Source organism: Ochotona princeps, chromosome 12 (assembly GCF_030435755.1).
Source record: "Ochotona princeps isolate mOchPri1 chromosome 12, mOchPri1.hap1, whole genome shotgun sequence".
Classification (NCBI taxonomy): domain Eukaryota; kingdom Metazoa; phylum Chordata; class Mammalia; order Lagomorpha; family Ochotonidae; genus Ochotona; species Ochotona princeps.
This window is the reverse complement of record NC_080843.1, coordinates 63,619,108-63,762,875: the sequence shown is the minus strand read 5'-3', so window position 1 is coordinate 63,762,875 and position 143,768 is coordinate 63,619,108. Positions and strand designations below refer to the sequence as shown.

At 44.7% G+C, this 143,768-nt stretch overlaps 1 protein-coding gene across 3 annotated transcripts; it reads left to right on the top strand.

The window, feature by feature from the left end:
- The first annotated feature begins 26,736 nt into the window (after positions 1-26,736).
- On the top strand, positions 26,737-131,666 carry WASF3 (WASP family member 3). 3 transcript variants are annotated; one of them, XM_058670942.1, is made up of 10 exons: positions 26,737-26,872; positions 75,454-75,545; positions 93,121-93,263; positions 109,891-110,025; positions 112,245-112,398; positions 115,039-115,156; positions 123,227-123,393; positions 124,227-124,493; positions 128,840-129,210; positions 130,542-131,666. In XM_058670942.1, the coding sequence occupies exons 3-10, from the start codon at positions 93,131-93,133 to the stop codon at positions 130,697-130,699; spliced, it is 1,503 nt and encodes a 500-aa protein (XP_058526925.1). In that variant the 5' UTR covers positions 26,737-26,872; positions 75,454-75,545; positions 93,121-93,130; the 3' UTR covers positions 130,700-131,666. The 3 variants fall into 3 exon arrangements, with proteins under 3 accessions (XP_058526925.1, XP_058526924.1, XP_058526926.1); XM_058670941.1 differs by lacking the exon at positions 123,227-123,393 and adding an exon at positions 119,695-119,870; XM_058670943.1 differs by lacking the exons at positions 26,737-26,872; positions 75,454-75,545; positions 93,121-93,263; positions 123,227-123,393 and adding exons at positions 98,834-98,948; positions 119,695-119,870 and having other exon boundaries at positions 130,542-130,728.
- Positions 131,667-143,768: the final 12,102 nt, after the last annotated feature.

The following is a 143,768-nucleotide window of genomic DNA, read 5'->3' as shown; positions in this document are numbered from 1 at the left end:
TCCTATGTGTGAAGCCCATCCTATCCCATACATAAGTTTCTATGGGAAGGCAAAGAAAGAGAGAGGTCTGTGATAAGTAAGCAGCCCCTGTGGTTTACAATAGTCGGGAGGTGCTAAGGTGGTTAACTTGCAAACCAGAGACCCAAGAGGGCTGAGGATTGTAGTAGGCAGACATCAGTTAGCCAGACAGAAGTTCTCCCTTGCTCAGCATTTTGTTGTACTCGGCCCTTCAACAGGTTGAATAAGACTTGCTCAACTTGGGGAGAATCAACTGCTTTATTCAGTGTACAGATTCAAGATGGTCCCTTTTGCTAGAAACACCCTTTGTTACACACCTGTCCAAATACCTGGGCACCCAGTGGTTCAGGCACATTGGTGTGAAATGAACCATCAAAGAGGATGCTAGAGTTTCCTCCAAACATAGTCCCCAGATCTTCGGCTTTCCCTAAGAGGTGTGGTATGGACCTTTGCTTTACTTTACTTTACTTTACTTTACTTCATGTTGAAGTTCCTGGGTGATACTGCCCTTGTGCAGGGGGCTGCCTCCAGAATATAAACCATCCATGGGTTTGCCCCCTCCACTCATATTTACGTGGATTATCTTTTGGCACAAGAATTCTGGGAAAATTCCCTTTCTTCTTCAGGTGTCTTAGTCCTTGAATTCAGATAAGCATTATATCATGCTACATTTCCTTACCTTGTTCCAAGAATCCTTCAAAATGTCTTGTTAGAACAGTTTATTCCCCATGCAGATCACTCTTGAGCATAATTTAGAGGGAGGAAAATAGGATCATCTCTGGTCCCATATGCAAATAGCTTAGATTTCACTCTTAGTGCTTACTTACATATGCATTTATGGAAATAGTAACATGTTGTAATCAATTTGGAGATTGTGTTCAAGTTCTTTGGAGAAACAGTTATACACACACACACGTATTTTTGTCCTACTAATTGTCAATACCTATGTAACGCTGATTTTTAACTGCATTTAGAAAACATGCAGAAATTGGAGGAAACCTATAATTCCATTGGCAATGGCCTTCAAACCTTTTCCCAGCAGGAATCAAGATTTCTTTCTACCCATTAGGGAAGATTTTTCTGGAAGAAAAAATACTGACTGGAAGTTTATGAGCATATAAGCTTCAAAGTTGCCTTTTAATTTTTTTTCAGGAGCCTTCTGAAACATCAAGAATTTAGTGATGCAAAGGGTGTGGGGCAGTGGTTAATCTCTTGGTCACAATGCCTGCATCTTCTGATCTTCTGCTTTTCCAAAAATAAATACATCTTAAAAAAAAAGAAAGATGCTGCATCCCACTCGGGAGTAACAGACTCAATACCTACCTCTGGCTCCTAATTCTAGCTTCCTGCCATGCAGATCCCAGCAGGCAATGTGGTGATGGCTCAAGTAGTTGGGTCCCTGCCACCTATGTGGGAGAACTGGATTGAATGAGATAACCTTTGCCAAAAGGGAGCCAGGTGTGGTTGTAGACACTTGGGGAGTTGAAGTAGCAGATGATTTCTCTATGTCTGGTCTCAGCCTGGGGAAGAGGAAAGCAGAAGAGAACAGAGAGAGAGAGAGAGAGAGAGAGAACAAGAAAGGAAGGCAGGAAAAGAGGGAGAGGAAGAATAGATGGATGAAAGAGGGAAAGAAATGAACAATTTAAAGAAAAATGGAAAGAATTTTGGATGAAATCTTGAACATATTTACCTCTGTGAACCCAGAGTAATAAATATATCAGTCATCATTATAAGGAAAGCAGACTGATGGGTTAGTCCTTGAATGACTAATTGATGCATTGTCCAAATTAAAGAAAGCCAGAGAAAGAAACAAGGCAGAAGGGAGAAAAGAACTGTATTCCTAAGATTTGAGACATGAGACCACAGAAGACAAACCTGCACAATGACTAATCGCTTTGTCCCCAAACGCAGATGTCATCTCTTTCACATTGATCAATGAAAATCTTTAAGGAATGAGATATGAGCAGCCCATCATGGTAACCTATTAACAGCGTATCAGGAAATGAGTAATCAAAATATTCCATAAAGTCAGGTAAGCTTCCTAGCTTGAAAAATGTCCCAGAGCCCACAAAGTTCTGCTGGGCTGAAGGAAGACTCCGGGCCTCCCTGTGTTAGCTGCTTCCTCTGTCTGAGTCACAGGGCTGCTAAGGGCTATATGTTGATATTTATAACATCATTCACAGGTCACACAAAAGTTACTGACTTAAAAATCAGCCTGCGATAAATTGGTTGAATTTTGAGTCCCTCCTGAGGTCACCTTGCCAGGATCTGACCAAATGATCTAGCAGGCCTTAAATAGCCACAGACTGAACATTACCCCACCCTTTGCCAGCTTGCAGAGGAGCTTAGCTAGACCCAGAGGCAGCTCTGACCAGGGAGAAGCTCTTGGGCCATTGTCCAGGGGCAGAACTTTGGCACCAGGGATTTCTATACCTTTTACCAAGTCCATACCACACGTATGACTCGGCATTTCTCTGAAGCATCTGACAGAATAGACAGGAATCTTTGCACCTGGGTGGGAAGAAAGTCAAACCCTCCCCTGTTTTCCCAGAGAGTAGCTTACAGAGCTACCTGAAGGTCGATTTTGGTTATTCAGATTATCATTGCTCCATGCATCTCTTCCTGCAACAGACGCTGTGGGCTCTGGGCAAGAGATCATCCAGCGATACCTTGGTTGCCCATGCTCAGGCAAACAGCACACCTCAAGCCTGAGCACAGCACTGGTTGGAGCTGCTTGGAAGACGAATTACTTTGGATTGAAAAATCCTTTAATTTTTCAAAGGATTTGTTCAAAGAAATGATTTGTTGGGATTACGATGACTACACACCTTATGCTTTCGTGGGCTTGGCCTTAGCCTTAATTCTGGATGTCCTTGCTGTGTATGGAAATCCAAAGGGGCATGGAGAGAAGCATTCTTCTCTGAGTGAACCTGCATGACTTGGGAGTGGATCCCTTAGTGGGTGAGCTATGTATCAACCATCAGCTTTGTCTGAGTATTCAACCATATTAACAGAAAACAGCCCAAACCCTGTCCTTGAGGGAGCAACAGCCTTGCACATGAATAGACATGAAGTTCCTCTTATTGTTTTGAGTGTAGATGCAGGGTCTGGCACATAACAGTTGCACCAGCCAGAAGCATTAAAAGAAGTTGAGAGCACAAAAACACAGACTATGTGGGAGTGAGAACAGGTGAGTCAGAGGGGCTGAAGGGAAGGATTTGTGGAGATAAAATCGTAGTAGTGATTTGAGAAGTCCACCCTGGCCCCTTGGACAAATCAGAGCACTGACTCTGCAGTCAGGTAGGCCTGGAGCCAGGAGCCTCTTCTGGGTCTCTCACACAGTGCAAAGCTTTGGGTCGTGCTCCACGGCTTTCCCAGGCCACAAGCAGGGAGCTGGATGGGAAACAAAGCCACTGGAATTAAAACTGGTGCTCATATGGGATTTCAGCTCTGAATCCTGACTCCAACCTGCATATGCAGATCCTGGGAGGTAGTGGTGATGCCTCAAATAGTTGAGTCCCTGCAACCCATAGGGGAGACCTGGATTGAGTTCCCAGCTTCCAGCCTCAGCCCAGTCCAGCCTCAGTCATCCCTGGCATTTTGGGAACGAGCCAGCAGGCAGGAACTTTGTGTCTCTGCCTATCAAAGTAAAGCCTAACTTCACTCAGAACCTACTCTGCAAATCTTCAAAAGCTGAAAGGCATAGACTTTTAGTTTGGGTTTTTACTACTTGACTTGCTAAACAAGTTGTGTTAAAATATACATGGCATAAATTTTATCATTTCAGACATATTTATGTGTATAGTTCAGGTATATTCACGATTTTGAGACAATATTCTCCAAAATTTTTCCACTTGAAAACTGAAATCCTTTATCATTGAAAAAAAGTACTGACTTTCCATTCTGCTCCCTCCCGGCTCCTGGCAGCCCCCATTGCATTTTCTGTCTCTGTGAATTAGAGTACTCTAGGGCTGCCCATGAGTGGGTCATGTGGTGTTTTTTTTTCCTTTGTGGCTAGCTTATTTCACTTAGCACCTGAAAGATCATCCGTGTTGCACATGTGTTAGAATATCCTTTCTTTTCTTGTGCTTTTTTCTTCTTATTTTCCATTTCACAATTTTGCAGTTATAGGGCTTCCCTCCTTTCCCTCCCTTTAGACTCTCCTTTCTTCTTATAGGGGAATCATATTCCATCATGAGTCAGATTAAATCTGTGCTAAAGAAGGTGGTGTTGAATTAGGTTACATCTGATACAACATCCTGGGAAAGTCAATTTTTTAAGAAAATAATCTCCCATACTATTTTAAAATGTATCCCCCTGGATCTTGCACTGAGGTGTAGTGAATAAAGCTGCTATCTGCAGCGCCAGCATCCCACATGGGTGCTTGTTCAAGTCCTGGCAGCTCCACCTCCAATCCAACTCTGCTAAAGTGCTGGGAAAGCAGTGAGGATGGCTTGGGTCCTTGGACCCACATGAGATACCCGAAAGAAATTCCTGGCTCCTAGCTTTGGCCTGGCCCAGCCCCAGCCATTGTGGTTATTTGGAGAGTAAATCAGTAGATAGAAGATCTCTCTCTCTCTCTTTCTCTGTCTCTCTCCCTGTAATTTTCTTCCAAATAAATAAACCTTAAAAAATGTAACCTCCTATCAAAGTTTTAAGATCATTTGTGTATGCTGGCTAATTTTACAAATAATTTTTTGGGTTTTTTTTTAAAGATTTATTTTATTTTTATTACAAAGTCAGATATACAGAGAGGAGGAGAGACAGAGAGGAAGCTCTTCCGTCCGATGATTCACTCCCCAAGTGACCGCAACTGCTGGTGCTGCGCCGATCCGAAGCCAGGAACCAGGAACCTTCTCCAGGTCTCCCATGCAGGTGCATGGTCCCAAAGCTTTGGGCCATCCTCCACTGCTTTCCCAGGCCACAAGCAGGGAGTTGGATGGGAAGTGGAGCTGCCGGGATTAGAACCGGCGCCCATATGGGATCCTGGCACGTTCAAGGTGAGGACTTTAGCCGCTAGGCCACGCCACCGGGCCCTAGGTTATTTTTTAAGAGTTTTTGGTATGGGGTATTTAACCCAGTGGTAAGACTCTGATTAAAATGTTGCATCTCACATCATAGTGCCTAGCTTTGATGCCTGGGTCTGGCCGCTGACCCCAGCTTCCTGCTAAGTCAGTTGGGAGGTAGCATGGAAAGCTCAAGTAACTGGATTCCTGCCACTCACATGGAGACCTGGATTAAGTTCCCAGTTCCTGATTTTGACTCAGTCCAGCCCAGCTATTGCAAATACTTTAGACTTGGAGTTTTCTCTCTCTCACTCTCTCTATATCAGTGTCTGTAGGTGTCTCACACAGATAAATAGGAAAACATCTTAAAGTGCATGTACGTTCATGCGGCACTTTCTCTACCATTCACCACCGTTAGCTGGGCTATTTTAGCCCATAGGCTATTATGGGTAATACTGCAGTGAACTTGACTGTACAAATAATTACTTTTAACATTCAGTCTTCTCTCTCTCTCTCTTTCTGTCTCTCTGGTGCTCCCCCTTGTGCTGCTTTGACCCTTCTCCAACATCTGTCATCATGAAAGCCTAAGTGAGAATCATTAGCACCTTGGTGCAAATGTGCTTAATGTGTTAGCCCTAAGTGAGAGCAACTGCATTTTAAAAACAGGACCAAGAAAATGAATACCAAACAGGGCATGGTGCTGGGGTAGGAAGCCATGCAAGCCTGGGAACCTTCTAGAACACCTCAGGGTAGTCTTTGCCAATGAGAGCACAACTCTGGTCTCATTAGACCAGAATGCCTTTGTCTTCTATGTTGATCCCTTACTGAGCCCATTTTTCATCGTTAACTACACACTGGAAATATTTTAAAAATTAAGCATTTGTTGTATTTCAAAATTGCTATCATTTAGTTTCCCATAATAAGAGAAGATCCTTATAATATACAAGAGAAGGGTCTTTCCGTTCAAACCCCATCATACTTCTTCCCAGGGAGCCCTTTCCTGTCCTGTTCCCATCTTCCCCACTGTGGGTTTGTTAATCTCTTTCTAAAATCTTGTTTTGTGACAACTTGCTGCTGGTTTGCCATGCTTCCAGTTCCATATCCTCCTAGGGTTAATAGCTGGGGTTACGTTGTTACCTGAACACAGATCCTCCTGCATCCCAAGATGTGCACACTGGAATACAAGCACTTCTCGCTTGCTTACAAGTTGATTAAGAACCTGTTTGTTGGATGGAATCTCTCCCCTTTCTCCAGTTGTAAGGTCCCAGTCTTGGCCCATCACATCTGATCATTCACCTGAAACCACCTGTTTTCTTTCTGCAGGGTCCCTTGCATTTTCTCCTTCCCCTCTGCCCACTCCCTCTCTGCCTCCACCACCTAGGGCTGGGGCTTTGCTGCCTTGATCCCAGAAAAACAAGTAAACATCAACCTAAATCTGGAAAGCAAATGACCCATCTGGAACCACTGCCCTGGTTAGTTACTGACCGCCAGGGACTGGTTGGTGGGTGTGGAGGAACTGATATTCAGGAGCTGGTGTGCAAAATGAGAAAGTAGGAACCAAAGGCTGAAGAGCCAACGGCTGGCTGCTTTGAAAAGACCAGGTCTGCCCATTCCTTCGTCACACTTCAGGGGCATCTATTTCCTTTCTTTATGGGTTTCCATTCCCAGTTAAGATTCTCATGATATTTAAAAATTGCCTAGATCAGAGAAATCAAAATCTCTGAAGGTGGGATCTAGGCATTTTAACTTCAGCAGCAATGACAGCAACAAAATCTTCCCAGCTGACTTTAAGGTTGCCAGAATTAACCACGATTTCAGCCTCTTCCCTTCAGACAAATCCCCTCACTCCCCTACACATGTGTTTCTCCCCCTCAAAGGTAAGTCTTCTGAAGACTGGTGCTTTAGATCCCTACAGTGGCTCTCCATGTTCTTCTGAATTTGACTGATTTCTTCTGCCTGTTGAAGACATTTCATGGCAGGGTCTAGTCGAGTATCTCATTGGCTTACCTTCATTTTTTTTTCCTTCTTCTTTTTTTAAAAATGTATTTATTTGAGAAGACAAATGAGAGAGAGAAAGCTCCCATTCATTCCTCTAAATACCTACAACAGGCAGATTGAGGCAGGATCTGGGAATTCAATCCAAGTTTCCCATGTGCTGACCAGAACCCAACTAGCTAAGCCATCACTGCTGTTGCCTAGAGTCTTCACTAGCAGGAAGCTGGAGTTAGAAACTGGAATTGTGCATCTCTAGGCACTCCAGTGTATGAGACATGGGTGTTTTAATCACTAAACTAAGTGATCACTCCAATTGCCTGCCTTTCTCTTTTTGCTTCACTTACTGGTTTTTCTGCTGTGTTTTTATTTTATTATTTATTTATTTATTGGAACAAATTGGATGTAACCTGGTTAACTTCCTAACTACAAAGGCCCTGAAAGGGGCTGACACTGGCACAAGTGTTAGAAGAAAATCTGTTATTGTGATATGAAAAGTAGATGCTCGTGAAGCCCAGTGTAGGGACTGGAGATATGGCGTGAGGAAGGGATAGAACTGGTCCAAGATCCAAGCAGGCAGGAAGACCATAGACTGGAGCAGGATTTTAGACAGGGGGCTTGCCATCCCAAGAACAGAGCCCTGAGCAATAGGACTAAGATACAAGGTCAGTCCTTGTACCCACCCTGATCCATCCCAGAGAGTGGGTCCCCTCTGCCCCTTCAGCCAAGGCCACAGTGTTTTTCCAGAGAGCATGGAAACATTCCTGGCCCATGATTAGTGGTGTTGGAGCAGTACTTGGCCTCAATGGCTGGCATCCTAAGGGTCTAGTAGAAAGGTCAGGATGTCCATTCAATCACCCCTGCCCCAACCCTTCTCTGTCCTGGACACCTGGATCTTTGATTGGGTTCATGTTTTCCTGCAGCTCATGCTACACTCCCTGATGCTCTTGGAAGGCCCAGCCCTGGGTCTATCCCTTCATCCAGTCTGCTCTCTTTCCTAATGTCATATGCTAGTATCAGGATCTGGTGGAGTCCCTCTTGGCTCTTGACACCTACTTGGAATTGGGTTGAAAGAGCCTTATTCACTCCTGCCCTGTCTGGACTAGCACAATACTTGAGAATATTTTTCCATAGCTACCACTTCTGGGCCTATTTCATTCTATATTTTCTCAATTCTAGGGCATCTTCCTTCATTCAGATCCCAAACAGTCCTTTCCCCTGCTGCATGCTTTGCAGCTGGCTGTACCTGATGCCCAGTTAGAAGATAACACTTGATCTTTGTCCATACTATGTTGCTATAACAAAATACATAAGGCTGGGTATTTTATGAAGAAATGAGTTGCTGTGATTTGCATAATAGCTTGGGAATTCACCAAAGGTCTATGTGTTAGGGGATTGGTCACCCAAGTCTTGTGTTAATAGTGATTGCATGTTAACGGTCAGAAGATTTGGTCTAATTATGACATCTAGGAGGAGGGCCCAGTGGAGGCCTGTAGGTCACTGGGATGTGCTTTCAGAGGTAATTTTCACAAGAATTGGCTCTCGAAGATGATAGGCTTAGCTATTTCCTCTCTACTTCTTAGCTCGCCACATGATCCTCTGCACGTGTCCCCATTGGTCAGGTCTCAGACCAGTGAGACTGTACAATCTTGGACTCAGAACTTCCAAAGACTTGAGCTGAACTCATCTTTATTTCTTTCTAAGCAGCTCCTTGCAGGTATTGGTACAAAGGAGTGGGGCTGTTACTGTTAAGTGTGTCTGAAGGTGTGAAGGATCCTTGGTTATTGGTTTATCAGAAAAGTCTGGAAGATTTTGGAGCAACAGCCTAGAGACAATCTGGGGTACTGTATGTAGATGCTTGTGAGGGCCCAGAGGACCTAGAGAAAAGACAGTGCTGGGGATGGCTCAGCTAGAAAGGAGGGTTTCACTAGGAATGGGACTGAAGACTAATAGCAAAGAACTTGATTTTTTTTTTTTTTTTTTTTTGGTATACATGTCCTGAGACTGTGGGAGACAGAACGTAAGGAAGGTGAATGGGCTTGTTTACTGAAGGAGATCCCAAAGCAGGAAAGCATGCACACTGCAGCACACAGACTGTTAAACTGCTACTGGAGCAAAAAGGAGCAGAGCAGAAACATTTGGAAAGTCACAGCCTTCCCAAGGAAAGGAAAAGGGGTTTGTTTAGGGCAGAAAAGCGAGGGGAAATCAACAGTATGCTAAGATTAGTGAAAGTTAAGGGAAGTTATGCATTCATTAATGACAAGACAATGAGAAAAATATGATGAAGGCAGTTCAAAGATCCTCAGGGCTGTTCTTCCCATCCTAGGTCCTACATGTCCAGATGTGCACATTTGTTTGAAAGATCTTCCAGGACAGAATTATTTCAGGAAGGAGCCTCCAGTTGCCTTGTTCACCCAGAGCAAGGGCTGGATTTTGTCTTACTGAACAAGTGTTCTGAGGCTATGGTATCAAAGGCTCAAATGTGCCCAGTAAACTTCCTGCTGCTAGCAGACCCCAGTGTCATCATCCATAGCTTTACAGGTACTCAGAATGCAAGAGTTAGGAAGTTATGATGGCTTCTACCAATGTCTAACAAAAGCCAGGGAAACCAGCATAACTGTGCTGCAGAGTCAGAGCCCTTAAATGGAGCTCCCCATGGTGCAGTGCCCAATGCAGATGGGGGAGCAAAGCCACAGCAGAGACTCCAAAAAGACTGGGGTATACTAGCAGCATGAGACACTCATGATGAAAGCTCCAATCAGGTGCCAGGCAAGTCAGGGAAAGCAGCTCTCTTCTGGATGCAGATTCAGAGAGCAGCCATGTTGGCGGAGACCAACAGAGCTACGGAGACACTGAGGCAATGCCCAGTGGAGCTGCAGACACCAGTTCTAGCCTGTGAGAGCTGCAGCATGGACTGTGAGCACCAAAGCCATCAGAATGAGACCATCCCCACCCCAGTATGCCCAGGATATCAAACATGGAACTTAGAATTTTCATGTTTGCCCTGCTGCTTTTCAGTCTTGTTTTGGCTCAAAGGCTTACATTCCAGCCTGTCATGACCATATAGCAGCCCTAGGCAAGCTGCAGAACCTCTCTGCGCTATGTGCTTCTGATCTGAAAGGGGAAAAAAAAAAGGATGATTGTTTTGTGGAAAATCTCATGGGATTTTGAGTCAAGGACACTTTGATGCACTTTGATAGTGATACAAAGTAAGACTCAAGCAGTATTGCCTATTAGAATGGTAGACAGACCTTGGTGGAGAGCCCATCTGATTCTGCCACCCCCAGAGCCCCAGCCCTTTGGGGTATTCCAAAGCATGCTTTCAATTCCATCTTAAATGCCATGGTCTTCACATAACTTTCTTTTCTGAGCTTCCACCCAGGAGAGGTCTCACTTTGCTCAGAATCCATCTGTCACTCTGCCCTCACTTCCCTGAGTGTATTGGGGTGATAGACACCTTATCTGCCAGAGAGATGTGTGCACCTGTTTCATTCCTCTTTGGAGCTGTACCTGAGAGAACTACATTGCGTGTTACCTGCTGTTGTTCAAGTTAATTATTTGGGTTGAATTGCATATTTGGAGGAAGATCCATTTGCCTGACAAAAATTCTAACCAAAGTTTTCATCCCAGCTTCCTACCAAGGGCAGAGATTTGCTGCCTTAGTGGAACTGTAGTTAACTTGTCTCATCACACATGAAAGGGGGATTAATTGTACACTTAAAGTTATGGACTTTGTTCACATGGAAACGTGGCTAAGAGTAACCCCCCAACACCTTTGTTACTTGCCAATTGAGTTATAAGTAAGATTTTTTTTTAAAGTAAACCGGTGTCTTCCACAAACTAGCAAATACTTTTGATGGCAACTGAATGTTGAACAGTACAAGCCTTTCAATGTCTGGCCACTTCCAATGCAGGAGCTGTGTAAAGCTGTGCTGCTGGCCGATAGCCAGCAACATTGTATTTGGAGAGGAAAAATGCTAAACCTGCTTGAGCTTTTGATGTATATTTACCTCCTGCATGCCTTGGCAAATAAATAATGAATTGTCTGTTATTCTCCATCCAGACCATACTTGTTTGTCAAACATTTTGGTATTTCATTTGCAGATGAATTGCAGGATCCTAATTATGGCACTGAATCAAAATCTGTCAGTGACAAGAGGTTAGGGTGTTGAGCCACACAGGATTGCGTGTTGGCCATGTGACAGGTCTGGAAATGAGAGTTCGATGTCTGCACCAAATACGTTGTATCTGGATGAACCTGTGTTCTGCATCACCTCCCACCTGAAGTTCCCCCACAAATCCATTAGCAAATGCTGTTGTTGCCCTGAGCATACGAAAGGTGCTCAGAAAGTGCTTATTGATTCATTGCTTTGCCACATTTGTGAAAATGCTGTTTTCTGTCATTCAGAATAACACCCACCAAAACCAAAGGCAAATGCAAAGAGCATCCCAGTAAAATAACAACAGAAGACCAAATCTATGAACAACCCGTTGCTAAAATGGCAGAAGCAAATAACCACCCATTCATATTTATCTTGAATGTAAATGGCTTAAACCCATCAATCAAACGTCACAGATCAGTAAACCGGATTAAAAAAAAAATACCCATCTATTTGTTGCCTACAGGAGACACATTTCACCAATAAAGATCAGCGGAAACTGTATCTCATGGATTTTGAGGTTTTTATAGTTTCATCTCTTCAAACACTTTCTTCCTCATTAAATTCTTCATTGACTCATAGATCATACAGTAGCATCATTTTCTTTAAGAAGGTTCTTGATTTTCTTTTTCATTTCTTCAGTGACACATTAGTCATTCAGTAGCATGTTACTTAACTTTATGGTGTTGTTACTTTCTTTTTTCTTCCTGTTGTTGATTTTGTTTTGTGGCTTTTCATTTAAGGGGATGTGTAGCAGCTGTGTAATGCAGACTAACATATCCAGATATGAGGATACGATGTAGTATGCATCTCTACTTCCAGACAAAGATGGACTCCCAATGAAACCGTTTACTATATCTTGACAATAGGATGCTGGGCTCTCTGCCATTGTCCATGCCCGCAACAATGGACATATGACTGTGTATGAAGAGCTATACTATAGTAATGATATAGGGGAACTCAATATGGGGAGGGAATTGGGGAGGGGATAAGGGTAATCCCAGGGCCTATGGAACTGTAGCATAAAATAATAATAAAAACAACAACAAAAGCTGAACCATGAAGAAATGGTCATAAGGAGTCTACAGTTTTAATGGGACAAAGGATTTAGTGGCATGGCATAATAAACAATAATATAAATAGTAGATAAAATAAATAATACATAATAACATAAGCAAAGCAGAACTTGATGGAGACCGGTTCTGGGCTTGGGAATAGGGTGTTCTGTTGGCATCCTGTGTTGGAAAATTGAGCCCACATCTTTAGGACATCCTGAGCAGCAGGGTGTCGGGGGTGATGTAGAGCTAGCGGGAATGCAGCTGCCCTGATTCTGACCCTGGGCTCTTTGTTTATCAGGAAGCATCTCTGCTTTCTCCTAAGCTCTAGGGGCTCTGTCTCTGCACATTCAGGCGAGCGTGAAGCACAGAAGCGTGGGTGTCTGCCAGGTGCTCAACCAACTCTTACATCTCAGAAGCAATGAGAGTCAAAAAGGAGAAAGTTCAGGGAAAGTGAAAATGTATGAGGTATTGATCCATGGAGGCTTTTAGCTTTCAGGATAGTGTCTAAAATATAATACAGATCTTTTTAAAAGGGAGAAGGACTTCATTTGAAATCATTTGAAGAGAAGTACTTTCTGTTGCTCTGGATGTACTAAGGAATGTGGCAGGGAGAGACAAAAACCACTGCCTTCTTAAATTTCAGATTTGATGATCCAGTTACACAGACAGGAACAGAGGAGGAAGCTGGATGCTAACAGTGGGAGGATGGGACACTGTAAACGAGTAACTGCCCTCCCCAGGGCACTCAGAGCCCCCAACAGAGCGAGGCGGACATGCCCATGACTGCATCCACGCCTCAAGAGCCACCTGCCTGAAGATCCTTTCAAAGGAGCAGAATGACAGATCACAGGACACAGGGCATTTCCGCAGCCAGACCAAGCTTGATCCCTTCTGGCTTCCTTTAGCAGTCAAGTGGGAAACTGCTTTTACTGGGTTTCACTGGAATGATCAATAAGTCATTAACCGTAGCTATATTTAAACCTACAAACATTGATCTCTTAAGATCCTGGGCATTGTTATTGACATATAGACTGGTTCCTTAAAAAAAAAAAGTCATTAAGAAACAATGATCCAAAAATCAGGGCTGGCTGGCTGGATGATGGGTGTTGGATGGAGGGCAGCCTTGTGCAGGTGCCACTCCAACACTACGAATTGAGAGGCACTGGAGGCATTCTTCAACATCTTAAGCCAGGGTTCAGAGGGAAATTCTTACAGGTATATCTAGGTATAGTTTTGCCAGGTAATCTAGGCATTAAGAGGATAAAAGAAAAGAATGAAGAGACTGGTGCTGTTGTGATGTTAGCATCCCATATCAGCACTGCTCCACTTCTGACTCAGCTCCATGCTCATGTGCCAGGGAAAGCAGGAAAAATAGCTAAAAACCTTGGACCCCTGAACCCATGCAGGAGACCCAGATGGAATTCCAGGCTCCTGGCTTCAACCTCATCCAGTTCTCACTGTTGGAGTCATTTGGGGAATGAACCAGCTAATGTAAGATCTCTCTGTTCTCTCTCTCTCTCTCTCTCTCTCTGTGTAACTCTGCTCTTCAGATAAATAAATATTTAGATAATTTAAAAAATTTTTTTGAAAAAAGGTTGAGTAATATTAACAATGGATACAATACCCAGTGAGCTTCAGCGCTTCACGTTGTTTTTGAACTGCGAACCACAGTCACAATTCTACTCATTCCTCATGCTGTCTGGAGATGTGTAGTAACACCTAAGCCTAAAATCAGTTTCACACCAAGAACGAGGGAAGAAGTGTGTTAGTGACATTGTTGGACCGACAGGTATGTCTGCTCTACAACCTTGCATCACCCAGAGACTCTGCTTTCCAGGGAGAGTGGATGATCCCCGGCATTGCCAAGAGAGAAACGAATCACCAGCCTCATCAAAACCATGAAAATGTGGCTACTAAAAATAGAAATGAAGCTAAGAGCTAATTAGTTTTAACACATCTAGATAATATCATAACACACATTTTTTTTCACTATCTACCAAACCGTGGGTCTTGAAGGCATGCCACAAGAGCCTCTCCCTCAGGTCAGCAGGCAGCCCTTCCCTGTATAACTTTATAACTTTTTAAAACATTCTTTATCTGGCAGTTCCTTGATGTCCTTCTCGGTTAACTCTGAGATTGACATAGTTTTATGCTCCTTTGCAGGGGAGGTGTCAGTAACCTCATTCATTGCGCCTGTTTCTTTTTCCCTTGGCCATTACAGCTCTGATCAGTGGATTCTTTTCCTTAGACTGGTTTTTAAGCAATGTCATCACAAGTCTACAGTTGAGCTTTACTGATCCCTTTCAGTACCTGGTTCTCTCTGCCTTCACTTTCACTACTCCCTCCAGTGAATTTCAATCCCAAACTCCCAGCTGCTCTTCTGCCATGGTCTACACAGCCACAGCTCACAAGTTGCCACTCTCCACCCACTGTGATCCCACGTTGTTTCTGCACCATTGTTTGTTCAGCATTTTTCCTGTACCTGGTGGTAGCAGCAGTATCTGGGCTTAGGGAGACACTATCTGTGACTGTAACCTAGATCACAGGGCTGTCAGTGGTGCTTGTTGCATGGGTTTTTTTCTGTCCTCTTCTTCTTTTTTTTTTTTTAAGATTTATTTATTTTTTATTACAAAGTCAGATATACAGAGAGGAAGATCTTCCGTCCGATGATTCACTCCCCAAGTGAGCCGCAACGGGCCGGTGCGCACCGATCCGAAGCCGGGAACCTGGAACCTCTTCCGGGTCTCCCACACGGATACAGGGTCCCAATGCATTGGGCCATCCTCGACTGCTTTCCCGGGCCAGAAGCAGGGAGCTGGATGGGAAGTGGAGCTGCCGGGACTAGAACCGGTGCCCATATGGGATCCCGGGGCGTTCAAGGCGAGGACTTTAGCCGCTAGGCCACGCCGCTGGGCCCTTCTGTCCTCTTCTTGCTGGAACCTGCTGGCAGTTAGGTCTGTGAGTGACCCCAACCTATTTTGGATGTAACCCTTAGGATGCCAAGTTGATATTATTTTCCCAGTGGGACCAGTATCATGTGTTAAGACAGAAGTGAGTTCTCTCCTGGCTTAGTGCCTATGCATCATGCTGTTTCCCCCAGGGCCTTTGCCATTGAAGTCTAAACGACAGCTGATATGGCACTAGTGACTGGGCTGAGAAATCCACCCTGTTCCCACATTCATCCTCTATGGCTCTGCTACTCTACTTCTGCTCGTGATGGGGCCCACAGTTCTATGGCTGAATTCATAGCCTAAGTTACCAGTGAGCTCCCATTCCCACCTGGAAGCTGATGGAGCTCTGCCACTGGGTATCTGTTCTCTGCACTGAATAGTGTCAAGTTGTGGAGTTTTTTCTACTTTTCTGCATTTTCAAAGTCTGTTACAAATGTATTGCTTTTATAATAATATGAGCAAAAGTAAATACAAAAGCAAGAGACAACAGGACATACATGTTTGCTACCATACAGAACACACCTTTGGCTGTGTGTGGCCAACGAATGCTACTCTGTGAGCTTGATTTATTGTCCATTTTGCAAAGTGAGGCTGGGGCCTTGCCACGTGCGTCTTTCCTGCAGTTTCCTTTGTCCAACTCGTGATACTCGGGGATAGTTCTCTTACCACACCTTGATGCTCCTATCTGCAAATCAGCTGCTCCTCTGTGAATCCGAAGAAGTGTTTACTGTTTCTTCAGAGGACCTAAAGTCTTCTTATTTGACAGATACTGGGAGTCATGTTTCCTTTTCTGGGTTGGCAGCTGGGAAGCTCAGAACCAGTTGGGTGACCTACCTTTCATTATTGTTGCGACAAATTCAATGCGAAAGATGACAGCAACCTCAAATCTTGTCTCATGAGAAAGATTTTTCATGCAGACAGTTTCAGTGTGCAAACATTTATTTAAGAGAGAGAGAGCAAAGTCTTCTGCCATAGTGACAGGAGGGGGCTCCAAGGGAAGAAAGATCCGAGAAAATGGTGGAAGTGGTGTCCTTTATGTACATCTTAGAAAAAGGGACAAATAAATTGAAGGATGGAGAGAGGGACTCGCAGTGGGCAGTCTAGTCCTTTGTCAGAAGTGTGCGACTGGTGGCCTCCTCCTCCCATTCCTCTGCTTTTGTAAGAAAACAACTCAAAGTGATTGAAATTGATATTCTGATTTTGTTCCTTTGCTCTCCCCTAAGGGGACTGAGAGACAAAGCTAGGAAGATGGTGTCCTTGGAAGAGCAAAATGGAAGAGAAGCAAGATTCTACATTAGAAAAAAAGTAACTTCACCAGGGATCAGAGGCCCTAACCCCCTAATAGTTTAATCTGACTCCTCACATTATAATTCATGATTTTTGTATGGCCTTACACAGTTCAATCCATACTTGTTCTGATTTCCTGATTTTGAATATTCTTTTGTTGAAAGTACTTCATAGGACACCTTAAATCTTAATTATAATGTACAGAATAAAATAAACTGACCAAATGAAAATGATCTAGTTTTAATTCGCTGTAATTTTTTCCATATTTGTTTCTTATCACACTCACACACACACACACCCCACATCTGAGGGTACAGCAAGAAGTTTGTCCAGAATGAACTTAAAAGTTTATTTTGGTTTCCAAAAAGTTTGAAATTATATATGAAATGGGAGTCTTCAAAGTTGTGACATAAAAATGGATTTCTATTTTTTTGCATCAAAATCAACTTATCTCTTAATTCCAGTTTTGCACGAAACGTAAGTTTCTTTGTATTTCCTGCATAGATTTTGAGGTAGAGTTATTTAGTCATGCTTTAACGGTAATAAATGAAATTGCCTTAAAAATCACTTTATTTATTATTTATTATTATTATTTTTTTTTTTGGTGAGCGAGATTTCATTCTATCATTGTCCTTCCAACTTGATTGTTTGACTTGATTTGAGCTGACTCAATATTGAGTTTTATGGAGAGATACAGCTCATGGGTTCAGTGCACCTCAACACAAGCACATTTTTGATTTTGGCATTTCTAATTTACTATTCAGTAAACTTTCTTAGCATTAAGCACAAAACTTGAGCTTTTGTTTTTAAACTTGCTCCTTCTCCAGTCTGCACCGTCTGTAATAACATCCTTTTTCTCCTCCCTCGAAGCTTGAAACCTTGAAAATAATCTCTGACATTTTAGTCTCATTCTCTTCTTACCTCCAGTCAATGGTTGAATCCCCCGGATTCTATTCCTGTCACTTCTCAGTTGGGCCTTCATTTCCTGCTACTTATTTGAGAATTTTGTAACCCATGTCCTTGCCTCTGATTGTTCTTCTTTGGTACACCACACTCAGACGACAGGCATCGTCACAAAGGGCAAAGGAACTTTGTATGTCACTCCAGTCCTCCGTTTAACCAAGGCCACAGTACTCTTTGTGGAATGAGACACCTGACTTCAAGGCGCCTGATTGTCTATGCAACCATGTTAGACTTTGTTAGCAAGGTGTCAGATACTCTACATAGTTACACACGAGCCTCTTCTCCCGGATTCTCTGCAGCTTTGTCTGGTATCTTCCCTGCCCTCCAGTCTCCCCAAGGATACCACCATTTCCGTGAAGCACCCTTCCCTACCCCTACTTGTCAAAAACAAACTCTCTTCTTCAAGTCATGTCTTTTATGCTTCCAATGGAGTATAGTTTCTCTCTTCATGTTGCCCTAAATGGAATTTAATCTGCAATCTGCTTTCCTTCCAGAGTCCCCATGCTCCCTTAACAGTTGTTGTAATTGACTCCAGTCCTGGCTTCCTCTTCCATGCTGTGAGGATTCTCTCTGATGGCAGGTAGTACCACAGTACTCAGCTGAACACCCTCCAGGGCACCTTGCAACTTGCCTCCCTTTAATAAACACCGAATGGACTTAACACTCTGCCAGAGCTCAGAAACCTTGATGATTTCTTGTGGGTTTTGAGAGTCACTGGGTCTAACGCACACAGTCCTTTCCACCAAAAATGACTCAGGCTGAGAACCAAGGAAAGTAGGAAATCTGGGGCATGCTGATACAAAAATCCTTTGTGACCCTAAGCAACTCATTTAACTCCTTTGGATCTTAGATGACTTATCCCATCAAATAGCTTTTCTCCTAGGGCTTTCCTGAGGAAAAATAAGTGTGTTTTCAATATCTAAATTTGTTGATATCCTCTCATTTTGTAGGAAGAGCTACTGTGTAAATACCACACAAGTGTATATACTTGAAACCGTCAATGAGCCAAGACCCCTGCCATTGAAAATCAAGGGAAACCCTGATATGAAGACAAGTTTCGCCAAGTAGCATCAGTCTGGGAGGTATATGCTTCCTGCCAAAAGCCCAGGTGGCTTACATAACTGCCTCCCTGCAGCACTGAGATCAAAGCCAATCCTAGGCAACTGCAGCAGGTAATTTGGCAGAGAATGCATTGCAGGAAAGCATTACACATTCCTTTCAGGAGCAAACTAGGAGCAGTAAGAACCAAGCAATAAAATGCAGACTCCTGAGCTTAAGGACTGTGTCTGGAGTGGTAACTCTCCGACTTCTGTAATATCCACAAAGTACATGTGGATCTGATAGCACCAGGGCCCCAGATGAGAATGAACAATTGAAGAAGGTACATAGGGCTCCAGCACAGAGCACAGGGTTATTGCTTTGGGTTCTATCAGGCCGCAAGTGGTTGGTGTTTTGTTTAAGACTCCTACAAGAATACATACAAGGAGTCTTCAAAAACCTTACGGAAAATGCATATTATCAAAAAATCCGAGCATGAATTTAAAGTGCTTTTGCACAAAAATAAACTTTCAGTTCCATCCTTCATGAACTTGTTGAACAGATCCCTTGATCTGTAGTGTCCTTATTTATCTCTTTTAATGCTTTTCACATCAAAATCTATATTATCTGATATTAGAATGGCTATACCAACTCATTTTTTCCTCTCACTTTAGCCTGGAATATCTTTTCCCATCTATCAAATGAGTGTAAGATCACACATCTAACAGAAGTTAGGAGGGATAGATACTACAAGGATACTGTACTCCACATAGGGAATGCTGAATCTTCCTGGAACTATTCTCAACAGAAATTCAGTCAAGTTCACTTGAATATACCGTCCTGCACTCTTTTGAGATGTGGGTTTGTGCTCAGGCACTTGAAAAAGCTTAAGAGGAAGTGGAATTAAAAAGCAAATTTAGGGATTGGTGCAATGACTCCAAGCACAAGCATTCTGTATGGGCACTGATTCATGTCCCAGCTGCTCTACTTCTCATCCAGCTCCCTGCTTGTGGCCCAGGACAGCAGTGGAAAATGGCCCAAAGCCTTCAGATCTTGCACCCAAATGGGAGACCTGGAAGAAGCTCCTGGCTCCTGGCTTCGGATAGCTCAGCTCCGGCTGTTGTGGTCACTTGAGCAGTGAACCAGCAGATGGAAGATCTTTGTTTCTCCTCTCTCTGTAAATATGCCTTTCCAATGAAAATAAATAAACCTCTTTAAAAAATTAAGTTTACTGATATAAAAATTTGAAATTTTTTGCATAGCTTTTTCAAAATATGCATTTTCATGACTCTTTGGAAGACCTCTCATTTGCCCAGACGTTAGCATTTTTTTCATTGAAATGAACTTTTCACGTCCCTCTAGTGTATGTGTGTATTTACCCCAGTTTCAAGATAGAAATAGATCCTAACCTTTGAAAGAAAGCCAGAATAAGTGCAGCATGTTTATAAAGATTAATGTATGGAGCTAAATTAATTCTTGAGAATTGAGGCATTTGTAGTCATTATTTCACTTCATTCTGAATACAAGTACAAATGAACATGTCAAAAATTATGACAATTATTATGCTTCTACACCGATTTCTTACATATTCTAATTATATCCTTTTAATTAGTAACCACTCTTTGTTCTTCAGCTTTCTCAATGTGAGCCTGAACTCAACTCCTAATGCCAGTTTGCAATTTTTATGTAAGATGACACACTATTAAGTAGAAAGAATGACAATTGTTTTTCCGCTAAAGACTTCATAATGACAAAAGAGAACTTTTGCAAATCACTGCATACGCATCTAATTCACAAAGCATCTTGAAAAACTCAGTATGTCATTACTATCAGATTCAAACTGAAGATGATACCCAACTGCCTACGGCTTTATTTTGGAAATTCTTCCAACATTGTAACCAGACAAGGAGTAAAGATGGCACATTTTGAGAGGGTGTGAACGCATGCTTGTGGAGAGCAATTAAGAGTCTGCTTTTGAGCTGTTTGATTGTCACAGCAATGCCCTACAGCTGTATCACGCTCACTTGTGGGCCTACCTCTCGCTGTACCAGGGCTGCATACCCGTGATCTCACAGAACACTCGCATTTAGCATGATGCCTTGATGCCACTTCTTGCCCCCAAATTTAATTTTACAACCACAGTGTGATACCAATTCCTGGGGCTAAAACTATTTCAGGATAGTCAAGTATTCACAGAAAAAAAAAAAAAGGAGAATAGGTTGGAATAATTAAGTTTGGAATAGTGTTACAGGCACCTAATCTTATGATCCCAGTTTCTAAGTGTTTTTTTTTGTTATTTTTTTTTGTTGTTTTTTTTTTGCTGTTCATCATATTTGTCGAATTGTGACTTTTTTTTTTTTGCTGTTTGTGATAGATGCTGAAGTGTTTAGTATAACATAATTCTTGGTGTGCCAATACTTAACTATTGGATTAAGGATATATCAGGTGCTGGGGTCCATGCAGTAGGTGTAGATGGCACGAAGGTGTGAAGAGAACAGCTCACCTGCTTGGCAGGGCCCGGTGGATTTCTCTCTGACTACCTTGACGCAGTCTTACCCTCTTTATGCATGGACATTCAAGCACTCCGCTAAGAATTCTATAATCTATTGAGGCATTGTTTGCACCTGTGAGATGGCTTTGGGAACTAATGTGAGCTTGAGAGTTAATGTTATTGATAATGTCTTGATGAGTGGGCCTTTAACTGTGCACAGGAGTACAATTAAACCCATGCCATTTCTGGACACCTTATTGTGTGCCTACCCATTGCCCTGAAATCTGGCCCAGAAATATAGCATGCCTTCTGGGAAGAATTTTACAAACTAATGGAAGTGATGGGAGTATGAGTGGAAACTGCTATGGCAAAAAAATATAGTTACTGTGACCTTAAAGATTAGCTGTCCTTGCAACTTTTTAGAGCATAGAAATGTAGCTGTTCTCTTCACACCTTCGTGCCATCCACACCTACTGCACGGACCCCAACAATCAGGTGTTAGACATTTGTCCTGTTGGTTAGGATGCCCATTTCACATTGTAGAGAGCTTGGGTTTGAGTACTTTCCTGTTAATACAGACCTGGGAGTCAAAGGTTCCTGACACCCAAGAGGGAGACCTGGATTGAGTTCCTGGCCTCTGGGGTTTGGCCCAGGTCAGCCTTGGTTGTAGGCCTTTGGGGAGAGAATCAGTGGATGGGAAATCTTTCTCTTGTTCCCTCTTTCAAATAATTACATTTTTAAAGGAAGGAAAATAAGTGTTTGAGTAAGTGGGCAAGCGAGGTGTGCCAGTGTGCAGACAATGGTGAAGCTTGGTCAAAGGTGCATGACATTCATTGGACCATTTCTTCATTCTTTGTTACATTTGAACATATTTAATATGAAACGGAAAATTCCTCAAAAATTATAAAAACATGCATGACGAAGAACTTTCAAAATTTTCCTGAGAGTTGAAGCTTATGCCATTTGTGACTAGAATAAAGGTACACAGAAGAAGCAAAATCGATCTTCCAGAAAAGATAAAAAAAGGAATATTTTCCTTGCTGAAACCAACTGTGGCTCCTATTGGCTTTCTTTTTTTTTTTGTAAACAATGAACTCACTTTAGTTTTCCCTAGCTGTAGATGTACAGAATAACTGAGCGTAGAGTTGCATGTATTTCCCAGCTCCCAACCTCTCCCTCTCCAATTAACACCTTGCATTAGTGTTGTAGTTTTGTTCCAATGAATGAATGAATATGATGCATTTCAATGAAGTAAAATTCACAATTGATGTTAGTAAAATCCACTCTCTATAATGCACTTTCTTTGGCTTTCACATGCGTGATATCTGTGCACCATTTCATACAGTGTCATTTACCAGCTATAGCATACACTAGGCGTACAATTCAAAAAATCCCATCATGCACCCATTCATTCCATTCTCTCCTTCTACCCTCTGCCCGTGATAACCACGGCTCCTTCTGATATCGTCAGAGTTGTGTTTTCACAGAATATCATATGCTTGGAGTCAAGCAGTAAGTAGGTCATCTTTTCAGACTGCCTCCTCTCATTTAGCTTGCACGTGTTAAGGATCGTCCTCCATGATGTTTTGTGGCTTGCTAGTTCATTTTTTTTTCAATGATGAAAAATATATAATTGTTTGGGTATACCATAGTCTATCCCATTCTCCTGAAAGATACTTGAGTTTCTTTCACTGTTTGTTCAGTATGAATAAAAATTCAGGTATACGCTATTATGTGGATGTAAGCAAGCTTTCAGATCAATTTGGTAAATACTAAGGAATGTGATTGCCAAATTGACGATAAAACCATTCTTAACTTTGCATGAAAGGAACAGTCTTCCAAAGAGGCTGGACCATTTTATACTACCACCGGCAATGAATGAGTATTTCTGTGGTTCCACATCTTTACCAGCATTTGGTACTGTTGGACTTTTGTTACTTTTACCAATGTTGGCCATTCTAAGGATGTCCCAGTAATTCATTGTTGTTTCAATTTGTAATTCCCTAATGACATATGTTGTTGAGCATATGTTTATTGGCCATCTGTATTTCTGCTATCCCTACTCTGAGGAAGCGTCTGTTCAGGTCGTTTGCTCATTTTAAAAATCACGTTGTTTTCTTAATGAAATTTCAGTAGCTTCCTTTTTGAATTTGTGTGATTTACTTATTTGTTTTTTTTTTTTAGATTTGTTTATTCTTATTACAAAGTCAGATATACAGAGAGGAAGATCTTCCGTCTGATGATTCACTCCCCAAGTGACCACAACGGCCGGTGCTGTGCCAATCCGAAGCCGGGAACCAGGAACCTCTTCCGGGTCTCCCACGTGGGTGCAGGGTCCCAAATCCTTGTTGGGGCCGTCCTTGACTGCTTTCCCAGGCCACATGCAGAGCCGCTAGACCATGCCACTGGGCCCGTGATTTACTTATTTGAAAGTTAGAGCTAGAGAAAAGGAGAGTGAGGGAAGGAGGAAGGGAGGGAAGGAAGGAGGGAGAGGGGGAGAGGGAGAAAGAGAGAGAGAGAGAGAGAGAAAATCTTCCACCCACTGTTCACTCCACAAATGACCAGAGCTGGGCTGGACTGGGCTGGGCTGAAGCCAGGAGCCAGAAGTTTCTTCTGGATTTGCTGGCTGGGTGCAGGGTACAGCAGCCAGGACTTGAACTGGTGCCCACATCAGATACCAGCATTGCAGGCAATGCTTTATCTGTTGTTACAATGCCCGCCTTATTACAGCTTTCTTTTTTCTTTTCCTTTTTTTTAAAGATTTATTTATTTCATTACAAAGTCAGATATACAGAGAGGAGGAGAGACAGAGAGGAAGCTCTTCCGTCTGATGATTCACTCCCCAAGTGAGCCGCAACGGGTCGGTGCGCGCCGATCCGAAGCCAGGAACCAGGAACCTCTTCCAGGTCTCCCACATGGGTGCAGGGTCCCAAAGCTTTGGGCCGTCCTCGACTGCTTTCCCAGGCCAGAAGCAGGGAGCTGGATGGGAAGTGGAGCTGCCAGGATTAGAACCAGCGCCCATATGGGATCCCGGGGCATTCAAGGCGAGGACCTTAGCCGCTAGGCCACGCCGCCGGGCCCTACGGCTTTCTTTTTAAAAGTGAGTCTGCTCATGAACCGAGTGAGGTTAATCAAGAATTTATTTATTTGGCAACTAGGGTAGTTACTGCTACTACCATAACCAGCATCTGCATTGTCCTTGTGTCTTACTAACAGACCCATCACTTTATCTTCAGATAAGTTCTCAGATCAAAATTCTTAGTGTTTCAGGCTCCTGTGCAGACAGGGGTGGTCATATGACACAGGTATGGCCAATACGAAGCAAACAGAAGGTGCTGGTTGGTGTTTCCTATAAAAGTTGTTAAACAGAGCAGACTTGACTGACATGTATCGCTTTGATCTTTTGTCTTCTGCCGTTTTCCAGAGTATGATGCAATCCCTAGCAATGGCAGCCATCTTGGAAGGATGAAAAAAAAAGCCAGTCCATGCAGGATGGCAGGGCCAAGTGCTGGAAGGAGCCTGAGATTGTAGCACTGCGGGGATGCTACACAAGTCTCCCTGCAGACTCCTTGGGCTAAGAAACGCCGCTATTGTTAAGCACTGAAGTCAAGCTTCTGTGATAGGCAATCAAATCAGTTCATGATCCTACATTTCCAAAGCACTTCTCAGGAGTGAGGTATCAGCTAGTGATGGGCATAGTCCTCAATTAGACTACTCTAACTTTCATTGCAAGAAATGTTTCACAGGCTGGCACGGTGGGTCAACAGGCTAATCTTCCACCATGCAGTGATGACATTGCATATGGGTGTTGGTTCTGGTGCCAGCAGCTTCACTTCTAATTCAATACCCTGCGTATGGACTGGGAAAGCAGTGGAGTATAGCTCAAGCCCTTGGGCCCATGCATCTTTGCGGGAGACCCAAAGGAAGCTCTTGGCTCCTAGTTCCTTGCTTTGGCCTGTCCCAGCCCCAGATATTGAGGCCATTTGGGCAGTGAGCCAATGGATGGAAAATCTCTTGTCTCTTTTTCAATGTAAATCTTCCTTTCAAATAATAAATAAATGTTTTTCTTAAGAGTTTCACCAAGTCCTATAAGAAGACTTCAACAGACAGGAAAATGGAATTCAAAGTTGAGATTATTCTGATATTGTTTTTGAGAAAATTTATGCGTTTTCATAATGCTCACTTCCCATGAACTTTGTGAACACTGCTTGTACATCTGGAATGATTGCCTTTATTATGGGCACAGAACTAAGTGAGGTTGTATTCTGTACATGTGCAGCACTGTGCTATGCACTGTGAGGGCGAGGAAGGGAGTGTAAAAGGCTCTTGCCCTTTGGAACTGATGATCTAATTAGATGGACAAGGCTGACCTACATGGAACAATGCTGAATACGACCATGTGACTGAAGGATAATTGTGGGTGCAAACTAAGCAAGGCACTGTTCCTACCAGGCCACTTAAGGGGTGGGGAGCCAGAAATCATGATTAGCAGCCCTGAAAAACACACGCAGGCTCTCCTTGCCTTCATAATTTTTGCGTTCTAAATCAATGACCTAAATATAGACATGGAAGCTATTCCTCTGGGTAAGCGAAGATGAAACAAGGAAAGCCACTTTAATTTGAATGTCAATTCAGCTTTGAAGCCAGCAGAAACGTATCATGTTAGTATTTTTATTCCAAACGCCATTAAATCCATTTATCTTATCAATGACCAGTATGTTTTATTTGGCACAATCTGGAAACAGACATCTCTAAAGGCAGCTTTTAAAATCCTTCCATTGAAAGTAACATAGCGGACTAGACTAGACCTTCTAGAACGAGGGCGGGATGATGGATCTACTGCATTTCTGGGGCTGCATGCACATTTCGCTACACTCGTTACCAACTGCTAATCATTTCCACCAGTTTCTGCGTCATTGGCTGGAAGAGATAGAGATAATTATCACACGAGTTTTTCTTGAACTCTAGTGGAACATAAAGTCCTCCCAACCCCCAAGGTTTTTCAACTTAGTAATGTTATTTTTAAATCAGAAAGACCAAAATCAAGTAAAATAAAGCTATTTCCATTCGGTATTTTTCAATGCCTTCCTTTCAGAACCTAGGAGAACATTTTTGCCTTTTCTCCTCCTTTCTTCCCCTCCGCCTTTCATTTTTCTTAAGTTTATTCCTCTCTTCTCCAAAATCTTCGGGTACCACCTGGCTAGGTTTCACTGAAATGAACTGGGGATTAGATGGGCGGCTTCAGAGATGTCCAACGGCTGCTGCGCGATTCCCCTGTCAGGCAGAAAGGGCCAACGGCAAGGGTAGAAGAATCTGTAGCGGGAGAAGATGGGGGCAGTTTCTGGAAGCCGAATGTTGACGGGTCTGAGCACGTCCGAAAGCGAACGGCAACCTTCCACCCCACAGGACGTGTGGCGACACACACACCCCGACTTCCAGGAGCACTTAGGTAAGACGGGAGCACAGGTGGAAGCGCGACGGGTGCATGCCCCAAACTCAGGCCGCAGCCTGCCCACCTTCCCGCACTGGAAAGGACTCGGACCTCAGACATCCCGAGCGGGGGCGGAGGACCAAGGGCGAGAGCCGCCGCCTCCGCAATCCCCCGCCCCTCGGCGCCGACGCGCCGCGCTCCTGCCGGCTCCCCATTGGCCGACGCGCTTGCCAATCGTGGCGAAGCGGCCCTGGCACTGGGCCCTGGTTGGTGGAGCCCGCCGCGGAGCCGCCCTCCGGCTGGCGCCGGGCCCCCTGCCGGGAGGGGGCGTGGCCGCGGCTGTGGCCCGGCCGGAGGCGGCGTCGCTCGCGCCGCTGCGTGCGGTGTGGTGCGGGAGGGGGCGCCGGGCGGCCGCGGCGCGGCGGGACCATGGAGCTGGGCGCGCTGCCTCGGCGCCGGCGGCGGGACCGCGGAGCGGTGAGTGCGGGCTGCGGCCGGCTCCGCTGCGCAGCCCGGGATGCCCTTCTCCGCCGGGGTCCGGCTCGGGCGGCCGCCGGGGGCCTGGGGGCGGGGGTCGGCTGGACGCGGAGCTGGGCCCCCCAGTGGCCCCGCGGCCAAGTGAAGTTGCTGCAGCGCGCCGTGCGCGCTCCGGCCGGGCTGTGGGGCCCACTGCGGGCCGCGGCGCTGGCCGTGCTGGGCTCCGCAGCATCCTCCCGGTGGACTCCTGCGTCTGCCAGGGCTTCCCGCCGTCGCGGCCCGGTCCTCCCGTCTGCATCCCTCCGTCCTGCACCCCTCCTGCCCCGGCCCTTCGACCCCCGCGCTGTCCGGTGCGCGCTCCCCGGACGCGGGGCAGCCGGCCGCAGGTGGCGCCCGGGCCTCCCCTAGCGCCCCAGGCACGACGACCCCCCCTCCCCAACTCCCCTCAGCAGCCTCCGGGAGTCCGGGACCTTGGCATCCCTCCTCGCCCCACGCGCCCTCGCTCGTATCTGGCCCAGTTCCTGCGTGCCCGGAGCCCCATGGGGTCTGGCCCTGCGCCTGCCTCGCCTGCGCCCTCCTGATGCCCGCGTGCGTGGCCAGTGCGGCCCCCCTTCCCACCTCGCTCTGGGCTGCGGGGCCGCGCGGCTCAGGCCTCAGAGACCAAGCTCAGAGGCTCCTCGGAGCAGAGCGAGGTCGGGAGAGCGCGCAAGGTGTCCCCTGCGAGCCGCTCCGTCTCGGTGAACCGTCCCTGCAGCCGGCGGGTGCTCCTGGTGGGGGCCGCGCCGCTCGACCCGCGCCCGGCTGCGAGCCCGAGCTCGTGCAAGGCGCAATCTGGCTTTCGATCTTTGGTTCTTACGGGCAATGGCGACTTCTTAGCGCCCTGGCTTCAACTCTGCAAGGGGTGGGGGGGTGGGGGAGATGTAGTTCTCGAATGAAGAGCAGAGTTCTTAATTATTGAGAAACTGCTAAGGGCTTAGGGTTGAATGGGAGCATCACATTTTCTCAGCCGCTGTCGGGTGGAATAGAAATGTTTTCTCATCTGGGGATTTTTCATCGGGCGGTTTACTTTCAGCAGTTATTGTTGAGTTTCCAAAGAGAGAGAAGAAAAAAAGGCCGGCGTTGAAGCTCTTCAAATCAGACGCGATGTGGGGCATGCCATTTTTGACTCGGAGAATCGGAATCAGCGTTTTGTAAGGGGAAAGGCTAGGCGTTTGAAAAGATTTTACATTTTGAAAGTTTGGTGTATCTAAAGCTGCTAAAACGCCATGTCCTAACTGAGTTTTTTCCTTTCCTCCGGAGCAAATTCTATTGAGCCTTGGCTCTGTGTCTTTGTGCTTTACCAAACTTTCCCTTTCTAGTTGGGAAACAATGCAGTGATTCTTCACAGCTGGTCCTTTTTATCTACTTGAGAGGTTAAACAAAAGAGAGCTGGTTTGACCTTTTTCAAAGGCAGTTCTCCATGTGTCCTCTCTGCTGCCTGCAGCCCACGTGGGGTTCATCTTTGGTCCCCTTTCTTTTTCTTTCTTTCCTTCTTCTTCTTTTTTTTTTTTTTTTGAGAGAGAGGCTTGAATTGATGCTCACCAAAGTTGCTTTTCAGGTGTCTGAAGCTCACTTGGTTGGAGAGTTTGGCTGGCTTTCTATTTTGACTGGAAACAGAAGCAGCTAGTTCTAGAACTATCTATATCTAAGCTTGGGTCTTGTCTATCTTACCGTTGATGTCAAGTTGTGAGCTTGATCACACTGTCTGTGTAGCTTTTGTAGCCTCAGAGTTGCTCAGTCCCGGTAGCATTGGAAAAAGACAGGTGGGCCATGCTGGGTGCGCTGCCCAGCACGCACAGCCTCCGGCCTGTTGCCAGGGTGTTTGGTAGATCTCCTAGGACTAGGCAGTTTCCACAGGGGGTTGCATGTGACTTTCTGTGGGGAAGTGTTGGCCACCACATGAGTATGACGAATATTGTCTGGACTCTTGGCCGGAGCCAGTGGTCGTTTTTACAAGTTCCAAGAACTTTCTTGGACATTTGGGGGCTGGGATCGGGGCAGAGGATGGCCTTAGTCTTGGGCATTTTGAACCAAGTGGTTACAGCCCATGTTCTTAATTTCATGCTGGTAATGCAGGGATATTTTATGTCAGGAAAAATACTGCACATTGTACTAACATCTCATGTTAGTATGGAGATGTTGGAGGGAAGCTACTCAGTTTCCTTTTCCCGTTCTTTTTTAAAATTTAAAAATTTTATTTTTAGTATTGTTTACATAGTAGAGAGGCATGCATGCCCAGGTGGGTCTCCAACTAGGGTGGGGAGGTTCAAGGTATGGACACTCCTATGTCTACAGTGGGGCAAGTGGGGAGTGGGCTCCTCCTTGTTAGCAAACCACATCAGCAGTTGGGGAAGGGGGCAGTCATTTGATGATACCTTGGAGAACTTGATGGGAAGAATGTTCTGAAAATGTTACCTGAGTGATTTTGATAGTTCAAAGACATTGTTGGCTTTTTTTTTTTTTTTTTGCACCAGCGTTGAGAAATTCTTTCCAAGGTCTACTGATAGAACAGATCTACCTTAGTTTATCCACAGACCCAGACACCTGTTGCAAAACTTGGCCAGACGAGTTGTTCAACATCTTCTTTGGGATCCTCTGCTTGTCCATGAGCTGATTGTTTTGTCCTCAGTTGTGCACTTGAGCATGCTGTCCACTGTGCAGGCATCAGCAAGTAAGACAACCCAGTCCTGATACGTGCACTCAAGAGGTGGGCCACATTTATTGTGATTTTCTTTGTCGCTGGGTTTTCAGTTCAGTGATCTATAGTTAGGGAGTTCCCCAAGAAACCTCACCTGTGATGACCACAGACTTGATTCTTGTGTGTATCAGCCAGTGCAGGGACAGGTTTGGTCTTTCAGCTGTGCCAGCCATTACACTTATCAGTGGATGCAGCTGCCTGGTCAGTTCTGCCCGAGCTGCATCTCTCATGCCAATCGACTGGTGCTGTGGCCTAGCCCTGCCCACCCCAGGCGTGGTTCTCACACACCAGTGGGTGTCACAGCCTAGTAAGGACTACACCAATAATCCTCTCCAGGTCTTCCCCCAGCCCCTGGTTTTTGCTCATGCCAGCTTGTGCTGTGGCCTAGCCTGTCCTATCCCAAATGCCACCAATCTCTTATGCACAACCATGGGTTCTGTGGCTTAGCTCAGCCCAGCCTGCCCCCAGACCCAGCCTGCCCCCAGACCCAGCCTGCGTGTATGCTGGTGGGTGCTGCCGCCCAGCCCAGCCTGATCCACCCCCAGCCCTGACTGTTGTGCTTACCAGCTTGAGCTATAGCCCAGCAGAAGAGTGCTCAAAGTTTCCCCACGAGGCCCATTCCCGGCCAGGATCCTGCGCTTTCCTGACATGACTTGTACCCAGTCCCAGCACGTGCTGCATCCTAGCCTGACCAACCTGCACCCATTCTGGTTCTTGTAAGTGCCATAGGTGTAGCAGCTTAGAGCAGCTTGGTCTGCCCTTAGACAGGAGTTAGACCTGCTCCTAGCCCCAGATCTTGTGGGTACTGCAGCTGAACCTGACATGGCTGGCCCCCAGTCCTGGCACCCACTGCAGACTAGTTCTTCCTGGCCTATCCCTAGATCTGGTTGTCATGTGACCCAGTGGGTGCTGCAGCCTAGCCCAGTCTGACACTGCCAGACCCAACCCACATGCATGCTGATGGGTGCTGCAGTCTTGCCCAGCCTGGTTCACCACCCCCAGCACTGGTTCTTTCATTCACCAGTGGGAGCTGCAGCCTTAGGAATCTTAAGAATTTAGGAGTCCCCTAAGTTCTCCTGTTAGGACTGTTCTCAGTCCTGGATTTTGTGTGTGCTGCTGGGGTCTTTGCCCATCTTGGCAAGGCTCTCACTGGCAGGTGTGGCCCACATACTGTCCTGGCTCTTCTACGTGCTAGCAGGTGCTGCAACTTGGCTCATCCTGGCCTATCCTGAGACCTGGTAAATAAACATGACATGGAGTGCTGTAGCCTTGCTTTGCCTGGACTGGTCCACCCCCAACACCAGCTCCAGTGCTCACCAGCAGGGGAGTTCCTTAAGTTTCCCTACCAGGCCTGATCTCAGCTGTGCCAGTGGGTGCTGTGGCCCTGCTTTCATTTCCCCGTTCTCATGGCTTCCCTAATCTCATTTCTTTCTTTAGAGAGAACCATACTTAGTACTATGGGGATATATCTTTCCAGAGTTTTCTTTTTTCTTCAATAACCTTTTAACATTCAAAACCACATGCCTGGTAATTACCAGGCACTATTTTCATCATGGAAATGGCGGAAATAAGAGATTAGAGCTTTCAAGATGTTGCTAATCTGTGGAGAGAAACAGTTAGCATGCAGGGCGATAAGTACTGTGATAGGAGTAAGTGAGCAGTGAGGGCTGTGGAAGCCACATAGGCCTGACCTGATCCATTTCCTGTTTGTCACTTTCAGTGCACTTCAGGATTTATAAAATGTGCAGAGGATTCAGAGATAAACAGCACAGCTACCTGTGTCAGCCCCTGATGAGCTTGCTCTTCCATCTTGACCTCATATAGTTTTAACCACGGATTATAATTCAGGCCATGATGGGGGCTCAGAAAGGGGCCAGCTGTGGCCGCCGAGAGGACAGTCCTCCAAGAGGAAGGACTTGAGAAGGCACAAGTCAGAATCTTGTTGAGGAGAGGGGGTATAGCGGAGCAACTGGATACAAACAACAGGAGTTTAAGGGGAGGTAAAGGGAAGGAAGTGGCAAGAAGCAAGACAGGCAGTACTAGGGTCTGTGCTGTGAGGTCTTAAGATTCCTGTTGCATGGCGTTTGGACTCCCTGAGGCCCAGAGAAAATGGTTGAAGAACTTTGAGCAGAAGAAGGTCAGGAGCGTTGGTTGCTCTTTAGAGAGTGGGTTGGTGTAGGGAGGGCAGCTTGAAGATGTGTATGAGTCAGGGAAGCTGGTCAGTTAGAGTTGTGCCAGGTTCTGGTTGCATGGCTGGGTGAAGATGCCTCCTGAGAGGGACGGCAGAAGCTGGATTATTCTTGGCCAGGGTAATTGAGTTGACTGTGTTAGTGATCTGGATTTCAGGACATACTGGGACTGAAGATGCTCATCTGGGAGATTGTGGTTGTCCTTTACTGTTCCACGCTGCTTGAGGATTCTCACGCTGCCAGCCAGGGTGCCACCACTAACTCACAGGGAGACTGGCATTTAAATTGTTGAGCCAAGGGACTGGTGCCATGGGATGGCAGGCTAAGCGTCTGCCTGTGGTACCAGCATCCTATGTGGCTTCTCCGCTTACCCAGCTCCCTGCTCTAATGGCCTAGGAAGGCAGTGAAGATGGCCCAAGTCCTTGGGTCCCTGCATACACATGAGAGCCCCTGAAGAAGATCTTGGCTCCTGGCTTTGGACTTGTCTAGCTCTGGCTGTTGGGACCATTTGGAGAGTGAATCAACAGATGAAAGATCTTGCTCTCTCCTCCCACGGCAACTCTTTCAGATAGGAATGATATATATATATATATATATATATATATATATATATATATATATATATTTTTTTTTTTTTTTTTAATTGTTAATTCAAGCAGCAGTATTTCATCTTTCCCACCCTGTTGGAGCTGCTGGCTCAAGGTTCCTGGTACTTCTATCCTAGATCCCACTGCGTTTGCTATGGTTTAACAGCATTTAGCTCTTGACCTCATGCAGGTAATTTGAACTCCAAAGACATAAGGTGATGGTACTAAGCAGGGGAGCCTGTGTCCGCTTATGGTTTTAAGAAGGTGGACCTGGGGGGTGTTTCTTAGGCTATCTAGGGTATAACCTTATATTTCTTTCACAGGTAGCTTGTCTCAGGTGTTTCATCGTAGTAATGGAAAGCTGGCAAATGCACTATTTTCCTTGACCTGACCTCTATTCTTGTCTCAGACGGTAACAAAAAGCTGACCTCGTCTCTTCTATTAAAATATGTTTTTGGTAGGTACTGCATCAATGAGAGTGGTGATGTCTCATTTGTGGTTTGAGAAATTTGTGTGGTGCACGATAAGGTTGTGGTGAACTTCCACATTTGCCTTTGTGTTTGTTAATGAGGCTTTTGGAGTTGATGAGCTAATTGAGGGAGCTGGTGAAGAGTAGGAAAAGGAGAGGCCAGAGTGAGATCTGAGGAACTCTTGGGTCTGAATGATAAACAAGAAAGGATTTTGTTAAAGTGGGATGGAGAAGACTGGAGTCCTGGCGTGCAGGAGAACATTGACAGAAGGGGAGAGCATTGCAGCCAGGAGGGGTCCACAGTGGCAGGGTTACTTTGTATCAAAGTTTAATAGACAGTGGGCCTTAGGAAGTGGAGCCCTGGGATGTGTTCATAGAGCACTAAGAAATTTGATGGTGGTGGTTGTGGGAGTGAATCAGCAGATCTTGTTTGAGGATTTTTTTTAAAACTTTTTAATTTATTTGAAAGGCCTAGTTAGAGGGAGAGACAGAGATCGTCTTTCACTGGTTCACACCCCCAGATGGCTGGAGCTGGGCCAATCCAAAGCCAGGAACAGGAGCCTCCTCTGGATCTCCTGTGTGTACTGGAGCCCAAGAACTTGTGGTCATCCTCTACTGGTTTGCTCAGGTGTGTTATCAGGGTCCTGGATGGGAAGTAGAGCAGCCAGGACTTTGAACCTGGTGCCCTTATGGGATGCCCGCCCAACTTGTTTTGTGTTTTGAGTTTTGTGTTTCTTCCTTTTTTTTTTTTCAGCTTTTTTTCATGGATGGCTTGTACATGTGTAAATGTTAGTAAAGAACCAAGGTAAAGAGGATGACAGAGAAGTCCAGCTAGTCAGGGATAAAAAGCTTCCCTTGGATTTGACCCTGGGATAAAATGAGCCGTCTCGGTGGGAGGAGTCTCAGGGCGCCTCTTTGCTGCAGACAGAAGCTGGCCAGGAGAGGCTGGTTTCAGCTCTGGTGATGGACAGGAGAGACTTGAAGTCCACAGGGTGTCTGGTGGGGCTTTGCTGTTTGTTTTTCTAGCAGTGACTTTTTTTTCCTTGTGTACCTGTTTATAAAGTATGTTTTTTCCATCTTTACTGTTTTTTTTTGAGGACTGTTTGGGCCTTCTCAGGGTGGGCTCCTCTCAGCATGACCTTGCCCTTCTCTGGTACCTCTTGAGATTGTATTGTGCTGGTCCCTACCTTCCTGTCTATAGTGTCCTGTCCTCCAGCCCCAAGGGAGCACTGTCTTCTGTGAGGCCTTTCTCAGCCTCTTCCTTCAAGGCCAGCTTTGTCTCAGAGCCTAGCTGCCCATCTCAGATGTCCTTAGATGTGAATAATTTTTCCATGCTCAGATTTCCGTCCTAGTCTTGGGCCCCAGCTGTTTTGTCCTTTTTCTTTCCCTGGATGGGTGCCTGTTCTCTTGGAAGTGAGCGCTTTTCTTCTGGTGGACTCTCTTGTTCCTTCCTCTTTTTTCAAGCTTTAACTATTCCCCACACCCCAGGGTGTCTTCCCTCTCTATCTTGGCCACGCCAGAACCTCTGGAATTGTCTCTTAGCACAGCACTGTGTGCTCCCTGACATTTTGGAATTGACTCAGGATACCTTCAAGAATATGTATTAGAATCCTGAATCTTGTGCTGTTCGTTCCCTTCCCCCTTTATTTGAGTTTTTGCTTTGGTGCTTTTCCATTTGGCCCACAAATGTGTGCTTGCCCACGAAGTTTCAGACACTGCTCTGGTTCCTGGCAACAGAGTGCTCAACATGACCATACTCCTGCTCTTTCATGCTTTTGTGAGTTCAGACAGGGTAAGCCATCTTGTAACTAACTTACCAGTGCTTGTGGGAGGACCCAGGGGGCAAGGCACCCCGGATGCCACCGGCTCTCAGTGGTTTGTCCGGCCTGTCGGATGGCCTCTCGCAGATGCCACCAGCTCTCAGTGGTTTGTCCGGCCTGTCGGATGGCCTCTCGCAGATGCCACTGGCTCTCAGTGGTTTGTCCGGCCTGTCGGATGGCCTCTTTGGCCTTCCGGACCAGGCTGTTTGTGTGCTCACCTGTTCACTGTGCGTGTGCTCAGTGCCTTCCCCCACCGGCTGTCTTCTCAAAGCCTCTGGGATGTGTAGGCTCTGAGTTGCTTCTGTTTTCTAGCAGTACAGCAACATATTGGATTTTTAAAAATTACTCCAGTACATGCTGATGATTTTTATTACTGTGCTACAAACAGTTCCATTTGGGTTTATTTTTAGTTTATCTTGAAGCTTCCATTTCACTTTGCGCACATGAGCAGCTCAGTAGATTTATATTGCAATTCGAAAGTATAGATGATGTTGGCTATGGACTAATATCGTGTAACTGTGTTTGTCAGTTAAGAACATGAAATGATACATCTTTCTACATAGTAAATATTCAACAAATATTTTTGTGTTGACCAAGGTTGCCTTGAGCATTGGCTCACAGTGATTTACTAAGCAGTACACTGTCACTGAGATACAATTTAATTTGATCGGAGGCATCTTGTCCTACTGTCACACTTATTTTTTGGTTTCTCACAGTGTGGAAAGAACAGGGCTGTCTTTGGCTGGCCTCTTACAGGCCCTGTTTTAGGCTGGCACCAGGACAGGTGTCTGCTCTGAGCTGACTTTGTGATGCTGTTATTCACCTAGGTGGATGGTATTAGCCAGAAAAATATGGGAGGGAGGAAGGCAGGGAAGGAGCAAGAGAAGAGAAGAGAGCGAGAGAGTGTGCGTGTTCATCCGCTCATCCTTTTGAGGGACTGGTGGCCAGTTCACAACGAGGAGGAAGGGGATGAATGTCCGTTTCTTCAGGAGCAAGATCTTAACTTTTAGAGGAAAGATTGTAACTTTCCAACGTAGGATATATGTTCATTTCTCATAAATAGAAAACAATATTTTATTTTATAACCAACCCGATACGTTAAAATACATACTAATTCTTGCTTCCCTTTGTATCTCTCTCTTTTTCTATGCATTTTTTTAATAAGTGATTTTTTTAATTTAAAAACCAGATACACAGAAACTGCCAAATTCCCCAGTCAGCTGTCTTCAGATTTTAATTACACAGTGCAAACAGCATTGTTTCCCAAGGCTTCTCTAACATGTGAATTGTTCTTGAGATATCCCATTGAGGAAGATTATTAAAATGTTACTCTTTTGCAAAAGTTGGCATTGCAATTTAGAACGGTTTATCAGTGGTAATGAAGTTCCTACCTGAGCTGTAATTAAAATGTTCATAGCAGCTCTGCTGGTTGTCCATCGTGTTACATAAGCTTAATTGAAAACTAACATTTCTGGCATGTCCAGTTCCCTCTCCAAAATTAGGGGCACTTTAAGACTGCTTGGTTACATTGGAAAGAATGGCCTGAGGATCCTTAAAGGAGCATGCAAAATGGCAGAATGTGTGTTATGGAAAAAGTACACATAGTTTTCAATTTTTTGGCATAAAAATTATTTTTCAATTCATCTTCTATGAGTGTTTTGAATTCCTCATGCAGGGACTAAGAGGGGAAGGGATATGCAGCTATGTTCACAGTTAGTACTTCTTGCTGGTCAGTTGAGGAATTGTGGTTTGATTTCTTAGGCTGTTCGGTTTCTAATCAGGTTTCATTTGAGACAGAAGTGATTACCTTGTATTTTAATATTTACCCTGCATTCTTATTTTGGACACTGGCGTAGCTTAAATCTGTTCAGACATAACTTAGGTCAACTTGTGTACACATGCAGAGCAGGGTCCTGCTTCAGTGTGGGGTATGTACTTTGTATGCAGATTTCATCGGTCTGAACGGCTTGTAATTTCATTGAACATAAGCAACTGAGACTTGTCGTGTCTCTATTCCCCAATTAAATAAGGATCTCAATTAGCTTAGAGGAAACACTCATAATAATAAAGCTAATGTGAGTACGAGAATCAAAAAAGTATCCGAGGACCAGGAATGGAAACAGTAAGCCTAGCCTTCAGTAAGTCTTCTTGGTGGCCAGGGTCTCTCTCTCTCTCTTTTTTTTTTTTTCTAAGATTTATTTTATTTTTATTGGAAAGGCAGATATACAGAGAGGAGAGACAGGAAGATCTTCCGTTCGATGATTCACTCCCCAAGTGAGCACAATGGGCGGTGCTGTGCCGAAGCCGGAAACAAGCAGGGAGCTGGATGGGAAGTGGAGCTGCCGGGATTAGAACCGGCGCCCATTTGGGATCCTGGTGCATTCAAGGTGAGGACTTTAGCTGCTAGGCCACGCCGCCGGGCCAGGCCAGGGTCTCTTGACAGGAGTGCTGACTGCCTCAGTAAGGCAGGGTTTCAGTGACTCAGCGCCAGAAACATCTGCTCCTCCCCTGAATGGAAGCTCAGGTTGAGGGGACTTCTTCCTGGAAGTTGTGGCCAGCAGGTGGCACAGAATCAAAGCCCTACAGGGGGAGTGATGGACCAGCACACTTCTCATTTGTCGCTGTGCACAGACCTGGCCTTGTGCACAGACTTAGCCTTTGTTGGGCTGGAAGGAGTATCACAGTGAAGACAACAGAGGGAGACAGGGTGTTGCTGACCAGGCCGCTCTCTGCCCTAGGCGGGTGAGGACCTTGGCCAGGGGTCTGGGTGTCCAGAGTGAAAGTGCGCCATTCCTTGCTGTGTGCTGTAGTTTTCACCATCTATGCGGAATGAACCAGTGTCCTTTCTTAGATATGTTCCGTGCTTTCTCATTTGGTTACCTTGAGTGGTGTATTGAGTGAGAACTAGGTGACTTTCTTAGGACACATGGAACAGAGGTTTTTGTAAGGATGATTATTGTGAACCCCCTAAATGAAGTGAAGGTCCAGCTTGAAGGCATTTCTACCCAGGATCAAATGAACATCGTTTATATTCTTCATAGTGGTAAGAGTAAACAGACATTCAGGAATAGACTACCTGAAATGGGATTTTTGGTGGAAGATGTGTAGAAGATAAGCTTGCTCTGCCACTATTTCCCATCATCTGTTTAATCTAGCTCTAGAAACCAAGAGAGAGGTGCTTGTGTAATTCAGACTGCTCCATGCCAAGCTTGTTCGAGAGCATAGGATGGTAACCTATAGCTCAGAGGCCACAGCTGGCTGTTCACCCCGTTTTGTAAGGAAAATTTTGTTGGAACACTGACATGCCCATTTGTTTGTGCGTTGTCTGTGGCTGTGTTCGTGCCGCAAGGCAAAACTGAGTAGTGTCTAAGTGCTAACAGACACCGTCTAGCCTGCAAAGTATTAAATATTTGCTGTCTGGCTCTTCGCAGCAGAAATTCTCAACCTCCATTTTGGAAGACGAATTTCCTGAATTTCTTTAAAGGCCTTCGTTCCAGTGAGAAATATAACACAATGTGTATATGTAGTAGCAATAGCTATCAAGAAAAATCAAGCAAGAGGAAAAAGGACCAGGGACTGCCTTTTTACATTTTGTTTTTAAAATTTACTTTGATTTGAAAGAGAGAGAAAGAAATAGCTATCTTCCATCTTTTGGCATGCATCTCAAATGCTTGCAGCGTCCAGAGCTGGGCCAGCTGAGGACAGCAGACGAGAACTCCGTGCATGTGGCAGGGACCTGTGTACGGGAACTTGTGCTGCTTGGTGGAATATGATTCGCAGAAGGATGGAGCTGCAACAGAGCCAGGGGCTCCCCAGGTACTCCCGTATGGAATGTGGGCATCCTGAGGAGCAGCCCAAGCTGCTGTGCCCCAGTGCCTGCCCCTGAACCTGCTGCTGTTTTTGATTGAGTGGTTGGGGAAGGTCTCCTTGAAGTGACCTTGGAGAAGAGATGTGAGTGACGGTGAAGGAGTGAGCAAGCCAGGCACGCCATACGGAGGAGGAGGAGGGTGCTACAGGACAGTTTGTGAGTGAAGTGTGTGCTTGGGAACATTATGTAGGGCAATGTAGAATGCAGTGGCCCTTGGGATTTTATTCTGAACTAGATGAAAAGCTCTTGCCAGGTCTTGAGCAGGAAAATTATACCATTGGACTTACATTGTTAAAGGTTACTGGGGTTGCTGTATGGAGGATAATGCGAGATAGGAAGAGGAGTCTGGCACTGGGAGGTGCCATGGCTTCCAGGATCAGTCAGTGGCTGACAGAGTGACTGCAGGGTGAGGGGATCTCTGATAGGTGGAGCAGCAAGTGGTGTCCGGGATCCAGTGGGAGGGCTGCCTGGTCAAGAACTGGGAGGGGCCTAGCAAGACTCTGGTTGTATATGTGAACTCAGTGATTCTTGGGAGGGCTGCTTACATGCAGTAATGACCTTGAACTGTTTAACCACTTTAACAAGTGGTTCGCAAGATCTTCAGATGCTTTGCTAAAACACAGGTGTTGTTTAGGTGACTTTTAGGTCTCTGGCCTGTGTGTGTTGTGCCCAGATTTTGAGATTCCCAGAAATCACCAGGTGTCTGAAGTCGATGCAAGTGCACATGGGCACTTATTTCAAGGTACAAGGGCACTTTATTCAAGCTCGGCATGTCCGAGCTGGGTTCTTGGTTGAGAGCGGGTAGCCGACCGGCCAGCCAGGACCAACACCTCTTACTGGAGTGCATCCAGGAACAGCACATCCACAGGGTTTTTTTGAGGGGCAGTCCACAATAGCTTCAAAAGGGGCAATTCACAATAGCCTGCAAGGTGAGGGGGAAATACCAGACATTCCCTACCTATCTCGGCTGGATAGCCTATGCCTGGCTCTTCTCTGGTCCAGCAGTTAAGGTAACCACCCACTTGATTACTTGGAGCCTCCTGTGAGATTACCAGACTTGGGCCTTGATTCATGAAAATTGGAGCCCATTGGTGCTAAAGGTCACATTGGCCGTTTGACCTGCAAACTCAGTTTTTTTTTTTTTTTTTAAAGATTTATTTATTTTTATTGGAAAGGCAGATGTACAGAGAGGAGGAGAGACAGAGAGGAAGATCTCCCGTCAGATGATTCACTCCCCAAGTGAGCCGCTACGGCCGGTCCTGCGCCGATCCGAAGCTGGAAAACTGAAACTTCTTTCCAGGTCTCCCACACAGGCACAGGGTCCCAATGCATTGGGCCGTCCTCAACTGCTTTCCCAGGCCACAAGCAGGGAGCTGGATGGGAAGCAGAGCTGCCGGGATTAGAACCGGCGCCCATATGGATCCCGGTTCACATTCAAGGCGAGGCCCTTAACCATTACGTCATCGTGCCGGGCCGGAGAGGTCTTCTTAATGAGCCATGAACAAGTGGTTGCGATTTTGATTCTGAGGTTCCTCATGTGGACAATTGCTGTCTGGAGCATTGAGGGTGGGTACTTCGAGGCAGTGTCTTGGGTCCATGGGCCACATGCCTTGGCGGGGTGGGCAAAATTCGATATGTTCACTGAAAAGCCGGAGCGAAGTCTGGCTGTGGAGATGTCTTAGTAATTTTTTTGTGGAGTGACAGCTGCTTTCTCCTGGAACCTGGCAGAATGAATTTAGTTAGAAAATGCATTTCTGAGTAATTAAACAAATTGGTCTGCTATCTGGATTTCCTGAGTATGACCCAGTTAAATTTCGGAGAAAATCTGTAAAAATGATTTTATTTTTGAGATAGGAGGTGTTAAGACACTTTGGATAATAATTAGCTGTAAAACTGCTGCCATTTTTATCATTGGAGAGAAGGTCATTCAACCTTTTCATTCTCTGTAATAGGCTGGAGAGATAACAGATAATCCAGAAAAAAATGCTAGTGACTGTAATTTACATGTAAAAAGAAGCAGGGAAAGGAAATAAAATCAGTAGTGGAAAGGGTTTTTCTTTCTTTTATTTATAAAAGATGGAACTACACAGAGAGGAGAGGAGAGAAAGTGAGAGATGAGTCTTACATCTGCACCCGTGTGGGAGACCCGGAGAGAAGTTCCTGGCTCCTGGCTTCGGATTGGGTCAGCTCCGGCCGTTGCAGCCACTTGGGGAGTGAATCTTCGGACGGAAGATCTTCCTCTCTGTTTCTTCTCCTCTCTGTATACCTTCCTTTCAAAAAAAAAAAATTAAATATTAAAAAAAACCCCACACATGTATATTTCCTTCATTTCCTTCCCAAAAAGAACTCTGTTCTGTTCTGCTCTACTGGAATCACTTAAAATATGCCCGAGAAATGACTGTGTTAGATGCTATAGCATCTCACTCATTAGTCAGTTAAATGTGTAGCTGCACAGTGCAGTCACGTGATGATCAGATGTTCAGATAGTTCCAGTATTTCACACTTAAAAATACTGTTGCCGTCACAGTAGCCTTGTACACATGTACTTTTGTGCTGAAGGGAGTTTAATTTGAGTGTCGAGTCTTTACAGTTGGATTTCTGGGTTGGAGAATAAATGCATACGTAAGTTTGTAGATACTGTTGAATTCCCTTCTATGGAGGTTTGCCGTGTGCACTGTGTATCTGTTTCTTGAAGCCGTACTTACAAAATATGTTGCCAGCTTTTGATTTTTTTCTAACTTAATCAAAACTCTTGATCAAATTTAAAAATTGCGTTTCTTTTGCTGTGTCTGAAGTTGGACATTTTTTTTTTCCCATATACTTCAGGGAGATTCTGTTTGGTTTCTAACAGTTGTCCTTTTGCCCAAGTTTTTCTAAAATTTTTCCCCGTTCAATTGTGAAAGGTTCTTTTTGTCTTAGGAATGGTAGCCAGTTGAATGTGGTATATGTTGTACAGTTCTCTCCCGAGTTTCTTGTCTTCTGACTTTCCGGGTGGCATTATTCTCCTGTGCGAAAGATTCTATCTTCATGGAGTCAAATCTGTCAGCTTTTTCTTTTTCCTGGGTGTGCATTTGAGTCAAAAGTTAGAAAACCTTTTATTGCACACACGTACCAGGGCTTGCCCGGGGCGGTCTGTGAATGCTTGAGTCGTCTTCACACTATGTGTGTCGTTATGTTTAGAAATTGTCATGAAGTGTGAGGAATAGATCAGCTTTGTCTTCTTCCAAGTGGCTGTTCAGTTTTCCCAGCACCATTTGTAAAGTGTGTCTGAGCTCTGCTATTCTGTATTGAATTTCTTTATGTAGCTGGGTCTGCTGTGGAGCCCTCATTCATTCCCCGGGTCTATTCATGTTGTAATACCACAATTTTAATAATGAGGCTCTGTGTTAATATTTGAAGGTGCCTGTTCTTGCTGCTAGCTTCTCCTTTTCCATGTTTATGAAGCTCTTGCTTGTGTTTGCTAATTTTTATTAGCATTGCATTGTATTTTTCAATGAACGTGGGGTTTACTTGCAGTCAAACGAAGTGATGCCTAAACTAAGAACAGTGAATGCTGAAGGCTACACTTTCTCTGCCTTTCACGCATGTGTAAAATGTATAGGCTTCTTTATCCATGCTTTGAAAATACTTCATATTAAGGTTATTTCTAAGTTTTGTTTTAATTGCTGTGAGATTTTTTTTTTTCATTGTATGTTTTGATGGGATTTTCTTTCTATCAGTAAGGAAGGCTGTTGGTTTTTAGGTTTTACATTCTGTTTGAATTAGTTTTATCACCAATTTTTGGAGTGTTCTGATTTACTTTCATGTCACCAGTCATTAGTTTCCTTTCTTATTTCCTGTTTATCTGCACCTGTGTTTTTTCTTGTGCAGTTGCACTGGTGAGTATGTTCACAATAGCCTTGGAATAGAACAAGTAGTGGGCATTGTTTAGATCCCAGCCCTAGTGGGCAATATCTCCAGAATTTTTTCTCTAAATACTCACTGATACTTTGTGTATGTTACTTTAAATTCTTGTTCTCCCTCTTTATCTGTGAAGGAAGTGTTCATGAGACTTTTTGAAAAATTAGTTTGAGTGAGGAAAAATTGGGGGGATGCTGGGAATGAGAACAATAGTGGTCAGGAGTGTGCACTCAACCATACTTTGCTTTATTCCCAGATGTGTGTGGTGGCTGAGGCGGGGCTGGGGCCAGAGCCACCTGGGTCTCCCCCGTGAGCGTGTGGGCTCCACAACTGGAGCCAGCACAGGGTCTGTGTTAGCAGCAGCTGGAGCCAGAGCAGAGAACTGAGCTTGGGTCCACTTCACCCAGTGTGGGATGTGGACATCGTAATCGTTAGGCTAAATGCCTGGCCCAGGAAATTTTATTTAAAAATTAGAAACGAGTGCTGGATTTTGTCAAGGGCGTTTTTAGCCCCCAAATGCTTATGTGACTTTCCTTATTTGTTTGTGTGGTGAATTTTATTACTAGATTTTCTAATACTGAACTATTGTTGGAATTTTGCCATAAATTTTTTTTGGTGTAAATCCCTAATGTGGTGTTACAGTCTGTTAATATTTCAGTTTATATTTTTGCATCAGAGTTTGTGGTGTTGCTTTGTAATTTTCCTTTTTCATGCATTCTGAATCAGGTTACGGTATTAATGTTAAAAGGTTGGGTGTATCTTCTCTAAAATGCTTGGGCCTTTGTTTGCAATTTTGAATTTTAGAATATTTATACATTTTTTTAAAGAATTGTTTATTTTTATTACAAAGTCAGATATACAGAGAGGAGGAGAGACAGAGAGGAAGATCTTCCGTCAGATGATTCACTCCCCAAGTGAGCTGCAACGGCCGGTGCTGTGCCAATCCGAAGCCAGGAACCAGGAACCTCTTCCAGGTCTCCCACGCGGGTGCAGGGTCCCAAAGCTTTGGGCCATCATCGACTGCTCTCCCAGGCCACAAGCAGGGAGCTGGATGGGAAGTGGAACTGCCGGGATTAGAACTGGCACCCATGTGGGAACCTGGTGCGTTTAAGGCGAGGACTTTAGCCGTTAGGCCACGGCGCCGGGCCCAGAATATTTATACATATTGAGAGACTTTGAGGAAGGAGACCTGATTTAAAAAATGAAATTTGTTCTGTTATATTCCTTATTCGTATATAGCCTAAAAGTAATACTACGCATTTTTTTCCAGTGCACCTGTTTGCAAACCATACTGTAACGTTTGTTGTGGAATTTCCACAATGGTGTCACGTTTTGTTTATCCAGTCATCCCTTCCTATCTAGGTTGCTTCTTCATTGTAGTTATCCTGAATAATGCTGCATTGCTCAGGAGTGCAAACCCCCTGAAATACTGGTCCCATTTCTCTTGGATATGGACTCAGAAATGGGATTGCTGGGTTGTATGGTGGTTCTGTGTTTAGATTTTCCAGACACCTCCATATTGCTTTCTATAATGACTGTTAATTTACAATGCTGTCAACCTTACGTCAAGGGTTCCCTTTCCCTGCATCCTTGACATACTTAATAGGTGTGACGTGATACCTGATTTTGGGTTTATTTTATATTTTTCTGACTAATAATTCTTCATGTATTTATTTGCATTTGTATGTTTTCTCTTTGCTTTTTCCCATTGTGTGAATGTACCGCAGTTCACTTACCCTTCTCCTTTTGTGGTGAGTGAGTGTACTGGCTTTAGTATTCCATAATTCTGGGTTGTTATTATTACTGTCTATAATGTGATCAGAGGATTGTGTTTCTGGCATTTCCAACTTATGAATATGAATATATTTTTAATCTTTTATTTATTATTATTATTTTATGACAGTTCCATAGGCCCTGGGATTACCCTTATCCCCTCCCCATACTGAGTTTCCCTATATCATTACTATAGTATAGCTCTTCATAAGCAGTCATATGTCCATCGTTGCGGGCATGGACAATGGCAGAGAGCCCAGCATCCTATTGTCAAGATATAGTAAACAGTTTCATTGGGAGTCCATCTTTGTCTGGAAGTAGAGTTGCATACTACATCGTATCCTCATATCTGGATATGTTAGTCTGCATTACACAGCTACTATACATCCCCTTAAATGAAAAGCCACAAAACAAAATCAACAACAGGAAGAAAAAAGAAAGTAACAACACCATAAAGTTAAGTAACATGCTACTGAATGACTAATGTGTCACTGAAGAAATGAAAAAGAAAATCAAGAACCTTCTTAAAGAAAATGATGCTACTGTATGATCTATGAGTCATCGAATAATTTAATCACAAGAAACTGTTTTGAAGAGATGAAATTAACAAAAACAAAAACCTCAAAATCCATGAGATATAGTTTCCGCTGATCTTTATTGGTGAAATGTGTCTCCTGTAGGCAACAAATAGATGGGTTTTGTTTTTTAATTCAGTTTACTAATCTATGACATTTATACTCTGGTTTCTCTTCAGATCGTATAAATCTTTCGCCTTTTACTAATCTATGACATTTGATTGACTTTAAGCCATTTACATTCAGGGTTAATATGTATGAGTGGTACTTTGGTCCTGTCATTTTAGGAATGGGTTGTTCATTGATTTAGTCTTCTGTTGTTATTTTATTGGGATGTTCTTCCCATTTGCCTTTGGTTTTGTTGGGTGCTATTCCTCTTCTCTGTCAAGAGAACATCTTCGAGTATCATTTGTAGTGCAGGTTTGGAAGAGGCAAATTCTTTTAATTTTTCTTTTGACCATTTTTATTTTGACCCTATGATGCCACAGTCGGTATTATTTTCCTGCAGGACCAGTGCAATCCACTGAACTCAGTGAGTTCTTGTGAGCTCAGCACATGTGTAGTTCACTGTTGTCCCCTGCAGTCCTAAAACTTTTGCCACAGTGTGCAAAATGGCACCTGACATGCCACTACTGGATTTCTTGATCTGCTGGCTGTCAGGTCTGAGGGCTACCCAGACCTGTCTTGGGTGGAACCTGTGCCACATTGCAGCAGTTCACCGAGTCACAAATGAGTTCACTCCCACCTCAGGGTATGCTCAGTCTTTTCTCTTGCCTTTGCCTTCTTACACAAAATGGCACCTGATTCGGCTCTTGGAGGCTGACCGGGCTGTGAAATCCACCCTGTTCTCACACTTCCCGTCTGGGATTGCTGCCCTGTCTATGCTCCTGGTCAAATCAAACGGACCAGCAGGACGGAACAGTTCTTTGTCTGGGTCTACCTCCCAAGCTCCCAGTGAAAGTCCCTTCCTACCTGGTTGCTGGTGGAGTTCTGGCTGCTGGTGGAGTTTAGATCTTTGTTGCTGAATGCCGCTGGAGTATCAGTCATTGCAACACCACACTGTTGTGTCCGCTGCTTTCCTGTGTCTGTCAGTCTCCAGGTACCCCTCTGCTGTTGTTCTGTCCTCTCCTATTTCCTGGACTGTGTCCTCTCTGCTTCATCCTGATTAAATGTTTCTCCATCCGTTTAAATGTGTCCATATCCTATTCTGCCATCTTGATTCCCCCATGAATATGAATATATTAATGTTTTTTGTCTTCATCACATTTTCCATGGTGTTCAGAGTGTTCTTGAACATTATGATCAAAATGTGATATAGAAATGTAAGTGTATATATATATATATATACACACACACACACACACACAAATCAGACCCTAGATTAGATGCTGGCACCTTAGGTGGAGGCTTAACATACTATGTACTGGTCCCAGTTTTACAACAAATAGCGCATCTTGTTTTCTTCCTAGTCCTTTCCTGAGTGTCTTAAGTTACTACTTGGTTAGATGGAGTTTAAGCCTTAACTACTGAATGTGAGAGATCAGGATCTCTTTTCTAGATGTAGAATTGTGTAAGAAGGGTAGCATTTTGGGGAGACTAAAGGATGTTGTTACTCAGATTAACCCTCGTGATGTGGGAGCAGTGTTCTGGGGCAGCAGGGTGGGGCACTGCCTGTGATATATCCCGTTCAGGCAACAGTGTGTGTTCCAGCTGTTCCACTTCCTTTCCTGCTCAGTGTGGATGACATTAAAAAAGTAGCAGAAGAGGGCCCAAGTGTTTGGGTCTTTGCTGCTCATGTGGAAGACCCAGATGGACTGTTGGTTCCTGGTTTCAACCTGCCCCTGCCCCGATAGTTGTGGCTATATGGAAAATGAACCAGCAGATGAAAGATCTCTTTTTCCTGTCTCTAACTCCGACTTTCAAAGTGAGTAGATACATCTTAAATGATCCTTAGGAAAGGCATATATGTAATAAATGTTTTGTGAGTTGTTGCTTATTCAGAAAAAAGTTGTGTGTGTGTGTGTGTGTGTGTGTGTGTGTGTGTGTGTATGGCCTTTCTAGTTGAAGGGCAGCTTGATTGCGTATAAAAGTGCTTGATGCCACTCTTGGCTTTGAAGGGCTCAACTCTGGCTATTGCGGCCTTTTGGGGAGTGAATCAATGAATGAAAGACCTATGTCTCAGGAATATACAGTCTCTGTGGATTGGTTTGGATGAGGAGTTTCGTTCTTGGGCAGTTCTTGCTTGGTGGCCGATAGCTCATCATGGTGGGTGTGGACCTTCTGTGCAGACTCCATTCCAAACATTCTTGGGTGGGAGTGTCCACTTGACTTGGGTAGGGTACTGGAGGCACTTGTGCTCAGCCCCAATATTCCAGCTTTTTGTTTTATTGTATTGGTGGGTAGGGTTAGGCTAGAACATGAGGGAGCAGAGGCTTGTATTGGTCCACCAAGAGCTGTTTAAAGGATTGTATAGTGAGACCTTGAGAAACAAACAGGGTATAAAAAGAAGAAACAAAATAATATGTATGGTTGTGACAGAGAAACACTGCTGATTGTGTAGTGTGTACGTCCTAGTAAGGAGCTGTGGAGTGGAGATAGACTGACTTGCTTCTAGTCCTGTGTTTCCTCAATCCTTCCCTCTGCTTGTGGAGACTCCTGCTGTTGTCAGGAGGTAGGTTGACTGTTCTGGCCGTTCCAAGCTGGTTAGGAGCAAAGTAGGGGCTTGTGGTAAAGCCAGGGCTCTGATAGAGAGGGCCTTGAGGGCTGCAGTGCCAGCTAGCAGAAACTTTCTGAAGTCTTAAACACATGGGAACTGAAGTTTCAAGTCTGGAGGAACCCAGGAAAGTTCTGCCGTTACCCAAATCCAAAAGTTGACAGAAGGGGTTTGATAATCAGGTAGGTTGTAAGGCCTGGCCAGGTGTATGTGAGGTCAAGGACCATTTATCTCTTCACATGGGGTACAGGGATATACATTACAGGGAGTTGTGAAACTTCAGGGGGAGATATCCCATTGACTCCCCTTACCTGGCTGGACAGAGAGGAGAGGTGGCCTGAATAGGAGGCTGGCACAGAACAGACAGTGCGTCTAGATGAAAATACACAGCTCTACCTGTGATGTCCCTGACCCTAGGCTATCCTTCCACAGTGATGAATGCTTTGGGAGCTGGGCAGAGAGAAGGGCTTTTTCACTCATGGCCTATCATGGTTCTGATACAGGAGTCCTTTGACCCCCAGGGCAGTTCTGTTTCTAGTGGCCTGGCTCTTGGCAGAGCTGACAGGATTTTTTGAAAGCCATTTCTATCATGGGCAGCCGTTTGCTCGCTCGATCTCTTGGCTTTCCATATTACAAGCAGGTGTTACTTGAGGATGGACTGGCCTTGCCTAGTTTCCTTCAGAGCAAATCACTGTATGAAGCCACATTAATGTGCCTCCTGCTCTCCTGCTCACTCCTCTTCCTCTGGGCCCCCAGAGGTCCTCTGGTAAGTGGGCCACAGAGGCAGCCTTTGGGATGTCAGCCAAGGGGATGTTCAGTTCCATTCCTAAATCTTTAATGGACTGAGCTGGAGAATTGTAGCCACAGGCACATCCTGGCAGTGTTTACTGTGAGGTAAGGCAATACCTGTGAGGCGATAATTAGACTCCATGGTCTTACAAGTTAGCCATCCATTTATAAGGTCTGGTGATCAAACTGTATAGCCTGAGAGGCCGTTAGCATCTTAGAAAGTAGCGGAAAAGTGAAGGAAGGAGTCAGGACCACCAGATTGCTTAGGTTCAGTAACAGTATCAGCTGAATACTATAAAACAACAGCTCTGGAAAACATTTACAAAGGTTTGATGTCTGCGATACATTGGAGACAAGAGTACAGGTTTATAAATATAGGTAGAGAATATAAAACTGGAGTATGAGAAAAATTACAAACAGTTTTAAACAGATAATTTTAAACAGGTACTGCTGGAACCATAAAACTCACTAACTGACAAGAGGCACGTGTTTACTCCACACGGCATTTCAGGAACCACGTGTAAGGTTTTACAGGAAAATGTAACTTTTAGGCCTTCTGAATTAAGTTGACTATTATGACCAATAACACAAAAGAGGTCATTAGATTTGTGTAACTGGACATTTCCACCAGTAGCATTTTGATGTTATAATAAAAATTTGCACTGTTCTGCATCTTGACAGTATCCATAAGCCCTCAATTGGATTTTTTGTTAAAAATATTTTATTTAATTTTTATTTGAAATAGAGAGCCAAAGAGAGAGAGAGAGATCTTCCATTTGCTGGTTCACTCTCCAAATGTCTGCAACAGCCAGTGCTGGCTGGTCTGAAGCTTTGGAGCCAGGAGCTTCTTCCAAATTTCCCACATAGGTGAAGGGGCCCAAGGTGTTGGATCACCATTCACTGCTTTCCCATGCCATAAGCAGGGAGCTGGATTGAAAGTGGAGCAACTGGGCCCGTGGTTAAGGTCCTCACCTTGAATGTGCCAGGATCCCATATGGGTGCTGGTTCTAATCCCAGCAGCTCCGCGTCCCATCCAGCTCCCTGCCTGTGGTGAGGGAAAGCAGTTGAGGACGGCTCAAAGCCTTGGGACCCTGCACCTGTGTGGGAGACCCGGAAAAAAGTTCCAGGCTCCTGGCTTCGGATCAACGCAGCACCGGCCGTTGTGACCACTTGAGGAGTGAATCATTGGACAGAATATCTTCGTCTCTGTCTCTCCTCCTCTCTGTACATCTGCCTTTCCAATAAAAATAAATAAATCTTTTAAAAAAAAAGTGGAGCAACTGGGACTTGAACTGTTGCCAATATGGACTGTTGGCACTGCAGACAGATTATCTTGCTAAACCACCACACTGATCCACCTCTCCTCCCATTGACTCTTAAAATGTGGAGATTGAGCTCTTACTTTCAAAAAGTTTCCACAAAGCATTTAAAAAAAAACCTACTCCGTTTTAAATCTCTTCTTTCACAGTTTTGTGGATGGGTATCTTGGAGGTACATGTGTTTCCAGTTATGCACATGTTCTACCTTCTTTGCCTAATTGCTGTTTCATTCGTGTCCTACCTGAACTCTCATTCTTCATTTACGTGTTTATTTAAAAAGAGAGGAGTGAGTGAGTGAGCACGCTTGCTTCCACTGGCTCATTTTCTCAATGTCCTTAACAGAGCTGGGACTGCTTGGGAGCCAGGAACTGCAGCTCTGCCGTGTGAGCAGCAGGAACCCAAATCCTGGAACCGTCGCCACTGCCTAGCAGAGTCTGCGTTGGCAGGCAGCTGGAGTCAGGAATCTTGCCAGGTATTGAACCAATGCACTCCAGGGGAGGATGCAGGCAGGCTGTCGCCCTGTTTGTCAGGTCAAAGGTGCTCCGTGTCCCTGTGTTTTGTTCACTCTCTTTTGGTTATTTTCTGCTTTTCCTTAGTACCATATGTATTTTTTCTTTGACTCTTTCCTCTTGAGCATCTTTTAATCTGTGTTTCTGTTTGATTTTTCCCTCTATTTCTTTTCCTGGTTGAAGACACTCTGGGCTCGTTTCCTTCTTTTTCTCATTCATTTTTGTTCTTAGTATCTGTTGGAATTTTGAACTATAAGAGATCCTGTAAAACAAACATAGGGATTATTGCTTCATACTGTGCTGGTGCAGCTGAGGAATCTAGAAAGCACTGATACTTGTGATCTAGTCTCAGACATTATGGTCTGACGTGCTGCCGGGGTTTATGAGTGTAAGTGACTCCCACGTGTAGACAAGTGTGTGCGTTTTACTTTTATGTAGTTTGCAGTGGTGATGCATCATGTGCTTACCCAACTTTTGGACTTGCTCTCTGAAAAAACTGACAAGACATTGATTTCCAAATTTGTACAAAAGATCATCTACTGGGGCTTGGGTCACCTGGCCTGGGACCCTGGGCCCACCTCCAAGAATATGTCCTCCTTAGTGAGAAAGGTGGAGCAGTGGGTGCAGACCCTGATGCCCAGGGAGAATATGGCAGCCCGTTGGGTTCAATAGCAGAAGAAGGAGAATAGAACAAATTGGACAACTGCCCTAGCCAAACAATGGCAGCGAAGATCTGGGTGAATGGAGACTGGAGGTCGACTGTGTCAGCCAATGGACATTGGAGGACCGCCTCACCCTTGGATTGGTGAGAGCATTTCAGAACTATCCAAACCATTTGGGCAGAACTCTCAGAACGTGTACCACATTGGGACCCTGGGTTGGTATCGGGTGGTGGTTCCCCATCCCTGGGTACTGGGACGTTGGGCGGGGCTTGATGTGGCTTCCCCAAATACAATTATGTTGTAATTGTAACAAGCAGGGAGCTGGATGGGAAGCGGGGCTGCTGGGATTAGAACCAGAACCTGTATGGGATCCTGATGTGTGCAAGGCGAGGACTTTTTAGCTGCTAGACTACAGCGCTGGGCCCAGCAGGTGACCTTTTTGAACTTGCCTTTTAATTCTTTGTAGTTTGATTGTGGATTCTGTAAGATTTTCTACATAGAGGATCATTAAATTGGTCATGAAATTGACTAGCAAGACTGTTTGCTTCCATCCCGATCTGGGTCCTTTCCCCTTTTCCTCCCCTTCTTTCCCTCTTCCACCCCTCTCCCTGTCTCCTCTGTTTCCCCACCCACTGGGTCGGCGTCCTGCTGTGGCCTTGTTCTCTGGTAGGCCTCCGACAGGCTCCCTAACCTCTCTTTGATTCATGCATTTTAGCTGTATCTTCTCATTTCACATTCCTCATGGTAACACAACACAAATACTTGCCATGCTCCTCACACTATTCTCACAACATCTTTAACAAACCATTAACACTGTGTTGTATTTTGTGAGCTTTTCAGTTACTGTTGAGATGGTTTTGTATTTCTAATGTTATTGATATTATATATATATTATTGTTTTTTTGGGTGTTAAACCAACCTTGTATGACTACAATAAATCCTACTTGTTTGGCATATACAGTCCTTACTATATGTTGCTAGATAGCATTTGTTTTTATTTTGTCAAGGATTTTTGCATCTATATTTGTGAAGAATCTGTTATTTCCTTGTGATAATAAACAGATATTTAATTATGGTGATTAATATTTTATTACCGTGAATTGGTTTTGGAAAGCTGAAAGTAACTTTAAATATTTTAATACCCTGAACTATATAGGTTGTTGACAAATGGCAAATTGAAGTACCAAGAGTAGGAAATAAAGGTAATAGTATCCTGGGCCTGGTGCTGTAGCCTAGTCGCTAAAGTCCTCACCTTGCATACACCAGGATTTCATATGGACACTGGTTCCTATTCAGCTGCTCCACTTCCCTTCCAACTCCCTGCTTGTAGCCTGGGAAAGCAATAGAGGATGGCTCAAAGCCTTGGGACCCTGCACCCACATGGGAGACCTATAAGAAGCTCCTGGATTGGGATCGGCTCTGCTCTGTCTGTTGTGGTCACTTGGGGAGCAAACTAGTGGATGGAGGATCTTTCTCTCTGTCTCTCCTTTTCTCTGTAAATCTGCCTTTCCAATAAAAATAAATAAATTTTTTTTAAAAAGTAGTAATATCTCTTTCCAGAGATGGTAATTTATTTGTTTGGATTGTTTTGCAGATAAAACAGAATATCACATGTGTTATCATTATTCCTTTTTATTGTAAATGTGTTATTATTACTGTCATCACTTAATTTTTTTTTTGTCTCGATTCATGAAAAATAAAAACACGATTCTCCCTTTTCACCCCTAGTATTCCATAGACCTGCTGTAGACCCTTGTGGTCAGCTTGTTCTTCGGGGCATGGCGTTTCCATCAGTATGAGCATGGCCGATGCAGGTCGTTGGAAATGCAGGTCAATAGCTCTGCTAGGAAACTCATTGAAACTGAACTGGGCTGAGAAATCCTCACTGGTGAGTTCTGGGTGACTGAAATTCCGGATTCTTGGATGTTGAATGTCAGAGTTACTTGCCTTTCCAGTGACTAGGCAAATCTCACCATGCATTTCTGGCTTTCCGTTATAAATAATTTCAGCTTTAAAAAGTATCCCTTGACTGTTTATACTTTAAAAAATATTTATTTATTTATTATTAGAAAGTCAGATATACAGAGAGAAGGAGAGACAGAGAGAAAGATCTTCAATCCTCTGATTCACTCCCCAAGTAGCCACAAAAACCTGAGCTAAGCTGATCCAATCCAAAGCCAGGAGCTTTTTCTGGGTCCCTCACATGGGTTGTGGTTCCCAAAGCTTTGGGCCATGCTCTACTGCTTTCCCAGGCCACAAACAGGGAGCTGGATGGGAAGTGGGCAGCTGGGACACGAACCAGTGGGATCCTGGTGCATGCAACGTGAGAACTTTAGCCACTGGGCTACTGCACTGGGCCCTGACTGTTTACTTTTAAGAATAATAGAATAGGGCCCGATATGATGGCCTAGTGGCTGAATCCTGATTTTGCATGTTCTGGAGCTCCCATGAGGTTGGTGGTTTGTGTCCTTGGTACTCCACTTCCCTTCCAGCTCCCTGCTTGTGCAAGAAGGTGGTGGAGAATGGCCCAAAACCTTGGGACCCTGTACCCTCATGAGAGACCTGGAAGAAGCTCCTGGCTCCTGGGTTTGGATCAGCTCAGCATCGGCTGTGGTGACCACTTGGGGGTGAGCCAGCAGACAAAAGTTCTTTCTCTGTCTCTCTTTCTCTCTAGAAATCTATTTCAATAAAAATATAGGTCTATTTCAATAAAAAAATTTTTTTAAAGAAAAAAGAATATTAGAATCGATGCTATACTCATGTGCCTTCATCAAAACCTTGGCTGTCATGGTTTACTCAGAAATGCTGTAAGATACACCATAATATAGCATAAAAATATGTACTGTTTTCTGTTTGGCTTAAGATGTTCAATTTCAGGCCTGACAGATTAGCCTAGGGGCTGAAGTCCTTGCTTGCCTTCCAGGATCCCACATGGGCACTGGTTCTATACCTGGTTGCCCCACTTCCCATCCAGCTCTCTGTTTATGGCCTGGGAAAGTAGTCGAGAACGGCCCAAAGCCTTGGGACCCTGCACCTGTGTGGGAGACCTGGAGAAAGCTCCTGGCTCCTGGCTTTGGATTGGCTCAGCTGCAGCTGTTGCAGCCGTTTGGGGAGTGAACCATCGGACAGAAGATCTTTCTGTTTCTCCTTCTCTCTGTATATCTGAATTTCCAGTAAAAATAAATCTAAAAAAAATTCAATTTGTTTTCTGTTTTATTTTTTAAGACTTGTTTTATGCGAGAGGCAGAATACAGACAGGGAAAGAGAAAGAAAGGGAAGAAAAGGAGAATGAAGGGAAGAAAAAAAGGAAAGAAGAAATCTATCTGTTGGTGAGTGAGTGAGAGAAAGAGAGAGAGAGAGAGAGAGCGTGTGTGTGTGTGTGTGAGCGAGCGACAGAGAAGAACAGAGAAGGAAGGAAATCTTCTGATTGCTGATTCACTCCCCAAATGGCCACGTTGGCTGTGACTGGCCCAGGCCAAAGCCAGGAACCTGAAACTTTCTCTGGGTCTCCCGTGTTGAGTGCAAGGGCTCAAGCACTTTGGCTATACTGCACTGCTTTCCCGGTGTGTTAGCAGGGAGCTGCACGGAAGTGGAGCAGCCAGCATTGGAACCAGTAGCCTAAGCCGGCCTCTCAGTTCTTTCTCAGCAACACAGGTCTCAGGAAATGGCACCTCACTTTACGTGGGCTTTGTCCTACACTGGCTTTGTTCTCCTGCACATCCAGCTAACATTCAAAGATTGTTCCCAACAAGTTTTGGGTCTCATTCTGTTTTGCTATTGGGTGTTAATTTTTGAGGAGACAGTGCCTAATTCTAGTGTTGGCTTCAGATAATTTTTGGTAATTTTGGAATTTTTTTTTTCTGGAGATGGTTTTAGGAACATTGGTTGTTGATGAAATGAGGAACCTATATCTGAATAGATGGAATGTGACTTTTTTTAAATGAATAGAGTGTGATTAATCTGAGCATACTCATTAAAGTACTAAAATAAATACTAAGATTTAGCAAAAGTTATTTAAATTTAAGTTCCCAGAATTTCTAAGATGGTATTAGAAAGTTAATGTAATTCAACCCCTTTTTCTTGCTTTTTCCTCTCTCTCAATTGAATAGAAATCTAGCAAGGTTTGACTTTACCATGGCATTTTGATCCTTCTGTCGTCTTCAGAAAAAAGGGTGACATCTTCATTGTTGTTCCAATCAGAGTTACTTTTTCTTTAGCGTTTGGTATTCTGATTAGGATTTTGTTTTAAAATTAAAAAAAAAAAGTCTCAAAGCCACCGCTTTTGTGGGGAATGGGTCCCACGTAGGGATGGTAGCAGTGGAAGGTCATCAGATACTGCACCTACTAGTGATTCTACCCTTTGGCAGTCATTTGCTAGTCTAGTACATTCAAAGCAGAAGGGTGCTTGGGGCCACTGTCTGGGAAGAAAGTACAGTGACTCTTCAGCATTTGCTTTGGGGTTGGATGTTGAGTGTGTGTGTATGTGTGTTGAAATGACTTAGAGTCAGTAATAAAGGCACTTGCCTTGAGTAGTTGGTGAATTTGTGGTTTCCAGACACTGAATTCTGTAATTTGTTTCCTTTCTTGGAGCTCTCAAACCATATTTGTGGTTCACTTTAAGCCAGGGCAGAAGAGCTAAAGGTCCTCCCCTCCCCCCTCCACCACCTTGGGTCTCGTTTGGAGCTCACGTGATGTTCCTATTGTTTCTCTCATTTCCAGTAACTAGCCTTCCTCTCTGAACACGACAGACTATGAGTGCAGTCATGTGTGGATGGTTCCTGATGACAGCCCAGGAGGATGTGGAGGGGCAGACAGTGGTCAGGCTCTGGCCAGGATGGCTGTTTGCTTGTGAGACCTCATGAGGCAGAGTAACAGCCTCATCAGGGACTTGATGGGATTTGATGGACTGATTTGGGTTCAAATCTTGGCTCTGTCGTTTATTAGCTCTGTGATTTGGGGAATATTTTTTTGGCTTCCATGGGCCTCAGTTTTCTTATCTACGAAGACTGCCTATTGTACAAGAATATTGTAAGGAGCTGTGAAGAGAATGTAAGGAATACATAAAAGACTGAGTAATGTACCAAGACTAGAAAATTGTATGATTACTGACTGAATTAAAAACAACAGCAGTAGCCAGAAAATTTCTACTTTCACATCTGTCTGTGTGTTTTGAGAGCACACCTTGAAAGAGAGTGACAAAAACAAGCTAGATGTCTTTTTTAGCTATTAACATGTCTTATAATAACAAACCTCGAGAGCGTAATTAGTAAGGAAGACAGATGCTTCTCTAAATGCGTAAGATGGCAGCAGGAAAGACATCAATGGCAAAGGGCTAACACTGGTGCAGTGGCTAAAGCTGTCCTCTGCAGAGCCAGCATCCCATGTCATAGTGGCAGTCTGAGACCCGGCTGTTCCACCTCCCATCCAGCTCCATGCTGATGTGACTGGTAAGTTAGCAGGAAGTGGCCCAAGTGCTTAAGCCCTTGCCATTGACATGGTAGACCCAGATGGAGTTTCTGATTTCTTGCTTCTGGTGTCTCTCTGCCCAGTCTCTGTCTTCCTCTCCCGTGTAATGCTCTATAAATAAATGAAAATTTTAATGAGATACATTAATGTTAAATTAGCAATTTGAAATCTGGAGTCTTTTTTAGTGGAGAGGTAGTAATGGCCATCATACTTTTTCATGAGGTGGCTGATTTATATATACCTGTATAGGAGAGCATGTTTATAATCATGATGTATTGTGCTTACTGTCTTCAATATGTGATCTCATTTGATGTTTATAACCACCCTGTAAGATAGTTTATCATGTGGATGATCCTGATTTGTGTGGGGAGAAGTTCCAAAGGGATTAAGCAAGGTCAGGAAAAAAGGGAATTATTTTCATCTACAAAGTGAGACAGAAAGGATCTCCGCTTCATAGTCACATAAATTGCACAAGGGCAAGTTGTTGAAGAACTGCTGATCCTGTTGTCGGGCTCTTTTTCCTGTATGCATATTTTTACTTTATTTTTGCTCAAAATGGGAAGACTTAGGACTGCAGCGTAGTTCATAATTAGAGTTGGCAGAGGGGGAATATAACTCCAGTCTTGGACCCCTTAAGACAGAATAGTTGTTTTCTGCTGGTGGCTCTTTCAATAAGATCCTTTATTTTTTTGAACATTGTTTTTAAATATGAATTTTAGTGTGCTACTTGTCCCTGTTATTTGAGCATTTTTTTCTTCAGAAAAATGCCTGTGAGCATACCTGCTCCAGTTTTGTGGACTTTCTGTGGCTTTTTGTTCCTTGTGTCATCCTTTCCTGTCTTCCTTCTTCTGTCTTCAAGCCTTGCCCATCTTTTGGAATCACTGTAGCTTTGTTGTAGTTTGGTTTTGGGGGTCGAGATCAAGAGACTGTCTAGACCAGTTCCAACCCCTTGAATTGCCACCATAGATCGTGGTGGGCCAGAGTGTGAGTGCAGGTCAAGTAGCCTGGAACTTCCTCCTGGTCCCCCATGCGGTGCAGGGTTTCAAGGCTTTGGGCTGTCCTCGACTGCTTTCCCAGGCCACAAACAGGGAGCTGGATGGGAAGCGGGGCTGCCGGAATTAGAACCAGTGCCAATAAGGGATCCCAGTGCATGCAAAGCAAGGACTTGCGGTGCCAGGCCACCACACCAGGACTCCTTAGAAACTTTAACAGCAGTTTGTCTAGTTCCTGAGATAATCAGAATCAGGTATATTTAAGACAAACCTTCATTTCTTGCTTAATTATTATATAGTTCAGTGATGTTACAAATCCAGAGGCATAGTTTTAGACCTTTTTGACATTAGTTGGTTTTCTAATGGAGAATTCATGCTGTATTGTTTCAGAGATTTATAGGTGCTTTTTAAAGGATTACACCCATGCATTCTTTTGTTTTTTGTTGTTATCTCCTGTCCCTAGCTATCATAAAATCCTTAAGATTTTTCTAGCATTGTAATCAGGATCTTCATAATGGGAGAAATTGGAAAAAACTGCGTTGGAGTTCCAGAGTTCCATGAGCTCCTCTTTTGTTCTAAAATTCGGTTTCCAATAAAGAAAACGTAGTCTAACACCAGTGCAATCAGGGCTTGGATTGCAGTGTTCAGAGCCACTGAAAGGCTATTCCAACAAGAGAAACTACAGAAATGGTTCTTGGCAAGATCATTTGTCTGTTTTCTTTCTTTTCCTGTGTCACCAGTTGGTGTTTTGAAAGGAAACATATTGTCTAGATTTTCAGAGTTCTCCAAAAACAGGATGAGGGAGTACATAGTTTCTGAGCCATGTACCATGATTGCATATTCAGCAGAATTAAGTGCTTTGGAAGGTGGAATTATTTGTTTTGTCACAATTGACTATTATGATCGAAGTAAGAATCTTGGGTCTTCTTCACTTCTGAGTGTTCATTGTTAAGTGGCAGGCTAGAGCTGTTGGTTTCTGGGTGAAGGCAGTCAAGGCTGTAATGATTTCCAGAAGTCACCCTTTGAATTTTACATTTATAGTTAGTATAATTCTATAACTGGTTAGAAAATAATGGGACAGGGCCCAGTGTGGTAGCCTAGCAGCTTATAGCCCTCACCTTGCATGCACTGGGATCCCATATGGGTGCTGATGCTAATCCCGGCAACCCATTTCCCATCCAGCTCCCTGCTTGTAGTCTGGGAAAGCAGTGGAGGGCAACCCAAAACCTTGGGACCCTGCACCTGTGTGGGAGACTTGGAAGAGGTTCCTGGCTCCTGGCTTTGGATTGGGTCAGCTCCAGCCGTTGTGCTCACTTGAACGGAGGATCTTCCTCTCTGTCTCTTCTCCTCTGTATATCTGACATTGCAATAAAAATAAACAAATCTTAAAAAAAAGAAAATGGGACAAATTCTAAGAGAAAGTTGTTGGTGAATGGCAGTCATTAAAGTATTATTATTATTTTGACAATAGAGGCCACAAGCTTTTTGGTTTCCTTTGTAAAATTGTGTCAAGGATTCATTCATTTTAAATTGCCACAGAGCTTATCTTAAATTACCAGCAGTCTGTTGCGCCTTCAGTATATTCTGAAGTCAAAAGTGAGATACAGAATTTTTGCCTTTGGCTGCATCAGATAATCTAGTGTTCTTAAACAGACTAATATAAATTTATCATTATTAAAATTATCAAGATGAGAGAAGGGAGTCTATGAAAAATACAGATGCAAACAGTAAATAATCCTAGAGCATAAAGTGAAAAATTTCACAATGTGAGTCATGCTAAGTGCTATTTGCTTTGTGCAAAGTGGAATAGAATATTTCAGGAGTGGCGTCTTCAGGTTAAGGTCTCCATGTACATTGGAGTAGTGACCCAGTCAGAACCAAAGAGTCTCAAGTTCATGTTCCCAGGCTGGCAGTCCTGGTCTGTTGTGCTGTGTGTTCCCTTGTGGTCAGCTGTGGTCAGGGGCAGTGAGGGAGCTAGCTCCGCCTCAGGTTTTTACAGAAGTGATCTGCATTTCCAGTTGCCATCAAAGACTGCAGTCTGGGACACACTTATTCGATCTTGTAGGTGTTTTGTAAACTTCAGATGTTCCTCAGTCTATTCATTCATCAGTGAAGTGTATGAGTACCTGTGTTCTCTTGTTGTGACCAATTATGAAATTTTGAAATTTGCTTTAATGTTGTTGGCTTGCTAAGTTAAAAAAAGCTTGATGTTGCACTTGCCGCTGGTGTGGCATCAGAAGAAATAATGTTTGAGCAGAGATGTCAGGGGCCAGGAGGTGGTTGCCTGGCTCTGAGGTCTTTGCAAGGGTTTTGGTGTCTGCCTTGAGTGCAATGAATGACTGGTTAGAAAACTCCAAATAGAGGAGAGACAATATTTTCACTTCTCTGGAGCTGTTGTGGCTTCCATGCACAGGGGAACAGGCCATACAAAGAGCAGGAGTGGTCCTATTTAGACTCATGAGGGTATTCAGAAGATGGGCCCCTGGGCAGATTTGCTAGTGGGTCTGATGTGAAGGAGTGTGAGCGAGAGAAGGTAAAAGATGCTCTCACTTGAGTGGCTGAGACTGGAAGTTGCCATGTGGTTGAGTATGGGCAGACGTTGAACTCTCCCTGCGAGCCGAAGATCTGGAGTTGATTTCTGAATGTATTAGACATTTGTGTATAGTTGCTGAGTTGGCTCTTGGTTTGCAATTTTGAATTTTGTCGGAGAGGTGGAGAGAATGGGTTAGGGGAGTGATCCCATCCAGTGGCTCTTTTTAAAGTGCTGGGAGCCAGAACTGGAATCCTGTCTCCTACAGGAGTGACTGGGACCCAGCTGTTTCAGCTGTCCAGTCTGTTTCCCCGGGTCTGCATTAGCAGCAAGCTGGAATCAGGAGAGGATCTGGGACTGGAACTCAGGCACCAGGTGTCCCAAGTGGTATCTTAATTGCTGTACCAAACACCTGCCCCAGGTATACAATTTGGAATTGAGGGGAGTGGGCAGGCCCTGTGACTTTGACACTTGTTAGTGTACACGTGACATTTAAGACACGAGAACCGAGTTGCCAGTGGAGGGAGTGTGGAAGGAGGGAGAGAAAAGGTGAAGATTCTCGGTGGAAGGGCTTTGGGTCTAGATGCTTTATGAACATCTGGGTGTTGGGTGACTGGAAGTGTGGGGTTGCTCCTGGAAGGACCTCCTTCCCTGCCTGGTTCACTGCCACCTGTCTCACGGTGCCAGCTGTGATTCCAGAATCGATGTCTGGCAGGGGAAGACAGGAGAGTCAAAGGAACTTCAAGGGAATGGGGAAGTGGTTTTTCTCTTTTGCTTTCTAGGTCTGGGTGATTCTAAGAGTGGGGCTTTGATTGATGGCCAAACTGGTAATCTAAACTGCTTTCTACTTTCAGTGAAATTCAGGATGTCACCAGCCTCTGAAAAGTATTTTGTTTAGTAAGTAATCTCTAATAAAAATATCTCATTCTGATTGTAAAGGTCTTAACAAGCAGGTGCTATTAGTTAGAATGGTATTTAATTTCTAGGACAGTCTCTAGAATATTAGGGATTTCTTTGTGGGGTTTTGTGTCAGGGGAGGGGTGTGAATCCAGTAGTTGTCATCATAGAATGATGCAATAATTTCACTGTACAGTGTCTTAGGCTGTTCAGGCACCCTGCAATAGGCTGTGTTATGTGGCTTTAACAAGAAGCGTTTTTTTTTTTGTTTTTTTCTCCTAGTTGTGGAGGCTGGAAGACCCAGGTAGATGGAGGCAGGTGTCAGTTCCTGGTGAGAGCCCTCTCTCTGCAGGAATGGCCTGCAGATGTTCCCCTTCATTTATGGGCACCCATCCTAGGAGATCTGGGCCACATCTGAGGGCCTGAAATAACCTTAGTTTTCTCCACCAAGGCCCTCTCTCCAAATATCCTTTGGGGCTTCAACCTAGGAATTTTAGCAATTCCATATGGGACACAGTACCTTCTCTGTTTTTAATCTCTAAAATGAGCACATTTTCAGTTTCTTTTTAGTTTCGCTGTCCCAGGGTTGTTGTTTTTTGTTTTTTTTTAAAGATTTTATTATTATTGGAAAGCCGGATATACAGAGAGGAGGAGAGACAGACAGGAAGATCCTCCATCCGATGTTCCACTCCCCAAGTGAGCCGCAACGGGCCGGTACGCGCCGATCCGAAGCCGGGAACCAGGAACCCCTTCCGGGTCTCCCACGCAGGTGCAGTGTCCCAAAGCCTTGGGCCGTCCTCGACTGCTTTCCCAGGCCACAAGCAGGGAGCTGGACGGGAAGTGGAGCTGCCGGGACCAGAACCGGCGCCCACATGGGATCCCGGGGCCCCCAAGGCGAGGACCTTAGTCGCCAGGCCACGCCGCTGGGCTCCCAGGGTTGTTTTTAAAGAGTAAATTGTATGTGTGTGGCAGCGGGGGGGTGGGGTGAGGTTGGGGAGGTGTGTGCGGGGGACATGCATTTAGATGGTTCATTTCTGTAGCATTTTACAAACTTGCAGCAGTATTTTCAGTACTTTTCCTTATTGTAGTTTCTTCACATAATATAAAATTGAATGTTTTGCATTTTAGGAACTGGTCCTTAAATTTGCTAGCATCCCAAGTATTGTCCTGGGGCATGTGATTTCTAAGGAGCCCCCAGCCATGAGTGAACTCAGGGATGTATTGGGGTCATACTGCAATGAAAATGGATATGTAGCTTGTTTAGGAAAGGATCACCTGCCTTGTGCCGTTTTCTACATGTATGGTTACCCTGGAGTTTTTGCTCTAAACAGACTTGGTGGAAGCCTCGACCTGCCTGCCTCAGTGAGCTTGCTGTCCATGCTCCTCCTCAGGCTTTCAGAAAAGCAAGTTGTTCTTGAGTATGCTGTGCATTATATATACCTCACTTAGCATTTATTTCATCTGAACTTTTCTTGCAAAATTATTTACTCTTTTGAGCTTGTTTTGCAGTAGAATTTAAGCATAACAACAAGGAATTGTGTGTTCAGTCTTGCACTGGATGCTATCCGCAGCACCTAGATGCTTTGACATTATAGATGTTTAATGAATATTTTTGCATTAAAAATACCATAGGTGCTGCTTTGTAGGCTTTTCTGTTTAGTGTCATAGATGTCATAATAATCTATAGCTCAAGCACAATTTGCTTTAAATCCATAGCTTCTTCTGTGTTTTGTTATAGAAATAACCCAGAAAGGAACATCTTTATTGAAAAATCTTTGATCACATTTGTGTTCATTTATTTAGGATACATTAGTAGAAGAATTATTAGCTGTGAGATTTAGATGATTTAAGGCTCGTAACATTTACTGACAACAAAAATATGAAAGTCTGTATTTTTTAAAGTCTAAATTTCATAAAAGCCCCTTTCTCCTAGATTTTCAAGCTCTAGTTTTGTTTGTTCCCTGTGGCAATGCCAGTCATTGGTGTTCTCTGGCCCCCTGATTACAGCTGGGGCTGGGAGCTGTGGCGTCTGCTCCAGACGCTAACTCTGTAGTTAGTTCATGTCTGGGTTCCCATCCTCCTTGAATTCATCACCTCCAGAGTGTACTTATTAGCGTTCTGGTGAAGTCTGTCCATGCTGCTCTGCTTGCATGTTGGGATTGGGGGAGTGGTTGTTTCCTCTTTACCCTTGTATGCCTTTTTGTTTCTGTCATCCTCCATGCTACCTTGGTACAGGCTGGTGAACATCTCTTTCCTGGCTTGCTGTGTCGCTGCCCTGCTTTCCCTCCTGTGCTGCCTCTCTGCTGCAACATCTGCACTGTCCCACCTCTGTCTCTGAATTCTCCAAGTGAGTTCCCTTCCTTTCATCCTCCCAGTTGTGGCCTTTATTTGTTTTAAACAACCATTTATTGTCTACTTGAAAGGTATAGAGACCGACAGTGCTCTTACGATCTGTTAATTTACTCTACAAATGCTCACAATCACTGGAGCTGGGTCAGGCCAAAGCCAGAAGGCTGGAACTCCGTCGGGGTGTGCATGTGTCAGTAACGGGCCCAAGCACGTGGCGGGTCATCAGCTGCCTTTTCAGGGTGTCTTATGCATTTCTTGCCCAGCTTGCCCAATGGTGATGTATCTTTTAGTTTGTAATACAATATCAGAACCAGAAAGTTTACACTGATACATTGCTGTTAATATACTAGTGGATTTATTCACTGCCACTGCGTTTTAAATTATGTGCATGAGTGTGTGTGCAAATGCTGTACAGTTTTGTCTTGTGTAGATTTGTGTAATGGCTGCTATATCAAGGTACAGTTCAGTTACTGCAGTTCCTATGACCTTGATATTCTCATTATCCCATTCCCTAATGCTGTTTCCTGTTTTCCATTTCCTGTGGGGTCATTTTCAGAATGCTACATACATGAAATTAAATGGCATGTAGTTTTTTGAGATTAGCATTTTCCATTAAACAAAATGCCCTTAAAATCTGTCTTAATTCTTGTATGGGTAAGAACTTTGTTAGTGCTGGATGGTGTGCTGTTGTGTTCTCTGCATGTTATACTCTGTAACAGTTTGTTCAACATTGTCCCAAGCAACATTTGTGTATTTCTCAAGATTTTGGTTTTCTGAATAAAGCTACTGTGGATATTGGGGTGTGTGTGTATGTATGAATGTGTGTATTTTAAATGATCTGTTTGAATGGTAGAGAGGAAGAGATTGATAGCCTGTTTACTAGTGCACTTCCCAAATGCTCACAACAACCAGGCCAGGCCAGGCCTAACTCAGAAGTTGCAGAAACTCTTTTCAGATATTCTATGTTGCTAGTGGGGACAGAAGTACTTGGGTCATTACCTGCTACCTGCAAGAAGCTGGAATGAAGAGGGAAACCAGAACTTGCACCCAGGCGTCCTGATAGAAGGTCTAGGGCTCCTAGGAGACAGCTTAATGCTGGCCCCAGTGTGCACCGATTTTTTGATGAATATGCATTCATTTTTCTGGGATAAATAAGTTCTTGTGAGTCTGATGTCTGGAGTGAACTGCAGGTACTTGTATAGACAGGACCTGCTGACTTACTTGTCTAGAGTAGCTGTAACCTCTGGAGTTCCTCGCATCCTCCCTAGAATCTGATATTGTCAGTACTGTTTTAACGTGGTGGACTGATACACACTGTAGTCTTACTTGTGTTTTCCTGGTGCTGATGATGTTTAGTATCATCTTGTTTATTTACCACCCATACCTCTCTCTGGTGAAGTGTTTGTCTCCTGCTAATTTCAATATTGGGTTGCTTGCCTTTTAAACATTTTAGTGTTTGAAAAATTTTAAATGTATTTTCTGCAGGAAATCTTGCCTAACAGTTGTTTTCCCTGCTGCTCAGCATTTTAAATAAAATGGTCCATTATCTTGACTTGCACTATTTTTGGTAAATTTTAGCCCTCCTTTAATGTGATTGTATTGCAGTTTTCTGTGAGTACCATGTCTGTCTCTCCTCTGGCTGTTTTGTGTGTTTGCTCTTTTTTTTTTTTAGATTTATTTTATTTGTGTTGGAAAGTCAGATATACAGAGAGGAGAAGAGAGAGAGAGGAAAATCTTCTGTCCAGTGACTCACTGCCCAAGTGACTGCAACAGCTGGAGCTGTACTGATCCAAAGCAAGGAGCCCGGAATCCCCTCAGGTCTCCTATGCAGGTGTGGGGTCCCAAGGGTTTGGGTCATCCTTATGCTTCAAGCAAGGAGCTGATGGGAAGCGGGGCCGCTGGGATAAGAACTGGTACCCTACAGGATCGTGGTGCATGTGCAAGGCGAAGACTTTAACTGCTATCTGCCAGGCCCGTGCTCTTTGGTTTTAAGCAGCTTGGCTATGTTCTACCTACGTCTGACTTCCTTTGCATTTAAGCTCCTTGGATTGACTGAGCTTCTTGGATCTGTGGGTTGATGTCCTTGTCACATTTGAAAACTGTTCAGAAGATAGTGCTTCTGCCCTATTCTCTGTGTCCTGGACTCCATGTATCCGTGCGTTCAGCCATTTGGTTCTATTCTATGGGTCATGGGCAAGTTGGGTGCTATTTTTTTCTCCATCTTTTTTTCTCTTCAAGTCATAGAACCATATTCTGTCGTGTCTAGTTTAATATGAAGCTTTACTTTTGTTTATTTCCAAAATGGCAATTTTCTTTTGTGGCTTTTTTCATGTAACTGTTTTATTCTGAAATTCTTCACATTTATATACTCCTCAGCTTATCTTTTTCATTAGGCCTTTTAGTATGTTTATTATAGTCTGCTGATTGCAATAGCAGGGCTATATATGAGCTTACTTTGATTCACTTTTTTATGGTTTATTCTCTTCTGTTTGTGTGCTAGTCCCTTTTCTATTGTTATACAGGGTACCATAGAGCAGCTAACTTAGAAAGAATTAAAGTTTATTGAGCTCACAATTGTAAAGGTCCACAGTCCAGATGCTGCTGCTGCTGCTGAGAGTCTTCTTGGGGCTGGGGACTCTACAATGTCCTGAGGCGGCACAAGGCATAACATGAGAAGACCTGGGTCTGTGGTGGTCTTGGAGAGCTACTGATGCCATGGGAGGGCCCCACCACACAACCTTAGAAGCTTCCTGATTTCTGAAAGGATTCATCTGTGCATTGCAGATTACAATCTGACACCCTGGGCTCGTCTGTGTTCTGGAGACTCAGCAGTTGGACACAAGTGCATAGTGATAACTTGGAACTTCAACAGCTTTCTAGAATCACTGTAGAGAGAAGTTATGAGGTTCATCTGTAATAGTGAAGTGGGTAGTAAGGTAGGTGCAATGGATACTTGTAGACCGACTTCCTTCCTTCCTGCCTTCCTTCCTTGCTTCCTTTCTTCTTCTTCTGCTTCTTTTTTGGATTTATTTGTTTTTATTGGAAAAGTAGATTTACAGAGAGAAGGAGAGACAGAAAGATCTTCCATCCTCAGGTTCACTCTCCAAGTGGCCACGTTGGCTGGAGCTGAGCCTATAGAAAACCAGGAGCTAGGAGCTTCTGGGTTTCCCCCACAGGTGCAGGGTCCCACTGCTTTGTACTATCCTTTACTTCTCTTCCAGACCACATGCAGGGAACTGGATGGGAACTGGAGCAGCCAGGACATGACCAGCACCCAAATGGGACGCTGGCACTAGCAGGCACAGGATTAGCCAGTTGAGTCATTGTGCTTGCCGTTACTCATAGCTTTTCATTTCTGAGTTGTCTTTCCTTGTGGGAACATTTCAAACAAGAAGGGCAAGCTGATGGTTAAAAGCATAATCTCTGCGAACTGGTTTTCTGAGTTGGGATGTTACCTGTTTTCAAGCCTCTTCTCTGCTTGTGTGTCAGTCAAGGACACTGACAGTACTGGCCTCTAGAGTTGCGAGAATTAGCTGACATCAGGAGCAGGTGGAGCACTATTAAATAGGGTCGGGGCTCAGCACTGCAGGTGCGGTAGATACTGGCACCATGTTGCTCATTTGTTACCCTTCCAGATGCCCAGTGTCAGGGCAGACACATCCTGGCTAGTCTACCAGCTCAACAGAGATTCCAGATTTAAGTTCTGAGCAACCGGGTTTTTTCAGTTGGGATCCTCACCCTGCACTTGAGAGAGGGTGGCAAGGACATGAGTGCAGACACTGTATGTTCCTGTTATACAGTGTTCCTCTGCTTGTGAGGGGTCCTCAGCAGAGGGGGATGGGGATACCACCCATCCTGGAGGAACAGTGCCACAGCCTGGTAAGTCGGACCATCTGCGTCTTCCCACCACCCTCACTCTCACCCCACAACTTGTGTCTTTCCTTAGTGTGGGAATGTGGTGATAGCAGAAAGGAGCTCTAAATACAGTAAACGTAAGAGGATTGCCAATATGGAAACTTCTGCTGCTTGGAGTTTGCATATATCTGTACCCTTCCAGGGAATAAATTGACTGTCATTATCTTTTTGATAGAAATCAAAGGCTAGCTGGTTCAGGGACATCTGGTGTATCAGCCACTTACGACCTGCATCGGCATTACCATCTGGAGACAGATTGATTGGTGCCGCCACCCTAACCACAAAGAGGGGCAAAGAGACTTGTCATCTGTGCACACAAGTGGGGGAGTGTCAGCCTCTGTGATTTGCCAAGAGTGGTTCAAGTCGTGATGCCAGACTGAGGTGGTTGTGTCTGGCTCCTGGTGTGGCCACAGGTGGGAGGGTTTCTGAGCAGGAAGGAGGAGTAGTTGCCTGCATGAAGCCCTGCCGCCGCCTCTGCCTGCTCTGTGGCTCCAACAGCCTGTCCTTGCCCTATCTCTGCACTCCAGAGGGGATTCACTAGACTCACTGACAGAGAGGTCGTGCTCAGGCACTTGGAGCTTTCCAAGGTACACAGCTCTTAGTGTTAGGTCCAGGAGAGGTGCTCAGGTCTCCAGGTCCTGTTGTGTTTCCTGCAGGGCCGGAATACAAGATGCTACTAATCAAGGAATTGCTTCATACAGAATGTATGTGCTAGAGATAGAATGTAGTGCTAGAAATATTTTTTGTACCAATGAGTTACCTTGAAGATAAGTGAAATTTTATATTCATTTCTCTAGGTGATCACTTTTCCCTTGTGATGGTTTGTTTCTGTTGTAAACTATAACACCCATGTTCTGTTCTGCTCCCCAGTTACTTTAGATGGATAGTGAGTGAGGGTTTGGCTTGAGGCTTGGGAGAATTGGCTGCAAACGCCAGACACACTGTAAAATATCATTGCTGTGTTTGTCAGTTTTGCTTGAACGCCCAGGGTGCCTGCCCTATGGGCAGAAGTTTATGGACGTGTTTCTTACGGTGACCACTAAGCTGTATTGTCAGGGAGTGGAGGAAACTTAAAGTTTTTTGGTGAATTGCACGTGAGATCTTCGTGTCAGGTTTACTGTTACAGAACTAATTTTGAAATACAGCTTGATTCTGGAATATGTAAAAACCAAAATGGTAATAATTATAAAACCTCTGCAATGCGGCATTTGCGCTTTGCTATTTCCATTTTATAATGTGCAGATTTTACAAGTATTTTTACGTGCTTACCTATATCATTTTTTTTAATCAAATTTAAGATTCAACAGACTTAATAACTAAATACCATATTATAATATCTTAGCTCAGGCCATTCATCACATGATTTTAAAGTCTTGAGCTTGCAGAGGAGGGAGATGAGGTTGTGGGGAGGTAGAAGTTGCTATCATTGCTACTCATGTTGCATTTGTCTTTCTCCCCAGGTCACTGTGGAAGTGCAGCACTCCCTACAGGTGTATGCTAAAGGGGAAACAGAAGGCTCAGGGCTCTCCTGGCCCTGTAAGGTGTAGAAAGCCCAGTAATATCCTGTACAGGAGTCTGACTGTGGTTGACATGAGGACAGAGTAAAGGGTGGGAGTGCAAGTTAAAGGTGAGGGATCTGTCACCTGTATTGGAACCAAGTTAGTATTCAGGAGTCAAAATAGGTCAGATTAATAAATTAAAGCACCTGTAAGCAATGGATCAGAGTGGTGCATGTCCAGAAAGCAATATGCCCCTGGAAACCGAGGTGGCTGGGCCCAGCAGGTGGCTGCTCCAGTGCAGAGTTGTGTCAGGTGGGTGGTGCTTGTGGCAAGGGCTGCAGCAGTTTGGAAGCAGGAGCTAGCTATTGACCCTCCCTGGTACTTTGAAAAGTGTGATGAAGACCACGGAAGGGGCCAGGGGTGGAGTTGAGTTGAAATAAACTGAATGGAGGTAGGGATTACAAACAGGAGATACCTTCCCCTCATAGGTTTCTTGGGGAGATTGTTCCAATTTTCGAGGCTGTTCTCATTTGTAATATAAAGGAACCCTCACCTCGCTGATGTTGTAGTTGTTGTGGATTACGTGAGATGATTGATGTAAGAGCCCTTTGGAAGTGGTGCTGTGGACTCAAATGTAAGCTGTTATTAATAATTTGCCATTTGCACTGGGGAGCCCATTGGATAATGGCTTTTCAAACAGCCACTCGTCCCCTGCAAAGAAGATGCCAGACTTGCAATCAGTAGTGCTTAATTAGGTCATGATTAACTGTGAGAGAACAACTTAGGAGACTACTTACAAGAAAGGGGAGCATATGTCTGAGTCTCTTTTAAATTTATAAATACATTCTCATGGAAATTAATGTCTAATGTGTATCTGTAGTACCTTACATCCTTTCGTTAACAAAAAGGGGAGATTGTGTTTGAAGAATGTTACTGAGCTGTGAAGAAAATAGTCCATTTAAGAGCAAAATTACATGATGCTTTTCATTCTACACTCTGGAACAGATTATTTTTAGCATCTCTTTCAATGAGGGATGAATTCCAGTTACAGGATTCAGTAATTAGAGAAAAATATAAAGTAGCTTCAGCAAGAAAATCTTTTCATTTGGTTTGGATGCATTTCAAGGTTTAAGCTGTTGTCTCCAAGGACCTCCCTGGAAGCCACTGTTTGTATTCTTTGTGGGGTCAATAACAACAAGGAAAGTGCCAGAAGATCAGCCAAGGACATGGTGTCCCACTTTTAAAAATGGGAGTTTGAAGAATTCTGCAGTTTCTGAACTGGTGTAAGCTTGTTATACCTATGTTATCTGCAGAGCTTTACATGAACGTTCAAGGACCCTGTAACCTCATCCTGTTTTCATCCGGCCTCAAGCCCTTCCTTGTCATCAAGTTTGCTTCCATCCTCAGAACCCCCATCCTTCCGTCCAGGCCACCCTTTGACCCCATCGGCCCCCTTCATTTCTTCAGTTTGCAGGCTGCCTCTGAGTGTCGCTGCCATCTCTAATGCCAACTGGTACCACTCCACATTTGTATTTAATGATTGTAGACTATTTTGTATGTTGCTAGCTAGTTTTTTTTTTAACTTGATCCTACTCAGCAATCTCTCGTCAAACTAGACTTCTTATTTTATCAGAAACAAGTTATTATTTTATCTCTGTGCCCATTGCCAAGAAGCTCATTAACTGCTTGCTTGAATAGAAACAACTGTTCTGTTGACTCAAGTTCTTGTAGTTTTTGCTTGTGCAGCACTTACAAATAAATGGTAGCCACAGAGTCAATGTGAGGTCACCAAATACAAGGCAAGCCCTGTTTTCTTTAAAGTAGGTCAGGAAAATGCAGTGTGATTATTTTTTTAAATCTAGTTATTTGAGGAAATTTGCAATGAGTTTTTCTATGTACCAAGCATTGTGCCAAATGCTGAGAAGTAAAGAGAATTTTTTTTTTGTCACAGTGAAGAGTGGAGTTATGAGTTTACAAGTGTTCGGACTAAAGGTGGCTGCCAGGGCCAGACCTTTCTACCATGAACATAAAAATAAAAAAGCTTAACTGGCGCATGTGGTAGAAGCATCCTGCAATTACTAGTGCATTTTTTCTTTTGCAAATTAGCTCTATCCTTGTGAGTTTCTGAGCCGTTGGAACATCTCGGTTCTTTGATCTCCAGCATCTCGGCACTGTTTGTTGAAATGAATAACTCGGCAAATCTAAGAAAAGAGCTAAATCTGGACTTCTGAAATCATCTTTGTTCTAGGGTGTTGTGTGCCCATTTGTTCTTTATTTGCTTGGTTCTGGACTCCCACTGATCAAGAGGCTGTCCTGAACTCTTTTATGGGTGAAGCCTCAGAAGAGAGGTTGGCAGGTGGTGATATTTGCCTGGCTCTGAATTGCCCAGTTTGGTGGGGTGGCCTTTGGGGTGCACATCTGAGTGTGCTGCACTGCATGTGGTGGCCATGTTGAGTGGCACCACGGGAAAGGGTTGGTCTCTTCAAGATCCCCCATGACACATGTGGCTCCAGCTGGACATCTTGGGGACACTCAGAGCTCCTAAGCTCACCTGAAGATCCTGAGACATGGTGACGTTGGGGGAATTCTGGAGATTGCTCAGCTTTGGAGAGTAGAACAGGAAGTTAAAAGGATAATGTATCCTACTGAGTGGAGTTCCCCAGCAGGGACTCCTCTTCCTCAACAGTGTTGTAGCAGAAGTGGATGGGGTGTGTCAAGAGCAGCCCTCCCAGAATGGGGTGCAGTCTTCTGGGCTCTGCCAACTCCTGGTTTGTCTGCAATTTCATGTCACCTCTGGGGGCAGAAGAGTGGGCACACTGTCTACACCTGGGACTCCCATGGTGCCTCTTCATAATATAGTATTTGGATGGTGATTAACATTTGTCTTTAGTTAACTTCTGCATGCACTGTGCATCTGAAGAGGATTGAAACCAGTCTCTCAGTTCAGTATCCCACATGCAAATTCTAGATCTTTGTTGTTTTTTGCAGTTGGAACTAACACTGTAATGTTTTTCTGTGTGTAACCTCATCTTGGTCTGATTCAGGGTTGTATACCCAGTTGGAGGCTGGTGTCAAAGGGAAAAATGACCAGGAATTTAGCTTAAAGAGCTAATTTGCCCTATTGTGGTTCTGGAATTGGATGACGCCCCATTCTGTAAAATAGAATGTCTATTCCAATGAGCTCAGCAGAGGAGATTCTCTTTATGGGCAGAAAAGGGATGAAGACAGCACAAATACAGGGTGAAAGGTGGGTTGGCCATTTCAAAGTTGGTTTTCTTAGAGGGTTTAAATGAAATTTCCTTATTGTGCTCAATAGGACCTTTTGTCTAATTGACTGCTGTGACTTTTTTTTTTTTTTTTTTTTTTTTACAATTTTTACATAGTTAATTAGGGCACAAAGGGTTAAGGGCTACAGGAAAGTGGGTAAGACTGTTATTTCCACATTATTGCTTTCTTTTTTTTCCCCTGTATCTGACCTTAGCAGGGAGATAAAGGGAGAAGCCACACCCAGCCTCTTACCCATTCCGGGTGCCCAATGTGGGGCATGAACCAAGGGTCTTGCTTAAGTGTTTTGATAATTCAGCAGTTATGAATTGCTGCCAATCTCACCATTTCAAGTATAATGAAGTCACTACAGAATCCACTGATTGACATAGTCCACCTTAGAGTCTCCATTTGCCCAGTTTTTCACTGCCAACATATGGCTGGGGTAGTTGATTGATTTGTCTGTCCTCTGTTGTGATGCTAGGTATCCTCTGCAGGTTCCGATGGACTGCCATATCCTCCATGTGCACCTGGATATCTCCACTGCTCCATCTGAGCCTCTGAGGAGGCTCAACTCTGGCACTTGCACTCCATGGCAGACCATGGAACCTGCACTTCTCTTTATGGTTAGGGTTCTGAGTCCAGCAGTTTGATTGGGGAGATCCCCAGATCAAAGATCACCTTTGTCTGAGGTAATCCCAGACCTGATTCTTGTGTGTACTTGCAAGTACAGGGCCCGGTACAGTCCATCACCCCAATGAGCTGGTGGTTGCAGTTGCTGGGTCAGTTCTGTTTCCAGCCCTGTCTTCCACTGGAACCAATGGGTGTTGCAGTCCAGCCTGATTCTGCCCAGCACACACTTGGCCCCCACATAAACCAGTGGGAGCTGCAGCCTAGTCAGAGCGACCTACAGTAACCCTCACCAGGCCTGCCCCCTATCCTGGTTCCCGTGCTTGCCAGTATGTACAGCAGATTTGTCCAGTCTGTTCCACATCCCATTCAGCTCTCATGTATGTCAGTGGGCATTGAAGCCTAGTTCAACCCAACTGAGCTCACTATTCAGCCCACGTACATGCTGACTGCTGTGACTCTTGTGTGTTGCTGGAAAACTCCTGTTTCACATTGTTAATAACGATTTTATGTATTTATTTGAAAAACAAATACAAAAAGAGGGAGAGGTCTTCCATTCAGATGGCTGCAGTGCCTGAGACAAGGACAGGATAAACCCAGGAGCCAGGAGCTTCTTCTGGGTTTCTCCGGTGGCTGCCAGGGCCCAAGCAGTTAGGCCATCCTCCACTGGTTTCCCAGGTGTATAAGTAGGTAGCTGGAATGGAAGTGGAGCAGACAGAGCTCAGACTGGTGCCCCTATGGGATGTCTGTGCTGCTGGCAGTCTTAATGCACTAAACTACAGCACCAGTACCAGTCTGTTTCTCTTGGATTTCTCAGCACTTACCATGACTGACTGCATTCTTTCTTCCTTGGCCTCGTGCAGGAGCTCTTTCTGTAATAACACTGTTTAATCCTGGTAACCATTTGAGTGAGATGATGAGCTGTTAGATTTTGTGGCCAGGACTGGTAGCTGAAAGTATAGGCTTATTACATCAGAAATTGATTGATCTCTTTTTGAGGTTTAGTTGGCAAGTTGTTATTCATATTGAAAGTGAAAGAAAATAACCCTATACTTAAGTCCACGATACATATTTTTTGAATGAATAAAGTAATCAGAACATGGAGAATTTTAGAGGAGAAAGATGGAGACAGAGAGAATCTTCCATGTGCTGGTTTACTCCCCAAATGGCCAAAGCCAGGAGCCTTGGAACTCCCATCTGGGTCTCCCGCAAGGGTGGCAGGGACCCAAGGGCTTGGGTCATCTTCCAGGTGCAGTGTATCAAGGAGCTGGATCAGAAGTGGAATAGCAGGAACTTGAACTGACATCCGTATATGATGCTGGTGTTGCAGGTGGCAGCATAGCCCCTCTGTGCCACAAAGCCAGCCCCTAATTAATGCAGTTTATTAATTATTCAAATGAAAATGCACCTAATTGAGTGTGTGGTATGTATCAGTGTTCAGTGAATGCTGGTTAGCATTTTTAACTTAGAGCACTATCCCTTTTGCTACTCATTTCATAAGTATTTATGTTTTTTGTTTCTGCCCAGTAGGTAAAGCTTTCATGAGCATGGGTGTTGTATTATTACTAAACGTTTTAGCCTCAACTCCTTGTTAAGGTTCACTTGTGTCTTGAACTGAGTAGTGGGGCCAGCAGAATGTATTCATACTGGCTCTTATTTCAAAGTGCAGGGCTGGGGTATTGAAGCTTATGTGATCAGTTTAAATGACTATGGGAAGAAGCCTGGTGATTCCTGTTCCGTCGTGTTAGACATATACTGCTTGTTAGAATGTTCTTATTTGACATTCATATGAGATACATTCCTCTGTGGCTAATAGTGGCTGCCTGTCTCATAGTGCGTGACAGTCCCATAAATAGGACTTTCTGTGTGAGTAGTTAACATTGGTGGCGTGATCTCGTGGATAGATGTGGAAAGAAGCAGGTGGAGTTTGAGCCTGGTTGAGGAGGGAGCGCTGCGGCGTGAAGTAGGGAAGCAGAGCTATATCTGGAGCATGTGTGAGTGCTGGAACTGTGCTGGCTTCTGAGTTCTGGAGGCTTAGGAGAGGCAGCAAGGACCAAAATAGCAAGTAAATCCGAATACAATCAGATTAGCAACGAATCACTTAGACACAGCCTGCTCCCAGGTGAAACATTTTCACATTACAGAACTCCTTATTTCCTGTGGAGTTCGGATGTTGCACATGAGTATGGTTTATAGGGAAAACTTCATATTATCATAGACCTTATAGTATGTCCTGTGGGCACCACTGAGTATCCTGTGAGGCCGATGCAGTCGCTTGTGTGGTTAGAACACAGGGGAGTGCAAGCCAGTGTTAACGTGAACTGCTTGTGAGGGGGTGGTCTGACGCAGCCAAGGTGACCTGAGCACAGGTTGGTTCATGTAGCTGGCAGGCCACTCTGCACCCTGGTTTTGCTTTTTAAGGTAAAGCCGCTTTTTCTGCTCACCCATTTTTCCCTTCCTTTCTTCCCAAATCAGTTGTAATTCCCAGTGGGAAACTATATCATACATTTTGTTACCTCAACCCTGCAGCACATTAGTAAACAGTATTTATGAGGTTTCTGTGTAGCCTTGCTGTGAATATCCAGCATCTTGGAAACATTTTAGAGGGTCTTTTTAGACAGGCATAAAGATTTTACTACTCTTTTATCCCTCTTGGTTCTGTTAAAACATTTATAAAATTGTCATCAAGATTAGAATTGAATTTATGTATTGCTGTGGGAAAAATGAATTTAAAAAAACTCTTAGAAGGTGCAGTTCTTATGCAAACAGTCGTGTTATTCAATGCATTGCATGGACAGAACAAAGCCTGTATGTACATTATTGAATAAATGAAGCGAATAGCGCAGTTGAACATGCCTGTAATATACTTGACTTTTTGTTTTTCTGCCCTTTGGCTGTTATTTGCTGCGTTGTTGGTGTTAATTTTAGGGGTTGGAAGTTAAAGTTATACAGAAGTTCATACACTCTATTAGCTGCTTGTTTGAACTATTTTGAAAAGGACTAGTTCTGGGATTGCAGCTCCACTGATGAATCGTAAAAATGTGCAGTGTGCAGTCGGGTAGAATACTGTTTTGAAGACTTGAGTATGGTTTGCCCAGCAGTGTTTAATATTTCTCTCCTTCTCTTTAGTTTTGATTTTGATGTCACTGCTGATATCTGAGCCAACAGTGGTAATGCTACCGGAGGCAGCCTTCTGCAATCCCTGAGTCAACAGCTACATGGTAAGAATGTGTGCTCTTTACCCTTAACGCCATCTAATTTCTGTGACATTGTAGTTTAGAAATTGTATAATATGTTAATATTTTTAAAAATTAAGTATTTGGTGTCAATATGCTTTAATGTGTAAATATTAGCAGCAGAGAGCTTTAGCTCATAATTAATAATTGAAGACTTTCAAATGTAAAAGAATAATTTGGTAGTAATTTTTGTGTGCAAAACAAATGCTAATCTCTCTCAGGGTTTCCTAACCAGCAGGCCCCGCGACCGCTGAGGGGGTGAGGCAGTAATGTTCAGTAGCATGAACAACCGGAGGCAGTCTGATTGAGCATGTCCATTGATTGTAATGCAAGCACAAACTTATGTAGCCTAAGAAAGAGAAAGGTAGAAGGGCGTCTCCTGACAGTCCTCCCCACCCAGCAATGGTACTGTAATTGGCTAAAAGGCATGTCTGTCTGGCTCCTCCAATCATGTCATAGGTCATGTACAGCACTCACGGCTGGCAGGTATACCCAGGTCATGTTCACCATGTGTGGCTGTGGGTCACTTATACCAGGTAGGCTGGCAGGTAGGGCTGACCACACCTGACTTCTCAGAGTTGCTTATCAAAGAAGTCCCAGCATAGCTCTTCCAAGGACAGAGAAGAGAGACTGGGCTGCAGCCCACCATCCTCGCCTGTATAGCCAGTGATCAGGACAGGTTGAGGTCTCGGTTATCAAAACTGTTGTCAGGGGTTCCCCCGGGGACACGGTGTGTCCATGCCTGTTACCTCCCACACAGGCCAAGCAGGCAGAGATCCTGGGCGAAATCACAATACTTATTAAACTGAGTTCTCATTTTCCACTCTCTATTTTTTACCCATTTACTTTTTAATTTTCTGGAGTGTAATGGCTTGTTTTTTATCTGAATCTTCCTATGAATGAATATGATGTTATCAAACAAAATTTTAAAAACCTTAATTGGTTTTACTGTAATTTAATTTACTTAAACTGTAAATTTAGGCAAAGTGTCTAAAATTAGGTTTGGGATTATTTGTAGATTTCATTGTTCTGTATTGCTCCATCTTTGTGGGGTACGTTAAGGAGCAACAACATCTAGCAGACCAATAGGACAGTGATTTGGCTTTCTGTCACTCCCTTCCTGTGCAAGGTCTTGTTTCTGTGTTCTGTCCCTCTTAAAGAGATGTGAAATTCATATGAAGTGTGGAATTTCGATCCCTCCCTTCCCTCCACCCCAGTTGGTGCCTCTTTTTGGATGGAGAGGGAAAGAGTAACCGGTGTTTTGGTTTTGAAATGGGGCGGAGGGAGAACGTGAGGCAAGCAGAGGTTACTGCACCAGAAGCTGGAACCTGAGCCAGCCCTGCCTCATCTTCACCTCGGGGAACTGAATTCCATTTCCATACTTCTTTTTGCAGGTTAGTTTTTTTTTCAACTATTATTATTTTTTTTGATTACATTTCATTTTGTGACACAGTTTCATAGGCTCTGGGATTCCCCAACCCTCCCTCTATGGTGGATTCCTCCACCTTATTGCAGTGTTACAGTTCAAATCCAGTCAAGATTCATTCATTGCAGGCATATACCAAGCACAGAGTCTAGCATCTTGTTGTCCAGATAAATTCAACAGTTTCTTGGGGAGACCATCTCTGGTCTGAAGGCTGAGCTGGCAGAATATCATCCCGGCCAATTAAAAGCCCCAACATGTATCTATGTAACTGTGTCACATAATACAATGTAATTACTGAAGTTAAATAATAAATAATTAAAAAAAAAAAAAAAAGAAAAAAGAAAAAGAAAAAAAAAAAAAAGCCCCAACATAACATCAACAACAACAATGTACAACATTATGGAGTTCATTGACATGGTATTGAGTAATCAATATGTTAAAAAATGCAGGTTCTTAACCACTTCCTGTGACTACTTCATTGACATTTCAATTTTAGTTTATAAACAACCGGCTTCTATACACTGTAAAATGGCTATAGGGAACTATTCAGCTATCTCGTGTTTATTTTCATTTTAGTATTTAGCAGTTTATAGTTTTGAAGCATAATTTTTACTGAATCTGGCAGATTTTAGGTGAGTCTAAACTGGCTTATAACTCTAACAAGGCATATGTCAACAGTTGAGGTGCAGAACAGTTTTAGGAGAGGTTTACTGAGAAATCTCCAATGCCTTAGTGGGGAGTAAATTATCTTGGTGTCCTACCTAGTAAGGTATATGTGAGTCCACACTGACCGTTTCCTGTCTGGTTCCAAGCTTTCCGGTTATTTTTTAGGAATATATCTCTGGAACTCAGATAGAAGCCAGGACTTTTGGAAAGTCCTCATGTATTTTGAAATTCACCATCACATTTAGAAAACCTACGAATCAAAGACGAAATCACAAGGGGAATCAGAAAGCATTTTGAATTGAACGAAAATGGAAACATCAAAGCAGAGGATATAAAGCACTGTGCTTTGGGGAAGTTTATAATGTTAAATGTTTGTTTTGGAAAGCCCAAGTGCAGATACCTGGAAGAAAATTAAGAGAGTATTATGAGCCACTTAGGACTAATACTTCTGGTAAGTAAATGGACAAGTTATATCAAAGACAAAAGTTACCAAGCTACATTCAAGAAGAACCAAATAACCTGTGTAGCTGTTATTAAAGAAATTGAATTCACAGTTTGAAATCCTCCCATGGAAAACTTTATGCCCACATGGCCTCATTGGTGAATCTTGCCAGCGTTTAATAACAGCTACATATAAACTGCTCAGAAAATAGGAGGAAGGGAATATGAACTTACTTATGAGGTCCCAATTATCCTGCTACAAAACTAAAGATATTATTTAATAAAACGTTAGCAAACTGAATGCAGTTAATATGGAAGAGACAGTACCTCATGCCCAAGTATCCTTTATTCCAGGACTGGAGGATTGCCTTCATAGTTGAAAGATCAGTATAATTCATGGTACTAACAGAATAAACAACAGAAAAGCATTTAACTGTAAATGTCATGCATTCATGATAAAAACTTAGAAATACAGGAATAGAAGGAAAACGTCAGGAAAAAATGGGAATGAAGGGAGCTTCCTTGAAAGAGCTCCATCTAGTATGATGGTTATTGATGGAAGAGTAAGCGTTTTCACCTACACTGAGTATCAAGGCAAGGCCTGTCACTCTTTTATTCTTATCCTGCATTGTACAGAGATCCTTGCCAGGGCAGAAAGCAGAACAAGAAGAAATCAAAAGAAAGAAGAAATCAGTCAAATGCGGAATTTCCTTAACAAGGAACCCTGAGCAGTGTAGGTACAGCTTTGTAGTGTGCGGTGCAGGGGAGAGGGGAGGGGTGCTGAATGCCTGTGGGCCCTGTCTGCAGGGGTAGTGGTGGCTGTAATCTGAGTCCAGAAGTCCTGCAGGCCAGGCAGCATTTGCATCACTTGTAATTTTTAATTACTGTTTTCTTAAAAAATGAGCACCTGTAGTTGGGAGAGCTTTGTTTTAGTACCTGTTTGTACTAATATGGGAGGTTTCAGCAAGTTTTTTAAGATTTATATTAAGATATGTATATATATATATATATATATAAGACTGCGTAGATTAAAAAACAATTGTTTTCAACAAAGTGAATTTTCTCTCATCAATTTTTCACAAACTTTTTGGAGTACCCTTCCACTGGGAAACCTATCTGTAGTCATTAAAAGTTATGTGTTTGCTTAAACTCTATTAATAAATAGCTTAAAAAAAACTTAAAGAGCTCTCTGAAATAAAGAGGTCTGTGAATTCTAAGAGGATCACAAAGTAATTTTTAAAATGTATCATACTAATATTTAACTTTGAATTAACATTGTTTTATACACCTGCTGTCTGTGCTTCCAACATATTGGCATATTTTGTGTAATAATGTAAGTCATTTGCTTTGCCTACTGATTTCAGCTCATTGGTTTTCAGTTATTTGCTTGTCTCTGTGATGGGTGGCAGCAGATAAGGAAACTTGAATTCCAGTGTTGTCTTCCCTGAATGGTTAGGGTAACACATCTAATACCTCTGGGTGGTTTTACTGGAATTACTAATAAGCGCCTTGAATAGACTGCTTCAACATTTAAATGAAAGAATGGTACAATAATTGTGTGCCTTTCCATTTTAATGACCCATTACTGACCACAAGAGACAAAGCTGAGTTCTTGGCAGAGCAGAGTGGTGTGACTCGAGAATGAGCGAGGACTGTACACTCAGCAGTTGTTCAAAGATAACCTTGGGTTGAAATTGGAAAGTCATACATGAATCAGTGTTTGTGCACAATCCGATTAAGTCCTTGAGCTTCCCGTTTCTCTGATCTGGGAAACAATAATGTAGGGGAGTGCTTGAGGCATTAGGAACATTACTCAAAGCATCTCTCAGACAGTAGGCACATAAACGGTGACTTCCCTGGGGGTTTTGCTGCAGAAAGATTCTGAGATGTTGGTGTCTGATAGAACCAGGTTTGGAGGTAAGTCCTACATAGAGCTAGCTATGTGGCCTTGGGTAAGTTACTTAACCAATTTCTTCATCTGTTTACTGGGCACAGTACCAAATTCTAAAGTTGTCGTGGGAGATAAGACACAATATGTATAAACACATAGGTGAAATGTCTCTATGGTTCACCATTTAACAAGTTGAATATCTTTAAAGTTACAATTTGACTTTTAGAGTTGATTTCCTATACAGTTACAAGAAATCCTGATGGACCCTCTTGTTGGTAATCGCTATCTCGGGACATGACATTTAGAGGCACTGAGCTGCACAGATGCCGGAGTGGGGCCTGTTGAGACCAAGCGTTTAGGTTGCAAATTTGAAATATCTTGTGTTTCTCTTCCTACTTTTGAAACTATTCAAAGATTTAGGAATAGGTGACTAAAATAATCAGTTAGTTTATGCTAGCTTATTTGCACAGTTTCTAGTTAACAAAAATAATATGTTTCTGAAAACAGAGAGCCCCACATTTTGTAGCATGCCTGCAGTGGAGCTGTCAGTGGATTACCCAGCCTTATTACTGTTGTGACCCCCTGTTTTATTATGCTCATTCTCAGGAAACTGCCAACGTTTGATCATTGTTGATCATCATCAACAAAAATGGTGATTTCATAGGGAACGATTTGATATCTCAGGGTGTGGTGACAGTGTTTACTTCACACACTGCTCAAATCATCCAGTTTGGTGTTTTGTCATTTGTTGTTTTCCTTACGATTTAAATTTATTTTTAGTGCATTTTGGATTTGTCTTTGTAATTTATACTGTGAATGTTGTTCTGGTCCAATTGGTTCAAAGGAGTAAGAGAAAACTATGTGACACTTTTTTTTTTTAATTTATATATTTCTTTGAAAAACAAGAGTTATGTATAGAGAATAAGAGACAGAGAGATTTTTCCATCTGCTTATTCACTCTGCAGTTGACCACAATGGCTGAGGCTGGGCTAGGCCAAAGCCAGGAGCTTCTTTTGCGTCTCCCGTGTGGAGGGGTCCAAGTACGTGGACCATCTTTTCCTGCATTCCCAGGAGTGTTAGGTTACTTGACTAAAAGTAAAGCAACGGGGGCTGAATCCGTGCTTAGATAGGAGTCTGGCAATGCTTAACTCACTGTGCTATAATGCTGGCCCTTTTAGAATGTTTTATTATTTTTAAGGGTTTATTAATTTATTTTAAAAGTCAGAGTTATAAAGAGGGAGAGACAAAGATCTTCTGTCTTCTGGTTCACTCTTCCAGATGACCGCAATGGCCAATGCTAGGCCGGGTTTAAACTGGAAACTAGGATTTTCATCTGGCTCTCCTCATGGGTACTTGATCTCAAACTTGATCTGTCTTCCTCTGCTTTTCCTAGGCCTCTAGCAGGAAGCTGGGTCAGAAGTGCAGCAGCTGGGGTTTAACTCAGTGCCACAGGGGCTGTGCTGGTATCATAGATGGCAGCTTAACTTGCTGTGCCTCAGTGATAGTTATTTCTTTGTTTCATGAAAGATATAGTGGCAGAGAGGGAAAGGCAGATAAAGAGATATTCCTTCTGCTGATTAACTTCCCAAATGGCCACAATAGCTGATGGAACTCTTTCTGGGTCTGTATTGTGAGTGGCAGGGACCCAACCCTAGGGCCATTTTCTGTTGCTTTCTTAGGCGCACTATCAGCAGGAACCCCAGTCAGAAGTGGAGTAGCTGGGTGTCAAACCAGTGCTCCAAGGTAGGATGCTGACATCCCAGGCCATGCCTTAACCCACTGCACCATGACATTGGCCCCTGTGGTAGCTCTTTCCTATCATAGTAGATGGGTCAGCGTTATGGCACATTGGGTCAATAAATCCATTATTCTTGAGGCCAGCATCCCATGTGGGAGTGCTGGTTTGAGTCTTGGCCGCTCTATTTCTGATCCAGTTTCCTGTTAAGGAGCTGGGAAAGACAGCAGAAGCTGGCCCAAGTACTTGGGCCCACCCATTTGGTTATCCCAATGGCGTTCCTGGCTCTTTGTCCTTGACCTGGCTTAGACGGCTGTTGTGGGCATTTGGGGAGCAGATCAGCAGATGGAAGGTCTCTGTCTCTCCCTTTCTCCCACATTCCCCCACTCTGTTGCTGTGCCTTTCAAATAGATACATAATTTTTTTTTAAAGGGAGCGCTGCTTTTTTGTCAGACTTGCCAGAATCGTTAGAAGCAAAGACTTGCCCTTTCTTGAGAATTAAAACTTGAAATCCTAATTGTTTATTGTGCCTTCTTGTCTCAGATCCTTAGAAAACTAACAGAGTAGGCCCGATGTGGTCACCTAGTGGCTAAAGTCCTCACCTTGCACACCCAGGATCCCATATGGGTTAGTATCATGGCTGCTCCACTTCCCTTCCAGCTCCCTGTTTGTGGCCTGGAAAAGCAGTTGAGGACGGTCCAAAGCCTTGGGACCCTGCACCCATGTGGGAGACCCGGAAGAGGCTCCTGGTTCCTGGCTTCGGATCAGAGCAACTCTGGCCATTGTGGCCACTTGGGGAATGATCATTGGATGGACGATCTTCCTTTCTGTATATCTGACTTCTGGATAAAAATAAATCTTTCAAAAAAAGAAACAAACCATCAGAACATGCTCCAGAGAGCAAAATGTAAGCAGTTATCCCAGTGAAAAGCTTTGGTCAGATTCTGTGTGGTCGGTGTTCTTTGTACCACAGGCTTTGCCTAAAAGCTTATCTGCAAGGGGAAACAGGCAGTGTAGCCGCAGCAGGGAGAGTAACAGGTTTGGGGGGAAGGAAAGCCCAGACCCCTCCGTTGGCTATGGGAATGTGATATTAGAGCCTGCTGGGCTGTGTTAGGCAGCCGACTCCAAGTGGGATGCTGTGAATCCCAGGTAGTCAGGCACAGCCCTGGCCCTTCAGAATGAAAAGGGCCCAGTGAGGTACAAAGGTTGAGGAAAGGCCTGGTTCAACATTGTGTCCCCCAGTAGTGTGCTCATTGTGGAAGGATCACTGCTCTAGCTGGATCATTTTAATTCTGTGGACAAAACAGACATATGAGTGAATCTGTTCTAAAAGGCCAAACATCTGCAGCAGGCACACATTTTGCTAAATCACGTGGCGTAGCTCTGTCATGTGCTGCGCTCTGATTGCTTAGCACACAGCAATCAGAGCAAAGGTTACCATTGCACTGGAGGTAGGAAAGACAGAATATTAACACCATCAAAATCTGCAAACTGGTTGTTGTCACCACTCTCAAGATAGTCTTTAAGGCTGCATCGTGGAGAAGGAATCCATCATAAAAATCGGCTCAGTCAATTGTTTTCACCCATGTAGACCTAGCTATTAGTAATCTATAATAAGGACTTAATGCAGTTAATTTGTTACTGTAGATACCATTAGCCTTCTTTGCTGTGGCAGTGTACCCGGGGCAATGACCATAGTTGTGGGCTCCAATTTAATTTATACAACCCATTACAGTGAAAACTGTTATCTGTGCCAATGCAGTAGTGATGCTGCTTTCTTTCTGAGGCAGTTTACTCACTTTGGGATTTGAACACACAAATATTAAATATTTTCCAAATGTGCATGCACCAAGAATGGCAGCTTGCTGGTTTTCTTCCTTTGCAAATATAGTTCCAATTTAAGGTCTCAGGGAAGCTGATATGTTAATTTTGTTCTTATTGTGATGACAGAATTTCTCTTCTAATTAGGATGGAAAGTTATAAGGAAACACTGCTTCCGTTGGAAGCAAAAAAGTCAGATGATCTACGGAATAATATCTTAAATCCCCAAGAGCAGCAAGCTAGGCTGTTGGCCACTGCCAGGATGTCTGTTCAGATTTTCGGCTTTCTGCACAAGGCATATGGCATTCCACCTGGTGGGAGGGTTGCCTGTCTACTGGCTGCGAGGCCAGCCCACATGGTGCTGTGTAGTGCAGCCACGGTTCATTTGTGATGGGCACCCGTATGCTGAGATGACCCATCTGAAAATCAAGCTTGGACTGTCCTGCTTCCTTCAGCTGAAAGTCTAGGTCTACCTGTAAGGCCATGGCAGGTCCCTGTCACTGTGGAGGGGACTTGTCATTGTGGGATGGCTGCTCATGGGAGGTAATGACGTAGGCTGTTTGGTTCAACTCTGACTCCATCTCATGGTAGACTTCTGTTTCAAATTAAGAACTTGGCTGATGGAGCTCAGCTCATTCTAGAGGGCCTCGAGTGCCTGGCTCCTTGGTTTATATGATCTCTCAAGGCCTGGTTAAGTATGTGAAGAGCTATAATTCTGTGATGTAATGGCAGAGACCCAGGACACCTCCACCCTGTAGGTGTTGCTGGGCCATACAGCCAAGCAACTGTTCTCCACAGCTGAGACTCGCTGCTGGGGCCTAGCTTGCAGCTGCCTCCTCACCTAGTCTGAAGCCCAGGCAGGAGTCCAGTAACTAACGTGTCAGACACTGGGCTTCTTTCCTGGTGGTGGCCTTGTAAGTTACAGCAATTTGTCTTTCCCTCAGGAGGGGATATTCCAGTCCTTTCCTAGCTACTGGGTCCCTCAGAACTTCACTGTGGGGCCCAGCGGCGTGGCCTAGGAGCTAAAGTCCTCGCCTTGAACTTACCAGGATCCCATATAGTTGCCAGTTCTTATCCCAGCAGCCCTGCTTCCCATCCAGCTCCCCGCCTGTGGCCTGGGAAAGCAGTTGAGGATGGCCCAAAGCCTTGGGACCCTGCACTCTGCTCCTGGCTCCTGGTTTCAGATCGGCGCAGCTCCAGTCATTGTGGTCACTTGGGGAGTGAATTTTCGGACGGAAGATCTTCCTCTCCGTCTCTCCTCCTCTCTATATACCTGACTTTGCAGTAGAAAGATAAATCAAAAAACAAACAAACAAAAAAAAAAACAAAAAACCTTCGATGTGATTGTGACCCTGAATCTTCCCAGGGTTCACCTGCAGCCCTCTGGAGTCCTTGTGTCATCCCAGCTACTCCATGCTTACTGTACCTAGTCTGGATGCTGTTTATCTGCACTATCCTCCAGCTCAGCGGAGGGCAAGCCCAGAGGGTTTGGTGGGAATTTCGGGGAGGTGTTGGACTGTACAGCACCATGGGTGCTTGTCTGTGAGTCCCCACCAAACTTCAGGATGCGAGTTTCCCTCCCAGCACCCAGCCCATTGTGCTATGCCTGTCTTGGCTGAGCAATCCAGTAGCCCAGCTGTAGCTCCCATAGTTGTGTCTTCAGTCCCTCCGTTGTGCCTGCTCTTTCCTAAGCGAGTCCTGTTGAGTGGTATTCTGCACCCACCAGGAAGATCCCGTTATTCTCATACCTCATTGCATTCTATTAGTCTTCAATCTCCCATTATCTGTAGGCAGGGCCACAGTGCAGCTTAGAAGTTATTGTCTGGCTCTGCTGTATGGCAGGTGTTTTTTCATCTGAATTTTCTGGGTGTGTGCAGCATGCCTGCCCTTCAGGACATTTTCCAGGCTACAGTTAGTGAAATATTTAACAATTGAACCATGACCTGTGTGAAAGACTAACTGTGCCCTGTCAGGACAGCAGCCTTCTCACCTGCAGGGCAGAAAGTGGGCAAGTCTTAGTCTCCCCTCTCACCACCTGCTTTTTCAGATGTTATTGGGGTCTGGGTGGGATCACAGTCTCAGGATCTGATGAGGGGACAATCTGTGACAGGAAATAGTGTGGGAGCTAGAGATGGATGGAAGAATCCTCACGCTGTAAGCCTGACCTTGCAGGGACAAGGTCAATTTAGGATGGAAGTGTTCTCTCCCAGTTTTTCATGAGATCCATGAGAGAGGCAGCCAAGCTGTGGAGAGTTATCTCAGTCAGCTTCTCTGTGATTTCCTTCTGATTTCATACAATTAGCTTTATCAAAGCTTCACGTGGTGGCAGAGTTGTCTTGTTTCCACTGTTAGGGAGAGCAGCTGGATCAAGCTGGAGATTGCAGTCCCACTCTTGAGTTTCCTGGGAAAGAGCCCTGGCCCAGTTTCATCTGCTTCTGGAATCTACTTCATGGTTATGTGAACCGGGCTGCCCTTTGTTGAATTGAGATGTTTCCCAGAGAGGTGGGACAGATGACAGTCCTAACAGTAATAACTTAGGTAACCTCTACAAATCCTCAAACACTCCATGAGCAGCCTTTGGTTTATTCTCTATAAAGAGACTAAGTTGGAAGCCCGATTGGAAGGTTGTACTTCTTCTGGAAAAAGAATGGAGGCTTGCTCATGGTAACTATTTGAACTAGTCCATTTCCTGTTTCTGTTGTTGCACAGAGTTTTCAAGAGTATAATGACTGACCCAACATTCTTTACCTCTTTCTTGCTCTTCCATCTATTTAAAACTGAATTAGTGTCAGATCAAATAAAGACTCCCTGGGAAAAAAAAAATACATCAACTGGAGTATTTCACGGTGCTTCGAAGAGCCACAAAAGTCATTGCTAGATGATTATAGTGTGAAAGAGGAGCTGTGGAGCCTTTTTCCAGAAATTACAGCAAGGTTACATGGCCCCTTTCTGTTGTCTTTTGTGATTAGATAAGTGTGGGAGCTCCAAATAAAGGTGTAATGACAGTGAGAAATGAAGACTGAAATACTGGAACAATGGCCAGCAGAGAGCCCCAAGAGCGATCCAAATAGAAATATCTGTGGATGTGTGTGTGTGTGTAGGGGAGAGTGAGGGGAGTATAGTCAGCAGATGCATTTACAAGTAACGGCTTGTATGGAGGACTTGGGGGCATGTGGGGAGCACAGTTCTGGAACTCTGTCCCCTTATTCAGGTGGTTTGTGGCCCACCTCAGAGAGAATGCTTCCTTCAGCCGTGTTGCTGCCAGGCCCAGAGATGCCTGTGGGTTTCTGGGAATCTAAGAGGGGAAATGAGTGAAATGCTGACTCGTTGCCTTCCCTCATACTTCTCAGACCACCCCGCTGTTCCCCAATACCCTGTGTTAGTAGGAAGGTTGTGGTATTGTGAGTCCAGCAGGTCTGGAGGTGACTTCCATTGAGAAGAGTTTGTTCCCAGAGGAGGGCCATGTTATACCATCCTAGTGGGGCAGGGCCACATGCGGATGCTTTGGGGTCATTCAGGATCTTGAGGTTGGGGGTGTGGCAACAGTAGGCAGGAGAAGTTTATTGTACTTACTGAGAAGGAGGATTAGCAAGGCAGAGCAAACGTGACTGGCTCCAATAGGGGCTGTTTCTAATTGGCTTTTGGCTGTGGCATGGTTCGGGCAGGAGGATAGAGGCAGGGAATGTGAGGGGCTGTGGACTGCTCGGTTTGCATTTAAAGAACAAGTTCAAGGGCCAGTGGCTTACCATCTCTAGGAACTGGGACCTTCCAGGGACCTTCCCTCCGCTAGCAGCAAGACACCGGATGTTCAAGTAGTAGAATAAAGGAAAGTAGGACACATCTAGTAAACTGGTGCCTGTGACTCTGGTGTCCCATGTGGGCCCTGGTTCATGTCCCAGCTTCTCCACCTCCAATCCAGATCCCTGCTAATTGTCTGGGAAAAGCAGCGGAGGTTGTTCCTACCACCCTTGTGTGAGACCCAGAAGAAGCTCCTGGCTCCTGGACTCCCTCGTCCCTGCTGTTGCAGCCATCTAGGGTGTGATCCAGAGGATGGACTCACTCACTCAGTGTCTTTTGCCCTCTCCCACCCCACTGGATTGGAAGTGAAGATGCCAGGACTTGATCTGGTACCCATATGGTATGCTATTTATGCAGGTAGTGGCTTTACCTGCTATGCCAAAGCATTGACCCCAATAAATAGAGCTTTAAATAAAAACAAAAACAATAACAACAAAAAACCGAAAATGTGGCTGCTGTGCCTGTATGGAGTCCCACTTATCTCATGTGTTTCCTGATAGCACTTTAAGCAAGTCTCTCTGTCGGTGCTTACCAAGGCTTTGCTGGGCGCACTGAGTAAAAGGATTGGCAAGGCAGAGTCGTCAACACTCCACTGGGCTTCTGATGGGGCATCCACTGGGGCCATCTACAGTCCACTGGGCTTCTGATGGGGCACCGAGCTTCTGAACAGCCCTGAGATTTTCCGCGGAGCTGGGGTCATGAGCCTGCGGGAGGGAATGGCAGAGTAGGCATCCCTCAGCCGCTGTGTCCAGTGTCAGGTGTTTCTGCTATCACACAGCTCCTCAGTTCAGGAGGTGGCAGCAAGTTACCTGGATGTTTTGTCGATGTGTCAGTGTGCTTCAGTGGGATTTGCATATAATTAGGTTCCTGTTGTTTGAATGGCTGGGCAGGTGCTGCCTTAGCACATTCCTGGGCACATCAGAGTTTTTTTTTTTTTTATTAGGGGGCTGTTTCATCCTAAATAAATATAGAATGAATGTGGAAGAGGAGAGTGTTGCACAAATGGCACTCGGCTTCTGGTTGGGTGAGGAACTATTATGATTGAGAAGATACTTGAGTGCTTAGGCCGTTTGCACACATGGGCATGACAAGGCAGAGTGCTCACCACCCTGCTTCCTGCCCCCACTTTATTGCTTTCTGCTGCTTTATGTACCCCATGTTTTCGTTGAATTTCCTCTGTTTCTCATGGAATGGGTTCCTGCTGAGTTTTCATGGCTTTTCTTTCCCATACTTCATGTTTTTATTCTTTTTTTCCCTTTATTTTTGACAATCTTTACATAGATGATTAGGGCACAAAGGGTTAAGGGCTGCAGAAAAGTGGGTAAGACTATTATTTCCACATTATTGCTTTCTTTTTTTTTCCCTGTATCTGGGCTAAGCAGGGAGATAAAGGGAGAAGCCACACCCAGCCCCCCACCCATTCCGGGTGCCCAATGTGGGGCATGCTCCAAGGGTCTTGCTCAAGTGGTTTTGATAATTCAACAGTTATGAATTGCTACCAATCTCACCATTTCAAGCATAATGAAGTCACTACAGAATCCACTGATTGGCATAGTCCACCTTAGAGTCTCCATTTGCCCAGTTTTTCACTGCCAGTACATGGCTGGGGTAGTTGATTGATTTTTTTCTGTCCTCTGTTGTGATGCTAGGTATCCTCTGCAGGTTCCGATGGACTGCCATATCCTCCATGTGCACCTGGATATCTCTCCACTGCTCCATCTGAGCCTCTGAGGAGGCTCAACTCTGGCACTTGCACTCCATGGCAGACCATGGAACCTGCACTTCTCTTTATGGTTAGGGTTCTGAGTCCAGCAGTTTGATTGGGGAGATCCCCAAATCAAAGATCACCTTTGTCTGAGGTGATCCCAGACCTGATTCTTGTGTGTACTTGCAAGTACAGGGCCCGGTACAGTCCATCACCCCAATGAGCTGGTGGTTGCAGTTGCTGGGTCAGTTCTGTTTCCAGCCCTGTCTTCCACTGGAACCAATGGGTGTTGCAGTCCAGCCTGATTCTGCCCAGCACACACTTGGCCCCCACATAAACCAGTGGGAGCTGCAGCCTAGTCAGAGCGACCTACAGTAACCCTCACCAGGCCTGCCCCCTATCCTGGTTCCCGTGCTTGCCAGTATGTACAGCAGATTTGTCCAGTCTGTTCCACATCCCATTCAGCTCTCATGTATGTCAGTGGGCATTGAAGCCTAGTTCAACCCAACTGAGCTCACTATTCAGCGCATGTACGTGCTGGTGGGTGCCTTACTGTCTAGCCAGGTCTTCTCCAGTCCTGGTTTTTATGCTCTCCACTGGGAGTGATAACCCAGGGGGGAGGTGCCCACTGTTTCCCACCTGGGCCCACTCCCGGATCATGTACTTTATAGGTGGCTCTGTAGTTTAACTTGACAGAATTAGCCACCAGTGCCAGCATCTGCCATCTGATGCTGCGGCAAAGCCCAACCAATCCTCACCAATTCTGATTTATGCTTTCACCAATAGGGACAGTCAACCAAGCCTGGGTTTTCACTGATCTGGCTCTCATGATGCCCACATTATTGTAGCCCTGCCCAGTCTGATCTGCCCCCATCCCAACTCATGCTCTTTAGTGGGCGAAGTGTTCCAGCAGGGGAGCCCTCCACATTCCCCCTACCAGCTTTATTCCCTCCCTCCCTGGTTCCTACATCTGCCAGTTAGGTGCTGATGCCCAGTCTGGCATGGCCTGCCTCACCTCGTCATTTGCCAGTGGGTGCTGTAGCCTGGCCTGGCCCGGCCCATCCCCAATTCCAGCTGGTGAGGGTTACAGTATAGCCCAGCCCAGCATGCACCCTATCCCAGCTGTAATGTGTACTGGTATGTGTTGTAACCATACCTGGCTGACCCACACTGTTCTGGTGCTTGGATTCGCCAGCGGCTGATGTGAACTGTTTCAGCCTGGTCCGCCCCTGACCTGTGCCCAATGTATGCTGCTGAGTACCTTTCCCTGGCCTGGTCTGGGCTGCTCTTTATCGTGCTTCTTGCACTCAGCTGCAGGGACTGTGTCCTGCCAGAGGAATTGCCCAGGCTCCTCCATCAGAACCTCTCGCAGTGCCAGATCTCGCGCACACTGGTGGTTCCATGAACCAGTCCTACACAGTCCACCTCCTGTCCTAGCAGGAACTGTGGCCTTTCCTTGCTGGCCTTCAACCCATTCTGGTCCTTGCTGTTGGATGTTTCAGCCCAGCCAAGGCTTGTCCATACCCAGACAAAGCTCCAACATGGCTCACTGGGGGCAGAGACCTAGCCTAGTCCATCCTACATCTACCCTGGTCCTCCAGAGCACCAGATGGTGCTAGTGTCTAGCCCAGCTCAGAGTGCCGAGCCCCAGTCCGCATTTGTGTTTAGGGAGACTGCAGCCATATCCAGACCAGAACACAGTCCCCACTCCAGCTCCCACATTCACCAGTGGGAAACCCAACCCAGCTAGGGTGTCCTCCTAGCTCCCCAGCTGGGCCTGTTCCCAGCCATAGATTATACGAGTGCCAGTGGTTGCTCTGACCCAGCTTGGCATAGCCACTCACCTGTCTTGGCCTTTGCCATAGATGCTGTCGCTTTGCATCCCTGGCTCATGAAGACCAGTAGTAGGTGCAAGAGCCTAGCTCTGCACGACCTGTGTTCCAGCCTGATTTTTATTTTTGCTTGTGAGCTAAGGTTTGCTCGGCCCTGTGTGGTCCACCGCCTTCCATAACCAACCCACACATTAGCCAGCCATTGGAGCTAATTTGCCCAGGTTGCCCTTCCCCCACACCTGGACCATGTGTTCACTAGTGGGAACTATGACCCACCAGGGGAGTTTCCCAAGTTCCTGCACTTGACCCACTCCCAGACCCAGTTCTCATACATTGCAGTGGGTGTTAGGCCAGTGTCTGGCATAGTTTGGCCTTCCATTTGGGTTTGTATGAGCTGGTGAACGTTATAGCCGGGTCCATCCCACACCCTATTCAGGATGCACATTCGGGTGCTGCTGCCTTGACCAGCCCAGACTGTTGTCGGTTCCTTTACTCATGAGTGATGTCAGGTTCCATGGTCACACCTAGCTCAGCCCATCAACACCCCAACTCTTGAGCTAACCAGTGGGACTAGTATTTCCACAGGGTTTGGCCCACACATCTCCCACAGAATCTACCCACAGAAAAGGTTCTCTCTTGTGTGCTGGTTAATGTCAATGGCCCTGCCTAATGTAACCCTTCCCCTGATCCAGCATTATGTCAGGTACTAGGGTCTGAGCATGCTTTTATTCTTGTCCTTATGAGGATTCTAGTTTTCTGGTTTATCTTACTGTGAAGAGTTGCTGTCTTGCTACTCTAAGTGATTCTTCCAGAAAGAATTAGCAGCCCACAGTAAATCCTTTTACACTCTTACACAGTCCTCAGCGGAATCTCCCTGTTGTAGCCCACCTTTTAAAAATGTGTTGGTGATATCATCAGTTTGCTTTTTAGGATCTGTTTTCTTTTTAGTTGGTTTTGAAAGAATTACAGGGACAGAAGAAAGGACAGAAAGAGGTGCAGGGAGAAATTCTGTGTGATGATCCATTCCCTTGTTGGCCACAATGTCCAGTGATTGGCCAAGTGTAAATCTAGAAGCCAAGAGCTTCATCCAGGACTCCCACGGGAGTGGCTTGGTCCCAAACACTTGCGCCATCTCCTGCTGTTTTTCCCAGGTCATTAGCAGGGAGCTGGTTAGGAAATGGACCAGTCAGGATATGAACTGGTACCCAAAAGGCATGCTGGCATCACAGATACTGGCTTTACTTGCTTTGCCACAATACCAGCTGCTGAATAAATGATTTTGCTCCCATTGTAAAGAGAGAAAAGAGAGTTGAAGTGATGTGTTGGGGCAGTATGCCCATTAGTGCATGAGGTAGTATGTGGATTTGAAAATAGAGACCAGGCACTTGGCCATAGGGCAGCGATAGTGAATGAAAATGTTGAGATTTCACAGCACTTTGCACTAACGTTTGCAACACGGTTTTGCCTTTCTCCACTTCTGTGTCTGCTTTTCCTTGGCCCAGAACTTTTGAGGGCTAGACTTCACTGCTTCTCCAGGTTGGCAAGTCAGCAGCTGTGTCCACAGATGCTGCCTCTGGCTTCTGAGACAGGATATCATTTCCTCACATTGGGGTTCATAGCCTCTGATGCCCTCCTTGGAGCCCTAACCATGGAGGGAGGGGCGCTGACCTGTGTGATTTGCTCAGCATCTCTCCACTGGAATAAAGCTCCACTGTGGGAGAGGGACTTGGTCCTCACCCTGGCGTGTTCATCATTTTGTTCTGTGCTGCCTGCTCAGTGCATGTTTATTGAAGAAATGAGCTAAAGGTTATGTAGGAAGGAGCAGGTAAAGCACACTGTGATATATGCTTACTACCTCCCTGGTTGTGAGGGGCAGCTTGCATTGCAATGGTTGAGATCTAGTTGGGCATAATTTTGCCCAACTTTAGTTACTTAATAGATGTTATTTATCCAACTTAGGGATTTCATAATGGCACTTCAGAACTGGTTTGCTTGCTAGCGCACTGCGGAAGAGTAGCTTTGTTAAAATGAAAGCACAGCCTAGTTCTTGGAGGATTGTGCTATACACTTATTGTTGGAATCTGTAAAATTCATTTAAGTAATTCAACGTTTGCTACATATTCACTTGATTGTCTCATGTACCAGTAATAGGAAAATGAAAATGAGAATCCGTTATTGAAGGAATTGCTACTCGAGATTTGAGAAGCTATGAATATGACTTTTTCAAAATTATTTTAATTTCCAGATTTTGAGCCATGCCTTTAGTGAAGAGGAACATCGAACCCCGGCACTTGTGCCGTGGGGCTCTGCCGGAAGGAGTTAGCAGTGAACTCGAGTGTGTGACCAACAGTACTCTTGCTGCAATCATACGCCAGCTAAGCAGTCTGAGTAAGTCACCTGTTTGCTGATTACGGATGACATTTTGTTGTTTTTATATAGCAAGTTCATCTCAGATTTTAAAATAGTTATGTGATTGCTTGAAGAAGGGATGTTGGCTTTTGAGTAAATGACCAATGTAAATGTTCCAACGAGAACAAACGCATAGATTGCAGGTGGTGTTAAAATTTAAAATGGTTTTAAGGTGATTGGATGACTGTGATTGCCACCCACCCTCCCCCTTTTCTTGCCTTGAGTAGATTGAACAAGGGGCATTTGGTTTCTAACAATGTATTAGGCTGAAAATTAACATCTGCAATGTGCCTGGGATATAGTAGGGGTTTAATTACTGATTCAAACAATCAAAGCAAACATTAACAACTGAGCTTTTATGATCTTAACCTCCCAAAAGTTAAGGTGCGGGCACTGATTCCCACACTGGTGGCGATAGGTGAGTGTTACATATGGATGGCACCGCGGGTGTGTTTGGATACATGGATTTATGGCAGGTACAAGGAAAGATGACAAGACTTTGGTTCTTATTTTGAACTTTAAGATTAGGATCCCAAGGAATAGTCTATTTTTTAGTGCTCAAATGTGCATGAAGATACTTTCTGCGTCAAAGCTTTTTGTAGCTACAGTGTTTTTCCCCAACTTTCACATTTATATCGTGATCTTATTTTCTCACTTCATCCCACTCCTGTTCATTTAGATGGTTTATGTGGCATTTTTGGTGACAGGCTTTTACAGTGAAATTTTCAGAAGCTCTGTTAATAACTAGAAAATGCTTTGTGAAATTCTGCATACTGGAATAGCCTCAAGCATGGAGGGTTGTTTTGTTTTTTAAGAAACCCAAGTTATTTATTGTGAAGAAGAAAAAGCACAGCTAAGTAAGTATGTTTTCAAAAGGCTTATGTTGTTAATAATGTATTTTTAATGTATCTCTAACCACTGGGTAAGACAAAAGTAACTCAAAAGTTACCTAACATATTTTAAAATAAATTTCATCTGGACTAATTGCAGTTAGATTTTTGGTAGAGGTTATTGGTAAAATATGCAGATTCATATGGGAAGATTCCTTCTAAAATATGGAAGGATAAAAATGTTTCTGTTTGCATTCATCTGTTTTTTTGAAGCAATGTTTTAGTTTTATTTTCATGATGTGAGTGTCTACTGGCATGAAATGTGATAAAAACCACCATAAACTGTTGGCGTTTTGATAAGCATATTCAGCGTAGTGTTGTCTCACTTGTGTTCATGGTGCCTGCTTGGCCACAAACTCGGAATGAATCTGTCCCACTGTTCTGTCCTATATGGCCTTTATGATAGGCAGAATAGTGGTCTCCGCCAGAGATGGCCTTACCTTTGGAATTTGCTGGTGTGTTGTGATACATGGAAGAAGGGAAGTGAGGTTGTGGATTAGCTATCCTTGAGAGAAGGACATTATCTTGGATTATCCAGTTGGGCCCACTGTAATCAAAGGAGTATGCCTCTACTGGCCATTACTGGCTTTAACAGTGGATGAAGGAGCCATGAGCCAAGGGCTAGGGGCAGCCTCTGGAAGCTGGAAAAAGTAAGGAAATGGGTTCTCCTTGAGAACCTTCAGAGGAAACATAGCGCTACCTGGTGAAACTCATACTGGAATTATGAGAGGATCATTTGTGCTGTTCTAAGCCTCTATGTTTATGATGTTGTGATACAGCAGCAAGGAGGAACTGATACACCATTCTGGGCCTGGATCCATTTTGTACCACTGAAATCACAGTAGAGTCTTGAGCATCCAGGAATGGAAATGTTACTTGAAGATATTCGTCTCTCTCGCCACCTCAGTGACTGCCTCTCTCTGTCTCTGAGTCACATGGGGATCTTTTCAGCCAAGATGGTAGGAATTGCCCCACCCAAGAGCTTATGGCTGTGGTATGCACCCGTGTTGTGACCCATGAACATGGATAGCCTGTGCATCTGGCTGGGGTGAACTAAGGCAGGTTGATGTTTTTGGGAAATCTCAACCACGAAGCCAGAGCATTTGCTGGGTTGCCATGGAACCTACTGCTGAGATGTTGCCTAGGGCTGAAAAAGCCATGAAGTCTGCCTGTCGGCTGGAGGGAGTTCTGGAGAGGGTAGAACCTTTGTCAGTGCAGAGGAAGTCAGTAAGGAAGGACAGGAAGAAGGGGAGAGGGCAGCAGGACCTGTGGAGTGGAGGCAGCAGCTGGGCTCTGGGCACATCCCGGACAGCTGTGCTTATTCGAGATACAGTGCAGGGGTACTTGCATTGAACTGTTCTTGTCTTCAAATTCCTGAAGTACATCTGGGGGTTGCAACCCAGAGAGCCATTTAGAAAGAGAATACAGTGGCATTTGTGCCAGGGATGTGATTTTAATAAACCAGGATAACTAAGTACAATGAATTTAATGTTTGCATCGTTCCAAAATTCATATGTTGAAATGGTAATCTCTGGCATGTTGGGGTTTAGAGGGCCAGTGGGAGCTGGTCAAGGGTGAGGGCGGGATTCTCATGGGTGGGATTAGTGCCCTGCTGTAAAGGCTCCTTGCCGGTTCCTTGCTGTGAGGACTCAGCAACAAGACAGCTCCTTCTGGCAGAGAGCAGCCTTCTCCAGGCTGTGAACGTGCCGATATCTTGATCTTGAACTTGTCAATCTCTAGAACTACAAAGAATGCATTTCTGCCATCTACAAATCATCTGGCTCCTGTATTATGGTTTAGTAGCCTGAACTAAGACACTGAGTTATTAGTTGGTAACAGAATAGGAAACTGGATTATCAATAATTTATTTATTAGTGTTTATCCTACAAGTGCCTCTCAAAGTGCAGCAGGTGGCAAATAAACTCAAATTGCTTCCTTCTTGGATGCTAAACATGTCTGTAGTTTATTTATAATTTATAAATAACATCAACAGGGCCATAAAGCAATTAGCTCAACATACAACAAGCCAGGCCTGGCATTTACTGCAGGACACCTATGTTCACAGAGGTGCATCCTTACTGTTGGTTGGTGGATATATGCCAAAGTTTTTATATAAAGTTGTTATAAGAGAAATTTTAAAAAGAATTTAGAAAAGAAGTTAAAACAATGTTTTTGTATTTTTTTGTGATCATTAGGTTTTTTTAATATTTATTTCAAGGCAGAGTTACACAGAAAGATGAGAGAGTTGGAAACAAAGTCTTCCATCTGCTGATTCACTCCCCTGATACCACAGTAGCCAGAGCTGGACCAGGCCAAAGCCAGGAGCCTGGAACTCCATCTGTCTCCCATGTGCAAAGAAAATTTTCTGCTGCCTTCCCAGGTGCATTAGTAGGGAGTTGGATTGCAAGTGAAGCCATCAGGACACAAACTGGGATGGCAGCATTGCAGATTGAGGCCTATCCTGCCATGCGACAATGTCAACCCCTCATTAGGTATTTTTCAAATGAAGTTTTTAAAATGCATGAATCTGGGCCTTGTGCGATAGCATAGCAGCTAAAATCTTTGCCTTGAATACGCAGGGATCTCATATGTTTGCCGGTTCTAATCCTGGCGGCCCCACTTCCCATCTAGCTCCCTGCCTGTGGCTGAGAAAGCAGTCGAGGACGGCCCAAAGCCTTGCGTCCCTGCACCTGCATGGGAGACCCAGAAGAAGCTCTTGGCTTCTGGCTTCGGATTGGCTCAGCTCTATCCGTTGTGGCCACTTGGGGAGTGAACCATCAGATAGGAGATCTTTCTCTCTGTATACCTGCCTTTCCAATAAAAATAAATAAATCTTTAAAAAATGTGTGAATCTATCGTATTAAGAAGCTTCTTTTCTAATGATAAAGCAGAATCTTTAAAAGGCTTTGGGGGCTACTTGGTCCTTATTCAGTAGATCCCAAATGGACCATCTGAATCTGTGCTTCTCTCTCACCCCTCACTCTCCCTGCCCATTCCTCTGCTTCCCCACTCCCTGCAGCAGGGACTCATTTTCAGGTGCAGATTAGATAGGTGATGGCCAGTGTGCCGCAGAGAGGCAGACGCTACCTGCTGTCCCGGGGGCAGTGCCACAGGAACCTGAGGCCTGGCCACAGGGTCTCAGAGTGCAGACTGGCCCTGCTGCAGTGATATGCAGGGGGCAACTGGTGGGGGAGGGGAGGGGAAACACTGTTTCTTTGTTTTTCCAGCAAGGAAGACCAGCCAAGGCCTTGATTTGCCTGGGTGTTCCGATTCCCGTTACATGTGGGGACAGATCAGGAGCACTGGGGATTCAAGTGTATCTACATGAAGCAAGGAAAGAATCTGGTTTTAGATACTGACTGACCTATGAACCCCCTGCCGCCCTGTGCCATGCTCACCTTACGTCCAAATCAGACACTTGACTTTAAGAGCCAGAAAATTTGTCTGCGTTAGATATTTAACACGGAATTGAAATCTTCCTTAGGCTTCTTAGGGAATCAAAATTTTTCATTGGGAACATATTAAGTTCAGGAACCAAACAGAAGTATATGTAATACTTTCGAAATTTGAATGACATGTAAGTATACCTTTCTGTGGGATGCTGTGTTTCTATGTGGGTGTGTCCTGTGTCTTGTCCACTTAGGGTGAAACTACCCATCTTCTCCAACACTTAACTTTGTTTTGCCGAGAATCTTTAAAGTCCTATCTTGTAGTTTTTTCCCTTGTCTGTTTTTATTTTTCTTAAATACTCTGTGCTTTTAACTGCTGTGGAAATTTGGTCAACTTAGCTAAGTGGTCAAGCCTTTGAATTTTTGTCCAATAAAATTTTTAAAACAGCCTGCTAACATTCAGATTCTGTACCTTTGGTCGTTACTTCTAATATCAGAAAGCGGGAGAGAAGAAGCAGAGGTAGCGATCGCTACACCTGCTTCGGGTTCTGGTGTGTTGTACCTGGCTTTCTGCTAGGGAATACTGAGCTGTTTTTTTCTTCAGATAATCACAGTGCCGTGCAGCAATTACCCTTAAGTCAGGAGTGCGTTTTCATCATTCTTGATTAATGATCCGAATACTCTTGTGCCTGTCATCTAGTTGCTCAATTAAAATCACAGTATCATGCAATCATAGTCTTACAGCATAAGGGTGCAATTTTAATGTCATTTGCTTTGAAAAGGTAACAAAAACTTACGGCATTTGTGACAAGGATGAACCAGTTGATTTTAAGAGTAGCTCATTGGTCAGTTCTCACTGTTTTAATAGCTGTCCTCCTCTTTTGTCCCCTAAGAATGCTCCCAACATATCACAATGAAGAGAATCATTTCTGTGAGAAAGGAGATCTGTTTTCAAAGGTGCAAAAGAGTGATTGTTTTCAAATCAAGGTGCACATCGTACTTCATATCAAACCAGAAGCTGAATTGGGCTCTGCTACATTTCTGTGTGATTGGATCTGAAATGTAGAGCCATGTGGGCAACTACGAAGTATATTCTCTTCAGATTGCAGTATTTTGAAGATGTCCACTAAATAGACTTCTTGGACTTCTTTTTTTCTGTAATTCAGACATAATTTTTTGTGGGATATGGAAGGGATAAAGCCATAGTTTAAAAGGACATAGATTTTGTGCATTTCTTTGTAGGGTAAGATCAGAATGAGCACATTAAATTAAAATATGCTGATGTATCTGAGCACAAATCGACCAGAAGAAACACAGCATCAGAAAAATTGGCAGGCTGCTGAGTATTTGCACTTCTCATGAACAAAGAAAGTCAGCAAAGGGAGGTAAGACGTAGGATATAATAGGGAAGCTCTAGCTTTGAATAATCTTATCTGAAATGCTGGAAGACCACAGTGTTTCAAATGTTGGCTTTCTAAAAGACTTTGGAATGTCTGCCTGCAAATATGTGTGTGTGTGTGTGTGTGTGTGTGTGTGTGTGTGTGTGTGTGTGTAAAAAATGAGACATCATACATCTTAGGGATAGGACCCAAGTATGAAGATGAAATTTATTTGTGTTTTTTACACATATTATGTATGTGTTTTGTAGGCAATTTTACCCCATCTTTTTACCACATCTGCATTTTTACTATAACTCATGTTATAAGGGCAGGTGTGGAGGTTTAATTTCTGGCTCAACCTCAAAACATTTGAGATTTTGGAACACTTAGGTTTTTGAGTGTTTGAATTAGGTATGCCCAGGCTATATAAGGTAAGTGTTCTGTGAGCAGAGGAACTGGAGGCAAGGGTGAGAGCTTTGTATTCCCATAAAAAGGCGGGATTTACAAGGCGTTCAAATGCTCTCCCGGCTCACCATTTGTCCAGAACGTCAGAAATAACCTGCATCAGGACATTACAGAAGTGATGTCAGGCTTTTTTTAAATTGTTGTTCTTCCTGTAAGGATTTCCGTGTAGCAGGATTTAATGCAGTGAAATCCTCAGATACACAAGTTGGAGATTTCACAAATCTGAATTTTCAGTCCTGGTTGTCACTACAGTTTCTAGTTGTATCATTTATAGTCTTCTATTCCGCGAGTTTAGAGGCGCATGGGAAAAAGTCAGTGATTTCTAGGTTTTCCTGATTCGTTAGATTTATGTTGCTTGTGCATATTAACCAAGCTCTCTAAACACCTCGCGGCCTAGGAGGTTAGGTTGCTGAGTGCTGCCATTGTGGTGCAGTGAGTTAGGCCACTGCCTGGGTACCAGCATCCCGTGTGAACACCGGCTCCAGTCCTGACTGCTCCACTTGCAATCTAATTCCCTGCTAATGCGCCTGGGAAAGTTGTGGGAAATATATGGGAGACCCAGATGGAGTTCCAGGCTGCCAGCCTCAGCCTGGCTCCATCGTGACCATTGCAACCATTTGGGGAATGAAGCAGTGGATGGTAGACATCTCCCTCTCACCCTCTTGCTCTGTCTCTGCCTCTCCTTCTCTCCCACTCTACCTTTCAAATAAATAAATCTTAAGCAATTTGAAGGGAATTCCAAAGATTTTAAATTTTTTCCCTAAAATTTTACTGAAAACATTTTATCGGGTACACAATTATGATTATCATCAGCCTAAAGTATTAGTTTTCTTTAGATGCCCTTTTATGGAAATAAACACAATTTTGTTACTCATTTACATATATTACCCAGTAAAAGGGTGGGGAAGGGAGATGGAAAAGGAGGAGAATAATAGGAGAAAAAGAAGTTGGTGGAAACAGAACCTGCAGATGACCCCAGTTTTGGAATCAACTTGTATTGAAAGGACTTGCTGGTGCTAGTCCAAATTCTAAGGAGCTTGGAAGCAGTGCCCATCCAACAACAAGGAAGAAGCTGAACAAGTTGGAAACTGGCTTTCCTTAAATCTGTCAGAGAATTGGAGTCAAAGGAAAAACTATTGTTGTCCCCACAGTGTGGTGTGACAGGCACATAGAATTCAGACGGAAGTCATGAGGAGAAATCCCATAGCAACCACTCAGGGTTGGAGAATCTGAAGTATGAAGACAAGTTTGAGAGCAGAAAGCTCAAGTTGGAGTGAAGGAGGGACAAATTTTCAGGGGGTTTCACCAGGACTCCTACTAAGTTGGCCTGGAAAGTTGTCCCGCCTGTTCTGCATTTCATCCTTTGATGAGGCTTGATTTGCTGCTGGCCTAGGTGAGCTGGCTGTCATGTCCCCTAGCGTGCATCTGGGCATGCTGTTCACTGCACATTATCGGCAACTGAGGAAGCCCAGTCCAGATATATGCTGTCCAAGGTTGGACCACGTATCTTGTGATTTTTGCTGTGACTGGGGTGTGAGTCCCAACAATCTTGTTGGAAAGTCCCCCAAGAAACCTCATCTGAAGTGACCTCAAACTTGACTCTTGTGAGTGTGAGCTAGTTTAAGGTCAGGTTTGGTCTGTTGCTTGCACCAGCCAACACACATACCCAGCTGCCTGGTAAGTTCCACCTCTAGCTCTAGCTCTCACATGAACTGATGGATGCTGCAGCTTAGCCCAGCCCAGCCCACCACAGGCCCCATCCTCATGTACACTAGCAGGTGCTACGGTCTCATCAGGGTGACCCCCCAGTAACTCCCATCAAGCCCACCCCCAGCCCCAGTGTTTGCACGTGCTGTCGTGAGAAACACTTTTCTTGAAAAGTAGAAATTATTGGGCCTGGTGTGATGGCTCACTGGCTAAATCTTTGCTTTGCACATACCAGGATTCCATATGGGTGCTGGTTCCTATCTCAGCTGCTCCCCTTTCCATCCGGCACCCAAAGCCTTAGGACGCTACACCCATGTGGGAGACCCAGCAGAAGCTCCTGGATCGGCTCAGCTCCAGCCGTTGTGGCCAGTGGGGGAATGAATCAGTGGATGGAATACGCTTTTTTTTTGCTGCTCCTCTGTAGATCTGCTTTTCAGTAAAAATAAATAATTAAAAAAAAAAAACATTATCAGGTCAAATCAAATGAGACTAAAAGGCATACTTAAGAAAGAAATCACTGACTTTAAACAAATTATGGGAAAAATAATATAAACATAAAGCTTCAGAAATCTACAGTTATTTTAATACTGTATTTAGTACTGTATTTTTGGCTGTGGTCTGGTTCCCTGAATACATGGCAGACATTTAAATCCTGAAGTAAGATAAGATAATAGGTAAGTAGAAGGGTAGAAATTTTATCCAATCTGTTTAGGAGGTGGGCGTAGTGGACAGTTCTTAGATCTGTGGGGTTGTGCCTTTGGAAGGCGGTTCTTGAGAGAGTTGATTTTAAGTGTTTGGTATCAGCGTCTCACTCTGTCTGCTTCCTGGCCTGCCCTGTGATCCTTCCTCACTGTATTCTCTGCCACTGTCACCCTCACAAGACACCATACTAGTGGAACTGTCTCATCTTGAATTTGAGCCTCTAAATATAAAGTTGTCTCAGTATTTCATTCTAGTTATGAAATGCCGAGAAAGATATTATCAAATGGGCTACAAGAAAAAAAAAGACATTTTACACTGATGAAAAATTAAGAACAGCCTGGCAGTCTTTTTTTTTTTTTTAAGATCCATTTATTTTTATTGGAAAGTCAGATATACAGAGAGGAGGAGAGACAGAGAGGAAGATCTTCCGTCCGATGATTCACTCCCCAAGTGAGTCGCAACGGCCGGTGCTGTGCTGATCCGAAGCCGGGAACCAGGAACCTCTTCCAGGTCTCCCACATGGGTGCAGGGTCCCAATGCCCTGGGCCAGCTGTCCTCGACTGCTCTCCCAGGCCACAAGCAGGGAGCTGGATGGGAAGTGGAGCTGCCGGGATTAGAACCGGTGCCCATATGGGATCCCGGGGCACTCAAGGCAAGGACTTCAGCCACTAGGCCACGCCGCCGGGCCCAAAGCCTGGCAGTCTTAAATAGAAGGATTTGAGACACATGGTAAAGCTTGCCCACAACTAAAAACTGAATTAGGTAAATCCAAAGTGGTAGCTGGGGTTTCAGCAAGAACTCTTCAAGAATTGGACAGATAGACACAAAATCTGCAAGGATGTAAGAAGTTTAGGCAACATTACTAACCAGTCCGACTTAATTGATTTCAGTATACTAACATCCCAAAGTGTAAAATAAATAAATCTTGTAATTTCCCATGAGATTTTCAGGAAGGTGTAACATGGGCCAGGCCATAGCATAATCAGTTTGAAAACATCAGTATACAAAGGGTGATGATAATGAGATAATGGTTGTACTTAGTTTAGACGATTGCCAAATATTGAAAAATCGAGCAATATCTTACAAAAGATTCCTTAGGTCAAAGAAAAATTCAGAGGGGAAATTAGAAACAATTTCTGATTTTGTGGTAATGAACAACAAAATACCAGTTCATCTGTGAGACCTAACTAACGGAGTGCTCAAGAGTAAAATTTGTGGCTTCAAATGCTTGTTTTAGAAGAGAGAAAAGATTTAAAATCATGAGTGTATTCCTCAGATGTGCCCTCCGTGTGGCTCAGTAGTGCTGCTATGATTTTCTTGTTAATTAGTTTTGGGGCTTTTATCATGCTTACTTGATTCTCCCCCTTTCCACTTCATACTTCCTGACTCTGAGCTGACTGTGCCCCTTATTTCATTTGCAAAATAAAAGCCATCTCGGAACTTAAGTCTCTCATTGTGGAAGTTGGCCTGGCCCCCAGACACATCATCTTAAGGAGGATGTGCTGGCTGTGCTGCTAAGCCCACCTTCCTTGGTTCCTGGGGTCGCAGACCCATCTGCCCTTATCCTGTCTGCTGACCACTGGTTTCAGCATCCAGTGATGGTCTTGGCCTGAACTAGTCCCTGCTGGGGTGGATGCTGGTTAGTGATATTTGTTCCCCTGTAGTTTCTTCAGCATGAAGCAGTTGGTATTCTGCCGTCAGTGGTTTCATGGTCTTCCGTAGTTAATTAGCTTCCTCTCGATCATTGCCATGTGTTACATTAAGAAATTTCCCCCACCTTTGAATCTCAGATTGTTGCCGCCTGCCCCAGTCCTAGTTTCCTTCCCAGCGAGATCCCTTAGAGAAACTCCTCAGCTCTCACTTCAACCTTCCTCACTGTCTCTTGTCCTCTGTTGTACCCTGCCCAGCTCTTTTGAAGTCATTCTTATTAACCTTACCAGGTTGCTAAATCGAGTGGTTCAGAGTGCCACTTGCCCTTTATTGAAGGGAACTGGCCATGTATTTTGTAGAGTGGCCCTGGGTCTGGATTCTTGCGTGTGTCCTGTGATCACATTCAAGACACTGACAGCATGGTGCCCAGACAGTTTGCTGCACTCAGGAAGCACATGTCCTGCATGGTGAAGAAGCACAGGGCTGGAGACAGAACTGACCCAGCAATTGCAACTACCACTGTGTGTGTTGGCTGATTTGAGTGACAGACTGTGCTGGACCATGCATTGGCAAACACACACAAGAATCAGGTCTGGGATGGCCTCAGATGAGGTTTCTTTGGCAATTCCCTACCAACTGAACCACTGGACTCAGAACCCTCACCATGGAGAGAATTTCAGGTTGCATGGGCTGACTGTGGGAGTGGATGTGTCAGAGCTGGGCCTCCTCTGTGGCTCAGACAGAACAGTTGACAGAATATCCAAATGTACATGGAGGATGTGGCAGTACATTGGAGCCTCCAGAGGACACCTGGTACCATGGCAGAGGACGGAGGACAGAACAGTCATTGGCAGTGAAGATCTGGGCAGATGGAGACACTAAGGTGGACTATAGCAGCCAATGGATTTGGGAGAGACTTCATCATGATTGGAGTGACGGGATTGCCAGCAATTCAGACTGTTGAACTATCAAAACCTCTTGAGAAATTCATGGCTTTGTAAATTTCTATATTTCTTACTGTTCTTGATTTTGTATTGTCGCCTTTCAATTAAAAGGGATGTGTGGTGATTGTGTAGTGGAGACTATCATTTCCAGATGTGAGGATGCAGTGTAGTGTGCATCTCTACTTCCAGACCAAAGATGAACTACTAACGAAATTATTAGCTTGACAAAGGGATGCTGGACTCTCTGCCACTGTCCATGCCTGCATGATAAACATGTGACTGTTTATGATGAGCTATGCTATAGTAATACTATAGGGGAATTTAGTGGGGGGTGGGCAGGGGAATTCCCAGGGCCTATGGAACTGTATCACAGAATGATGATAATAATTTAAGAAAAAAGTTAAAAAAACATATAAAAAGCATAAACAAACACACAAATTAAAGTTTAAGAAAGTGAAGACTCCTTTATATATATATAAAGTAACACAGGGGAAAGTCTTCCCTCTGCGCCACCTCCCCCGCCTCCAGCTGTCTTACTCCCGGGGAGGTACTTGATGGACACTGTGCAAGTGCCCTGTTTCCCATTCTTCTCCTACCCAGCAGCCTCCCGTGTAGTGAAGGTTGTTGCCTACAGTAGTAACTGCATGGAGAGTTGCAGAATGGTGATTTTTGTGATCCTTCAATTTTTTTCAGCATTGATTCATTGCTCTCAGTGCTTTTACTTCTGTGTTTATTCATTCACCTCTTAATTCGTCTGCTTGCACCATGGGGACTGAGTGAGTGATTGTTATCCTGTGAGCTGTGATCTGTGCTCTGTCTTCTGACTTTAAGGCTTACGCTTTGTTAAGTTTGCCAGTGGTGGCCCTTTCGGGTTGGCTCTTGGTCCCTGTGATGTGTGGCCTCTGCCCATCAATCTTGGAGAACTTGACTTTTTCAGCGCAGCAATATATTCTTGGCTCATCTTCTCACCTCTTCTACCCTCAGTCCTGGAGTTGGTCATTGTTTCCAAGAAGCCTAATTCCTTTTAGTGGAGAATGGAATGTAAAAGTCTTGGCAGACCAAGTTAGGTTTGTGCTAAATATGTGAGTTTTAAAAATTTTTTTCATTATTATTATTATTATTGTCATTTTTGCAGGCCTTTAATATAACCACTTTTGTGTTCTAGGAAAATCTCCTATTAAGATACTGCATTTCCATTTGAGTCTTCACTTTAAAATGCAGTTGAAAATTTGGAGGCCTGCTTTCTAACCTGACATTCTTGAGTTCAGATGGGACTGACAATCCAAAAGTGGAACCTTCCATCAGGAAAAAATGAGCAAATTGCACTTACCTCCATGTGGCCTTCATTTCAGAATTATTTTAGTTTAGCTATTAATGGGCTTATTGAAAGCGTAAGTAGGATTCAGCCTTTTAAATCAGTTGCTGTTTACGAAACTGCAGACTATATAATTGCAGTACTTTATTCTTGTTCATCAAAAATGACAGCTCCTTCCATTTCCTTCTCTTTGTTGCTTGTCAGCTTTCAGCAGCTGGCAAAATATTAATCAGGCAAGTATTTAATTTCTGTCTCTTTATAAATCTGTAAATTGAGAACTTTCAAGTAAAGATATGATATTAATTGCAAGCATTTTAAGTAGAATTGTATTGAAGGTGGACACATGCTATTTATTTTTGTGCTTATATGCAGGTACTGCAGAAGATAAATTTGGAGCAAAACATGTTGAAATCCATGCATAGTTTTTCCTAATACCTATTTTCTGTGAACTTTTCAGACTCCTTGAATAGCATCCAGCAGAGAATGAAGAATAGTATCATCAACAATAGTTGTGCTTTGAGGATGCTTCTTTAATGTTTGGAAAAGACCGTAGTACATACTTGGATATTCTTGGTGATACATTGTCCCTGGTAATTAGTCATCTGCATAACTAGAGGAGAAGGGAAGGAAGTTCTGAGGATTGCACTGGCAAACAAACAAAAACCTGTGTGTGTAGCTCTGGATAATCAAGCAGAAAAGCTGAAAGTAGTTGGCTTCATTTTGATTTGTTGCACACTCAGAAATAAGGGACTGCCAGTCGTGGGTGTGAAGCATTTGATACATATGCCGCTCCCCTGCACATCGCCCAGCATTTACTAAATGGCTTCCGTGATACAGTAGTTCTGAAAGATGCTATAAGGTGTTTCCAGGCCCAGTCACCTTGAAAACATGATATGTGAGATGTTGTCTTGCAGACCCCTATTGTCTGTTAAACATTCTGAGAGGCCCCAAGGTATGGAAACAGGTTTCATCTTTTAGCCCAGTCTTTCCCAGACTTCAGTGAGCAGGGAACTCTGTTGTGCATGTGTTAATGAGAAGGCCCTGGTGTAGACCCTGTGCTGTATGCTCAGTGTGCAGTCACGGGCAGTGTACCTGTGAGAAGCCGAATGCCTACACACTTTCCCTTGGAGAGCTCAGATGACAAGCATCAAGTGTTGTTACCTGGGAGTCCTTGGGCGGGGGAAGGGAAGGGAGTGTTTGCTCTTACCCCAATATACATCCTGACGGTAGATTGAAGTTAACTAATAGTTAGTGACTCCATTAATGTGTTTGTGTTCATTTATCTCTAAGTATTACCCATCTAGTTTAAGCCCACCATGAAATAGACACTGGAGTTCATGCAGCAATGCCAGAACAGAGGAGGGTCCTTGCCTTCCTGGATCATGCATTCCAGTGGAGGGAGACAGGCAAGAAACAAGCTGAATAGGTAGAAGTGAATGAATTATCATGTGGTGGAAAGTGCTAAGGAGAGTTTACAACAGGAGAGGATAAGGGAATATGTGTTTGGAGGGGGTGCATTCCCTCTGTGGTGCATTTTGGCTAAGACTGTCAGATAAAGCCTCACCAGATGACATGGATATAGGACAAAGTGAAGTGAGGGAGCAGACCTGTGAGTCTCTGGGTAGAAAGGTCCTGGCAGAAGGAGGGCATGCCAAGGCGTTGGAGGTGTAGGAATGCTTGACATATCTAAGAAACAGAGAGGAAGGGCCCAGCGCGGTGGCCTAGCTGCTAAAGTCCTCACCTTGAAAACGCTGGGATCCCGTATGGGCACCAGTTCTAATCCTGTCCAGCTCCCCGCTTGTGGCCTGGGAAAGCAGTTGAGGACAGCCCAAAGCCTTGGGACCCTGCACCCACATGGGAGACCTGGAGGAAGTTCATGGCTCCTGGCTTCAGATTGGCACAACTCCAGTAATTGCGGTCACTTGGGGAGTGAATCATTGGACAGGAGATCTTCCTCTCTGTCCTCCTCTCTGTATATCTGCCTTTCCAATAAAAATAAAATAAATATTAAAAGAGAGAGAGAGAGAGAGGAAACCAGCATCATTGCAGTGGAATACGGAAGGAGGGGAGTGACCGCAGAGGCCAGGTAGGTCAGGAGACATGAAAGACATGAAAGGCCGTGGAGACATGAAAGCTGTCGCTTGAGTTGGTGTGATCTGTAAACCCAGCCACTCTGCCCTCTACCTCGGTGTCTGTTTACAACTGCTCTTTTGCCACCTCAACCATCTTTACCTTCTTTTTCTTCAGTAGTAGCTGAAAGAGCAGGATACTCACTGTGGCAGGCCAGGGCTAATGTGTTGTAGCCCTGTTTTCTCCAAGTCTGATTGCAGTGATGTTAAGGGCACCTGAATCCCTCTCCCCACCGAGTGTCTGTTTGGGTGGCTCCTGCAGGGCGAGGGTCCGTGGCTCCCACCGAGTGTCTGTTGGGGTGGCTCCTGCAGGGCGAGGGTCCGTGGCTCCCACCGAGTGCCCGTTTGGGTGACTCCTGCGGGGCGAGGGTTCGTGGCTCCCACTGAGTGCCCATTTGGGTGGCTCCCACTCAGTGCCCATTTGGGTGGCTCCCACTAAGTGCCCATTTGGGTGGCTCCTACAGGATGAGGGTCCGTGGCTCATTTCACTGCAAAGGCAGGAGAGAGACTTACCACAGTGAGTGTTTACAGGGCAGAGTCCTGTATTTTGAAGATTTTCTTCCTTTTTTTTTTTCCTTTTTTTCTTTTTTTTTCCCTTTATTTGAGAGAGCCTGAAACTGAAATGGACTTTCCTGAGTTGATTATAGACTAAAATACTCTAGGCCTCACTTGTTCCTCCCAGGGTCTGCATTAATGAATGGGCAAAATATCTCTTCAAGTCTTTGTTTTCATTTCTTTTGGATATATACCTAGAAGTGAAATGGCTGCATCATGTAATAATGCTGTTTACTGTTTTGAGAAACTGTCACGCTGCTTCCATTTTATGGCCATGGAAATCCAGTTTGATATATGGCACAGAGAACTGAAAGTCGTACCAGGTTTTTGGTTTTTTTTTTTTTTTTTCATCATCAGTTTCTGTCCGTTAGTAGCTGTGGGATTTGGACAAATTACTTTTCTTATCCTTGGTTTGGTCACCTGGAGAATGAAAACAATAACTCTCTCTTTACCTTCTGGGTTCACTCATTCATTGAATAGGTGTGTGGGAGACATTGTTCTAGACAGGTGTGGTACCTGTTCCCATGGAATTCATGGTCTCCTGAATTCTATCAGGAGAGCAGGGAGTGGCTGTGCGAGTACTGCTTGAATAAACTGTGGAACATCATGAAAATAGTCAGGTTAGTCTTGCCCCAGTGAGGTTTTCCCCCTAGAAGGTTCAGGAGGTATAGCATTAGCAACTGTAAAGAGGAGGTGATGGGTGTGTCTGTCAGAGAAAGTGGAGGTGTGTTCCTTACGCTCTCAGAGTGGCACTTCTGATGTTTCTGTTGAATGAAGGAGAGAATGACAGGAGGATTTGGAGGTTGAACACTAGCAGATGCTAGTGCCTACCTTGTTTTTTAAATGTTCTGTAATGAAGGACTGTGTCTAACACTCACAGGAGTGTAGATTTGATAAAGGAATACATGCAGAGGAAAGGCCACATGGCTGGCCAGGAGGTAGAGAAACAGAAAGTGGGCTCAACTTGGGCTTTGTGGGTGAGTCTCTGGGAAGAACCACTGTCCATGGGTACTCCCACTAAGGCTGTCTCCTAAATACCACAGTTGTTTCCGCTTTTTAAAGTGCTGTTAACTTACGGCTTTGGAGTTTAAAGCCTTGCATGAGTTCGGAAACCAGATCATACCCAGATCACAGCAGAAGTGAAAGGCTTCCTTAAACTGCACTTCTGACTTAAAGTTTGCAAAATGAAAACTGTTTGTCCCTAAAAAAAGTTGGCATTTAGTGGAAAACAGCTTGAGTGGTGGCCCATGTGGCAATAATAATTCTATGCTTTGTAGAATATTCCTAATTTTGGCAGTCCTGAGCCAATTTTAGATTTATATGAATGTTGCTAATAGCTTCAGAGCTTCTAAGGCCCTTTATCTTCATGCCTCTCTACGTGCAACCCCACGTGTTGGCAGGAGTAAGGAGGCATGTGTGTCAGGGGCCGGCCCCAGCTCATTCCCAAGCAGACAGCTCTGTCCGTTCACTCTCTTCCACAGGCAAACATGCAGAAGACATATTTGGTGAGTTGTTTAATGAGGCCAACAACTTCTACATCAGAGCCAATTCTCTGCAAGACAGAATTGATCGTCTCGCTGTCAAAGTTACCCAGCTGGATTCCACAGTGGAAGAGGGTAGGTAATTGCATGAAAGCAGTGAGCTAGAAGTGATGTTGACAAGACTGTAGTAATTAATTGCAGTGTAATTACTGCTTTTTCCTTGAGGTAGTATGCTGGTCTTTTAGCCTGTCTTTTCCTACAAGAGTGAAGGGGAAATCCCATAAGATTGGATTAATTAGTGATGAAAGGTTCAGATCTTAGCTACCCCATAAACCATATTCTCGTTCAAAGAAGATTATAAATATACTGTTTTAAAGGCTTCTTTGAATTCATTCAGTATGATAGCCTTAATTTTAGGTTACTGGCATTTATTTTTAAAATAGCTTCTTAGCTAAAAATCACAGTTATTCCAAGAAATGGTCCAACTAGCAAGAATTGTGTGTTAGAGGAGGTCATAGAAATATGACCTGAAAAGGTAGGTTTATCTTAGTGCAGAAAACCATTGAAACCCTTGCATGGTGTTTCGTGGTATGTGCTTCCTGTGGACTTGTTGAAGACAGTGAAGGTTTCCGCCTGATCCTCCTGCTGGAATTGATGCCAATAGATCATCTGGGTGATTCAACACTTCTAAGAATTGTATTCATTTTCTCAGAAATGGCATTTACCAAGGGCCTTTACATTTCAAGTTTTAAAGTAATATTAACTGATGAATACTGTTTACTTTGAAGCAGTAGCAACAAATGTAAAATGATCAGCAGTTCCTTTGAAAAATTTTACTTCCATAATCATTTTTTTGAATGAAAGGTTAAGGTTAGACTAAAAAAATCTGCTAGCATATGATGATATTTATTATGATTTCTACTATTGCTTTAAAAAATTCTAGTATCTTAGTTTTACAGTATATCTGTATAACAGCACTGGCAAAAAAAATCGAGATTTACTTATTAAAGAGTGATGTGTGTTTCATAATTTTTAAAAGGTTTGTTTACTCACATTCAGGTCTCATTTGAAGGTAGAAATAAAGTTTCTGAATTAGAAAATTAGCAAAAATGTAGACTGTTGAAATTTTTGTATTATGAACACTTTCTTGTTTTCCCAATTATGAAGTTAAATAAAAACATGTGTTTCCCAAGCTGATTTTTTAATTTTACTTTTTACTTTAAAAATACAGCTTTAAGTATCTGGTGGTCTACTCAGATAGGAAAGTCTTAATCTTTTAAATCAAGCATGTGCTTTTAAAATTGTTAGCACAGTGATTTTTAATATTTATTCATTTCCTTTAGGGTTTTTTTTCTATTGACTCTTGCAGTTGGATGCTTATGAAAAACCCTACAGTGGAAAAGGCTAATCTTTAGATTAATTTTATGAAATTTCACAGCACGTGATGTTTTTAAAATCTCCTTATGATAAATATTCTGCCTTATCCTTCATATGTATATTACCATAGAAAAAAATTCTTGACAGAGTTCAGAAATCCAGATTCTGTTTTGGACCAGCTGTTGTTTGCCAGCAGAGCTGGGAAATGTTACTGTATACTCCTGGGGTTGGATGCCTAGGTAATGTGCCTGTGTTGTCAGTGAGTTCATAAGTGAGATGGGAAGTGTTGCACCCACAAGAATGAAGCATAAGCAGGGTTGATTCCCAAACTGCTTAGTGCAGTTTAGATCCTGGCTCAAGGAATAAGGGGAACTTCAGCAAGCTCAGGGAAAATTAAATTAAATGATAACTTTGCCTTTTTGGTTAAAAAAAAATGTTTGAAACCTATGCAGTTTTTTTATAATCCATATTTCCCGTTACTATTTTGGAGATCCCTGGTTGTATTGACCAGCTTTTCTTCAGGGTAATTTCAGAAGAACAACTTACTGTCATTTAGATTTGTGTGATTCCAGGGCAAGTATTACTCTCAGGTGTTGTATTTAAATGGTAATTAAATGGTTGACTGTTTTTTTCTTTGAGAGACCCAGTTCTGTGTATTTACATGCCTCTTCATCTCAAGATTGTATTTCTGAGTAGTTTTTGAGGTGTGCTATAAAATACGATGCTCTTGTATTAGGGCCAATGAGATAAGGAGGTGATTATGGAGAAGTGAAAGCCAGGATTTGACCTAATTTCATAGAGAGACCTGCCTTCTAAAAGAGGGAGGAGCAGCCGGCAGGGTTATTTCAAATGAACAGTAAAAAAGCATTGTATGATAATTCTAGAAGATATTTAAGTTTGTTGGTCAAGTGAGAGTTATTTCTAAAGAGTAAAATTACCTCTGCATAACTGAAATTGGGCAACTTTTCTGTAAATAGTGTCACTGCAGGATATCAACATGAAAAAAGCTTTCAAAAGTTCCACAGTCCAAGACCAGCAGGTGGTTTCAAAGAACAGCATCCCCAACCCTGTTGCTGACATTTACAACCAGAGCGACAAACCACCGCCCCTGAACATCCTGACCCCGTACAGGTATGACTGCTGCTGCAGGCACTCCAGAGGCGGCTCAGGGGACAGGGTCAGCAGGGGGCAGCACTGGCACTGCACCGATGCCTTGTGAGAGGCCATCCCAGATTGGTCACATGGTAATCACAATGTTACAATGAGGTTAGCACTGGGATGGGATTTTGATGTGTCAGTGTTTGAGCTTTCAGATGTAAATTTCTTGCTTTAAAAGTGGGCACCTGAGAGTGTTGTGTTGTGTTGTGAGAGAGTGTTGTGTTGTGAGAGAGTTGTTGTTGTGGCTGGAGAGCGGTCCATCAGTGTGTGAGGAGCTGCGTCATTCATTGGCAGTTCAGCTGACTCCGGAATCTACATCTCAGCGCCACACAGACACTTGCTACTTGATTTACGAAAATGGATTCTGCACTCTTGGGGACTTGTAAGAATGAAAACATAGTCCACACAGTAGCCTACTGGTATCATTAAAATGGTAGAACACCTTTGCAGGATCAAATGTTCAAAGAAATCAGCAGTACACACCAGAATACTTGTGAGTTGTGTTTTGGAAGCACTCCTCCTGCCTTCTGCCCATTGACACTTTTTTCCCTGTCTGCCCCCACATCCTCCCAGCCTTCCTTTCACATCAGTATCACTGGTCTGTGGTCTCTGGGCCCCCAGAGCCCATTGCTGCAACCTGGTAGGCACAGGCTGTGGTGAGCAGCAGCCCCCGGCTGAACCCACTCTCGGAAGGACGTCAGAGGAGTCCTCCTGGAGAGGAGCAAGATGCCCACCTTCTCATGGAATAAGTATCTAAGCGGCTTCAGAAAGTTCCTGGAAATGTATGTTGTTTTTAGTTCCGTTTCCATGAGCTTTTTGAAAGCCCTTCATACTTGCCTGGAGATTTTAGCAGACCCATTGGGAAAGTGAATGGATATATGTGTTATGCTAGCATGTTAAGTGTAATATTTTAACTTTTGGTTCTGCTTTCATCCAGGCAGCATTTTTTCGGGGCAACTTCAGTTTGACTTAGCATTTGCAGCCTCAGTGTACAGTATAACATGAGGCTTCTTGCTAGCATTTCTTACTGATGTTACTAAGGAGTCTCACTAAAAAACTTTTTAGGAAATCCAAGAGACTACTTGTATTGGAGTAATTGGGATCAGGATTAGATATTTATGGTGATGTACAATCTTGAATTACCTAAAAATGGCTTTCATATATACCCATGTATGTCCTGTGGAAAATAAAACGTATTTTTTTTTCTTTTTAATAACATTTAAGAATAGCAATGCCAACTCAATCTACTTCTCAATAACACCATAACATTTGAGGATGAATAAAACATGCAAACTTTTGCATTCAACTTGAATATGACTGTCGCGTGTAAATGTTAAAGATACAAAGTGACTGAAAAAATGTTTCAATCAATACTGGCTGGCTGTTTCTGTTTATCTCAGGAAGTCTGCCTTCATTGACATACTAACTTCATTTTTAAAGAAAAAGAATGTACATTTTATCCATCTTAAATTTTCAGCAGGTTCCTGGCTCAGCTTTTTCTTTTTTCCCCTTTTATCTTTACCTTTATTCAAGCCTTGAATATCTTAGGGGAATAAACTCTTTCTCACACCAGTGTCATTACAAAGCCTCCACCATTACAGGTTCCTTATCAACTGGGAACCAAGAACCAGCAAGGGAAGATTTTAAAGAGCCCAGCATTAAAACAGAGGTGGAGGCAAGCTGGTCTGCTGTTGGATTTCAGACCCCATTACCAGAAGAGCCCTGTAGAACTGAGGCCGCAGCACCTGCAGGGAAGATGCTGAGCAGGAGCTTCAAGGAGAAGCCAGGTTTTCTCCTAAGTGACTCCTGTGACTGCCCTGTGTATCCAAGTGACAGTGAAATACCACAACGAGATGTATTTTGCTGCTTCTCAGAGATAACCTATAGGCCAGATGCTTTTTTTAAACAGTGACAGATTAGAGCATTTACTTTAGATTGTGATCATTTGAGTAACCTATTTGTTGCATTAATATTTGTTTTAAGAGAAATAAATAACTTACACATTAAGACTTGAAATGGTCTTTAGACCGTAGATACTTGAGCAGTATTTGTAAAGGAAGTAGCTATAAGGGAAGCTTCTTTGAAAGTCCATGACTAATCATTTTTCTCTAGTCACAATTATACGCAGGAACATTTTACTACTTTCTTATTTGAGTTGATAGATGTTGGGGCAAACTTGATGAGAAAAAGGGCTAGATTACCCATTAATTTTTATCCTAATCATGCTGAAACTCCAGAATAAGAGGAAATATATATGCACTAAGAATCTGTCCATTGTGCAGCCCCTGTTAGAACTAACAAAACAGTTCCTGAAATAAAGTATTAAAAGTTCCTGTTGTTGCTGAGCTATATTGTGATTCTGTAGAGTGACTTTCTACTGAATTCTAATTTTTCAAGAGTTCTTTAACTTAATTATACCTGAACAGCCTAAGTTCTTGCCTAGTTCTGTGTTTTTTTCCTTTTGAGTAAGGAAATGCAAATAATTAATAATGCATAGGACAAGTAAAATACCTCATGTAGATGTTGTCTGATGAACTAAAATGTAATCAGTATTAATCTACATAAAAAAGTAACTCTTCTCCCCACCTACTCACCTGTAACATTGATTCTCAGAGATGATAAGAAAGATGGGCTGAAGTTCTATACTGATCCTTCGTACTTCTTTGACCTCTGGAAAGAAAAAATGCTGCAGGACACAGAAGACAAAAGGAAAGAAAAAAGGCGTCAAAAGGTAAATCATCCAATGTGGGAAATGCGCGTATCAGTGTGTAGGTGGAAGTTCTGTATAGACCCAAGGCCTGATTCTTAAGTGGTTGAGATGTGGCTTTAACGCTAAGGTTTTCTTGGAGGTACATATTCTACATGACAGTCTTAAAAATTCAGTCTAAAGCAATAAAACTCTTTTTTAGAAGTATAGTCAACGTTGTTTAAAGCACTCACTTTAGCTTTAACAGAAGTGGTGGCTCAAGTTTCCATTTTGTTTTGACCATGTTTTGTAACTTTGCTCCCTTGGCTCTGTTGACTTTTCACGTGGTATCCATATTCCACGTAAGATAGGATGGTCTGCTTCTATCTAATAGTCGGTGGGTTTCCACCCAGCTCAAATTCAGATCTTGCTGAGATGATCAATTCAAGGGACAGTACTTACTGGCAACAAACCTCCCTCCTGGGCAGTGGCAGGCTGGAGACCTGCGGACCTGCAGGCTGAGCACCTTGGAGTGGACAGCCCGGGATGCTCGAGGAGCCCGCTTTGCTCTGCCTGAGGGCCTTCTGCTTTCAGAATGGCCCTTTAGAGGCCTGGCAGTTAGCTCGAGACCTTTGAGAAGAGTACTTCTCCCAGGGTTTACCCTTATTCAGCGTTTTGGTATGTTCACTGTGTTTAAAAGCTGTGCTAAACTGCCTGCTTGACAAGTACTAGAAAGTATTCATTAGTTTTAAAGCTTAGGGTTTTTGTGGGCTGCTGGTGAACTGGAGTTGAAGAAGGGCCTGTAAGATATTCCCCCTGCCATGAGGAGAGGGTTGCTCATGCTTTCTGCTGCTTCATGTTCTGCAGAGAAGGGAAACCTCAAAAGAAATGCTAATCTTTCCACATTCCAAGTGTGGAAAATAGATAGCAACCTCTTGGATGGATGAGCAGCGAAAATGTAAAGGCGTGCCTGTCTTCATTCCCGCTCCTTTTTATAGTCACAGAGTACAAGGCTAGGAGTTTTATATTACCTTCCTCAGTCATGCCTTCCAGAAGGCCTTCTAGGTGTCCCCCATCAGTGGCACATTTTGAAGAAAAAAAAATCTCTTTGTGGTCATTTTCCTCACGGGGAAAACAATTTCTATGTGATTATTGCATCTTCAGCTTGATTTGTCACTTCCTATTTTTGTCCCATTTCACATTGTCTGAAAGCGTAAAATTCTAATGAGGTTTTTTCATTAATTCACTTACATCACGTTGGGACGCCTTCTAAATGAGGGAAAATCAGGACCATTGCCTCAGGCAGGGTACAGTGTAGTGGAGAAACAGGCCTTCAACGGCCATGTATCCCTTTGGAACTCCGAAGAGAGGGCAACGAAGAAAGGCTAGTGTGCACCTGCTTCAGTGAGGATTAGGAAGATGAGACAGGATGCCCTTTCCTTCCTGGTTATTTCACAAGCCCAAAGGTTTAAATCATTGAAAAATATGAATACAAATAAGCATAAAGTGTTCAATGTACAGTAACTCTGTGGCGAAGTATTGTGAGGTTAAGCACAGAGAGCATGGATGAGGTGCCCAGGGAGGAAACTCCATGGAAGAGATATCAGACACAGGGAGACGCAGAGTGTACCCAGGGGTAGGAAGGCTGTGGGGTGCTGCAGGGCTCCAGGACAGGTGACACAGGTGGCCTTCATAATCGAGGCGCCTTCTGGATAGGAATAAAAGTATCCTGGCCTAGGAAACTGTAGAATCTGCTAGGGATTTTAACGTAAACCAATGTAGCTAGAGTACAGACTCAATACCGTAAATATTCTGTCCTAGTTGATGTGTGTGTGTGTGTGTTTTTTGATTGGTGGATTGGGAGGCTGAACCATTGTAAAGAAAGTTGGAGCGATCACAACATGTTCTAAATAGATCAACACATGTCACTTAAGAAATCGGAATAGCAGTTGCTAGTTTTAGGACAGGCATTGGCTTAGCAGTTAAGACAACACTTTGGATGCCTACATTTCATATCGGGGTGTGAAGGTTTGAGTCTTGGCTCCCTTATTCCAGCTTCCTGCTACTGCACACACAGCAAGCCACAGGTTCAGTTGAAGAAGTTGGATTCCTGACATGTGCAAGGGAGACCACTCTTGGCTCCATGCAGGCTGCAAGTCCCAACTGCTGCAGTCATTTAGAGCAGTGACCATGACATACAGGAGATCTCACCCCATCTGTGTGTGTTTGCCTTTCAAATAAATAAAACCTTAATTGAAGAAATAAGTACTTAATGTAGTTATTAATTCTTTTAATAAAGTGATTCTTGATCAGGTTATATACTGGAATTGTATTAAAATCTCCTTCCCTGCCCTTTATTATTTTCATTGTTAAAAATATACATGCTATATGCTGGTTGTAAAATACTATAATAACACTGAAGGAAAGAAAGGTACTCCCCTCCCTGAGAGGGAATGTCTACTGGGAACAATTTGGTATATATCTTTTCAAACCTTTAAGTATTTTTAGATATATGTGTGAATGCTTACTAAGGATTTTATCTACATAAAGTTGAATTGCACATGACTTACATACACATTAAGGATGTTCTTTTAAGTAATTGTGCAATATTCTGAAATACAGATGCTTCATAAATTATTTACACATTGCTATAGTAATAAATGTAAGTTGTCTCTAAATGGTGGATGTTATAGCACTGTATGTGTGCTTCTATAGTCAAGTGCAGAAATTTCTTCAGGATAATTTTTTTTAGATTTATCTATTTATTATTTGAAAGACAGAATTACAGAGGGAGAGTGGGAAAGACAGAAAGATCTTCCATCCACTAGGTCACTCCCAGATAATCGCAGTGGCTGAAGCCAAGCTGGTTTGAAGCCAGGAGCCAGAAGCTTCTTTGTGTTCTCCCATATGAGTATAATGCCCAAGTCCTTGGGCTATCCTCTGTTGATTTCCCAGGCACAATAATAGAGAGCTGGATTGAAAGTGGAGCAGCCAGGACTCAAACTGGTATCCTGGCCATGGATATGGTAGCTTTACCCATATGATGCTGCAGTATCAGCCCCAGAGTAAATTTCTAGAAGTTGAATTGTTACCAGAGAGATTGCGAGTTTTATGTTTTAACAAATAACATTTGACCCTAAAGGAATAAATAGTCTATACTGTTTTTAAGGCAGAGCCAGAAAGTTAGACAGAGCTTCTGTCTACTTGTCCACTTTCAAAATGCCGACAACAACCAGAACTGGGTCAGGTTGAAGCTCAGAGCTAAGAACCCAATCCTGGTCTCTCGGGTTAGTGCCAGGGACCCACCCCACTGTGGAGACAGCACTGCTGGTTCCCAGGGAACACACTGTCAGCTGGAATCAAAAGTGATTCTGGGACTTCAACTCTGACACTTTGAGAGGGGACAAAAGTGTCCCATGAGGAGTCTTAACCACTGTGCCAATGCCCACCCCAAATGTACCCTCTCAGCAGGCCTTCAGAGGCCCTGGAATTTTCTCTTTTTTTGTGTGTGTGGAGCTCTCATCTTGCCCACTTTACCAACATTACCTATATACATGGCAGGATGTGCGCATCCGTGAGATACAAATGCATTTACATCTTAACATACATACGTGTATATATATATAATTTTATAATATAAATATCTTTTGAACTATAAATGCATTTGTGTTTACCAAATTTTATAATGGTACCTTGATGTGTGCACCTTACAGGTATCCACTACTGGACTGCACTCCCGTCACAGCAGAAAGGGCCTATGACTGTGTGTGTGTGTTTGTGAGTTGTGTTGTCACTGCCGGCTGGGCACAGTGCCTGGGACAGTAAGCTGCCACCAGCAGCTGGCTGTGGAGCGGATCCCTGAGCCGGTGTTTGACTCAGGGTATGCCGTGTGGAAACCCTGTGACTGGGAACCATCAGAAGAAACACATCATTCTTGTCCCTAGAGGCCATAGGGTGTCATAAGGCAAACATGAAGGAGTTAGGGACACACACACAGCCACTGTGTTCACCTTCAAGCAGTCCTTGTGTAGAGCCCAGGGAGTAACTGAGTGCATGTTTGCTGGCGAAGTAGGGCCAGAGCAAGGGCGGCTGCATGGGCAGGTAAGTGTACACCTTGGTTTCGAGGTTTGCTTAAATATTTTCTCATAGAGTTGGGAACATTTTGAATGCTGTCCTCTGCAAGGCCATTGTGTGTTAATCAGAATCATGGTGGGGAGTAATGTCTCTGTATGGTGTTGCCAGACTTCACCTAATCCAGAGCCCGGAAGTTTGGGGTATTTAAAATAGGCAGCAGCCTGTTAAAGTGAGACCTTGTGACCAGGAATGACAGTGAGCGACCCCTCTAGCTGCTGCACAGTAGCTTTCCTCTTTCTTTAAAGTGCTAAGGAGTGTGTATTTCTTGGCTGGGTCCTCTGGTTGAGAGCAGCATGCGGCTTTAGCAGTGTCAGAGCGGGAGGTGGCTGGAGGGGGAGCGGTTTCCCACAGCACAGCAGCTTTGTTTCCCATGTGTTGTGACTGCTTCTAACTGCCGTTTTCCTCTCCCTTCTGTCTTGGCATGCTTGCTTTCTTTTCCTGGACGTCAGGAGCAAAAGCGTATAGATGGCACCACTCGTGAGGTGAAAAAGGTTAGAAAAGCCAGAAACAGGCGCCAGGAGTGGAATATGATGGCATATGACAAAGAGCTTAGACCCGACAACAGGTTGTCTCAGAGTGTGTACCACGGCGCATCTTCCGAGGGATCCCTGTCCCCAGACACTAGGTGTGTGCGTGTCATAGCCGCCTGCCGTCTTGCTTTGGGCCACTGTGCACTGCCTGCTTTTACTATAAACCGAAAATGCACCCGGAGCTTTGGGGTTTGTATGGCCCACCAAACCTTTTTGAAGCTTTCTATAAGAATAATTCATCTGTATTTCTTGATTTTGAAGTAATATTTGGAGGCTGTTGTTTTACATTGGGTTGCTTTGTTTGATCATTTTTGTAATCACTGTCTTAAATTTACTATTCAATTAATGTAGCTATGTTTAATATTTTGAATTTGGGATAACTGTCAATTGCTTAAATTTTAATAATCCTTTCTCTTTAGCTTTGGACTTTGAATTTCATTGCTGTTTGGGATCTAAAAATGTTTGGTAAATGTTGGCGAACATGATTAAGAAATCTCTTGTTCTTTTTGATAGTCTTTCGAAAAAACTAATAAATAGAAGACAGATCTATTGCTAACTGTAGGTAACCAATATTAGGTCTTCTAATTCCAAGAGAATTCCATCAGAGTTGACCTTAAAAATTGGTTAGTGGCTCAGTGATGTTTCCTGCAGGTGTGAAGGAGGTAGCCACTCGGTCACACCGCTCATGGAAAGGATTCGCGGCAGGACTGATGAGTCCACCTTTTGGTTGGATTTCCTATTTCTGATTGTATGAAGTTGTTAACCTTGTGTTCCCACAGTCTTCCATTGTGGATTCTTATGATACATGATTCAAGAATGTTCCCCTCCCCACCCCCCACCTCCGGCAAGAAAGAACCCAGCAGCAGCCCAGACTTTGTGTTACATCTGTGTGTGTGTTTATCTCAGTGTTCTGATGCTGCAGCAGCATCTGAAAGACTACATGACTGAATGACTCCAAGGCTCGTTCCTGGGGTGCTTACGGTGCCTTACTATTTTACTCCAGAAGGTCTTGTAAGACATTGGTGGGGTGTGAGGCAAGTTCTAGATAATTTTCCTGCACAGGCTGTTCTTTTTTCTAATAAAAATTTTTAACGATTAATTAATTCTTATTGGAAAGTCAGATATACAGAGAGTTAGATCTTCCGTCCGATGATTCACTCTCCGAGTGACTAACGGCCAGCACTGTGCCGATTTGAAGCCAGGAGCTTCAGCCAGGTCTCCCATGTGAGCACAGGGTCCCAAGGCTTTTGACCATCCTGGACTGCTTTCCCAGGCCACAAACAAGGAGCTGGATGGGAAGCAGGGCTGCCGGGATTAGAACTGGTGCCCATGTGGGTTCTTGGCGCGTGCAAGGTGAGAACTTTAGCCACTAGGCTGCCACGCCGGACCCTACACATACTGTTTTCTCCCAAATATGAAGAATCATTGGAATCAGAACTGACTCCTGGTGTCCAGGTTGAATTTCCATGTTGTTTGTTTCTATAAAAAGTGAGATGCTGCTCTTGGTTCTGGGAGTAGGGCAGGTAAACAAATATCACAGCTCCCACAATGCTAATCTGCTTTATTGTTTTCCCAAATAATTTTGTTCTAATTCTTTTCTTATTCAAACCTATACTTTATTTTTTATCCCATATCTACTTTCTGTTGTACACAGATGCAGATGGGAAAGTGACGGTCATGTTTTCCAATCTCCCAGTTGATAACTCAGTCTAACATGTGGGATTAAATTGTTCCACATTGGGTATAAAGCTGATGATCGTTACATTATTTAGTCTTCCTCGTTTCTGTTTATATCTTTGTTTGTTGTTTTTCTGAAACAAGATAGGATTATAAGTTTTATTGCTTCAGAGTTTCCTTTTGTCTCAATACCTTTCTCTTGCCCTCTCATTTGTATGCAGTCTGTACTAACAGACTGTAGTCCATCATGGCACTTGAAAGCTTAATTTTTTAAGATTTATCTATTTGAAGCACAGAGTTACAGAGGAGGAAGGAAGATGCATACTAGCCACAATTGGGCTAGTCTGAAGCCAGAAGCAGGTGAGAGGGATAGGACTTGGACCACTTTGTGCTGTCAGCAGGAAACCAGATCGAAAATGGAGCAGCCGGGACTCGAACCGGCACCCATGTGAGATGTTGGCACTGTAGGCAGTGGATTTCCTCACTACAGTAGGGCGCCAGCCCCATGAGTTGTCTCTTGAGTGTGAAATATGGGTGGGAATGAGGACATGCCTTCCTGCTGTTGTCACCAGCCCTCTTTCCTGGAAGTATTGCATCTCCATGCCTGGCTGTCCTTGTTTTTCTCATCCAACCCTGGGCCCTGTTGCAGCTCTGATTGTACCTGCCCTCCCAAAAGATCCTGAGGGATTGACTGTAGTCATCCCCACTGATTCCCAAGCTGACTCTGGCATCCATTGTAATCTGTCAACCAGGGACAGAAAATGTAGTTAGGCCTGGCAGGGATGTCTAAAACATGTGCATGCTTTTCTCTTGTCGTTACTCCCTGAAAAGCAGTATTGCCGAAATTGAAATCTCATTTGCATTGCATTAGGTGTGTTACTAGTCACCTAGAGATGATCTGTGTGCAGGAGGATATGTGTAGGCTGTATGCAGATAGTGTGTCATTTCATAGAAGGGCTTGAGCACTTGTGGGGTTTCATCTCTCCAATGGGTGCCTAATTCTGCCCATTGCAGTCTTGTGTTCTGTACCAGTTACTAATCATCATCTGGTGTTAGGACCACCCAGCTGCTCCACATTGGCCTGGGGGATCTGCTGCTTCCGGCCTCCCCACCACGAGTCTCTCCCAGCTCAGCACTTGCCCTCCTTTCCCTGTCCTTTCTCACTCCTCAGCTGTCCACCCTCACCCCCTCTGTCCCACCTTTCCCCGTGGCCAGCCTCTAGGAAGCTGTTCTGATTCCGCCTCGTCCTTCTCTTCCATCCCTGACTAGTCAGCCCAGTGTCCTGAAGCTTCTGTGCAAGGGTGGCACTTACTGAGGCACAAGGCACCCACTTCTGGCCTGGGCTCTGGTCAGTCTCCCTTCTTTCCTGGCACAGGAGGCACCTGCTAAAAGTTGCACACAGTCAGTGATTCATAGTCACACAGAGGCAAGCGCGTGTGACCAATGATGTTGGAGTTCTGAGTATTTACATTTTACACATCTGCTGACTCTCAGCCTAAGGCAGGTTCTTTCCCTGTTAAAAATGTTCTCAGCTCATTTGCTTCCAGCTTGCACAGTTGAAAAGGCATAATGGTATGCAGACCACACTACCCTGAGGAAGACATCCGTAGTGGTTTCTGCACAGCTGCCAGGCCAGGGAAAGGGCAGGGCACAACCTCTTGTCCTGTGGAGCAGCACCTGCACCTGCTGGCCGCTCCGGGTCCACACCCAGAGACTCGGTTCTGCCAACCCTGCCCCTCCACATCCCCAACGTGTGTTTGCCTGTTTCCTTCAGAGAGAGAAACACAAGCTGAATCCTCCCAGAAACCGGCAAGTGCATGTGAGGAAGGTCAGAACGAGAAGAGAAGAGTGGGAGAGAAGGAAAATGGGCATTGAGTTTATGAGTGACGCAAAGAGACTGGAGCAGGCAGGGAGCGCGGAGGAGGACAGAGTGCCCGGAGGGTTTGTCCTTTTGCTTTCTTTGGGTTCCAGCCTTGATTGCCCCCTGCTTCAGCCATCCTGTGAGGGTGTGCGGCCCCTATAACCTGATGGGAATGCCTGAGCGTGACCATGTGCCACTAACGCCCGCAGCTGCCGCTCGTGCCGAACCTTGTCTCCTGCCAGGCAGCAGTGGGTGCCCAGCACCCAGTGCCTCTCAGCCCTGCTCCACTAACTAGTCATGAGCTCTGTTCCTTTCAGAGTCTGTGGTCTGCTCCACTTTCCTAGCAAACGAGGCCTTTCTCTGCCATGCTGCATTGTTTTCTTTCTCCTCCAGTCCAGTGCATTTCTTTCTTGTGTGAAAAATGCAGTTCCCTCGATTATGCTCTAGTTCTTTCTCTGTTCTTATTAATATTTATCCCGTTCACCTGCCTTGGTGTGTCTTCTTACTATATGCTGTCAGTTTCCTTGCCACAGACCACCTCTGTCTATCTTAGATGCCACATCTACATGCAGTGGAATCTATGTTTGTAGCCTTCTCTCATAGAGTAAAAAAATCTGCCGAGATACTATGCAAACTGGGCCCTCTTGTTGCCCAGCTGCCTGTTTGTCTGTTGACTCGTTCACTTCAAAGCTGCGAATCTGACTCCATGTAACACTCGGCTTGCTGCTAAAATAGTAGTGACATCGCTGCTCAGAAGCTCTCATGGGCTAGACCTGGTTGGTAGTAAAGGGATGAGCGGCTGGCTTCTGTGCACTGGCAATGTTATGATTATTCAGATGTACGCTTTTGCCTTGAGGGGTTTTTCTTTTCCTTCTTTAATGTACCTGTCTCCCCCGTCTCTCTCAAATGCCAGATCTCACGCGTCGGATGTCACGGATTACTCTTACCCGGCCACTCCCAATCATTCTCTGCACCCCCAGCCGGGGACGCCGTCCTATGCAGCCGCTGATGCAGCACCACACGGGCCTGCCAGCCAGGCCCCTGAGCATGAGTACCGGCCCCCCTCGGCCTCAGCCAGGCACATGGCCCTCAACAGACCTCAGCAGCCCCCGCCCCCGCCTCCGCCCCAGGCCCCGGAGGGGTCCCAGGCCTCGGCACCGATGGCTTCAGCAGATTTCGGGTGAGTGGGCACTCTTCATAGGCCAGTTACCATTCACTCTTACATTTGAGTCTTGCTTTAGGATGTGGGAGGGTTTTTTAACTGATATTTTAGAGGCCAGCATAAAGTCAGAAGTGATTGGATATAAATTCTATCCATCAGGACAGAATCCTCTATGGAATAGAACAGGCACAGCATCCTGCCTTTCCCCACTTTCGTCACATCAGGATGTGCAGGGTCCCTTACACACACAGGCGCATGTGTTTGAGTTAATCCCTGAACCACAGCAGCGCGGATGGACTGAATTTGTCCCAAGCCCTTAAGTTTCCTTATATATCCTGGGTGCACCACAGGGAATTCTTTTTTATTTTATAGTTTTATTTTTGCTTTGTAAATTCTTTTTATCATTTTATTACTATTACTATCACTATCATTTTGTAATGCAGTGCCGTAGTCCCTGGGATTTTCCCTCCCCCTGCCCCAAGCATACTTGTGTGTGTGTGTGTGTGTGTAAATGTTTATGAGGAATATGAGTGTATGCTATGAATATGTTTATGAGGAACAGCGTAGTTCCTCATAGACAGTCATAAGTCCATCATTGTGCACATGGACATTGGCAGAGTCCAGCATCCCATTGTCAAGACACATCCAACAGTTTCACTGGGAATCAGTCCTCAGTCCAGAAGTAGAGATGCACACTGCACCATATCCTCACATCTGGACATGTCAGTCTCCACTACACAGTCGCTATAAATCCCCCCAAGTGAAAAGCCACAACAAAGTTCTGTCCTGGAATTTAAAAAGAAACTTACACCACAATGCCATGAAGTTAAACAATATGCTACTGTATATGATAGGCTCCATTACACAGTTACTATACATCCCCTTAAATGAAAAGCCACAAAACGAAATCAACAGCAGGAAGAAAAGAACAAATAAAAAATGCCATGAAGTTAAATAACATGATACTGAATGACTAATGTGTCACTGAAGAAATGAAAAAGAAAATCAAGAACCTTCTTGAAGAAAGTGATGCTACTGTATGATCTATGAGTCAGTGAAGAATTTAATGAGAAAGTGTTTTGAAGAGATGATGAAACATAAAATCCATGAGATATAGTGTTTGCTGGTCATTGTTAGTGAGATGTGTCTCTTGTAGGCAACAGATAGGTGGGTTTTGTTCTTTAATCCAGTTTGCTAATCTATGACATTTGATTGATGAATTTAAGCCATTTACATTCAGGGTTAATAAGAATAGGTGATAATTTGGTCCTGTTATTTAGCAATGGGTTGTTCATTGTTCATTGATTTAGTCTTCTGTTATTTTACTGGGATGTTTTTCTCGTTTGCCTTTGGTTTTGTTGGGCGCTATTCCTCTTCTCTGTCAAGAGAACATCTTTGAGTATCATTTGTAGGGCAGGTTTGGAAGAGGCATATTCTTTTAACTTTTCTTTACTGTGGAAGAATTTTATTTCCTTTTCAAAGACAAAGGAAAACTTTGCTGGGTATGTTATCCTGGGACAACAACTTTTTCCTTTTAGAATCTGGAATATGTCTCTCTATTCTCTTCTTGCCTGTAAAGTTTTCTGTGAGAGGTCTTCTGTGAATTTAATTGCCATTCCTTTATATGTCAGTTGATTTTTTTTTTTCACATTTAAGGATCTTTTCCTTGTGTTTGATTGAAGAGAGCTTGATTATCATGTGATGTGGTGAAGATTGCTTTTGGCCAACCCTGCTAGGAGTTCTGTGCCCCTCCTGGATGTTGTTTTCCAATTCTTTATCCAGATTGGGGAGATTATCTTTTATTGTTTCATTAAGTACATTTTTTTAAACCCAGTTTCTCTTTCTGCACCTTCTGCGACTCCGTTAGCTCTCATATTTGGCCTTTTAATAGTGTCTTTCAATTCTTGAATACTTTTTTTAGCTTGACCCAGCTTTGCTTCCAGCTTTTTGATTGTTTCCCCATTGTGATAAGAAATATCTTCCAATTCTGAGATTTTTTTCTGCCTCCTTCATTCTGTTACTGACATTTTCCACTGAATTTTTAATTTGCAATTTTATTGCATCCTTCATTTCCAATAATTCAGCTTGATTTTGTTTCAGTGTTGCTATTTCCAGTGTGACATATTCCTTTAGTTCCTGCATGTGCTTCTCGTTGTTGATAAGTTTTATGACAAGTGTTTTGAATTCTGTATCCCCCATTTTCTCAATGTCTTCCTCAGTTAATTCTGAGGTTGGCAGAGGCTTTTGCTCTTTTGCAGGGGAGTCTTCAGTAATATTCATTGTGCCTTTATCTCTTCTTCTGCTCTTGGTCATTGTACTTCTGGTTAGCAGATTCTTCTCCTTGGGACAGGTTTCTTAAGTTGTGTCACCCATAGACCTGCAGTTCCATTTTACTTACTGTGGTTGGTATACGATTCTTTGTTTGCACTCATTTGTGCCACTCCCTCTAGGGAGTTTCAGATCTGGACTCTTATGTTAGATTTCCATCATGGTCTCTGGAGCCCCAGCTCCTGGTTTAGCACTCTGCTTCCTGTGATCCTGTGCTTAGGCTGCACCATTGTCTGTACACTGTTTCTTCCACTTCCGGTTTGCTCAGTTCCCAGGATTGGGGATACACCACGTGTCCTAAATGGCTAGGTTGTTGGTGGTGATCTTGCCGGAGCCTTTTGGCCATTAGGTCTGAGGACCACATGGACCTATTTTGAGTCCTATTTTATAAGATTATTTTCCCTGTGTGACCAGTACATAATGCACTGAGCTGGAAGTAAGGTTGCTCACAGCTTACTGTTGTCCCCGCAGTCTCAAAGCCTTTGTCACACTGTACAAAATGGTGCCTGACGTGCCTGAGTTCTTGATCTACTGGCTCTCAGGTCTGGGGACCTACCTTGGGTGGAACCTATAGAATACCACGTTGCTGCAGTTCACTGAGCCCAAAATGAGTTCGTTCAGAGCTTAGTGCATATGCAGTCCTGTCCCACATCCATTGCCTCCCTACATAAGATGGTGCTCGATTTGGCTCTGCTGGGGGTTTAGGCTGTGAAATCCACCCTGTTCCCACACCGCCTTTTTGGGATTTGCTGCTCTGTCTCAGCTCCTGGTCAAATCAAACAAACCAGCAGGATGAGCAGTTCTCTTGAGTTCCCAGTGAATTCTCCTTCCCACCTTGTTGCTGGTGGAGTTACAGCCACTGGTTTTGTTCAGATCACTGCTGTCTGAATGCTGCTGGGATGTCTGGTCACTGCAACGCCACTTTGTTGTCTCCGTTGCTTTCCCGTGTCTGTCAGGCTCCAGGTCTCCCTGTGCTGTCAGTCTTCCATTTCCTGGAATATGCCCTCTCTGCTTCACTGGGACTAATGTTCCTCTGTCTGCTCAAACGTGTCTTCACCCTTTTCTGCCATCTTGATTCTACCACAGGGAATTCTTAACACATGTGAGAAAGGCAAAGCCTGCAGGCCCCTACGTGTCATTTCTCAACTCTTGTAGCTTCCTCTCTCAGCCTCTTGGCACCCAGGCATCATTCTGTCCCTGCGCCTTTTGTTTTTCAGCTTACACGTACAGGTCAGGCGCCTTCTATGCAAAGGCCTGCATGTGCAGGGTGCTGGGGTTTGTGCACCTTCTGTGTTCCATGGGCTGTCTTCTGTGTTCTCTTTTCTGGCCGAGCCCAGTCTCAAGAACAGGACTCTCCAGATTGTGCCCTGGAGGGCCACATATGCACCCCTGCTGCCCCAAGTGCCCCTCAGTCTGGTGCACCATGGAGATTATGTCCAGTATGTGCCCCCAGGCTTGCCAAGGGCTTTCTATTCACTGCACAGCCCTAGGTCTCTCCCAGCTCTTGGTTCTCCTAATGGTAGGATTGCCAAAGGGGTGGCCTGATACTTCCATGGTCAGGCAGAGAGCGAGTCCCTGATCCCGTTGGCTTAGGCTGGTTAGGATTCAGCAGATTTCTTGGCACCGAGGTTTGTAAAACTCTGGCAGCATGCTGGGCCCCATGGCCACGAGCAGGTTCCACTGAACAGGGCTGTGGGGTATGGAATGTCCCCAGTTGTGTTGGTGTAGGACAGGTTTATGAGCCATACACCTCGGAGATGCCCAGGATAAAGGGTGATAGGGGTTGCAATTCTGGCGCTGTAGTCAACTGTCTCATTCTAGAACAAAGTAGAAGGTCTGGCATCCCCATTGTCATGGCAACATTGACCTCTGAGAAATCACAGACCCACTGTATGTGGATGTCTGCCTCCTGTGGGGTTCCTGGCCTGTTGCCCCAGCATTGTGTGTGGGGGCAGCCCTAACTGGGCACAGCAGCTCTCAGAGGATATGCCCTTCTGGCGTAACTCCGCTCACTCTGTATCTCCTGTCTTTACCAGAATGCTCCCGGCCCAAATCATTGAGTATTACAACCCATCAGGACCACCTCCTCCACCGCCTCCGCCCATGATTCCTTCAGCACAAACTGCCTTCGTCAGCCCCCTTCAGGTCCCAGTGCAGCCTGCCTTTCCCGCGTCCGCCAGCTCCACGTACTCCACTCCTCCTCATCCAGTGCCTGCCACTGGGCTCCTGGTCACGGCACCTCCTCCCCCAGGCCCTCCGCCTCCCCCACCAGGGCCTCCTGGTCCTGGCTCCTCTCTGTCATCCTCCCCACTGCACGGTCCCCCCATGGCTGAGGCCAAGCGCCCAGAACCTGCGCAGCCACCCATCAGTGATGCACGAAGCGACCTGCTTGCTGCCATCCGGATGGGTAAGTGCGGCAACCCCCTTCTGGAAATGGGTTTCCTGGGGTCCCCAGCAGGTCACACAGCCTGGCTGTCTTCACCTTATGACTGCCTACGTGTTTTCTTAAAGGAGCCTTGTTTCATGTTTTCAAAAACAGTAGATATGTTTTTGCCAGTAGACACATGACAACAAAGAATCAGAAATTCAGGAGAGCTTTGCTGGATAAAAACCAGTTAACAAGAGGGATCAATTTGTTGGATTTCTTTTCTGCATTCTACTGCTAAGGGTAACAGTGCAAGAAAATGAACTCTTATCAATGATTAGTTTAAAACCCCACAATCTAAGGAATGTCATGGACTTGCCTTGTTGTCAGCTTATTGTGCTAAGTGAATAGTTTCCAGAATTTATTTAGCCATGCAACCCTTTTGTCACCTCGCCTTGTCCCCCCAGATCCTGAAACATGGAAAAGCAGGCTGGACTTGAGGGGTCGTTGAGACCCACATGTTTTGTGTGTTTCCCCCAGAGCTACTCGTGCCAGCCTGCTTCGTGCACCAGTCACCACACAGGTTGAGTGAGAGGTCAAGGGCTTTTCTGCCAGATGGAGGCGACACAGACTTCCCAGGCAGCAGTGACCCTGGAACTCGTGGTAGTTGTTAGTGACACAGATGTGATGGTATAGCCATCTCATTAGAACCCGGCCTGTGGCACCCCGCCCCCCGAAGACTCCCATGTCCTTAGTGTATCTTGATATCCTTGGTGGTACTTCCCTGCATATGCCCAGAGCAAAGCACATTGATGACATTAACCATGGGTGTCCTGGTTTCCACTTGCAAGTACATTGAGTCTGTTGGTGACATCAGAGTAGTATTTGTAGACTCGCTAGTAGAGGGTAGGACATTATATGTCACCTAATGTCCAGTGGTCCAGTGGTCCAGGGAAGGATATCTATGTGTATGGGTGAGAATGACAGAGACCAACCAGCACATGGAAGCAGATTATACCAATTGGGGAATCAAGGTGTGGGGAATACGGGAATGTTTATGTGCCAATCTCACAGATATTCCATAAGTCTGAGATGATTCCAGAAGAGAGCGGTAACAAATGAGTTGATAAATCGGTCAGTATCTTCCTGTGTTGCTAAGCAGGAGAATGAATGATTGTACTGTACTCATTCTTGATAGTAGCTGTCAAATGAATGGCGTTAAGCTTCTTAGTTACTCACTAAACTTTCCTTCTTAAGTTTCCAAAACTTTTAGTATCACTTGAAAAGCAGTGTCTGAGAGGTGTTTTCATTCATCTTCCTGGCTGGGAGTGAGCAGAGGGATTTGGTGCTCACCCTCGTGTGTGTGTCTCTAGGAATCCAGCTGAAAAAGGTCCAGGAGCAGCGCGAGCAGGAGGCCAAGCGGGGACCCGTCGGGGACGATGTGGCTACCATCCTGTCCCGACGCATCGCCGTGGAGTACAGCGACTCCGACGACGACTCGGAGTTCGACGAGAATGACTGGTCCGACTGAGGTCGAGCCAGGCCCCGCAGCAGGCGACAGGCGGGCAGCGTTTGGAGGCCTCTACATGGTCTCAGCCTCCCCAGTAGTGGTATTCTAATCCTGTAGCTTAGCACCTTTTGTATTAATAATGTGATATCGCTTCTGCACATCCAAAACTTCTGGGTTTTTTCAGTATTTACTGTGTAATACTTAAGTGCCACTCAGCATAGCCAGCCTTGCTGCACACGAGGAAGTACACTAATTATTGCATTGTCCTCAGCACAGCACCTTGCTTTCCTCCCGGCCGTGGAAGTGTTTAGTGCAGTTTGGGTTAACTGTTGATCGCTACAATTCCGCAGACTCGTTGTGTGTGCGCGCGCCTGGGTGGGTATGTGTGTGTGTGTGAGTGTGTGTGTGTGTGTGTGTGAAGCTGCCTGGTGTCAGGTCTTGGCAAGATTTCACAACTGTGTCAGTGTAATGTCTTCCCATCCATAAATGGTATCGCTTTACCATTTTGGGACTTTTTGCCCCCCTTTCCTTTTAAAAACAATGTGTTTCAGAAGAAGTTAGCTCTCCAGGGAACGCAGAAGAACCAGCGTTTCCACCTTGGATTTCTCGACGTGGTGGTGGCTGAGTGAATCTGAATGGTCTGTTGCCTGATCTCATTGCCTTTGCATGCTTGTCGAATGTGACCTTGGCAGGGGTCCCTGTGCTGGAGGACAATCTCAGTACAAGGAGTCAGCAGCTCAGTGCCCACAGAAGTGGAGAGCCAGGGCCCACGGGGCTGCCAGTCAGAACACCGGCAAGCCCTTGCAGCTCAGGGGCCTCCCGGCTGGGACTGCCACAAACAAGCCAGGCCTGAGCTGCCCGGTGGGGCCTGGGATGCAGGGACTGACTGCCCTGCTCCCTTGCTTCTCTGGGAGCTGTGAGCTCAGTGTGGCAGCGGGCTTCTCAACTCCTCCTACATGCCCAGCAGGAGGGCGTCAGATGACACCTCGCTCTGGGTCTGGGTGGAAGTAGATGTTGGCAACTCTTCCTCACTTCTCTTGGTGCTGTGGCCAGATGAGGGAGAAATCCCATGAGCAGGGCCTGTGCCCCGTCCTCGAAGCACATAGTTCTTTCCTCACACTCCCAGCACATTTGGTTGTAAACTGCCACTCACCAGATCACCGTGGCTAGAGCCTTGGCCGAGGCAGAAAGTCCTTGGCTCCCACCTCTGCCTGCCCCATGGTGCATCCCACATTGGATTCCTAGAGGCCTCTGGAGCTTACTTCCCTGGCTAAGATGGGCCCTTGCAGAACTCAGGACTGGGAGCTTGTATGTGTGATCCTGGCTGAAGGGTAACTGCTTGCTTAGATTACACAAGTGCCCCAGGTACTAACTCTGGACAGGACTCCACAAAGACTCCGAGGCACCTGACTGAGGAGTTCTCGTCCCTGGGTTGCAGACACTGGTTAGTAGAGGTGCTCCTTAGAAAGAAGGAAAGAATTCAGAGCTACTGGATTGGATGACAGAAATAGGGTTCTGATCAGTGGATTGTCTCTCGCGTGGCTGAGTGACAGCTGTCTGGCCTGCAGGGACCACTGTGGAATGATGGTTTTTGGAGCTCTGAGAAACCTCTGTATCCCCATTGCTTTTCCAAGGGCAGCCTGCTTCAGGTGTGTCCGAGTCTGCAGGGCAGAGCCAGCTGTCAGTCACTGGCTTCCTGAGCCACTCCGCCCCAGGCTGGCCACCATGTGGTGGCCACTGTGGTGTTCTTAAATATAACTAGTGAAAACTTTCAGCTTCTCTGTTAGTTTCTGCTTTTATCTTCCTTTTTTTTTTTTTTTTTTAATTTTTGGATGTAGAAGCATCGTTCTTGGGGCTGTGACCATTTTTAAGTCTTGTTTTGTTTTTGTTACGCTAGTTTACTTTTTGGTCATGTTTGTGATAGAAGTTCTCTGTCAGGTTCTGGAACTTAGAGTTCCTAATACTTCTTGGTTTTGCTTGGCTTTTCTGGAGAGAGCACATGAAAGCTAGTATGGGTGTCAGGAGTTCTCCTGTTGATAGCCAACTATAGTAAAATCAGTGGCACTTTATTCCTAAAGATTCTGAGCCTATTAACTATTGGTTGTCTTGGCTGTAGTTTAATCAGCAAGTTATTTTCGACTTGATTTTATGATTTGTGAGGAAGTTTTTGCCCTATTTGTATTTCATAAACTGCAGGAAGGAACCATGGTTAGCACCCAAGTTTGTTTATTTTTTAGTGTATTTTTTTCAGCAACTTTGATTTAAATTTGGGATCCAGATTTTTTCCTATTTACAATGTTGTGTGAAAAGAGAAGAAAAAATGAAGACTAGAATTTTTAGTCTTCATTTAAAAAAAAGTGTTTACCAAAGCAAGTAGAGAATAACCTTTAAAAGCACATTTTCATTTCTATGAATTTTACATTTCGAATTACAGTATAAATTGGATGCCTATGTTAGACTGTCTTCCATTTCTCCATGTGTATGTTGGCTGAATCTCCTGTAAGTTTTTCCTGGTAGCAAAGACGTAGGGAGAGATGCAGCAGTGGCCAGAGCCACCTGGTGTCACACAGTTGCACGCAGTTCTGGTTTCTGGATGAGCAGAACAACAGTTGGTTTTGCATCGTTAGCCCCCAACCATTAGATGTTTTTCTTTACTAGGGTTACGATTAGAAAATTAACATTTTCACTTCAGTAATTTTTTTTTAGAACATTCAGATCTTTTCTGAGCACCAAGTGTCCAGGCTGTCAAAGTTTTGTCATAATTTGCAACTGAAATACAGGATACATTTTAATCCATTAAACACTAGTGGGACTGTATCAGCCAGAGTAGCAGTAATTTTTGTTTTATAAATCAGAGTATCTGTCGTTGCAGTATTACCAATGCTGTTGTAAATTGAATTTAAAGTGGTATTAAAAGAACTCCTGTTAAACAATTTTTATCTGTTTGTATATCTTATTATAGATTATGTACAAGTAACATCTAAATAAAAATCACACTTTTAACCCTAAAAGATTTTTGCTGATTTGCACCAGTGTTGTCGTCTGGGCTCTTTGCAGGGAGATTTCCCATAACCTGACGCCCAGACTGCCTTGTGGGGGTGGAGGACGGCAGGTTCACGTGGCAGAGTGGGGCTAGACACTGGCTGGCACATTCAGCCTCCATAGCGGCCAGTACACCAGAGCCTTTATTTTCATGTCACGCTTAGAATGATGGTTTGAAATGGGTATCCTGTGTTCTTTGGGGAAAACATCAGTGAGTGCCCCAGGAACCTCACCGGATGCGAATCGTCACGCTGGGGCAGAATTGACATAGAAAGCAGTGCAAGCAGACACTGGACAGGTAGGTGTGGCCACACTGGTCAGTGGCACACACGTGCGTGCTCGGGTCCTTCCTGCATCGTGGTTGTGGTTGGTCCTTGTGTAGCTTCCCGCTCGGCTGCTCCTCACAGAGGAGCAGCTACTTCTTGACAGGTCATATGAGCGATGGCTTTCCAAGCTGTGATTTTAGCAAATAGTAAGCAGTGTGCAGCTTACACAGACCTGCAGAGTCCTCCTGAGTGGCTTGTCTGAGCTGGTGTGGCACCCTCCTTGGAGGGTTCTCCGAGACGCAGGCTCAGGGCCCTTTCTTTTGCTGCTAGGTTCTGGGGATTGAATGCACACCTCTGGCCCTGATGAGCAGCCAACAATACTGAGTGAGTAACTCTCCTCTCACGGGGTACTTTCTGCAGGACCTGGTTAAGGCCCCCGAGGAGCCTAACTGCACAAGTATGGGCAAAGTCCTCAGCGCTGCCCACACTGTGTCACCCCTCCAGGAACCTGAGCTGTGACTGTCACCCACAAGTCACTCCCTCCAGGGGCTGCTTGTTCCTGACCAAAGTGGACCTTCAGCGTCCTCTTGTCCGAGGTGGTTTTGGTCATGTGGCATGTGTGTAGTCAGAGGTGAGGCAGTGACCATCCGGCCTGGGAGGCTAGGGAAGCCCAGATCCAAGAAGGAGCAAAGCCAGCCAGGGACAAGGGGAAAGGAAAAGGAGTGACTCCCTGCAGGGGCCAGCCTTTTCTTCCTTCGGGCTGGAGAGGCGGCACAGGGTGGTAAACTCCTAGTGAGGGGTGTGGGGAGGGGTAGAGGCACCCCCTGGTGAGCACAGAGGGGGATCTTTTCTGAGCCAGCGGACACCACCACAGTGATGTCCTGCAGCACTGCCACCATCCAGAAACACCTGTGCGTGTTTGCAGCCAAGCTTCCTGCTGAGCATCACCAAGGCTGGTCCTTGGAAGGAAGCGGACAAACGTTGACATGTTTTTTCATATGTTTTTACGTATGCCTGTGCATGTTTTTTTCATGTATTTATTTCAGTTTAGAAAGCTGATTGCCTAACACTAAAAATAGGGTAAAGACCACTTGTTACATTGCTGGAGACTCAAATTTATGAATTTTCCAACAAAGCTTCTTCTCTTCCACAGTGGACTCTCAAGAGCCAGAGAAATCTCTCAACACTGACCGAGAAAGGAAGAGACACATATGAGTGAGTTGTTCAGTAAATACAGGTGTGCCTGTGTCTGTCCCGTCATCCACCCGTCTTAGTCTTCATACTCTGCAGAGTAACTTGGAATGCATCTCACCCCTGGACGCATTACGTCTGATTATAAGGGCTTGCGCCACCTTTAAAATGCAGAGTGAAATGGAGAGGTTGGCCCTATATGCGCCCACAGGGTACAGATCCCACTGAGACGGGCGGCACGGCCATGACCTCAGTCCGCTCCAGCCTGGTAGTACCATGCTTCCTCACGCCAGCCCTCCGAGCAGCGGCCACCCTGACTCTGTTGTTTACTGTAAGGATCTGCGTAACCTGTTGTAGGACTGCACACACATGGAATAAAATTCTGCGTGCTCTTTTGTACGAGGCTTGTTTCATGGGAATGAATTTGAAATTCCTTGAAGGAAATTCTTTCCTTGAGTCTGTCAGCAACATATTCCTTGAGTGGTGTTCTGCTGGGTGAACACAATGGCCTTATATTCCGTTCTTTAGGCTAAGATTCAGGTAAGTCTTTGCCTAACTGTGTGTGTGTATTCTGGAAAAACACCTTGGGGTGAAACTACTTCGTGGCTAGGTGTGGACTTAGCCTTACAAGAATCTGCCACGTATTTGTCTGCCGAGTGACACCAGCAGTGCTGTTTTGTGCCTTTAGGTGTGATTTTCCTTTGTGTAGCTTTTGCTTGGACTTCATTGAGCTTCATTGAGTCTTGGGTGAGTTTCTTTTGTAGAATTGGAGACATTTGAATTTTCTTGTGGTTTTTTGGGGGTTTTTTGTTTGTGTTTTGAGAGAATACAGAGAGGGGTAGACAGAGCTCTTCCATCTGCCACTTTGCTCCCCAAATGGCTGCAGAAGCTCGGCTGGTCCAGGCCAGGAGGAGGAGCCCTGAGCCTCGTGTTAGTGTCCCCGTGAGTGCCGTTCTCCACTGCCTTTTTCCGAGCGCACTCAAGGCAGTTGGGTCAGGAATGGGTCGCCTGGCTGTGAAGCACATCACAGGTAGTAATTTAACCTGCTGTGCTACACTGCCACTGCTGGCTCCTGGATGTTTTTTGTTTTTAATCTTCCAAATGTGTATCCCATCCTGTCCTCTAGTCCTTAGGCACATGTCGAGAACCTTTCAATACAGCTCCCAGCCTTTGAGGCGCTCAGGTTGTAGAATACCCTTTTTTCTTGGTTATGCAGGTTTGATCATTTTTTATTAATCTGTAAGTTTACTGTTTGTCAGCTACAGTTTACTGTTAAGCTTCTGCAGTTTTTAAATTTCATGTTTTCCGCTTCAGAATTTCCTCGGTTTTGCTTTTCAAAGTGTAGTTTTGTTTCTCTGCTGGACTTCCCTGTGTGTTCACCTGCTGGCTTGTTTTCATTTACACCTTGGAGCAGCTGCGCCAGCTCTTGAAAAGCCTGCTTGCTAATTGCAGCATCTGGGTTAACAACTGTTCTCCTGGGTGCCAGCCTGATAGTGCTGGGTTTCATCTGAAACTCTGTGTGGTACGTTTTACCATATGTTCGGTTCCTCCAGTAACTACTGGGTGGTTTTTCAAGGAGACAACTAACATGTTTAGAACTGGGCTCCCAACTCGGCCACACTTTCACTGCAGAAGTCTACGTTTTTGTAGCCTCAGCTCAACTGCTTGAAGTCATCCTGGGCCTGGTTCCTCGCTGGCTTTCTGGAATCCTTCTCTGACTATCCTTTGTTGATTCTGCCTGCACTTTCTGTCTGCTTTGGGCACTAGGATTTCTGCGTGCATCTGTCTTCCTCTCTCATCCTCCCTCCCTTCTTTCCTTCTCTCTTTTAACCAGTGAGATGTGGGTTAAGCCTGCTAGCCTGTAGTCTTCATTCTTAAGAGTCTTTGTTTGATATGAACTAACTTGCTTGAAGCAAAGAGCTATTAAGAAATAAGAAATGGGGCCCGTTGCGATAGCGTAGTGGTTAAAGTCCTTGCCTTGCACGCACCGGGATCCCATATGATCGCCAGTTCTAATCCCAGCAGCTCCACTTCCCATCCAGCTCCCTGCTTGTGGCCTGGGAAAGCAGTTGACGGCCCAAAGCCTTGGGACCCTACACCCACGTGGGAGACCTGGAAGAGCTCCGGGCTCGTGGCTTTGGATTGGCTCAGCTGCAGCCATTGCACTCACTTGGAGAGTGAACCATCAGATGGAAGATCTTCCTCTCTGTCTCTCCTCCTCTCTGTATATCTGGCTTTCTAATAAAAATAAATAAATCTTAAAAAAAAAGAAGAAATAAGAAATGCACCCCAAGTTTATTCCTTCTTGCAGATATCCAGTCTCCTCTTGTGTCTCTGGTTTCTGTCCAATCTTCCATGGTTGTGATGCATATTTTGTATCTAATTTATAAGTTAGCTTTACAAGGTCAAGTGGAATGACCTAGTCCTCCAATCTCCGAAACCTTCTCTGGAAATATTTGTTATCTATGAAGTAATTTTTAAAGTGCGTCTTGATGCTAGATACTAAATTATAGCAGGTGACCAGCGTTGTGATCTCCCTGCCAAACACACGTACTTTTGCAAGGACTCCACAGTAAAACCTGCGACGCCTTCACTTAGCCAGGTGATATCCAGGAATTACATGGTAAGCTATGAAACACTTGTGTGTGTCTCCCGAATCCCGATATTGTCATGCGGCATGACACAACCCGGGGGGGGGGGGTGGGCGGGTTTGAGAATACTCCCAGCAAAGCCTGAACCTCAGTCTCAATTTTCTAGGATAGTTTCTTTCCATCTCTTTGAAAGACAAAGCAGCACAGAAATTAATCTTTTCACGACTTCTTTCCCAAATGCCCACAACAGGCAGGGCTAAATCGGCTAAATCCTGCTGCAGCCTGGAGCCTGGAACTCCATCAGAATCTCCGTGTAAGTGGCAAGGGCCCAGGCACTTGAGCCTTCATGTATTTCCCGGGATGCATCATTGACAGCAAGCTGGATTGGAAATGAAGGCGCTCCCAGACACGGGCTGCAGGCGTGTCCAGCAGTCGCCTCATTTTGCCGTGCCACAATGCCTGCATTCCTCCCAGTCTCAGCTTCTAGCTCCCTCAGACAACCTTAATGCTGTCACTGCATGCTGCAAGTTCACGTTCAGGAATAAATCCATATGGACAAAACATTTACTTTCTATTACTGGAACTCATTTGGAAAAAAGCTGCCACTAAATGAAACAAAGCCACTGCCGAAGTGTTCCCATTGCTGCCGTAACTTGCTCCTTCCTCTAAGTGTTGCGGAAGTGGGTCAGACGCTCAGGAAGTTGTTTCTCGAGTAGTGTGGAGGTGTGACTTGGGGAGGCGTGTCCACAGGGACGGAGATGTAAGGGGGCTGCGTTCGAGAAGCCTGCACGGGCGTCTCGGCACACAGGTGGCTTCCCTGCGACCATCTGCTCTTCCGTCTTTATGAATCCCTTGCAGCCTGCAGCCTGTGCGTGCCTGCTTGCATAGGTAACATCCAGCGCAGCATCACGATCCGTTAGGGGTGGTGTGTGGGATGCTTCGTCATGGAGGAAAATGAAGAAAATGTGCCACTTGGGAAGCATTTAAGAACCTCCTGAGTCATATGTACCTTGAAGTGACATTTTAAAACATTGAATATTCCAACATGTGCTTCGGCCGTTCTGGCCTAAAACCACTTCAGAAGTCCAGGGATTTGAGAATGCATGGCCCTTTTGAAATCCAGGCTTGAAGAGCCCTGACCCCTGAGCGTCACTGTCGGCTGCACCTGCTGTAGAATATCTTTCAGTGTTGCAGAGGTTAGGCAGCAGCTGCCCCAGGCCTTCCTGAGCTGGCAGATTTGTTCTGCTGGGCTACAAGCTTGGTGCCAGGTCCTCAGGCATCACAGGAAGGACGAGAGTGGCGCTGACGGCATGAGTGTTGAGCCATCCTGATGCCCACTGGGACAGAAAGCTACACCCTGTGGGGACCAAGCTCTGACTAGTGAAGATGGCAGATGTAGAGCTCTGTGGGTGGGGAGAGGGACTTCCAGAAGTTGCCTGCATGTGTTCCCACCAACCAGAAAGCACTTCCCTCTAAATGCGTGCCACTTGGTTGGTTGGCTGGAGTTTTTTTTTTTTTTTTTTTTTAACGCTTACTACGAATATCTCGTACTTAACATGTTTCCCAGATGTGGGTGCTAGGTTGGTTTTCCAGTTAGCGAATGTGCTCAATACCATGTGCTCCGAGTCACCAGTGTGCAAGTCGCTGTTGCGAGCTGCAGGGTCAACCAGCAGCAGCCCTGTCACAGTTCCCTTGGAGCAAGTCCACAGCACCGTTGCGGCTCTGCAGCCCATGTCCCTCCCTTGTTTCTGAGAGACTCCCTCAGCCTGCAGAATTCTTCTCCCACTTCCTGCTTTTAGGATCAAAGCTAGATGCCTGCTCTCAATTACCTAACATTTTATTCACCGTTTGGACTCACCCTCATCTCAAGCTGTTTCACAGATGGTCTAGCTTGGTCCCTTGCAAACACTGACAGAGCTGCTGTGAGGCATGGAGGGACAGGGCAGACCTCTGCGCCTGGCCTCATGGTGGCAGCAGCCCCCAGGTCTACATGGGCTGCTTGGAGCTGGCCCCAGCTGGAGTCCTGAAGGCTGGGCAATCTGGTCTGTTCCCTCGCCGTGGTATGCTTTGCTCAGCCCTGCTGCTGGCTACCATGGACGGCTTGGATTAGGAAGGCAGAGTGTGGAGCTAGGCCTATCGCAGGCCCCTGGCTTGGAGCCATCTTTGTGTGAGCTCAGGACCGTATGGAAGGTTGCGTGTGGCAAGGGCAGCCCTGCGACCCCCTGGATTGCTGCCGGGCAGCTTCCCAGGGCTGTGGCACAGGCCAAGGCATTCGTCAGCCGAAAACTAGGACCTTTGGCAGCTGGTGCTGTGGTTCAGCCAGGGTGAAGCCACCACGTGTGACTCCAGCATCCTATCTAGGCACCAGTTTGAGTCCCAGTCGCTCTGCTTCTGATCTAGCTCCCTGCTGGTGTTCCTGGGAAAGCTACTGACTGATGGCCCAGGTGCTTGGATTCCTGCTCTTGGCGTGGACTATCCGGGTGGAGTTCCTGCCTCCAGCTTCAGCCTGGCCCAACCCTGGCCGAGTAAACCAGCAGATGGAAGATCTCTCTCTTTGCCTCGCCTTCCTCTTTCTCCTTCCCTATCTCCCTGTGCCTCTTCTCCTCTTTCCCCTTTTCCCCTTCCCCCATGATTCCGCTCATTTAAAAACATTTTAACACAAAACGGAAGCTGAGTCAAACTGTGGAAGTGCAAAGCTGTGGGTGCCCGCCAAAGCTGGTCCCTTCCGTGGAGAAACGCCGCCGCCACGTGGCCAGAGAAGAAAGTGCAAGCTCCACTCCCCTTCCTTCACTCCTGTTTCCAACAAAGGTACAGCCCTTGGCAGTGACTTGGTGCAACTTCCCTGTGGGCCAAGTCAGCAAACATCTGGAAAAACGAAGAGTCATGCCCAGAACAGAGCAAATCCATTCCCAGAAATGGGGCGGGGAGGGGTCTCCATGAATTTCATGGAAAACGCATTCTAGGAGGAAAAAACATGCAAAATTGTTTTGTTTAAGGAATGGGATTGGGGACACTGAAAGAAACTGGTATTTCACTTCTATTTCCTCGAGACGTTTCTTCAAGCCTCTTCATGTATCTGAAACAGATCGGGTTTTCCAGTAATGTTGATCTGGAGTTCATTGTTTTCCCGTCAAGAACCTGGGACCCCTTGAACATGGCAGAATGCTGGAACTGCCTCCCTGGGGGCCTGCCTGCCACCCCCGCCCCCGCTGGCTCCTGAGGCAGTGGGGTTCCATGAGGCTCCCCTGTCCCCCTCAGCTCTGTTTGCCACGATTGCCTCCGTCAGCATGAATGGGGTCACTCCTGATTTGGGCTGACTTGTTAAATGGCTTTTGTGCCTGGGACAGGTGGCTATCTCAGATGGATTTACACACACACACACACACACACACACACTCCCAGATGACCGGAGCAGTGCGTGAAGTACCAGAAAATCAGTCAGCAGCCTGGTCTTCCAAGGGCAGGATGTGGGTTGGATGACGAAGGAAGAAGAGGAAAAAGTCTGGAAGAATCAGAAGAATTCATAGGATCTTTCCAGATGCATGGTTGAGCGACACTGCAAGGAGTATTTCAATTTGGCTGAACAGGGGGTAGGTTTCATTTCTCTGGGCAAGTTTCTTTTGTTTTTTATTTGGGATACAGTCAACCACTTTTAGACGCTTTTGATATCTTCTAAAAATATGTCTCAATGCACTCCTATATGGGCATGTTCATATCACCGATCAGTATTTTTATTTCTTCTTTTCTAAGCTTTATAAGAAAGTCCTTCCTCAGACTCGTGAAGTTTCCTCCAGTTTCTGTGTTGATATTCTAGGAACTCTGAACACAGGCGTTGGAGTTCAGAGATGACTTCCTGCAGCTGTTTAGACATTCATGTGCCTTTTGTTCCTTGGTCTGTTGATGACATCGTTCTGTGCATATTTTGTTTAAAAGTGAAATGAATTCACAACTTCCCCTCTTTGACGATGACCAAGAATTGGCAAAGTGACGTTCGCATCCTAAGATGAGCAACAGAGTGTGTCCAGTCTTTTCTGTCCTGTGGGGAACTTGTGTCAGCTGAGCGCCTCGGAACTTTAACATTGGGTAGAACGCAAGAGTGAAACTGTCTGGGACTGGACTTTAATTTGTCAGTGATGCGCATCAGTTTCTTTCATGGTTGTAGGACAACTCGGGGCTTTCGATTTCTGTCTGATTCAGTTCTGGTAAGTACTGTTTCCCAGAAAGGAGACGATTTTATGTCATCTAAATGCGTCCCACAAGATTCACAGGGAAGCTTCATCTCTGTTGCGGTGGCCATATGCAGAGGTGGGGGCTTGGGGAAAAGGCCGAGCCTGGAGGGTGGGGGGTCGTGCCCCCTCGGGACTGCAGGCTGCCTTGGCCCTGCCGCCCTGTGCAGTCACGGCACAAGGTGCCATGTGTGGGGGCAAGAGGCGCCTTGCTCTACCCTGTGGCATCTGCAGAACCTTCATCCTGAGTCCCCACCCTCCAGAGCTGTGAAGCAAGGATTTCTGCTACGTATACAAGGATTTTGGTGCCAATATTCCAACAGGACCACAGCACAGCTTCTTCTGTATTTGGGGGGAAGCTGCTTGTTTTGACCTCTGACCTATTTCCACACCCACAGCAACCCTGGTGTGGCCCCATTCTCTGTCCTGTTACTGGAGAACATGAGCACCTTCTTTTTCCTTAATTAGGACAGCCCCAAAGCCTTGGGACCCTGCACCCGCGTGGGAGACCTGGGAGAAGCTTCTGGTTCTTTCCCTTAGATTGGCTCAGCTCTGGCCATTGTGGTTACTTGGAGAGTGAGCCAGCAGATGGAAGGTCTTTTTCTCTGTTCTTCTTGTTCTCTGTTCCTCCTTCTCTCTGTAAAAGTCTTATGACAAAGGAAAGAAAATCTTCCATCCGCTGTTCATCTCCCAGCTGCCCACAATAGCTAGGGCTGATTTAGACCAAAGCCAGGAGCCTGGATCTCCATCTGGGTCTCCCACATGGGTTGCAGAGGCCCAAGCACTTGGGGCATTCTTCATTTCCTCCCAGGATATGCATTAGCAGGGAGCTAGACTTGAACTGGCATTGACATTTCCCTTATGGTGGTTTAACCTCCAATACAATAGCCCTTACCCCCAAACCTTTCTAATCTTTCTATGTTGATTTCTAGCTCCATTGCATTATGCGTCTAGCATACACTTTGTATATCATGCATGCTTTGCGTAAAACTGAACAGAATGGGCTTTAGTGTCAAAAAGTAATTTGTATGAGGTTATGGGGTACAGTGCTTTGTGTCTGTCTATTGATGAAGGTTTTTATGTTGTTGGGCCAGCATCCCACAGGGGCACCAGTTTGAGGTCTGGCTGCTTCATTTCTAGCTATCTTCCTGACCTCGCCTGGCCCTTACAACTAGTTGGGGAGTGGACCAAGGTGCAAGGATCTCTCTCTTTCATTCTGCCCCCTGCATTTCAAATAAACAAGCAAGTCTGTAAATAAGATATTTATTCTCTGAAAAAAGATTTTCAAGCTATCAGCCCTTCTGTATCTGCACTGATATTTTCTTTTTCTTGTAAGATTTATTTATTTTTATAAGAAAGATACACAGAGAGGAGGAGAGACAGAAAGGAAGATCTTCTGTCCAGTGATTGATTCCCCAACTGACCACAAGGGCTGGAACTGCGCCAAACTTGAAGCCAAGAGCCAGGAGCTTCTTCTGGGTCTCCCACGTGGGTGCAGGGTCCCAAGGGTCCTTGACTGCTTTTCCAGGCCACAAGCAGGGAGCTGGATGGGAAGCAGGGCAGCCAGAATTATAACTGGTGCCCATGTGGGTTCTCGGTGCGTGCAACATGAGAACTTTAGCCACTAGACTATAACCCTGGGCCTTGCATTGATGTTTTTGTTTAATTACGGAGGTGATGTACTAAAAATACCTCACCAAGAATGTGTATGTGTCTTTTCATTTTAGGGTCCTGCTGGACTTCCCCTTCTGTTCACTGAGGTCTCTGACTAGAG

Excerpts from the sequence above, each read along its gene's own strand:
- WASF3 (XM_058670941.1), top strand. The coding sequence starts at position 93,131 with ATGCCTTTAGTGAAGAGGAACATCGAACCCCGGCACTTGTGCCGTGGG. Across the intron at positions 110,026-112,244 it reads GGATTCCACAGTGGAAGAGG|TGTCACTGCAGGATATCAAC; the intron begins GTAGGTAATTGC and ends TTCTGTAAATAG. Across the intron at positions 119,871-124,226 it reads TCCCTGTCCCCAGACACTAG|ATCTCACGCGTCGGATGTCA; the intron begins GTGTGTGCGTGT and ends CTCAAATGCCAG.